The following is a 144,179-nucleotide window of genomic DNA, read 5'->3' as shown; positions in this document are numbered from 1 at the left end:
TGGAATCTTTGATTGCCCACCTGTAGTCCATAGAGAATTGCCTGCCTAAATGATCTGCTAGGATATTTTGCAGCCCTGAGAGGTATAGTACTATGGGGGAGACTCACTGGCTGATGCACCAATTCCAGAATTGAACTGCCTCCTTGCATTGGAAGTGGGAGAAGGAGGAGACTGGACTCCTCCTTGTCTGTTTATATAAAACATGGTCATTATGTTGTCAGTCATGATTTATCTGGTCAGTGCTTGAATCATTGGTAGAAATGCAATGTAGTCTCAGTGTATTGCCCTGGGATTTATTACATGTATGTGCTGTCAATTCTCGATGCAGGTTCATAGACCTTGTGCCTGGGGGCATCATAAACATGTGACCCCCATCATAGGAAGGGTGCATCTGTCACAATGTCTTGCTTGGAAGAGGTTAGGTGAATGATACACCCCTGCACTCTTGATTGGGATCCTTCTACCATTTCAATGACAAGAGAACCTCAGAAGGAACTTGCACTGATATGCCTATATGGTGTTTGTTTGGCAGGTACACAGACTTCAACTAGCTCTGCATGTAGTGAAGGTGACATCTGGCACGCTGTGTGACACACATGCTGCAGCAGACTCTGGCACATTCTTACCATGGTGCATGGTTGTTTCTGTAAGGGTCTGTCCTGGGGCAGGTAGGTCTTGGCTGTGGTGGAGTCCAAAATGGCTCCTATGAATTCTATTCTCTGTGTAAGTGTTAAGGAGGATTTCGTTTTGAGTTTTAGCCTGAACTCAGAGTTGGAGAAATCAATGGATGGTATCCTGAACCTGATCTGATGACTTCCATCAAACCAACCACTCGTCAAGGTCTGGATACATTATTCTTAGTTTTCAAGGGTAAGCTGCTACTATGCCACAATTAATAGAAGGTAAAAAATAAATACTACAACCAAGGAGATGGGAATGAATCTAAGAGTGGTTTTGGTAAATGCCTAGTGCAACAGTTTTTATAAAGCATATTAGGTACCTTTTATTCTGTAACAATAATTAAACACTTTTTCCAATGCGGTTCATAAAATCAGGCTTATCAAGATAGACAGAAAGTCCAGAATTAAGATATCTGATGTATAGAATCCACAGTACAAACAAATCTCATTGACTTCAATAAGAACTTATAGTTATTTCTGCCTAGAAGATTCTAGAGAAGTCACAAATACACAGGAATGAACTTTTCCTCAAGCCCCATTTCTTTCCTGTGAATTTCTGCAGAATATAAGCAGATTTCCTGCAAAGCTCCCATCAACTTCAGTGGGAATAAAAAAACAGTCCTTAATTACAGAGAAAAATGTTAAAAAACAATAATAGTACTTTACAGCTCCCTTAAGGAGTGGCCTATTTTCCCTGGCTCTTGCACCAGAGCTACCACACTGTGTAGTGTTTTCCTGAAGCAGTGTCCTTGTCTACCTAGAGACCAGACTAGATAGATTCCATTTGATCAAAAAAGGCACAATTTCTAAGCACATATTAGTATTTGATTTATCTTTTTTAAAAATACCCTTTTTGTCTGAAGTTTGGAAACTAACAGTAATATACATTTTCCTGTTTCCTGGTATAGAAACTTTTACTCTTAATTCATTTACTTTCATTAGCACCTTAATTCATGGTATAGAAACTTTTACTCTTAATTCATTTACTTTCATTAGTACCTTAATTCATTTACTTTCACTCTTAATTCATTCCTCAAGTCATGCCATTATTTCCAGGGCCTGCTCTAGGTTTTTTGCCGCCCCAAGCAAAAAAAATTTTGGCTGCCCCCCATCCCAGCCCTGGGTTCCCCCCCGCACCTCCCTGCTGCCCCAGCCTTGGGCTCTCCCCCCCCACACTAACACCTCCTGCCACTTCCCCCTTCCCCCCCTCTGCCCCCCACCAGTGCTCCCCCACACCTCCTGCTGCCCCAGCCCTGGGCTCCCCCACCCCACCTGCACCCTCGTTCCACCACAGCTCTGGGTCACTGGTAACTCACTCCCAGGGTGGGTCATTCAGCAGGAATTTTCGATGTACACAAAACACGGACAGGATTGGTTCCCATATGGTCACAGAGCTGCAGTAAAGTGGAACAATTTTCAGCTTGTGTAATTGGAGGATATCTGGATGCATATTATAAGACTGTCCTCCATAAATGAGGAAAAGTTGAGGTGCTTTTATTATTCTTTTGTTCCACTCTTTCTTTCTATGGGGAATTTGCCAATGCAATATGACTGGCTTCCTTTTAAACAATCAAAAAGGCAATGGCTGTTGAAAATAGCAGTTCCAGTCCTAATAAGCATTTCTTGCTCAATTTTATCCTACTTTTTCTACAGCAAGTTACAGTGGATCAGTATATTTGATTTGGGAGAAATGAAGTAACAGCTGCCCAAACTGAGCTTGAGCACTCCTGAATTTTGAGGTGTTCAAATCTGGAGGGCAGGTGCTGGGTGTGTGGGGGGGGGGCAGGGGCTGTGGGCTCTGTGGGGGAGCATGGCAGCATGTATGCAGCAGCGTGTCTGGAACTGCGCGGCGCCAGACACGCTGGTCTGAGTGGCACGGTAAGGGGGCAGGGGGGTTGGAGATGGGGTAGAGGGTTCTGGGGGGGACAGTCAAGGGACAGAGAGCAGGGGGGTTGAAAGGGGCAGAGGTTCAGGGGGGGCAGTCAGGGGACAGGCAGTGGTTGGATAGGCATGGGAGTCCCAGGGGTTTGTCAGGGGACAGATAGGGGGTGGGGTCCTGCAGGGAAGTTGAGAGGGCTCAAGAGGGGGCAGTTGGGGACCAGGAGAAGGGAGGCTTAGATAGGGGGTAGGGTCCTGGGGGGCAGTTAGGGGCAGGGGTCCCAGGAGGGGGCAATCAGAGGACAAGGACCAGTGGTGCTTAGATAGGGGGTGGGGTCCTGGGGGCAGTTAGGGGCAGTGGTCCCGGGAGGGGGTGATCAGAGGACAGAGAGCAGGGGGGGTTGGATGGGTTGGGATTTCTGTGGGGGGCAGTCGGAGGGAGTGGATGGTGGCAGGGTGGGGCTTCCCTCCCCCTGGAGTGTCCTGTTTTTTGAATGTTAAAATATGGTCTGCCTACCACTCTCCACTCACAGCACACTGTCGCATGAAGTCCCACTCCTTCCTTTCCAGTTGGTAGTGGCCAAGGGAATGCTGGGAAATGTAGTTCTTTCCCTGCTCCAGGGCTGGTTCTATAGGCAGGGGGCTAACTAAGGAACTACAGCTCCCAGAGCGCCCTGTTGGTTCTCAGCTCCCATGTGCCCCTGCAATGGGCTTCACCAAACAGGTGCTTGCTTTGCTGGTCCCTAGAGACTCCCCTGATTATTTTTGTCTGTTTCAGAAAGGTCTTTGATGTACAATAGAATAATAGCTTCATTTGTAGAGATAGTTACTTTCACAACAGCTGGATTTCCTACAGTTAATACATGTATTTGATCTTCAAGGACCAGATCATCAAACCTGCTACAATTACTTTGAGATACGTTAGTGGCACAAAATCATAAAGCCAGTGGCTACAGTACCATGAGGATTTCCCCTATTTAGGGAGATCCTTGAGGGGCATAGAGTTACCATAGCACCAAATCCTCTCCCAGCACATAGGGCATTTCCAGGATAAAGTGGACATGGCTATCCGTATATCCTGGCTGCCAGAATGGCCCCTCTGCATCATTGGCATCTAGTTAGTCAGAAAGCTGTGCTATTTTTATGCTAGGATCCAGCCTTGCCTCAGACTCATGGGAGAGTATAGATGGCTTAATGTGATTCTCCCCTTCTTCTCGCCCCTGCCATCTCAGTAATTGCACTGCACACAGCTCAGCCAAATCACAGGAGCTGAGGCCAAACAAACTCCGTCATAACAGTTATGTTTCTCCTTATTCTAATCATATTCCAAACCATGTGCATTTTCTATTTAACTGTCTATATTGCTCAACACATCCATGTAACACCTTCCTGGTGATATAAATGAAAAGTTCATATTGGCAACTAGCTCATTTGTGTAGTGATAAATATAATCATTCACAGATTAGTAGACAATTTTAAAAGTACAGATCTCAGGCCTGGTCTTCACTACAGGGTTAGGTTGAATTTAGCCGCGTTAGGTCGATTTAAAAATTAATGCGTCCACACAATCAACCCCGTTCCATCGACTTAAAGGGCTCTTAAAATTGACTTCTGTACTCCTCCCCGGTGAGGGGAGTAGTGCTAAAATCGACTTTGCTGGGTCGAATTTGGGGTAGTGCGGATGCAAATCAATGGTATTGGCCTCTGGGAGCTATCCCGGAGTGCTCCATTGTGATCGCTCTGGACAGCACTTTGAACGTTGATGCACTAGCCAGGCACACAGGAAAAGCCCTGGGAACTTTTGAGTTTCATTTCCTGTTTGGTCAGCGTGGTGAACTCAGGTGACTATGCAGTCTCCCCAGAATCATAGAGCATAGAATCTTTCTACGCTCCCCTTATCTCTGTCCCTGAGGTTATTGCAGATTAGAAGGTGAAACATGACATAACACTCGCAATGTCCTGTTTTCTGAGCTCATGCAGTCCTGCCGCACTGATAGGGCACAGCTTAATGCATGGAGGCATTCTGTGGCAGAGGCTAGGAAAGAATTACGCGAGCACAAAGAGTGGATGCAGGATGCAATGCTGAGGCTAATGGGGGAGCAAATGGACATGATGAAGCATCTGTTGGAGCAGCAGGAAAGCCAACAAGAGCACAGGCCCTCGCTGCATCCACTGTATAACTGCCTACCCTCCTCCCCATGTTCTAGGGTGACCAGATGTCCCGATTTTATAGGAACAGTCCCAATTTTGGGGTCTTTTTCTTATATAGGCTCCTATTACTCCTCACCCCCATCCCGATATTTCACATTTGCTGTCTGGTCACTCTACCATGTTCCATAGCCTCCTCACACAGATGCCCAAGAATGCGGGGGGGGGGAGGCTCTGGACACCCAGCCACTCCACTCCAGAGAATGGCCCAACCAACAGAAGGCTGTCATTCAAACAGTTTGATTTTTAGTCTGGCTACAATAAGCAGTATGGCCTTGTCCTTCCCTCCTCCCCCACCCCACCCCACCCGGGCTACCTTGTCGGTTATCTCATTTATTTTTTTAATTAATAAAGAAAGAATGCTTGGTTGCAAAGTAATGGTTACCTTATTTCAAAGGGGGGAGGATGGTTGGCTTACAGAGAATTAAAATCAACATAGGGGATGGATTTGCATCAAGGAGAAACACACACAACTGTCACACCAAAGTATGGCCAGTCATGAAACCGGTTTTCAAAGACTCTCTGATGCGCAGCGCACCTTGCTGTGCTCTTCTAATCGCCCTGGTGTCTGGTGCGAAACAATTGTCTGCCTTTGCTTTCACGGAGGGACGGGCGACTGACGACATGTACTCAAAAGCACCCAGGACAATGTTTTTGCCCCATCAGCCGTTGAGAGCTTAACCCAGAATTCCAATGGGCGGCAGAGACTGCAGGAACTATGGGATAGCTACCCGCAGGACACTGCTCCATAAGTCAATGCTAGCCACGGTAGTGAGGACGCACTCTGCCGACTTACTGTGCTTAGTGTGGACATACGCAATTGACTGTATAAAATCAATTTCTAAAAATCAGCTTGTATAAAATTGACCTAATTTCGTAGTATATACATACCCTCAGAACTGAAGAGGTTGGTTATAACTATCACAGAAAAAAAGTAAATCAAAGATGAAATGTAAGAACCATGACACCCTATCATTCAGGGCATAAATAAAGTACTAGACGGTGCCATGATTGCTTCTTGCATTGAATAATCTGCCATTGCAAGACTGCTGTAGCAAATCATGGGTATTTTTCAAAGTTATACGTATAGCATCTTTTTAAGTAGGTTTCAAGCCCACTTTACTAAAAGGTAGGCACAGACCGAAGGCAATATAATAGCGAGCTACAGACACACTACAGCTCCAGACTGCTCTCCACCCCTGCTGGTTCTCTCCCCAACACAAAAGCCTCCTGCTCAGGCGTTCTGTGGGGGACCAAGATTTGGGCTTAAGGCCCATGATATGCTTCCAGCAGTACCGTATACTGTATTCTAATTGGGGTCCAAACAAATCTTAATGCAAACTAATAATTCATATGGAAAATAATCCCACATGTATGGCAATACAAGCTATTCATTTAAGGGCCATCTCAAATAATTTATAGCCACCTTAGCGGGTAATTTCCTATACTTAGGCATTGGCAGGATGACCTGTATGTACAGCAAACATTTCAAGAAGATTATACACCAGCTGTGGCCAGTTAATTTTTGTCTGTCAAAATACAGATGTAAGCAGTCAGGATGAGCTCTACCCTGACATCTGGTGATGAATTATGAGGAGTGTGGAAAGGAATTTTAGATATTTGCATTGGCACATCCGCCCCACCTAGCATAGCCCACAGCAGCCTGGGATTTTTATTTTGACAGCTCTGGGATCCCCAATTTCTTTGTTATTGGGGCAGGAGGAATAAAGTGTTGTCACCCTGATTATGTGAATGAGGAACTATGAAACTGCTTTATGACAGAGATGTCTCAATATCAATTAAGTAGCACTTGCTAGACAAGGGACATAGGTGCCAAAACCCATTGAAAGAAGAGAGGTTGGGGCTGGTGTATGTATCTGATGGTATGAGCCCCTTTTGAGGGCCTGGAACACCAACTGCACATCCTCTTCTCTCCACTGTTGAAGAGTAGAGCTAATTTTGATTCCATTAGGAGTCCATCTAGAGGCTGCTGAGCTGAATTCATGTTGGGCTAATAGTGCACCAGCACTGGGGCTCCCCTGCTACAAGCTGAAATCACTAAAAGAGCTAAGCTTACTGAGCTGAGATCACTGAGTGCTGTGTTAACTAGTGGGGGAGCCTGAAGATCTATCGCTAAGCGGCTGGCAGAGCGGAGCAGTTTGCAGCATGTTGGAGCAGCCCATGGAACAGTGAGCGGAGTGGAGCGGTTTGCGGGGACGGCTGGAGTGGCTCATGGATCGGCTGGAGGAGTGGCACAGCTGGTGTAGTGGAGCTGGTCGTGGTGAAGGCTGCAGCAGAATTCCACGGAGAGGCGAAGCAGTTGGCCCTGGCCCACGTAAGGTGCCCCTTAACACCCTGTGTGTGCCCTCCCATTTCCACCCAGGCTGGGGGCGGGTAAAACTCTGCAGATAAACTTTTGAACTCTGGGGTGGCACTGACCAGAGACTTTCAGGTTGTTGGACTTTAGGGTGATTGGACTTAAGACCCTAAGGGGGAAGGACGTTGCCAAGCGTATTTGGAGGTGGGTTTTTTGCTTATGGTTTGTGTTATAATCCTGTTTGTGGTGTTTCTCCAATGTGATGCCGCATTGTTTCCCTCCTTTATTAAAAGGATTTTGCTACACTCAGACTCCGTGCTTCCGAGTGGGGAAGTATTGCCTCCTAGAGGTCCCCGGGGGGGGGTGGTATGTAATTGTCTCAGGTCACTGGGTGGAGGCTCGAGCCAGTTGTGCATTGTGTTATTGAAACGGAATCCCTGGATACTGAACCCGGCCCTTGTTGCTGCCAACTCAAAGGGGCAAAAGGGTTACACAAATATTGTCTGCTAGATTTAGAAACTGTTAAGACTTTTCCCCTTTTAAATCTTTTAATGAGGTTTGTGGTTTTCTTCATGGTGGATAACACTGCATTCATTGCTGAAATAGCTTTTCCTTAGCAGACCACCAACTCAGAACCAATAGTAGTAGCCAGAGTAACATACTGACATGGAAGATTACATGAGCTTTAAGCTCTCATGGGATAAGAGGGAAGGTCCTCCCATGAACTGGTAACTGGTTAAAAAATAGGAAACAAAGGGAAGGAATAAATGGCCATTTTTCATAATGGAGAGAGGTAAATAGTGGTGTCCCTCATGGGTATGTATTGGTACCAGTCCTATTCAACATATTCATAAATGATCTGGGAGAAAAAGGTAAACAGTGAGGTACCAAAATTTGCAGATGATACAAAACTACACCTCTATCCCGATATAACGCTGTCTTCGGGAGCCAAAAAAATCTTACCCTGTTATAGGTGAAACTGCATTATATCGAACTTGCTTTGATCCGCCGGAGTGCGCAGCCCCGCCCCCCTGAAGTGCTGCTTTACCATGTTATATCCGACTTTGTGTTATATTGGGTCGCGTTATATCAGGATAGAGGTGTACTCAAGATAGTTAAGTCCCAGGCAGACTGTGAAGAGCTACAAAAGAATCTCTCAAAACTAGGTGACTGGGCAACAAAATGACAGATGAAATTTAATGTTGATAAATGCAAAGTAATGCACATTGGAAAACATAATCTCAAATATACACATAAAATGATGGGGTCTAAATTAGCTGTTACCAGTCAAGAAAGATCTTGGGAGTCATTGTGGATATTCTCTGAAAACATCCACTGAATGTGCAGCAGCAGTCAAAAAAGTGAACAGAAAGTTGGGAATCATTAAGAAAGGGATAGATAATAAGACAGAAAATATCACATTGCCTCTATATAAATCCATGGTATGCCCAAATCTTGAATACTGCATGCAGATATGGTTGCCCCATCTCAAAAAAGATACATTGGAATTGGTAAAGGTTCAGAAAAAGGCAACAAAAATTATTAGGGGTATGGAACGGCTTCCATATGAGCAATAATTAATAAGATTGGGACTTTTCAGCTCGGAAAAGAAACGACTAAGGGGGGATATGATAGAGGTCTATAAAATCATGACTGGTTTGGAGAAAGTATATAAGGAAGTGTTATTTACTCCTTCTCATAACACAAGAACTAGGGGTCACCAATTGAAATTAATAGGCAGCAGGTTTAAAACAAACAAAAGGAAGTATTTCTTCACACAACGCACAGTCAACCTGTGGAACTCCTTGCCAGGGGATGTTGTGAAGGCCAAAACTATAACAGGGTTAAAAAAAGAACTAGCTAAATTCATGGAGGATATGTCCATCAATGGCTATTAGCCAAGATAGGCAGAGATGGTGTCCCTTGCCTGTTTGCCAGAAGCTAGGAATGGATCACTTGATGATTACCTGTTCTGTTCATTAACTGTGGGGCACCTGACGTTGGCCATTGTCAGAAGACAGGATACTGGGCTAGTTGGACCTTTGGTCTGACCCAGTATGGCCATTTGTATGTTCTTATGGTTATCTAAGTATCAAAAGGCACTATTTGACCCATTCTGTTTACCAATTACAAATATTTAAAAGGGAAGAAAAAATTAATCAGTTGTAGGCTGAAAGCTGATGTTTCATCAAATATAGTTATATAGCTCAGTGGTTTGAGCATTGGCCTGCTAAACCCATGGTTGTAAGTTTTCTCCTTGAGGGGGTCACTTAGGGATCTAGGGCAAAATCAGTACTTGATCTTGCTAGTGAAGGCAGGGGGCTAGACTCAATGACCTTTTTGGGGTCCCTTCCAGTTCTATGAGATAGGTATATCTCCATTTATCATATTATATATTTAAACTCTGAAAAAATACAGTACTGTATGCTGGAGCTGACAACCATAAGCAGAATCTTACTGTATTAATCAAAATGCATTAATTATGTAATAATGATCAACAGGAAAAGCATTTCCTGGAACTTAGTGATCAGCTGAAGGCCCAAGGTGATGCCAAGAGCTCTTAACCCCACAGATCTTAAATTACTTTTGAAGAGGAGCAGCATACACCATCAGCTAGCATGTGCTACAGTTAGTAACAAGCATGTTAACTAGATGTCCACATACGCTGTCTTTTTCAAATGCAGCCACAGTGGCTGCATGAAGCCACCAGAGGCTTTTTGTGCTGCCACAGCCTCCTTGGCAGTGATTGATGGGGGCAAAGCTGTGTCCCCTCCTTTGGAGCCACAAATGCTGGAGGAGCAGACAGCTGATATAAATTCTCCACCTTTCTGGAGGCAGTGGTGCTCAGGCTTCCAGCTTCAGCCCTGAGGTTGTGGGCAGTAGGCTCTGTCCCTTGGCTGTGGAGCTTTGGGCTCCAGCCTTGGGCTTGCCGCCCCTACCTCATCACCCCTGGGCTCCTCTGGCCCCAGGCTCTGGCCGCGCAGCAGCAGGCTCCACCCTCTGGCTGGAGGGCTTCAGGCTCTGGCCATGGGATCCAGCCCGAGCCCCCAGCTGTGTGTCGGCAACCAGTGGAGGTTCCAGGCTCATCCCACACCCCCATCAGCATTGGCCCCTGCTGCATCCTCCAGGCCTGGGTTTCGGCCAAGTGCTGTATCTCCCAGCCTCACCACCTCACCTCCACTGCCCCAGCCCTCGCTGCCTCCCCTTCCCTTCACCTTCTCATTGCACCTGGGCCCCGCTGCCTCCCCCATGCACCCCCCCCAGGCACCCGCTGCCTCCCTCAGCCCCCCATTGCCCCTGACCCCCACTGCCTCCCAGTCCCTACCCACTTTCCCATCCAGGGCTTAACCTGTCCCCCAGCTTGCCAGGGCTGAGTAAGGGCTGGTCTACACTACTGAGAGGGGGAGGGATCGATCTAAGTTATGCAACTTCAGCTACTTAAATAACATTTCTGAAGTCGATGTACTTAGATCTACTTACTGTGGTGTTTTCACCGAGATGTGTTGATGGGAGATGCTCTCCCGTTGATTCCCCTTGCGCTTCTCGTTAAAGGGGAGTACCGGAGTCGACGCTAGAGCGATCAGCAGTCGATTTATCGTGTCTATACTAGACACGATAAATCGACCTGTGCTAGATCGACCACTGTGCATCATTCCGGCCAGTAGACAAGCCATAAGTCTGTTGTGAAAAGTGATATTTGTATGATTGTAAATATAACTTTTCGCTGCCTCCCAGCTAGCTGACAAGTCTGCTGCTGTGTAAAGTGAAGCAGACTTACTAGCTAGCAAATCTAAAAAAAAAAAAAAAGCAACCAAAAAAACAAAAGAAACAACAACAAAAGCCAAGAACATGCAAAGCACCTTATTTGTTCTATTCTATTTAGGTCCAGTAAAGAATAGAGACAACCATACATTATTTTTATTATCGAGTCTACAAAAAACCACTACATAAAAAATTACATTGATCTGGACATGTGTATATATATGCATATTTATTTGGTTTTCTGTAGTTAATTATGTATTTTAGGAAAAATTGTCAGAGCGACCACCAGCAAGAGTTGGTGGCCATACTCCGAGGCCACCAAAAAATTTCTTATGAGACCCCCAGCAAGCAGATCCCCTTCTGCATACTAAGGTGGTAATAGATCTCCTTCCCTGCCTAGTACTTTCTAAAATATTTAGGCCCAGGTTTTCAAAAGTAAGAACCTAAAATTAGGCACTGAATCTATATATTGTCTCCTAAGTGGCAAGATTTTTAGAAGGGCTGAACACCCAGAAATTTCCATTTACCTTATAGACTCATAGACTCTAGGACTGGAAGGGACCTCGAGAGGTCATCGAGTCCAGTCCCCTGCCCTCCTGGCAGGACCAAATACTGTCTAGACCATCCCTGATAGACATTTATCTAACCTACTCTTAAATATCTCCAGCGATGGAGATTCCACAACTTCCCTAGGCAATCTATTCCAGTGTTTAACTACCCTGACAGTTAGGAACTTTTTCCTAATGTCCAACCTAAATCTCCCTTGCTGCAGTTTAAGCCCACAGGGCAGTTATCACAGAGCAGGGCTTCTCCCAGGCTTTCAAGCACACTGTCACACCCACTCTATGTTTACTGTGCAAACATAAGTGAATAAAAACAAACAGAAACAGTCCTTCAGCTCGCCTTTTGTCCTTGGGTTTCATGACCTCCCCACCCTTGGGTTGCTAGTTATCCTGCTTCTTGCAGCTTCTCAGTCCCATCCAGCTCAACTCCCTTCTGGAACAACAGCCCCAGGGCTATCTTTCTGGACACCTGGCCCCTTGCTCCAGGGACTCACTCATACACAGAGTGTCGCTGTAACTCCTGCCCTCTGACAGGTATTCACAGCCTCAGGTATAGCCCTGTCCCCTTTAATTAGCTCAGTTGGGCCCACCTGCTCTGACCCAGGGGAGCTGGGTCTGGCCTACTCACAGAGACTAGCTACACTGTGGTACACCTCATTGAGAGTGAGGTGTTCAACAGTTACGACAATCAAATAGGTCCCTAAATATGGATTTAGGAGCCTACTGTTTGGCTCCTCTTTTTCAAAAACATGGCCTAAACTTAAAATCCTATCTTGTTGCTCTACAGAGATGAGGGAGAAAAGACCCTCCCAGCTGTCTCCCACCTCCCCCACTGCACCTTCTGTAGTTTTTCATACCTCTCCCACTTGCCCAGGAGAGAGATGGAGCTGGTCCCCAGCATTTACTTCTGAAAAGTTATTATTTGATTGGCACATTGCTATAGATATGCTGTTCCATTTACAGTACTGATTTTTTTTAACGTGCAGACTGTGATGCCCTTACTCACCTTAAGTGGTACCTTCAAGTAGTCCATTGACTTAAATGTGACTAGTAGAGCTGTCAAGCAATTAAAAAGATTAATCGCAATTAATCATGTGATTAAAAAATTTAATCACGATTAATTGCACAATTAATCACACTGTTAATAACAGAATACCATTTATTTAAATATTTTTTGATGTTTTCTACATTTTCAAATATATTGGTTTCAATTACAACACAGAATACAAAGTGTACAGTGCTCACTTTATATTTATTTTTGAATGCAAATATTTGCACTGTAAAAAGAAAAGAAATAGTATATTTCAATTCACCTAATACAAGTACTGTAATGCAATCTCTTTATTATGAAAGTTGAACTTACAAATGTCAAATTATGTACAAAAAATAAATGCATTCAGAAATAAAACAATGTAAAACTTTAGAGCCTTTAAGTCCACTCAGTCCTACTTCAGCCAATCACTCAGACAAACAAGTTTGGATACATTTGCAGGAGATATTGGTGCCTGCTTCTTGTTTACAATGTCACCTGAACGTGAGAACAGTGGTTTGCATGGCACTGTTGTAACCGGCATTGCAAGACATTTACATGTCAGATGCACTAAAGATTTATATGTCCCTTTATGCGTCAACCACCATTCCAGAGGATAAGCGTCCATGCTGATGATGGGTTCTGTTCAATAATGGTACAAATCACAGCGGACTGATGCATGTTCATTTTCCTCATCTGCCACCAGCAGAAGGCTGATTTTTTTTTTTTTGGCAGTTCAGGTTCTGTAATTTCCGCATCGGAGTGTTGCTCTTTTAAGACTTCTGAAAACGTGCTTCCACATGCTTCCCTCTCAGATTTTGAACGGCACTTCAGATTCTTAAATTTTTGGTTGAGTGCTGTAGCTATCTTTAGAAATCTCACATTGGTACCTTCTTAGTGTTTTGTGAAATCTGCAGTGAAAGTGTTCTTAAAATGAACAACATGTACTGGATCATCATCCGAGACTGCTAATACATGAAATATATGGCAGAACGTGAGTAAAACAGAGCAGGGGACATACAATTCTCCCCCAAGAAGTTCAGTCACAAATTTAATTAATGCATTTTTTTTAACGAACATCATCAGCATGGAAGCATGTCCTCTGGAATGGTGGCTGAAGCATGAAGGGGCATATGAATGTTTAGCATATCTGACATGTAAATACTTTGCAACGCTGGCTACAAAAGTGCCATGTGAATGCCTGTTCTCACTTTCAGGTGAAATTGTAAATAAGAAGCAGACAGCAGTATCTCCTGTAAATGTAAACAAACTTGTTTGTCTTAGCAATTGGCTGAATAAGAAGTAAGACTGACTGGACTTGTAGGCTCTAAAGTTTTACATTGTTTTGTTTTTGAGTGCAGTTATGTAACAAAAAAAATCCACATTTGTAAGTTACACTTTCACAATAGAGATTGCAACACAGTACTTGTATCAGGAGAATTGAAAAATACTATTTATTTTGTTTATTATTTTTTCAGTGCAAATATTTGTAATAAAAATAATATAAAGTGAGCAGTGTACATGTTGTATTCTGTGTTGTAATAGACATCAATATATTTAAAGATGTAGAAAAACATAAAAAAATATTTAATAAATTTCAATTGATATTCTGTTGTTTAACAGTGCAATTAATAACAATTAATATTTTAATCATGATTAATATTTTTGATCACAGTTAATTGTTTTAAGTTAATCATGTGAGTTAACCGTGATTAATCGATACCTTAATGACTACTCATGATGGAAGGTAGTAGTACTTGATCTTTTCCATACAGTGACCCTATGTTTCAAGATAAATAATTTTGAGACTGCCCCTCTTCTCTCCCCATCTAGCTGTAATGAAAGAATGAGTGACCACAATCTGAGAACAAACTGTGTAAGGTGTTATTCAGTGTGAGTAGGGTATCACCATCTGGCCCAAAGTAGTTAAACAGCAATGCAACTAATATGGATGTTTGACTATAGTCTCAATGTTCCATAGTGTGTGTGCGTGTGTGTGTATATACACACACACACAGAGTGCATTATGAGAAAAATTCAACCCTGGTGTGAAAAGATGGAATTCTTTAATTTCAATGGCCTGCTTATGCCAGAGATGAATTTGGTCCTGTGACTTTTTTAATGCTTTGTATTTGCATTGAAAGAATGCAAGAAAGCAAGAGTTGTGCTTTTAAACTCACGTTGCTTTTCTGTGTTTTTTCACGCATGTATGCCAGCCCAGTTACAGGTATGCCACAACATTTTATACCAGCAGGAAGGCAGAGTCTTACAGAAACATTTTATGATGAGGGACTCTGTTTCTAATTCACTTAGTTTTTTGTTTGTTTGTCCATCAGGTGAACATTTGAAGCTTTTCATCGCATGTGACAACCTAATAAATCCATAAAAAGAGAAAAAAATATAACAGAAGATTGGCTAGTAAATTGAAAAATAAAGACATTTATGGTAAGATGAGAAGAAGCTCTCAAAAAGGAAAAATATCAATTAAGTATTGACATCTTGCTCGTGAACATTCAGGTATCTGACCAAGAAAAAAGTTTGTGAGTGTGTGCAAGTGTGTGTTTTGGAGGACAGAATTTGCTGTAGCTCTTCAAAAATAAACACTGTGAGTTACTTTAATTCACATAAGATCTGATTTATCAGTAACACCTCAAATTGCTCAAGGCAAGAGAAAATATGCTTGAGAATTTAAAAATTCCTATCTTTATTATATTTATTTTATTTATGTTTTAATTTTCCTTAAAGATTCCAGTTACATAAATGGCCACTGAATAACAAGGAGAAAGTGGTGTGATATGGTCTCCTTTAAAAACGATGACACTTATTATTAATGTTTCTAGTTCAGATTTGGATTGTTTGACCATTCTATGGTGAAAAATCTTTCATTAGATTATAGAAAGAAAGAAGGCAGGGAAGCCTGGTATAGCACTGTTAGCTTTGATGTCATTTAAGGGCAGAAGGTCCATTTAAATGAGCACTCCCAGCAGTAACACCTGGATTATATGAACGGGCAACTCAGTAAACTGAATGCTCCAAATTTTAGTACGATACTTTAAATAACAATGGACAGCTGGCTAGGAGTCTGATTACTTATTCAAATGTGTCTTTTAAAGATATGTAGTCTGCTTTTAAAATAATAAGAAAAACAAATTCATTCAGATTTCAAATTAGATTGTATCTGTAAGTAGGAGTAATATTAAGACCATCTGAAAAGAGAACAGTAATTTATCTGTGTCTGAGTCTGAAGTTGTATGGTCCTCTGAAAGATGCTGCAGAAAATCAGGACAAATATAATTCTTTTAAACCTGAAGATTTACACCTAAATTATTCTAAACCTGAACCATTTAATAAAAAATAAGTTTCTGAACTGTCTGTTGGGATGCAGGCCAATAAGATTTATAAAAGGAGACCCAATTCCTTCTGACTCTCAGCAATGAGTATATTTTTCAATTTAACTTCTTCCTACGATGATATTGCTTAGAGGCTGGGACTATCCAGATAAGATCTTGAACACTGAATATCTAGGCCAGTGGTCCCCAACCTTTTTGTGTCCAGTAGCACATTCATGTTGTCAGAAGAGTGTGGCAGGCGCCAACAATTTTTCAAGGCTTATTTTGTATTTGTACGTTAAATAATATGAAAAACATCATATTTAATATAACATAATATATGAATCCAGAGAGAAGAGAGAAGCTGGAGAGAGTCCGTGAGGACAGAGAACATCAGCGCCTGCAGCCCTTGAGTTCTCTGTCCTGGGAAGGCATGGGGCCGTTGCTTCTCTCTGGCTTAAGCCGCGGCCCCACACCTGCCAGGGACCGAGAACACTGGCGCCCACAGCCCTGGAGTTCTCTGTCCCCGGCTGGCGCGGGGCCATGGATTCTCTCTGGCTTAAGCCGCAGCCCTGTGCTTGCCTGGGATCGAGAACACCATCACCCGCAGCCTGCAGCCCCGGAGTTCTCTGTCCCCGTCAGGCGCTGTGCTGCGGCTTGTCTCCCCTTCTGGGAACAGAGAACACTGTGCTCACAGCCTGAGTTCTCTGTCCCCGTCAGATGCAGGGCCGCGGCTTCTCTCCGCTGCTGGGCACTAGGTGGGCGCACATAAATGTCCCAGCAAGTGCCATGGCACCCGCGGGCACCACGTTGCGGACCACTGATCTAGGCTTTATAAGATTCAGAAAAAGGGAGCACCTAAATGGGAAACAATATCTAAGGCTTATGCACCAATTTCCTCCGTAAGTGAGAAGACATATTTCCCTGTTGAGAGCATAGCACGACTCAGGAATCCTGCTGACAAAAAAATCGACACAGTTTTAATGAGAAGCTTTCAAGCACCTGGCACAACTATTAGAGTTGTTACCTGTAGTGCTTACATCTCACTAGCCCTAATTGCTTGACTGCATCAACTGTGAAAAATGGCTTAAATAAGAAGTCAGGAAACATTTTATGTATTTTTCATTCTCCCCTTTGCAGTAGTTAATCTAATGCCTGACATGACACATAGGGCTAAATTCCTCCCATGTATTACTTTGTCAAAATAAATAAGAGTTGTACCAGAAATTAAATTTGCCCACGTTATCATAATGTTTATGTTGAGGTAGTGCCCAGAGGCCCTATGCAAGTCAATGAGACTGCTTACATGAGTAAGGAGTTCTCATGAGAGTTAGAACTGGTGAAAACTGACTCCTATTTGCATGTCCCCAAAAAGCACAGAAGGTTTCACTAGATGTAAAACATTGAACACATTAATTGTGAAATCCCATTTCAAATAAGAGTGTCTGAAACCAATAAAAATAATAATACAATCAACAACATTTGGTTCAAGTGAGAACCATCACAAATAGATCCACAGAATTCTCACTTACATGTATCCATTTATTCTTTTTATAAGAAATATCCGAGCTTGTAATCTCCAGAATGCCTTTTTAATACCAGCTTTTACCATTTGGGTGAGCCGTAACTGCAAGTATATCCATAAAAGCAATGATATAATTTAGAGAACAGAAAAGCCACAGAATTCCATATTTAGAGATAATGGGCCAAATTTAATCCCTGGCGTAACTCCAATGACTTCCATTCCAGCACTGTGTAGCCTGATTTGGGATGTGTTAGTAATGTTGATTCAATGTATCCACTTAATTTAATTTTATTTAATTAACAATATTATTAATATTAATAATTATTATTATTGATATTAATTAGTGTGGGTTTTGACTTGCCAATTTATTTGATTAGAAGATAAAAGTTCGTCCTCAATCAGGCTTCACAGAGTTTATAAAAGGACCTTCAGGGGTATGACAGGAAGCTTACACTGAAACAGATATACTTATAAAGGTCTTTTATTAAAATCAATGAAACAATAAGCAAATGGTAAAACAGTTAGAATTACTGAGTTACAATTGTATTACTGTTATTCAAGAGATACATATAATAATACAATATTATGTGCTACAAACATTGGTTAATACTCACACTCTGTTTTAATAACCTGGTGTTGGAAGATACAGGACCATGTCTGTGGCAGTTCTGTTTTCACACCTCTGGCAGAGGAAGCTAATGCAGAGCTGTTAAAGCTGTTTACACTCTAATTTAACTTAATAAGCCTTAAACTAAAATAAAACATAGGGAAACCAAGCTTAGCCTAGTCCCTTAAACTTACAGTTTGAAAATAAATAAAGTACGGCCTATTAATAGTTAATAGCCATCGTATATGAGTAGCATCGATATGTTGTTGAAGGTGGAGGCAATGAAGAGTAGACAGGAGTAGATAGGTGGATAGATTTGCCTCCCTAATGGCGAGATGAATTGCCTTTTTATAGGGCATTGGTTGGAAATCCTTCCTCTTATGCCCAAATTTCATCCTTCCCCCACAGAAATGTTAGGGTATGTACATAAGGATGACAGGTATGTACGCTCTTGTGGTGTACTTGTTAGGTCTGTGGAAAAATCTCCATTTGCCACCCTTCATTCTTTACTGGTTTAGGCAAAAGCTCTCTAGATAGCTGTGTGGGTGTTTTATCTATTTTTACTTTTCTGCGTAAGGGTCCCAAAATGTGCTAACTTTGCCTTAGCTTAACATACAAGGTTTTGGCCTGCAGGTCTCTTCCATTACAGCCAAACTTATTTTTAATATAAATCTGTAAGCCTATTACACCAAATACTAAAATTTGTAAGAAAAGATATATTTATACAAATAAGCAGATTAATCCTTAGGGCTACAACTGTCTTGGCAAATTGATCTCTGTGGTTTTGCGATATGGTGACAATTTTTTTTATCATGCATGATAACAATCACAATTGACGTGGGGTACGCATTACTTAAAACTGGTCAAATAATTCATCATGGTGAAAAATATGTGTTATAAATTTTGACAAATTTTCTATTGAATATTTATTTTGAATAAGTTCTTCAATTATTTAATAGCTCTAATGGCAAGAACTACTTCAATGGTGACGTTTGTTCAATCCTACATCTATAATAATAATGCAAGCCTCAAAGGATGGGAGCACAGGGGATATTAAGAACCATTCAAAGTCATTGATCACTGACAGTCAGCACTACAGACTAATATTCTAGACATTAGAACAGTGCACCTAACATTACTGCACTTTTGCTGACTGAGTAATAAAACTCTTACAAAGAAAATATGTGGTAGCTAAGTGACTGTCTCCTATAGCAAGCAAGCAGGCAGATATTTAAAGCATGTCAGTGCAGAATGAGTACTTGTCTGAACAGAAGTAATTACATAAAATCCTAGAGACGTAGAAAGTATAAGAGAAAATGTTATCAGATTATAAAACAGTAAAATTCGCAGAAAACTTTGAATAGCATTTGCTTTGTTAAGCAGGTAAACTGAGTCATACAATATATTTTTGGCATATGATAAAGCCTGCGGACTGATAACAGTTGTTGCGGGGGGCAGGGGAATTACTTGTGGAAAAAGGGCTCGTGTTCTTTCTAGAAGTTACTCAACAAGGCCCCAATCCTGAAAAGACTTACACACTTTTAACTTTACACACTGTGAGTAATCCTATTGGCATCAGTGAGGATACTCATAGTGAGTAAAATTAAGCACATCTAAAAGTTTTGCAAGATCAGGGCCCAAAAATGGGGAAGAGACAATTTTTTGAAGAAGGATTTTTCTTATAGTGAAGAAAAGAACAGATTCTTCAGATGAAGATCTGGACAAATATTCTTCTCCAATCAATCTTTTAAGATTAACTTTCTGATATTTGCTTATTTTTTTTTAACCTTTTATTTCTTGGCACGTTCTTTCTGCTCCCTCCCTCTCCCATTTATTCAAATAGGAATGAGCCCAAACCAAAAAACCCAGATTCAAACACTTCCTAACTTTGGAAACATACATCTCTAGATCCAAATAACAATCCTGATTCTTTAAGATGCTGAGCACCTTCAGAAAAGTCCTGAGTGCTCTCAAATCCCATTGACTTCAATGGGACTACTTATGTAAGTATATATATAACTTTAAGCACATACCTTGCTAAATCAGGGGCTTACTTAATGGCACTACTTACATATTTAAAATTAAACATATAAGTTCTTAGTGCCTCACTATATGCAAACATATGTTATTTTAGTGGATCATAAGTTGTTCTTCTGGTTTTGTCATTTATGAGGTGACTTTCATATGACAGACTAGCAAACCTGATTCATAACCCTGACCAGATTGTAAACTAGAGTTGTCAAGCACAGTCTAGTACAGACTTCATCTATTAATATGTAATGAGTCTATTGTGTACAATAAACATGGAAACAGTTTGTAGATATCTTTGAACTAGATGCAGAAAATAAATGGCAATTGGTCCTTGTTTCAGTGCTCAGAAATCTTAACTTTGCACCCTGTAGTGAATTAGAAATTCAAACAAACTTCAAAAGAATATATACATTCCCGGAGCTAAGGCATATATCTGCCTGGGGGCAATAATGTTTGAAGACAGAATAGACCATGGAGTAGCAGAAATTGTGTCAGAAACACCTACACCTTTGAAGACAATATCAGATTTCTGCATTTAGTTGTTAATACAAACAATAATGTTGTTGCTTGGAATATAAAAGAGAAGGGTAATAATATTTAAAATAACTCAGAGAGACAGACAAGGAGCAACATAAGATAAGGTGACTGCAATTCCATAGAATGGAGGGGTGTATAAATACATGAATAACGAATGTATACTCAGTCATAAATTACAAAATACTAATAAGGAACTGAGGTACTTGTGGATATAATTAAAGTTTTCTTCATAGTGCATTCATTTATCCTCCTAGAAAAAGAGATGCAAAACCTCGCCTAGATTATAAACTAGACTTTTCCACGCACAATCTAAAATTATATTTCTACCATTTTATTAGGAACATAAATAAACAATCTTGAAGGTTTTTCTACAGATATAAGTAGAAGTAGATGTTGATGATATAGGTATACGAGAGATAAGGTGCGTAAGGTCTAACCTGAAGAAGAGCTCTGTGTAAGCTCGAAAGCACGTCTTTTGGACCAACAGAAGTTGATCCAATAAAAGATACTATCTCAACTGCCTTGTCTCTCTAATATTCTGAGACCAACATGGCTAAAACAACAACACCGCATACATAGAACATCAAACAGTTATTGTTACATGAAAGGTATAAAAAACATCATTACTATTTCAATGGAAATAACAAATATAGCCTCATAAATATTTATAAAGTATACAAAGAGAAAATTCTAATAATTTAAAACTCAAACCCACTCATTTTCTTGGGCTACCAATGGAAAGTGACCTAACAGGAATACCTACATTGAGTTTTTTAGTTTTGCTGGTACTCAGGCAAAGCAGTAACAGGCATATAAGTATACCATTGAAAGATACAGAATTACATGCAGATATTATTTAAGGAGAATTGTAAAGTGTCTTTGAAGGAGGAAAGTTACATCCATGAAATTCTGATGTTAGGTCAAAAGCATAGACCCCTTGACAGTGCTGGGTTTTAATTTCTATATAAAAAGAGTGGGACTATTGTAATGAGTCTTCTGGCAGTGGCAATGTGCTTCTGCCTATCAGAGAACATACATAAGAATGGCCACACTGGGTCAGACCAAAGGTCCATCTAGCCCAGTATCCTGTCTACCGATAGTGGCCAATGCTGGGTGCTCCAGAGGGAGTGAACCTAACACATAATGATCAAGTGATCTCTCTCCTGCCATCTGGGAAGCTTTTGGTGTCACAGCTAGCAGTGGCAAAAGTGGAGTCCATTTTTATCTATTTTTTTATGCTGATCTTAACACAGTATTTGAATTCTATCCAGCACTGGATTGGGGATCCAATAATGTATAAACTATTTCCTAGATAACATCAGTTATTTTAATTAAGAATCCATTCAAATATGTCATCACTTGGACATTAATATAGGTCACCATTTGTTTGTACAGCATACTTTTTACAATAATATTTCTTCAAAGTAAATCACATTAGAACAAGCTTTTACATGCTTGACAGAACAGCTATGATTACTCAAAATAGGCAAGACTTGATGTTTAGCCAATAGTATAAGAAAAATCGGATCATATGTACTGCAGTGAATTGTAGGATAGGTGCTACATTTGTAGGGTCTGATTTGCACAAATGAGTTCTCACTGGCATCAATTGGAGTGGTGGAAGCTCAGCACTTCTGAAAATCAGGTTTTGAGTGTCCATCCACACTAAGAAAATGATCCTTTGCTAACAACGGTTATCTGCAATAGGTCCTTCCTGACCTATCTCCCCAAACCATTGTTGAAAACCAACTGCTGCAAAACTATGTTCAGCATTATTATGGAAAGCATGAATGAGACTTAGACCTCGTCTATCTAAAAAGTTAGATTGACCCACACTCTGGAGCAACACAGTTAAGCCGATCTAACCTCTGGTGTAGACAGTGCTAGATGAAGAGAAGAATTCTTCTATCAACCTAGCTCCACCTCCCGGGGAGATGGATTACCTACAGTGACAAGAGAACCCCTCCTGCAGTATAGGTAGTGTTTACATTGTAGCATTTCAAGTGTAGACAAGCCCTTAGGGGTACATTCTCTCAAACACATTTTCTCTAATTGTGTTGAAAATTGGTCCATTTACACTAACAGTTGAACAGCTTTCAAGGCCGCTTGAGAAGTAGAAATGGATCCTTTCCCTAGTGTACATGGGGGCCTACTAGTACAGTCCTTTAGCTGAGGGATGTCACTGAAGTTCCTTCTACTTGAGCTGGTGAAAATTAAAGATCCTACGGGACTTTTCAAAGAGTATGGGAAAAACCCCAGTGCTTTGGCCAATGTTCCCTCTTTCAGTTAAAAGAGGGAACATGTAAGGCTCCAATTCACCAAGCATTTCTTTTCAGGACTGCACTTAAGCATGTTCTTTTGTGCTTACCTGAATATGGGCCTAAGGCCATGTCTACATTTACAGTTTTGCAGCGCTGGTAGTTACAGCTGTGTTCATACAGCTGTGTAGGGCCAGCACTGCAGTGTGGCCACACTGACAGCTACCAGCGCTGCAGTGTGGCCACATTTGCAGCACTTGCAGCGCTGTTGGGAGTGGTGCATTGTGGGCAGCTATCCCAGCATTCAAGTGGCTGCAACGGGCTTTTCAAAAGAAGGGGGTGGGGTGGAATGTGACAGGGAGCGTGGAGGAGACAGACAGAATGGATTTTTGGAGTTGACACTGTTCTCAGCTCCCTGCCTTGCAAGTTCTAAGGACTGGAAGACACACAGTGCCTACCTTCAATCATTCTAAAAGTTCTAACTCCCTTCCCCCACTGCTCTCTCATTCACTAAATGCAAATTATGTACTTTTAAATACCCGTCAGACCAGATAAGCAACTGCTCAACACGGACTTCCCCCTCCCCCTCTGCCGTGTTAGAGTGCTGTTTCTCTCTTCAAGCAAACAGCTGTGAACATTCCAAAGTAATTCCCCTGCCTGCCTCCGCTCGCTCAGCAAACAGGAGCTGTGTTTGTTTTTTAAATAAGCAGTTTGGCTCAACTCCGAGCTCTCCCTTTCTTCCGGTTTGTTGTGGACAGGAATTCTGGGATACCTCCTTATACCCTGGAGGTCAATAAAAGCGCTGGTGGGCATCCACACTTGCTGACCAGCGCTGGATTACCAGCGCTGGAATCCCTACACCCGAGGCTTGACCGGGTGTACAGCCAGCGCTGCGACCAGGGAGTTGCAGCGCTGGCCGTGCTTTGCAAGTGTGGCCACATCCTAAGTTGCAGCGCTGTAACCCCCTCACCAGCGCTGCAACTCTCTAGTGTAGCCATGGCCTAAGTATGTGTTGAATGTATGGGCACTCCATTTGCTCACAGTTACTGCACTGACAGCATATAATTCATTCAGCACCTTGGGATATTTAGATTCTAGAATATGAGACAATATGTAAAAGTATTGTACAAATATCTCGTTAAGATTATATTACTCGTTTTTTTTAAATGTTTTCCTTTTCCACTCATGTTTCAGAGGTATTTAGAGTACACTTCCACTGTCTCGCATGTGTATACAGGCTGTTTACCTGCATGACAGTTCTGCATTGGCTAAGCACCCATCTGCAAGACTTGCCTTTATTTTAAATCATATTTTTCCAACCCACTTCTCAATGTATCACTTTACCTAGGGTGCCTGGAGATGCTTTCTCAAAAGGATTACATCAGTAATATTGCTACAGGCTGTTGACTGGGCAGCAGGTAGAGCATATGCAAAATTCAATTTTTTTAAATAATTTTGATGTGTAATATCAGTGCTAATTTTTAAGCAGTTTTATTTTTATACATGAACATTTTCAAAGTTGTGCAAAATTATGGGTTTTAAGCATTTTAGATTTTTATCTGTTTGAATGTTCACAATTATGGGAATTATAGGGAGGGTCGGACAATTATTTAATGACAAATGTTGAGATTCAAAAAATTAAAGCTTTATAAACCATCAAAACACAAATTGTCAGCATCAAGTCAAAATACACAAAGTAAATATCTTTAAATCAACATCACAAATGTTTTTAATATTCATTCACTAGTTCATATGTAACAAGCCTAATTCAAAGTTGACTTTAACTCTAAGTTCTCAAGCAGTACTTTTCTTTCTATGCCTACCTTTAAATTTTGATTATCAATGAAAATATTGTTTTGTTGATTTGTGTGTGCCTGGTGAAATTGATATTTACCGATTAAAAATGGAATCCTTCCAAGCCTATATATACTGTACACAGAGGAAGTCAGCCTTTCATAGGAATTAATTGCATTACCTCTTTGTTTAACTTAGACTTTGCTGGAAAAATCCTAGTATTCTGAATGTGTTCTAATAATGTGAGGGCTTACATCTATTTTAAACTAGTATAGAACTGCCAGTTAAGTAATTTACTGATCATTTGCATCCTACAAACACACAAGTAAAGCTAGGTACATGTTGGATTTTGGCTTCAGTGGGACTACTTATGAGGGTTATGTTAAGCATGTGCAGAAGTGTTTGCAGAAAAGGGGCCTTATTTTACATAGAATGCAGATGACTAATGGGGTTGCAATTGTGAGAATGCTCAAAAATGTATCTAGCAACCAAATTTCTTATAAGCTATTTTTACTGAATCTGTTACTCTTGCATAATCAAAGTTTATATTTTTTAATCACTGGATTTTTCATGTTAATTCAAACAATTGAAGACAACTACCCAAAAGAAGGAAATTCACAAAAAAGATGTAATGAGACTACTTGTAAATAGTTGAAATTTCTTATCAATTAGTAAATAAAAAGAAGTGTAACTATGTGGTCTTAACTGCTGGAGAATTATTTGTTCTGTGAATCTGTGACTTTCAGAGATCTCTGTGACATTCTCTGCTTCAGCCCCTGGGGCTGTGGTACTCTGGAGCTGGCAGCCAGCAGGGCCTTGGCAGGGTTCCAATGACAGGTGACAGACTTCAGTTCCAGCAACGGGTTATAGCCACATGGGAACAGAGGGGGCGGGGAAGGGAAGTGGGGACACACACCTCAGGCAAGTGGCTGAGGGTGTCCTGTTTTCTCTTTGGGAAATATGGCCATCCTGCAGCTCCCAGCTGCTGTGGGCAGAGGGGGAACCCCACAGCTTCCAGCCACTATGGAGGCAGGGGAAAGCATGGAGTCGCAGCAGCAAAAGTCACAGACAGGTCACGGCTTCCGTGAATTTTTGTTTATTGCCTGTGAGCTGTCTGTGACTTTTACTAAAAATAACTAACTATGACAGAATCTTAGTCTTATTTATGATATCCACAAACATTTACAAAATATTAGGTTTAAATTTTAGCAAACACAGTTAGTCTATTTTAAAATCTTATAGCTTATAAACCATTACCAATTTATCTTAGTTTTAATTTCCACATTGTAACATTAGAACACAAAACAACCCCCCATAGGATAGGAGATATTTACTCTCATGCCAGTCAGACTGATAACAACATGTCAGCATGTGTTCTCATACCTGAGGTTTTAGTTCATTATAATAGGATGAAATACAAGTCAGCTATTTACCACTCAGAGAGACTGATTAAACAGACTTAATCAAGAACAAAACTACTAAAGTCTACAGCTGATTTGCATTTAACTGAGATTCCATCATACATTCTTAAACTAAGACCAAACTGCACAGTAATGCTGCCGTTTATCTTTCAAAGCACAGCTGTGAACTCTTCCATTACCAGACTATCCCATATCCATTTCATCCATTTGGATTCATTTGGCAAGCTGCTTTACTTTCAGGATTGCATAATGACGTTTTCAGCCTTCTCCTGGATCAAATGACAACAAAAATCTTTGTAAAATTTCAGAGGAATATAAAGAAACAGACCAAACAGAAATAGTAGCCTAAATTCTCTGTATTGCCCTGTTTCCTCTGTGTCCAGAGAGGGTGTGTGTGTGTAGGAGGAAAGTGGTATCTCATGGATTCCCTGATTTCCTGGTCGATTCTGTGCTGACCATTGCTATGGCAGAGTTTAGAGCTATTTGAGGCTGCACTCAGCTGTCAGCTGTAAAGAGGTTGAGATCAAAACTAGAGTTCACAGAGCACTTTGTCCTTTCTCCCTACAATAAGACTGTAGAGGGGGTGGCCCAGGAGCCAGGCTATAGGGCAGAGTTCCCTATATATGTTTATTCATGCTTACTTATGCTTGTTTCACTTTTCACATTTGAATGTATTGTATTTGTATTAAAATAATTACTTAAAAGGCACTTTGGACAATGGAATCCATGTTTTAAAAGGGAGTCCAGTTTCGGCTGTTTACAACTCACCTTTGCATCTTTTTGTTTTGCAGGAAACAGGGTTTGCCACAGAAACTGCCTCTGAGGAGACTGGATGAAACCGGTCTGGACTCAAATTTTCATGACACAGAAAGCATAAAATAACTGCACATCCCGTCAGCAGGGCTGTCTGTCTGAGAGGCAGGCAGTGACTGTCATGTCTGCGCAGGCATCGAAGACTTCCTTTACCATCTTACCTGATCTATCCCACCGATCCGGGTATCTTCTACCTGAATCCACTTACCTTGTTCCTGGTTCCAGTGATTGCCAACACTAGCGGTCTCCTGGTTCCTGAGCTCCTCCTGTCCCTGGTAACCACTGGGTGCACAGTTGCAGTTGCAGGTCCAGGTCCCTATGAACCCAAGCAACAGAGAGATTATCACTTAACACCCACAGCTGATCCCACTCGAGATCCATCCTTCGAGATACAGTACAGTTCTAGGGTACTTTGGTTTAGTTTGTTCTGTTAGAAGTGTAAATTGCCAAGGGTTGTATTGGGGACCAGGCTTCAGGCCCATCTTTGAGCAACCACATTGCTATTAACCTGTTTTATTCTCCCCCTCACCTTTCTTCCTGACATCGTTATTAACCCTTTTAATAAATTTCCTGTTTGTTTTCAAAGAATTTCCCTCTCTAGTCTTCTGTTACCTACCTATGGTCGATGGGAAGATTTTAGTTAACTTACTTGCAAAGTGATTAGATATTGGTATTGCCAGTCAATGAATCTGGCCCTGTTACCTGAGACCATGTAACAAGGCATGCCAGCTTTCCACCCATTGAAGATATTTCTACACCAAGGGAATGCCCAGTTGGGAATATGTAACTAATTTCCACTGCCCGAGTGCTGGGCAGAGAATCTGGCCCAGTATTCAAACCATGTAAGGAAAGGAGGATGGTTTTGTGGGTAGAACACTAGGCTGGGATTCAGGATATTTCAGTTGAATAGCCACCTCTGTCACAGACTTCCTGTGTGAATTGGAACATATTATTTAATCTCTCCATTTCTATTAATCTATGATTAAAATGGGTTTAATAGTACTCCTTTGCTTAGATTGTGAGTTCTTCAGGGTCAGGATTGTTTCTTACTCTGTGTTTGTGCAGTGATGAGGACAATGGGGCCTTGGTCACTGTTGGGGTCTCTAGCACTAACGGAATAGAAACAATTTTTAAAAAGAATGTTGTTAATGTATAGCCAGGTCCAGCAACAACATTTATCTAACAGAACATTAGATGAAAATATTACTAGTGACAAAGAAGTCTGAATAGCTCAATATTACCACATTGAAAGATTTGAACTCTTTTCTGGCCATATTTTCTCAAACAAGGGAGTGACAGAGAACTGAATATTTGTAAAGCAGGCATCAGCTACAATTGCATTATCAGTTTTATGTATGTTTCCATTACAAATGCTGCTGCCTATAATTTTGGAACTGCCTCCCATTTGCTACACACGCAATGATCTCCCTCTCTCCACTGAAATCGCATCTTAAAATACATCTCTTCTCTTAAACCTTTCAGGGATGACCTCTTTAACACCTCATGCGCATACCATCACTGTGAGTATCAGCTGTGTCTAAACAGTCTGGTCTGTGCTTAAACTAAACTGTACATTCTTTGGGAAAGGGCCACATTTCCTTACATCTGTATAGACCAAGCACAGACTTAGGGCTCAATAAATAATAAAAGTGTGAGCACTGCTTGCAAGCAACACCAAATTCACAATGACAAAGGCCTGGTATTGAGGATAATTTAGAGAACAGATTTGTTTGGCTTAGTGATTTTTTACTGTTCTGCTATTGCTTATTCCTTTTATTTCTTTTTCCAGCTCACTGACTTTTGGTGAAGTATCTCTCTCAAAATAATCTGACATGATTAGGCCACATCTTTTAGAACAACTGCAGAAGATGCTTGTACATTTGTCTAATGGATGCTGTTTCTTTTATGATATTTCTCAAAGTGGTGGATTTGGAAAAAGAAATAGACACAGTATAATGTTGGTTTATCATACTTTAGTTAGCTGTAACTCTTGATAAAGTCAAGTTAGATTATGTCTCCCAAGGTTGTACTGTGCTCTTAGAGGATAATGCCAGCTGGCTTTGAATACTGACTGGCTTTAATGGGTCACACTTTAACGGTTATAGCCCATTTAGAGCTGGCCAGCCTTCAAAGCCAGCTGGTGTTCTCACTGCACTCCAAAGTTGAGAACCCTGAGTGCAATCACTTTAGGCCTTCCCACGGGTTCCCTCATAATTTGAAACTCCATTTATCCAAAGGTTTTGGGCATCTACTAAAACTTTTGGATAAATAAAGGCTGTACAGTAGTTCAGATCCATTATAGCAGTTGTGGTAGGAGTCAAATTTTGGTGCTTAAACAGTTGACTGTTCCTTTATAAATTTTTTTGCTCACCTAAACAAAAAGGTGTCTGATAAAATGACCCCTCTTGTACATTGGGTGCTTCTTAAACAAGTCCCAAGATATTCTCTCTGCATCTGCTTCTTTGTAATGTGTGCTTATAAATTATAGATAAATAATTCATTGGCAATATGTTTAAAACTTCTGACATATTCATTTTTCACATGTTAACTTTCCAGATTGTTCAGGTTCAGAAAAAGCTTGTTTTCCACATTTTTGATTGTTTCACACCTAGCTACTGTACCTACACCAAATCCTTTCTGTTTACCTTCTCGCCGCCAATATATTTTTTTACAGTCATGAAGAGAGCTGGACAAATATAACAAAAAAGGATATATGACCATTCTCTCCATTTAAAGCTCTTTATCCTAATAACGATAGAAGAAAATGAAGAAAGAAGAAGTGGGACCGCTAAACATTGAGGATGGAAAGGAGGTTAAGGATAACCTAGGCATGGCCCAATATCTAAATAAGTACTTTGCCTCAGTCTTTAATGAGGAGCTTAGGGATAATGGAAGGATGACAAACAGGAATGAGGATATGGAGGTGGATATTACCACATCTGAGGTAGAAGCCAAACTTGAACAGCTTAATGGGACAAAATCAGACAATCTTCATCCAAGAATATTAAAGGAACTGGCGCATGAAATTGCAAGCCCATTAGAGAGAATTTTTAATGAATCAGTAAACTCAGGGGTTGTACCATACGACTGGAGAATTGCTAACATAGTTCCTATCTTTAAGAAAGGGAAAAAAAGTGATTCGAGTAACTATAGGCCTGTTAGTTTGACATCTGTAGTATGTAAGGTCTTGGAAAAAATTTTGAAGTAGTTAAGGACATTGAGGTCAATGGTAATTGGGACAAATTACAACATGGTTTTACTAAAGGTAGATCATGCCAAACCAACCTGATCTCCTTCTTTGAGAAGTTGACAGATTATTTAGATGAAGGAAATGCGGTAGACCTAATTTACCTCGATTTCAGTAAGGCATTTGACACGGTTCCACATGGGGAATTATTAGTCAAATTGGAAAAGATGGGGATCAATATGAAAATTGAAAGGTGGATAAGGAACTGGTTAAAGGGGAGACTACAACAGGTCGCACTGAAGGGTGAACTGTCAGGCTGGAAGGAGGTTACTAGTGGAGTTCCTCAAGGATCGGTTTTGGGACCAATCTTATTTAACCTTTTAATTACTGACCTCGGCACCAAAAGTGGGAATGTGCTAATAAAGTTTGCGGATGACACAAAGCTGGGGGTATTGCTAATACGGAGAAGGACCGGGATATCATACAGGAAGATCTGGATGACCTTGTAAACTGAAGTAATAGTAATAGGATGAAATTTAATAGTGAAAACTGCAAGGTCATGCACTTAGGGATTAATAATAAGAATATTAGATATATATTGGGGACACATCATTTAGAAGCAACAGAGGAGGAGAAGGACCTTGGAGTATTGGTGGCTCATAGTCATCCTGTGATCAATCAATGTGATATGGCCGTTAAAAAAGCTAATACGGTTTTAGGATGCATCAGGCGAGGTATTTCCAGGAAAGATAAGGAGGTGTTAGTACCGTTATATAAGGCACTGGTGAGACCTCACCTGGAATACTGTGTGCAGTTCTGGTCTCCCATGTTTAAGAAGGATGAATTCAAACTGGAACAGGTTCAGAGACAGGCTACTAGGATGATCCAAGGAATGGAAAACTTGTTATATGAAAGGAGACTCAAAGAGCTGGGCTTGTTTAGTCTAGCCAAAAGAAGGCTGAGAGGGGATATGCTTGTTCTTTATAAATATAACAGAGGGATTAATATTAGGGAGGGAGAGGAATTATTTAAGCTTAGTACCAATGCAGACACAAGAATGCATGGGTATAAACTGGACACTAGGAAGTTTAGACTTGAAATTAGATGAAGGTTTCTAACCATTAGAGGAGTGAAGTTCTGGAACAGCCTTCCAAGGGGAGTAGTGGGGGCAAAAGACATATCTGGCTTTATGACTAAGCTTGATAAGTTTATGGAAGGGATGGTATGATGGGAGAGCTTGATTACCAACAGATAAGTATGCCCAGTGGTCGGTGATGGGATGTTGGATGGGATGGGATCTGAGTTACTGCAGAGAATTCTTTCCTGAGTGCTGGCTGGTGAGTCTTGCCCACATGCTCAGGGTTTAGCTAATCGCCATATTTGGGGTGGGGAAGGAATTTTCCTCTGAGGCAGATTGGCAGAGGCCCTGGAGGTTTTTCGCCTTTCTCTGCAGCGTGGGGAATGGGTCACTTGCTGGTGGATCCTCTGCAGCTTTAGGCCTTCAAACCACAATTTGAAGACTTCAATAACTCGGATATAGGTTAGGGGTTTGTTATAGAAGTGGATAGGTAGGGTTAGGCGGCCTGCTTTGTGCAGGAGGTCAGACTAGATGATCACATTGGTTCCTTCTGACCCTAAAGTCTATGAATCTATATTTTTGTATGCAGTGTCATGAGTACTACTGCAAATATTCATGAGAATGTGTATTGGCAGGGATATTCACACTGAAAATGTTTGCTTGGCCTTCTTGAAATGTCTTTGTTGGTTTTGGGGTTGGAAGGTCATGCAGTTAGGGAACAGACAATACAAAGTAATTTAAATGACCAAGTAAGTGACTGGCAAATATTGAATTCTCATGGCGCCTAGCCCATGAGCAACCAACAGGCTGAAGTTTCTTTGCACAGAATATTTTCCAAAATGTTGCAAATAGAAAACACATTTATAAAACTCATTTTCTGATAGCAGAAACATGAAAAGGGCAAATAATATTAATTGTAAATTGTTCACACAACTCCTAACTACAGCTATTATAGCCTGCATCGTCAAAAGTGACTAATGATTTTGAGTGCTGCAGGTTTTGGGTGCCCAACTTGAGATGCCTTAAAGAGGCCTGATTTCCAGAAAATGTTGCAATCAGAAATTACTGCACATCCATCTCTGAAAAATCAGCCCTCTTTCAAGTGTCTCTAGATGGGCAACCAACAACTGAAAAACCCAATATAACTAGTCTCTTTTTGAAAATGTAAGGCACTATTGGTGAAATCCTGAGCTGTTAAAGTCAACTGCCATTGACTTCAATGGGGCCAGGATTTCACCAACTCTTTAATGAATACATTTTACATAACTGTTATAGGACCCTTATAAAATATCTCTCTTTCTCAAATGTAATATTTTAACTGGCACATTAGCTTTCTTGTGACATTTCAACATGCTCCATTGCCTCACATTCAGAGCTCCGTTCTTTGGACTGTATATTTTCTTCACAAGATTACACTAAGCCACATGTATCTTAGTATATTAATAGGAAATATCTTCCCCTCACGGGACCCCTTCACTGAGGTAGGTAATTTATATTTTTAGTTGAACTATCTACTGACCTCTAGTACAGGTGTTTAGTTTCAGATTTGTAACATAGACTTTAAACAACCATCAACTTTCTGAGTATGTCACTGAGTGACAACAACATAGCATTTAGTTCAACATATATTAATTAGTTTCAATTTTAGGTTTCTAAAATGCTGTCAATTTCATGTGTGTGAATACTTTTTTGTTTTATACTAAACAAACACAACAAAAGAAGAATCCACATTCTTCAGAAAGAAGGTAATATCAGTCTAATGATCCCAACCTTCATGCCTCACGCAAAAGCCTGGGAAAAGAGATTCTGTTCATTCTTTTCAGGTTCTTTTACTATTCCCATCACCCTGGTACTGGAGTGCCATTCAGAAGTGCATTAACTGATGTGACTAGGATCTGTCACCTGTTCTTCTTTCTTTTCCCTTTGTCTCCCTAGGAGGAAAATTACAAGAATTTTAAAGTTATTTTTTATTTTATGTCTAATGTGTTACATGTTTTATTGTTGAAGACCAAGTCATAGAAATGCACCTTACAGTATAAACAGAATGCAACAAGATATTTGGTGGTTCTTAGTTCCTGTAGGAGCTTCTGTGGGAGTTTACTCTTGGACCAGCACTGACTAAACTCAGTCTCTGGCATACATGATCTTTTCCCTAGAGTAAGTTCCACAATGCTTGAGAAGCGGAGTTGTTGATCATGGTCATTGTCCTTGATCTTTAGGCAATCTTTTAGAGAACCTGGGTTTGGGCCATTAACAGCCTTGAAGATAAAGGCTGGGGCCTTAAATTTGACTTGATATTATCTGGGAAGTGAATGCAGTGAATGGAGGACAGGTTTGATGTGCTCATGGTAACCAGGCTGCAAAATTATATACTAGTAGGTATTTTCTAAGGGATGATGGCTTCACTATCAGGTGGCTAGTATTCCTGCTGTCCAGCTGGAAGCTGATGAAAACATGTATAATTTAGACCAGATAGAATAGTTACTTTGTGAGAGCTCAGCATCAACAGAGCATCCAATAGTACTTCTAGACTACTCACTCAACTGCCCAGTTGTGGATATGTATTCTCAACCAAAAGAGACTACACTGTAGCTGCAGACTCCTCCACTAACACAACCTCAATCATGCTTGGGTTCAGATCTGACTAGTTGTGCTCCATCTACGCATTGGTCTTAGCCAAGCACTGGGTGAGCTTGAAAACAGGGAATCTAATCATGACATTAACACTTGATAAGCAAGTACTATGTCCCCCCTTTATGGTGGTTTTTTTTTTTCATGGATGGGGAGTGAGACAGGGCCAAGTTCATTCCTGGTGTAATTTAATTGCAGTAGAACTACAGCAGAGATGAACAGAGTCAAGAACAAATTCATCTTTGATGTAACCCCACTGGCTTTAGTGGAATTGCGCTAGGGATGAATTTGGCCAGTGAATTTAACGAAGGTGAGGAAACAGTTTGTGAACATGTCTATTCTGCAATCTCATAGGAATGACTGTCAACACATAGTTCATTAAATACCATACACAAAATACAGTACAAAGAACAAGTCCTCGAGGAACATCCTTTCTAATAGTCCAGTGATGTCAACCAAAAGTCCTCTTTCAAATTGTTATTATTTATAGAGAGTACCTAGGTCATTGCCTTGAGGAGCTTACACACTAGACAAAACAAAAATGAAAACAAACAAAAATCCACATGATATTAACTTCAAAGTACAATAAGGAGTATGGAGACATCACTGATTAGATCACCTACAGAAAATATTGCAAAAGAATTTGACTACTAAAGTGCATCTGAGGGAGTAAGCCCAGCAGTCTTCAACATGTAGAGGTTGACATGAAAAAAGGCACAAAGCCAAAAGTGAGGGGAGAGGATTTCACTCTTCGTCATTTCGCCAATGAAGTCAATGGCAAAACTTCCATTGACTTTAATGGGCCAGGATTTCATCCATAGGGATCAGAAAGGAGCAAGAATATGGAGAAGTTTAAGGAGAAAGAGAAGTAGTTAATTCTGATCATCCTAGGACAATACAATGACCATAATACCAAACGTAACTTTCAAATATCCAATTTTGGAAAGAGTAGTCCATGGATGATTTTGGGTTCCATTCCTGCAACCCTCATTCAGATGTTTAAGGGCTGCAGGAGCAGGGCTTTATGTTGCTGTCACTGTGCCTCAGAGCTGAGGATGCCAAATTCAGGACAAACTGCTGAGAAATAAGGCAGACACATTCCAAACTGGTGGATATTCTTCCATAAAATATTCCAAGCCAGTAACACTGGTAACATACTGGTTACCAAGAAATCCAAACTGCAATCTCTTTAGGCATCCCAGCCCTTGTTTCACCACCCAGACACTAGCCTTTTGATGAGTGTTTATTTAAAACCAATTTTAATCAAATTAAGGTCCTTCTAATCCCAAGAGATCAGCCACCACCCGGACAATATATAACTCAGATATTACCCAATAATTATACTATTGCTAATCCTTTAGTCTCTACTATCTAAAGGTTTATTTATAAAAGAAAAGAATAAGGAGAGAATTAAAATGGTTAAGTATCAGAGGAGTAGCCATGTTAGTCTGGATCTGAAAAAGCAGCAGTCTCCCACAAAAGCTCATGCTCCAATAACATCTGTTAGTCTATAAGGTGCCACAGGACTCTTTGCTGCTTTTACAAAATGGTTACGGAAATCATATACAGCGATCCAAACAGGAAAGAGGCAAAATGGGGATACTTCCAGGGCCCTTTATATCTTTTCCCATGTGGAGGGGACTCTCTCAGTCTTAGTTTGTGGAAAATTATATGCAGAAGATAGAGTCTAAGGTCACATGAGCTAGTCACATGCCTTTGTATGTTTTGATAACTCATAGAAGCATCAATTTCTCATATTCTGGCTAAAAAGTCCATAGGAAGGCTAACAGGGAGCAGACAAGTTTCATCTATGGTCCATTGTGTTCTTCAATAGGCCATCAGCTTGAATGGTCCATTCACAGTGTGCTAGCTAGACTGGATGTAAACGACTTTGTGGATGTTACTCCACGAGCAAACACATTTGAAATAGTGGTATATAGTCAATATTCATAACTTTAGAAGATACATGCATATGAACAGGATAATCATATTTGATAGATTTCAACATTTCCATTGTTACCTTACATGCCATACTTTGTACAAGCTTTGTTGCAATTGTCTAGCAGTGGCAATATTAATGATATAAACAGGGCCGGCTCCAGGCACCAGCCGACCAAACATGTGCTTGGGGCGGCACCTTGGGGCGGGGTGATGAGACGCTTGGGGTTTTTTTTTTTTTGGTTCAGCCAGGCGGCGCTAGGAGTGGGGATGGGCTTTGGCGGCATGGCACTTGGGGAGGGGCAAGGGGCTTTGGCAGTGCGGCACTCGGGGGGGGGAGTGGGGATTTGGGCGGTGCGGCGCTCACGGGGGGCGAGGCCTTGGGCAGCATAACGTGGGGCTCGGGGGGGTGGGGCCTCGGGGGGGCAGCTCTCGGGGGGAGGGGCCTTGGGCAGCAGTGAGGCACTCAGAGGGGGCGGGGGGTGTTACGGCGGGGCGGCGCTCTTTTTTTTTTTTTCTTGAGGCAGCAAAAAGTTAGAGTTGGCCCTGGGGATAAATGGTCATATTTCAATCATATAGCATCACAGTTGCTGTTTATTGTTCTATTCTTTTTCTGTATAATGCACAGAACTGAACCACTGTATAATTCTGTAGCTTAGGAGTTGATTCTGTCATTTTATTTACATAAAATAGTTCTTTACTCCATCAGTAATTTCATTAAATTTGATGGGGATATTCACAGAATAAAATATTATTCAGTTAGTATAAGGTAGGTAGAATATGGCCTTTAGTGAGCAAATTGTCTGCTACATAGAATGCACAGAATGGATTACACTTCAGAAATGCAACAGCTGATGTGATGGTTTGAAAGCTCTGTATGATAAATCTTGTAAAAGAAAAAAGAGGCTTGCCATAGTCAAAGACACACAGTGAATCTTTTTTCAACAGTGCAAAGGAGTCACATAGGTTATGTTTTTAATTTTGTTTAGGGAAGTCTTTATAAAGAAGTTTCATCGTTGTTAATGTTTATAACCTGTTATATGAAAATAATTGATTGGCAAAGAGTAGAGAAGATTACTGGCTCCACATGGAGTGTAGATAAGGATATATGAACATTGTTGTAACTCTGATTTCAGGCCCCTAATTTCTGTCCTGGATTCAATGGGCTTAGGAGAGATGGCCAGTCACAGGATTTTAATTGCTCACAAATCCACAGTAGATGACTTTTTGTAGAAGCATACCTCTGGTAGTATAAGAAGTTACAAAAAATAATCATTCAACAGTTGGAGGATTTGATATATTTTCCTTTATGTATTTAAAACAAAACAAAAATCACAATGGTTGTCAATATGTATGTCTTGGAAAATCAGAACTATACTGAGTTAATTAAAAATCTGTAGTTTAAATTCAAAGTACAATAGCCCAGAATTGAAAGGGTTAATAACACATAGTAAAAGGCACCTTATTGTAATAGTTTAACGTCAATAATACTGCTCTACAAGTGTGTATTCTCTAGTCCTTACAGTATAGCCTCCTTATAACAAAACTACAAACATTTGAAAATAAAACTATCATATGATAAAAGTGAGAATTTTCTATTTCTACTGTCATCATGCAAGCCGTTCATTAAAAACACCATCCCATTTTAAACTTTATGAGGATACTTCCAGTTCTGCAATATTGTCTCCTCCAACCACCAGTTTTGACTAAAATATACTTTGTTATAATACGATGGAGGATGACTTCCAGATTTTTTTAAAATACCTCACTGCTACCTTGTCTTTGAAAAACACGTAAATAAACCCAGCAAGCATTATTACATCACCAACAATGAACAATGTTTGATCTCCCTCTGCTGGCTCTGGAGCAGCAGCTCACTAAGCAAACACTTTCCAGAGCTGTACTGGTATCACGAATGGGGCCTGTGCATAAATCAGAAAATACACATAAAAGGCCATGTTCATTTCAACTCTATTATAAATAAAGGGAAAAAAATAAAAGCCAAATCAAATAAAAAGTGATAAAATGGCTTAAAAAATTACAAGCTTTGTTGAAGGTATTTCAAACACCTGAAAGTAAAAGAATATAACAAAGTGGATCATAAATTAAATTTTAAATATTTTTGTATCATATCCAATGTAATGATTCTTAACAATTTTGAATGAACGTAACACAAGAACTAGAAGTTACCCAATGTAATTAACAGGCAGCAGGTTTAAAACAAACAAAAGGAAATACTTCTTCATGCAATGCACAGTTAACCTGTGGAATTTTTTGCCAGCGGATGTTATGAAGGCTAAAACTACAGAGTTTGAAAAAGAACTAGATACATTCATGGAGGATAGGTCCATCAATGCCTATTAGCTAAGATGGAAAGCGATACATCACCATGATCTGAATGTCCCTAGTCTCTGTTCGGCAGAAGCTGGGAGTGGATAATATGGGATGGAACACTCGATAATTACCCCATTCTGTTCATTCCCTCTGAAGCATCTTGTATTATCCACTGTTGGAAGACAGGATACTGGGCTAGATGGATCATTGGTCTGACCCAGTATGGCCCGTTCTTATGTAAAAATTAATTGCAATAATAAAAATGTTTAGTACAGAAATTCCTCAAGATGACCACTCAAGAAAGCAACAAAGAGAGCACGACCTTTGAAAATAATGTATTTTAAAAATCTTGGCCTCCTAGGAAGTGTATATTTATATCAGTTTCCCAGTCACAAATCTAACATTCTAGAGCAAAGTCACTAAACATAGTCTAAGAAACAAATGTTCCTTTAACATGCTCCCTCACTTCTCCCTCCACCACATCCCACTCCTAGTAGTTGTCCTTGAGACCCAGAGTTCAGAGATGCTTTCATGTGAGTTCACCTCCCACCCTGGAGGCTGAAGGGGAAAAGGCATCTTGCTTGTTCCTCCAGCCACTCACCACTCACTCCGGCTGCTGTTGTTTGACATGCCACCATTCATTCCACTGTTCTGTTGTTGATGGCCCTGCGCCATCATCATCTTCTGCAGCCACCTACCACTGTGACCTCTGAGAATCAGTCTCTTGACGTTCCACCCAGCTCTCAGTGATTTCAGATCTCAGGAGGAAAACCTCACTGCTAGTGCATGCTGAGCTGTCTCTTCCACAGAAACACTATCCGACATATGACACTGCACCCCATATTATTCAGTGATATTATTATATGATTATGATGTTGTCCTAACTTAGTCCCAGATTTGGACCTTAGCGTCCAAAATATGGGGGTTAGCATGAAAACCTCCAAGCTTAGTTACCAGCTTGGACCTGGTACTTGCTGCCACCACCCAAAAAATTAGAGTGTTTTGGGGCACTCTGGTCCCCACAAAAACCTTCCCTGGGGACCCCAAGACCCAAATCCCTTGAGTCTCACAACAAAGGGAAATAATCCTTTTTCCCTTCCCCCCTCCAGGTGCTCCTGGAGAGATACACAGAAGCAACCTCTGTGAATCCAAGCAGAGGGAGTCCACCCTCTGTAATTCCAGTCCTGGAAACAAAAGCACTTTCCTCTTCACCCAGAGGGAATGCAAAATCAGGCTAGCAAATCCAACACACACAGATCTCCCCCTGATTTCTTCCTCCCACCAATTCCCTGGTGAGTACAGACTCAATTTCCCTGAAGTTCCCCACTAAAGAAAAACTCCACCAGGTCTTAAAAGAAAGTTTTATATAAAAAAGAAAGAAAAATACATAAAAATGGTCTCTCTGTATTAAGGTGACAAATACAGGGTCAATTGCTTAAAAGAATATTGAATAAACAGCCTTATTCAAAAAGAATACAAATCAAAGCACTCCAGCCACTATAGACATGTAAATACAAAAACAACAAAACCATGTTTGGTACTCACACTTGGAAACAGAAGATTAGAAAACAGAAATCACTTCTCAAAAGCTGAGAGAAAAGCAGGCAGACAGACAAAGACTCAGACACAATCTTCCCTCCACCCAGAGTTGAAAAAAAATCCGGTTTCCTGATTGGTCCTCTGGTCAGGTGCTGCAGGTGAAAGAGACATTAACCCTTAGCTATCTGTTTATGACAGATGTAAAGTGTAAAGCAAAATGAGAGGGAAACTCCTCATAAGCAGCAGAATTCTCACTACTCCTGGATGTCTGAAAGCTTGAGGAGGCATTCTGACTCCTAGGACCTGAATGCCTCCCAGTGATACCCTAATGCAGTGCAGCTACACGTTACCCCTTACTTGACTGCCTCAAAGTCAAATCTAGCTGTGTATGTATGTGCATTCCCATGCTTCTCTTTCTCTGGCTGTACATCTTGGCACCTATGTGTAAGTCACTTGGCCAGAACCACCTAGCTCAAGTTGTTGGCCTAGATGCAGTTATCATTCACTGGGTGAAATCTGTGGTCTCTATTATGCAGAAGGTCAGACCAGGTGATCCCTTCTGGCCTTAAAAATCGATTAATCTATGAATCCTCAATTGTGGTGCAGTTAAGGGATGTTAACTGCAGCAAGGGTGATTCGATTCCCAAGTAGTGTTGGACACAGAGGATTCTGTGCTATTCACGCTCTCTACTGCTGGAGTAAAAGAAGAAAGGTGCATGGCTGGAGAAATAGGGGTGTGGTCAGAATGCCTCTATGCCAGGCTGATATCAGGCTGCAATTCAGCTCCTGTGAGGCATACTTAAAGGGGCCTTTCTCTTCCTACCCCTGTATGGAACCCAAGCACATATGTGTTCCCTGAGATAGCCCCAGCAAATGGGGGAGAGTGAGGTAGAAAGGAGGTGAACCACGACCCTGCCCCTATCCCACAGGTAAGGGGCTGGCTTTCAGCACCCCCACTATTAAAAATGTTCCAGCACTACTGCCCATACTCCCCTGTGCAGTCTGTCTTTGACACAAGTGACAGCAATTGAGGGAGAGCACTCTCTACAAGGCTGTTATACCCCAAACCAGCCAGATAAAAGTGCCAGGCTGGGGAGTGGGCAAGGCCTGGATTCTGCTTCCCTCTCTCCTGTCCAAAATGCCATCATACCAGCTGAGCTGGTGCAGAGGGAGAAATCTTTACAAGGTGGGGTGGTGCAGATTATGTCCCCCTAGAAACAAGAGGGATACTCTGAGTTACAGTATGGTCCCTGGTCTGCTTCTGGGACATCGCAACTATGTAAAGCCATAATCTAGCCGCATTAAAACAAACAAACAAAAATCCAGGAGCTATCACAAACTGTACTTTGTTAATTTATTTCAAAATTATTATGTTACTTTTAAATATTGATTTTGTAAGTAATTGTTTAGTTGAAATGCAATACAGAGACATCAGCAATCTTAAGTGATCACTCAGAAGAACAATATAAATCACTTACTAGTGGATGCAACCAAGATATCCTACTATAGATGGAGGAGAACTATACCCAATACATTTAGGGATACATTGGAATGTATGGGGGGGAGGGATAGCTCAGGGGTTTGAGCATTGGCCTACTAAACCCAGGGTTGTGAGTTCAATCCCTGAGGGGGCCATTAAGGGAAGTGGGGTAAAAATCTGGGGATGGTCCTGCTTGGAGCAGGGGGTTGGACTAGATGACCTCCTGAGGTCCCTTCTAAGCCTAATAGTCTATGATTCTATGATACCAGTTAAGATTTTATAGACCTCAGTCATATTACCTCTAATTTTCTCTTTTCCAAGCTGAAAAGTCCCAGTCCTTTTAATACCTTCTTATCTGTTCCATACCCCTAATCATTTTAGATATCCTTCTCTGTACCTTTCCCATTTCCAATATATCTGATTTCAGTTGGGGTGACCAGAACTGCATGGAGTATTCAAGATGTGGGCATACTATGGATTTATATAGTAAAACTGGAGGAAACTGGTTTGCCAGACCAATCAGCAAAGCCAATGATGACAACCTATGTGAAAAGGCTGCAGAACACCAAGCCTCTGAACTGCACTGACATGCAGAAAGCCTTATAAGACAGTCACTGTCAAAGCCAATTTTAGAAGTACTTAATGAGACTATTAAGAATGCTGAAAACACAACAGACATGGCTGTGGCATCATACTGTCTATTTAAGCAAGAGATATCATACACTACAAGCTGGAGGCCAATGTTAAGTCCATTGTCACTTGTTAATCCTGAAGTTCAACACTGGTTCTCAACAAGACCAACAAATGCTCGCTATCTTTCTGCAAGAAACTTAGCTAACTGATTAGAAGCATGCAGTGCAACAGTAAAGGACTCAGCAGTTGAATAAGTGAAGAACTCTCTCATCACATTAAAAAAAATGTGCCTACCTGGACTGATGAATGCACCGATGCAAATGGGCATCCAGTATTAAGTCATCGTGTACATTATCTTAATGTTAGTGGCAGGCCAGAAGATGCATTTCTAGATGTTCAGGTATTAGAAAACATATCAGAAGCATCTGTAACAACTCACATCATAGAAGAGATAAATGCTTGTAAACTTGACCCCAAACAGAGGGCTGCCTGTGTATTTGATGGAGCTGCAAATTTCTCTAGAAGACCTAGTAGAGTACAAGCTTTGCTCAGAGAAAAGTGTAACCGTAATCTCTCCTATACACACCACAGAAGCCATCTACTCCAACTAGCACTAGTATGAGCTGCAGAATCTTCAAAAGACATTAAAAAAGCCATAGATTTATCATCTTTGTTACACTTTTTTTTCCAGCAAGAGTCCTAAGGAACTAAAAGTCTTGGAAAAAAAGAGACGATACACTGGCAAGTTCAAATTAGTCCAGCTTGGCAAAACGTGCTGGCTTTTTCATGAGTGATCCTTGATTGTTGTCTTAAAATTACTGCAACCATTATTACTGGCTTTGCAAAGTATCTATCAAGATGGGATGGATCTAAGTAGTGAGGCTGGTGGACTACTTTTGCTACTAAGTTCAGAGAAGACTGTCGCCATTCTGCCTCTTGTAACTCTACTGTTGAAACCACTTGCGTCATTAAACAATGCATTCTGCTACAACAGTAGTAGATCTTTGTCCAGCAATAGAAACCAACACTTGGATCAATCAGAGAGATGTCCATTGAAAATATACTGAAAGATGCAAAGACTTGGTTCAGAAGTTGATTAAGTAAGGCACTTATATTGACTCCTTAAGTGAAGAGAAAAAGAAGTGTTTGTTAAGCCATCGGAAAAGGCAAACATACTTGATTCTTCCAAATCTACAACAGCAACTTCTGGATTCTATTAGACCTCTACATAGCTTTTACAGATGACGGTCATAAAACACGGCTACCCCTCTTAAACTTACAAAATATTGACAGTTGAGCAGAGTGAGGGCTGCTATGTGATCAGGGTAGAATAGAGAATTTGAACACAGAATGGAATATCATATGAGGAACAAATGAAGATTTGACTTCACCAACTTCATCGTCACTAGTGGTTGGACCCAATCTTTGTGCTATGTTTCCTGGGATGAAAGATGTAGGGATTAATCTCTTGCTACTTCCCACCACAACAGCTACAGAAGAGCGCTCTTTGTTCTCACTGAATATTATTTCATATTCTGAATAAAGTCACCTTCTGCCTGATCATGAGCATGTCATGAAGGACTTGAAACATCAGAGACCCGAGAAGCCACCAAAGATGAAGGCACTGCACCTGTGAAGCTCGTTAACAAAGTTGTGCAAAATTACAAGAAGAAACCAAGAAGGATGTAGCTGTAGTGCTTCACAACAGTCCACTCGAGTAGCCAATTTTAATTTGCGCGATGGTTTTAAAACATGAACTAAAACTAATAAAACGGCCGCAAAACATACCAGGGAGCTACACGACTCCCCTTCACCCTGACGAGCTCACCCCTCCTTGGCCCTCACCCCTCTGTATATTCACCCCCGCCCCCATTTCAATCGCGGGACGGTACCAACAAGACCCAGTCCCCCTCAGCGCCTAAGAACAACGCTCCGCCAGCAGCAGCATCTGGGGCTGGGCAGCGAGACCCCAGCGGCAGCGCGTGACACCAATGAAATTCAGTCTCCCTCCGCAGCCGCTCTCGCTCCCCCTTGTCTCCCTCACTCTCACCCCGCCCCTCTGCAATCCCAGCCCCCTCTCCTTCCTCGCGAGGTTTTTATATTCTCGCGACATTTCAGGGCCGCCATCTTACCTGTTCGTGTTGCGGCTACGGGGGAGGGGCGGGGGCCGCGCGTTTGGGATTCACGATCTGCGCTCGGGTCCTTCGTTTGTCCGGGATTTTCCCCGTGTGGTCGGGATCTTCGGGGCTGTTGTGCCGGGCTCCCCGGGGAGGCTGCGGCGAGAGCGGGGGTCGGCGGAGCGCGGCCCGTCGGGTTCCGAGCCCTCCGCGGCGTCTGGCCCCTGTCCCGTCTCCGGGGATCTAGACAGAGCCGGGCAGGCAGCTCGGGCGACGGGCGCGGAGGAGCCGGGAGCCGGGACCCGGCCTGCGGGCGGGGCGGAACCGCCGCTGCTGCTGCCAGGGAGGCGGGGGGCCCGGGCCGCTCTGGATGGTGGCGAAAATGATCATAGAAAACTTCGAGGCGCTGAAATCCTGGCTCAGCAAAACCTTGGAGCCCATGTGAGTAACCGGGGTGACACCGCTCCCCCCAGTAGAGTCCGTGTGGGTAACTGAGGTAACCCTCTTCTCTCCCCTCTCCCCACCCGGGACCCCGCTCCCTGTCTAGAGCCTGTATGAGTAACCGGGGTACCCCCCTGGGGTAATACTCTGCCTTTCTCCTCAGAGCCTATGTGAGTAACTAGGCTGGCGTCTCCTCTGTTACAGCCTGTGGGAGTAACTGGGTAAACCCCGCATCCCTCGCCTGTGGGAATTACTGGGATAAACCTCCCAAAACACTCTCATCACCTTCTCTGTGCTTTTACAAGTGGGCAGTTGGTTTTACGAATTCTATGTATAAGAGATGTGGGCTGAAAGCTTTTAGATGGAGGATAGTTCTTTAGTAGGACATGTAGTTGTGTAACACAGGCAGCAATTTAAGCATAGAAAAAAATTAGAAACATATCACTGTGGTTAAGATTTGTTATTTTTATTTCTGAGTTATGTTTTTCAAGAAGCTTAATTTTTAATTTAGGATTGGTTAAAAGCTAGCTTTGAGTTATTTTATGAGTGAACATTTCTAAAAAGGGGGCAAAAGGCTTTGCTGGAGGAATGGTGCATAATTATATTATAAGGCGCTGTATTATATTTCCTATATGCACATAGAGAGAATTGCTGGAAGTCCTCTGAGGACTAGTGGCACTCAAGTGGGGCTACTCTATGTCCACAACACAAATGTAGTCATGGGAGCAGCTGCTGAATTGTGCTACCTCAAGCTTTAGCTTGTACTCACTTACAAACTGTCCAACTGGAACTGAAATCACCATCACCTGGTAATTAAGAGGTTGTGTATGGAAAGGACTCAAGTTAAAGGCAATCAAGTTAATTTTGCGATGAAGACACTCTTAGTCCTACAGGACTATCTAGTTATGCCAAAACTGTGGAGCTGCCTGGAATTCAGATGGTGCAAATAAGTTTTTAGAGTCATACTAGCCCAAAAAAACCAAACTCATCCCTCATAGCCCTGGGCTGTGTTGTAGGCAATATGAAGGTGGAACTCTTAGGACATGTCTACACTACAGACTTATGTTGGTATAACTATGCTGCTCAGGTGTGTGAAAAATCCACACTCACTTCTTCCGTCAACATAGCTACCACTTCTCATGGTGGTGGATCAACTACGTTTACAGGAGAAGCTGTCCTTCAGGATAGCACATCTTCTTCATTTAAACACTGCCCATATGAGTGAAAGTGACCCAATAAAATAAATATTAAAGCTAATTTTAAAATCATATAATGCACAGGTTGAGAAAAGAGTGTCTGTGCATCTGGATATAGTGCTTGGTTTATCCACAAATACAAAGGACTTCCAGCAATTCCCTCTGTGTGCCCAGAAAGGACAGAAGTTCTCCCACAAGTCACTGGGAAAGAATTCATAGAGCATCTCGGCTTATTACAGTGCAAAGAATGTACCATGGAATATCCTCCTGGAAGTCTTAGTGCCACACATGAATGAGTGTTGTGCTAATGTGGACACAGCAGCTCCAGTGTTGTTTCCTGGTGTGGCTGCTCTCACTCAAACTGGACTAATGAAGGGATTAACTTGGACATAGATAAATGGAACTAACTGTAGTGCAGACATACCCTGTGGTTAATGTAACCTGTCTCCACCTGCTTATGAACTACAGCACCTCTTGTTCTCTGTAATGGAAATACTGTGTCCTGGTCCCTGGCATATCTCCTACACAGGGCTTGCAAAGCTGCCTTCAGAAGATAACCTTAGGTCAGACATTTGCAGTTCCTGTGGTTAGAGAGTCTCTTCCCTGACCATATCTCTGGCTTTTAGAGCCCCTTTTTGCCACTCCAAACTATTCATTTTTTGTAAAGGGACTGAAGTGCGGGTGAGGATCTCATCATTAGTGTTTAACATCCACTAGAACCAAGTTCTGGTTTAGCAAAGGTCTAAGCAATTTTTATAGCATAAATATGTCATGTTTTAATTACCTTCTTGTAAATCAAAATTAATTAATATCTTCTGTTGGCACATTGACTTTCCTCCATACATGGTTTAAGACTCCCAGGTATTTAGTTTTTTTTTTCTTTTGGTTTTGGATCTTTTTGCAGGCTTATTTGGTTTGCTAATTCAGATTTATAGAAAAAGTTTACGGTTCAAAATGTGAATTAAAGTAGAGTTTATATGCCATAAGGGCATAGCCTCATAAAAATGGAAAGTGTTCCTTTCACTGTGCTATGGGATTTTGGTATTGTAAGTACTTTCTACAGAGAGAATAAAAAACAAATTGTTTAAACACCATTTCTGACTAATATATATAATATTTTTATTTACATTTCATGGCAAAGAATCTGTCAAAGCACTCTGAACATTATTAGTCTCTACACAGTCTTTCCTTCTTTCCATCATTTTATTCTCGTCCAATTCTATATTGTTAGCTTTTCTCAATTAACTGGACTCAAATTCTTTTTCAATCCTAACTCTTTTCTAAATTTATAAATTAGGTGAGTGCTGTGGTCTGCCCTACTCTGTTCCTTAATAGAATTAGCAAGCCAACTGTTTAGTAACCGTTAAGGTTGTGGCAGGATACCACCCAAAACATTAAACGATTGGACAATCTTAAAATGAAAGACTTGTGCATCCTTTCTACCTTTGTATTACTTACTATGCTATTAATTAACACTATCAACTGACTCTAGAATGCCACAAAGCTTTCATTTCAATCTCTAATAGATACAGGAAAGCGATATGTACCCCATTTTCATCAAACTTACATTCTAACACGGGGTCAGCAACCTTTCAGCGATGGTGTGCCGAGTCTTCATTTGTTCACTCTAATTTAAAGTTTCACGTGCCAGTAACATTTTTAGAAGGTCTCTTTCGATAAACCTATAATATATAACTAAACTTTTGTTGTATGTACAGTAAATAAGGTTTTAAAAAATGTTTAAGAAGGTTCATTTAAAATTAAATTAAAATGCAGAGCCCCCGCACATCGGTGGCCAGGACCTGGGCGGGCAGTGTGAGTGCCACTGAAAATCAGCATGTGTGCCATAGGTTGCCTACCCTTGTTCTAATGTAAACAGTGAATTTATATCAATACTAGCAACAGATCAGCACATCTGACTGTCTCAGGGCTTGTCTATACTTGCTTCTGTAGTGCTTCAGTGTAGGTAATCCACCTGCCCAAGAGGCGGTCATCAGATAGGCAGAGAAATTTGTCTGTCGACCTAATGCTGGCACGGGGCCTTAGGTTGTCTTAACTACGTTGTTCAGGAGTGTGGATTTTTCATACTGCTGAGTGATGTAGCAGGGTTGAGCTAACTTTTTAGTGTAGACCAGGCCTCATACCCTGTAATGTTGGAAAATTACTGTACATGAACACTGTTGAGGTAACTAGACATTACTGGAGTATGTCAGGCTGCAATCTTAATATCCATTAAACATAGTTTTTGTTGGCTAAATTCCTGGTTTTATATCTCTCTTTTGTGCACCTCAATGGACAGCTCTCTAGAATCAGGAAAAAGGGAGCTGTACCTACTTGGGAATCAGGGAGAAACTGCTACTGCTAGTTTCCCCTCCTAAAGAGTGAGAGTGCCTGTGAAGTGATTTAGTAAATTCTTTGTTTATAACACTTTATCCCCATTTAAAAGTTTACTGAAAGTGAGTGCAACAAGAACAGCCCTGCACTTGAGCATTGACAACATATCTTGTCAGTTGGAGGGAACCTTTGTGAAGGAATCTATCATTGCTCTTATACCAAAACACACTCATGGATATCTTGAAATTGGATACAACTAAAAGTGGTTGCAGTAGCAGGTTGGGTGGTCCTGCATTACCTCAGCAGGTCTACCAATATGCTGCAGCCCCCACACTTTTCCAATATGATGCATACCTCTCTTACATTCCAAAGTACCAGTGTGGGTCATCTGCAAGGGTCATCTTGGCTGAAACTGAGGATTGAAACCATGATTGCCAAAAATAAAAGCATGCATTTTTACACCGTGTTAGAGCCAGACTCTTAAGCTGAAAGCCACCGCAGGAGTCTCATCTTCAGTGGACTGGGCACAGAGAGATATGCATAACGCATACTCTGACAAGTGAGCCACTTTGTAGACCAGCCACTGTGGGAAGATTGACACACTTTCCCAGTGTGTTGCACACATATTTAGCAGTTAGCAGTAGAATATTGCTGGTCAGGAACTCCAGATTCTATCATTGGCTCTGGGAAAGTGTAGGACTTACAGTGGTTATAGAGGTGGGTTTACTGAAACTGCTTCAGTGACTTTGAAAGAAAATCTAGTGCACTGGGATAAAATTGGCTTTTTCATGTTAGGGGCCTGGGTTCTTATGTAACCTCTTTGATGGGGTATGAATCAGCGTTCATGTCGCACTCCCCATCAGTTCCTGGCCTGGGCCGGGGAAACTAATGAGCCATCCAACAGACCAGTCCTGATCATGGACCATCTTGAGGCACGTTGCGCCTACACTGAGAAGACAATTTAAAACATAATGGGAACTGTTCAGTAGCTGTTCCTTTTGTTCCTGAGTTGAGGTTCTTGACCTTAGTCAATAATAAAGATAGCGAATTGCATTGGAATTTTTAAAAAGTTACCTCTAGAGTTCAGGGGTATTTGGTGAAGGAATCTGTCGGTCTCTTCCCCTACTTTTCTAAGTGAATGACTGTTCATGCTGTCTTGTCAAAAGAAAATTAGGTTCAATTTGCAGATGTTTTCCATAATGGCTAAAAAGTTATAAAATATTTTGTAAACAAACATTACTTATGTATAACTAATTCTAGGAGTCGGCACAAGGAGCAACAGTGTTGCCAGATGCGCAGGTCCCAGAATATTAGATTTCTTGCAGAAGAGTACAAGAAAAGTGAGATAATCCAGTGAAAAATTGCCCCAAGAGGTGGCTTTTAAAGTTCTATTATTCTTGCTGTATCAGTTTGTTTTTGATCAAAACATCATAAATTCAAACAGTGTCCCAAATTTATATTCTGGTGTTATTTTTTGCCATTTCCATGAGATCTTAACAAAATAAAGGTTGAGAGCGCCTGTTAAAAATGAACTTTGTACCAGCTACTGCTGCACCTTAATAACAGGTTTCCCGAAATGCTGCAAGAGCAAAATCAGGTAGATGAAGTTAAGGGGAAAATGAGGCTGTGAAAATTTTGACCAACAGATGAAAACTATTGATCTTCATATAGTCAAATGTTGGGCACATCTGAGATTATATTAGGTATGAATAATTTAATGAAGTGATGCTCTCTAGTGCACACAGGCTGTGGAATTCAGAGGTGTTGACAGTTCTGTGATGATAAAGGCTGATGGTGACCCATTCCCCCTCTCCTTTACAGGTAGCAGCTGCAGTCTGAGATGGAAACTGAGAAAACATTCTTTCCACCTAAATGTTTCAAGCTTTTCTTCATGTAATGACTTATAGTAGCTTAAATGTTTCAGCTTGATATGTACATTGTCAGTTTCTGCGTCCTTGCCTCCCTCCAGTCCTTACCAGGTTAGAAAAAATTTGCTTGAGAAATAAAATTACAAAGGAATTAGAACAGTGCATTGTTCATTCTGCGCAAGTATAGAATTAATCTCCCCTGCATAAAATAGATTCTGCTGTGGAGGTGCTGCAATTTACACCTTTCACCCACGAGGAGTTTCTGTGGCACCAGAAGAAAGGGGGTAGTAGGCTAAGAGTTGGAGCAGGCAGCTATGAAAAGGGAGGGAGCAGATGCTGCTTCCTCACAGCACCTTGTTTGCAGGACCAGGTGAGGATATGTGTGTGTGGAGGGGAATGGACAGAGTGGGACACATGGGGCTGCTGGAGTGTGTGTGTCACTTAGACTGGGGTTCAGAAGGGCTAGTGGGACGGGGCAGAGGAGCTAGTGGGGTGACAGCTTTGTGCCAGGGGCTGAATGGGAGTGCAAAGACACATAGGGAGGGGAGAAGGAGGGGTGTAGGGACACACAGGGACAGGAGCAGATGTGCCTGACTGAATGGGAGAGGCTAGGGGGTCTGCCAGGATCTGCATGAGGAGGGTCTCCAGCTCCCTAACAACCCCTGCTCAATCCTCCCCCCCCACCAAAAAAAAAAAAGAATCCTAAACAAACAAACCTGTTCTATACTTCCCACCCACACTCAACCACCTTCCAGGTTCACTCCCAGGCTCCTTCCAAACAATTACTTCCCTCCCCCTCAGCTCCTCTTTTACCCCTGACTCCCCCAAGCCTTTGCACTGCCGAGTGGTGCAGTAAATACTTTTTTGTATTGTAGTTTAAATGTATTATTACTCAGAGTTGTGTATTAATATGCTTGGTAAGGAATCTGTTTGTCAAAAATCATTTGTATGAATTCTTTTTGTAGTCTGTATTGTTACAGAGATACTTGTTGAAAGCTGTTTTGAAATAAATTATCAAAATAATTGAAACTAGTATGATTCTGTTGTATTAGTTTGACAAAATATGCAGAATTTTAAAATATTATGCACAATTTTAAAAATATTTTGGCAGTGAATTCCTCCAGGAATAGTTATTGTCTGTAACAACCTTAAACGTTCATCAACTGTATCCCCTTTTGTTGTAATAGTATAATCTAGACTTGGCACAACTGTTTTAATGGATGCATGTTTCACAGAATTATAGAAATGTGGGGCTGGAAGGGACCTCAAGAGGTCATTATTCCAGCCACCTTCATTGAGGCAGGACCAAGTATACCTAGAACATCCCTGGCAGGTATCCAACTTGTTCTTAAAAAACTCCAATGATGGAATTCTACAGCCTCCCTTATAAGCCTATTCCAGTGCTCTTTATGGTTAGAAAGTTTTTCCTAATATGTAACCTAAATCTCTCTTGCTGCAGATTAAAGTGATTACTTCTTGTCCTATCATCTGTGGACGTGGAGAACAGTTGATCGCCGTCTTCTTTATAACAGTCCTTAATATATTTGAAGACTCTTATTAGTCTCACCTCAGTTTTCTTTTTTCAAGACTAAACATGCCCATATTTATTAAATGAATCTCTATAAAAGAACCTTTTATTGCTCTTGACCCTTCCTGTGTCCTGGCCAGTCCTCTCTAATTCCCTGAATTGTTTCCCTCACACCTTGCTTTAAGAATGCATCAGAGGCGCTCAACAGTCTGATGGTCTTCCTATGGGGACTTGGTGTCTACATATTCATAGTTAGTTTGCTGTGGGGCTTAGATTCCTGAAAGTTAGCAGTTTGCTGTATCCAGTCCAACAGAGGTTGCCAGACATGCTGGTCCCTTTCTGAGGTAAATCAAGATTAGATATCTTTATAAAAGTTTTGTTTTAGTTCAGTGTTTCTCAACCTTTTTAGGGTTGATAGAGGGTTGTAAGAGTTTAACCGGTTAACCGATAAACTTGGTGCTTATTGGTTTCTGGTAACGGTTAAACTCCACCCAGGGTCTCCCACCTCCAGTTACCAGTTATGATTCGAGAAACGATGGTCTAGTTTAGGAGTCGGCAACCTCTGGCACGTGGCTCGCCAGGGCACCCTGGTGGGCCCGGCCAGTTTGTTTATATGCCGCGTCAGCAGGTTCGGTGTACCTGGGCTCCCACTGGCCGCGGTTTGCCGTCCCAGGCCGATGGGGGTGGCGAGAAGTGCTGGCTGCGGCTTCCTGCCACCCCCATTGGCCTGGGACAGCGAACTGCGGCCTGTGGGAGCTGCGATTGGCCGGACCTGCGGACGGGGCAGGTAAACAAACAGGCCCAGCCCGCCAGGGGCTTTACACAAGTGGTGTCCCAAGTTTGGGAAACACTGGACTAGATGATCATAATGCTCCCTTCTGGCCTTGAAATTTTTATATCTGAGAACCTGTATTTTTGTTCTGGTGAACTAAGGCAGGATCATTTGAATCCTGTGGCATGTTGAATCCAAATTTTGTGGTAAGAGTCTGGATTCCATAACAGTTTGTTAAAAATTGAGTATTAGTGAAAGTAATATGAAAATGAATAATGCAGTCCAGTGTCCTGTATTTTGGTAACTGAATGTATTTCACATTCCCCAAATTTTTAGTTTTTGGTATGCTGCAGCAAGTTCTGCACTAGTAGTGTTTAACTGCAATGTAGGAACTATCAGAGGAAACCTGGAGATTTTGGTAAATGAGTAAGAGACAGATGAGGCTTTTGTAACCTGGAAGGGCAGAGGAAGTATTTTGGTGTTGTGGTTAAACATGTTACTTGGATGCTTCTGAAATGATTAGCAGTGAATTAGTTAAGTGCTGACATGAAATAGTCTTTTTTTTTTAGGTTAACAGTCCAGTGAAATCAATGGAACAGTTATATCTTTTAGAGCTATTGCTCCATGCTGTCTGCAGACTTGGGGAGAGATTACTGCATGGTTTATGCTTGATTCAGATTTTCATAGTAACTTAGCTTTGTACCCATAAGGGCTAGAAATATAATCAAAAAAAAAATTAGGCCTGGGCGATTCCTAAAACTTTTGCCAGTATAGCAGTGTTGGTTAGGGGTGGTGGTGGTTTGGCGACATTTCTATACAGGTAAAAACCCTTAATGTAGATGCAATAATACTAACATAAAAGTGCTTTCACTGGTATAGTTTATTTCACTTGCTGAGCTGGTATATGTTCTGGCAAAAGAACTTTCTTGCTGGAATAAGCTTTCTCTCCGCTAGGAAGGTTGGCTGGTTGTCTGACAGGGTGGGCCCGCACCTGAAACAGGAAGGGAGGTCCAGGGCACCTGTAACGGATTACCTGCTGGCTATTTCATGTCTTGAACAGTACTGCCAAAACCAAGTATTCAAAAACAGTGCGTCACGTCCCCAAAAATCATGACTAAATTAAAATATTTTTAAACGTTTGGTTTGTTATTTACCTTTGGTTTCTGAGTCTTTAGGGTACACTTGAGACACATTTTTCAGCTTTTCACTGCCACTATGAGAGCTAGAAAGTTACTTAAAAAAAAAATTTGAAGCTGAGGTGCTCACATTATGTCTTTGCTCCAGAAGTTGGAGCTTTAAGAAAAAAAATCTCAAGACTTACAATAAAATTTGCAGGAAGTCAGAGACAGCAGAGCTTTTAAGCCTATTAGACTGAACATAAGAATGGCCATACTGGGCCAAGCCAAAGTTCCATCCAGCCCAGTATCCAGTCTACCGACAGTGACCAATACCAGGTGTCCCAAAGGAAGTTAACTTAACAGGTAATGGTCAAGTGATCTTTCTCCTGCCATCCATATTCACCCTCTGACAAACAGAGGAATGGAATTCCTAGGCCATCCTGGCTAACAGCCATTAATGGACTTAACCTCCATGAATCTATCTTGTTCTCTTTTAAATCCTGTTATGGTCCTAGCCTTCGCAACCTCTACAGGCAAGGAGTTCCAAAGGTTGTCTGTGCGCTGAACTTCCTTTTATTTGTTTTAAACCTGCTGCCCGTGGATTTCATTTCATGGCCCCTGGTTCTTATATTATGGGAACAAGTAAATAACTTTTCCTTATTCACTTTCTCCACACCACTTGTGATTTTATATACCTCTATCATATCCCCCCTTAGTCTCCTCTTTTCCAAGCAGAAAAATCCTAGCTTCTTCAATCGCTCCTCATATGGAACCCGTTTCAAACCCCTAATCATTTTAGTTGCCCTTTTCTGAACCTTTTCTAATGCCAGTATATCTTTTTTGAGATGAGACCACATCTGTACGCACTATTCAAGATATGAGCGTACCATGGATTTATATATGGGCAATAAAATATTCTCCGTCTTATTCTCTATCCCTTTTTAATAATTTCTAACCCCCTGTTTTGCCTTTTTTGACTGCCGCTGCACACTGCGTGGACATCTTCAGAGAACTATCCACGATGACTCCAAGATCTCTTTCCTTAGTAGTTGTAGCTAAATTAGCCCCCATCATATTATATTTAAACTTGGGGTTATTTTTCCACTGTGCATTTATCATAACCTAGTCCCAGATTTGGATCTTAGCATCCAAAATATGGGGGTTAGCATGAAAACCTCCAAGCTTAGTTACCAGCTTGGACCTGGTAAAGCTGCCATCACCCAAAAAATTAGAGTGTTTTGGGGCACTCTGGTCCCATCCAAAAACCTTCCCTGCAGACCCCAAGACCCAAATCCCTTGAGTCTCACAACAAAGGGAAATAAACCTTTTCCCTTCCCCCCTCCAGGTGTTCCTGGAGAGATACACAGAAGCAAACTCCGTGAATCTAAACAGAGGGAATCCACCATCTGAATTTCCAGTCCTGGAAACACAAGCACTTCCCTCTTCACCCATAGGGAATGCAAAGTCAGGCTAGTAAATCTAACACACACAGATTTCCCCCTGACTTCTTCCTCCCACCAGCTCCCTGGTGAGCTGCAGACCCAATTCCCTGGAGTTCCCCACTAAAGAAAAACTCCAACAGGTCTTAAAAGAAAGCTTTATATAAAAAGAAAGAAAAATACATAAAAATGGTCTATCTGTATTAAGGTGACAAATACAGGGTCATTTGCTTAAAAGAATATTGAATAAACAGCCTTATTCAAAAAGAATACAATTCAAAGCACTCCAGCCACTATAGACATGTAAATACAAAAAAAAAACATATAAATCACTATCTGATCTTTTGTACTTACAACTGGGAAACAGAAGATTAGAAAGCAGGAAACAGAAATCCTCTCATAGCCGAGAGAGAGTCAGACAGAAGACCAGAACAAAGGACTCAGACACAAACTTCCCTCCCCCCAGATTTGAAAAAGTCCTGTTTCCTGATTGGTCCTCTGGTCAGGTGTTTCAGATTACTTCTTTCCAGGTGAAAGAGACGTTAACCCTTAGCTATCTGTTTATGACAGCATTACTTTACATTTATCCACATTAAATTTCATTTGCCATTCTGTTGCCCAATCTCTTAGTTTTGTGCGATCTTTTTGAAGTTCTTCACATCTGCTTTGATCTTAACTATCTTGAACAGTTTAGTATCATCTGCAAACTTTGTCACCTTACTGTTTACCCCTTTTTTCCAGATCATCTATGAGTAAGTTGAATAGGTTTGGTCCTAGGACTGACCCTTGGGGAACACCACCTGTTGCCCCTCTCCACTCTGAAAATTTACCATTTATTCCTACCCTTTGTTCCCTGTCTTTTAACCAGTTCTCAATCCATGAAAGGATCTTCCCTCTTATCTCATGACAAGTTACATAAGAGCCTTTGGTGAGAGACCTTGTCAAAGGCTTTCTGGAAATCTAAGTACACTGTGTCCACTGGATACCCCTTGTCCACATGTTCATTGACCCTTTCAAAAAACTCTTAACAGATTAGTAAGACATGATTTCCCTTTGCAGAAATCATGTTGACTTTTGCCCAACAGGTTACGTTTTTCTGTGTGTCTGACAATTTTATTCTTTACTATTGTTTCAGCTGATTTGCTCGGTACTGACATTAGACTTACTGGTCTGTAATTGCTGGGATCACCTCTAGAGCCCTTTTTAAATATTGGCGTTACATTAGCTATCTTCCAGTCATTGGGTGCAGAATTTGATTTAAATGACAGGGTACAAACCATAGTTAATAGTTCCACAGTTTCACATTTGTGTTTTCTTTCAAAACTCTTAGATGAATGCCATCTGGTCCCGGTGACTGGTTACTGTTAAGTTTATCAATTAATTCTAAAACCTCCTCTAGTGACACTTCAAACTGTGACAATTCCTCAGGTTTGTCTCCTACAAAGGATGGCTCGGGTTTGGGAATCTCCTTAACATTCTCAGCCTTGAAGACTGAAGCAAAGAATTCATTTAGTTTCTCTGCAATGACTTTATCGTCTTTAAGTGCTCCTTTTGTATCTCGATTGTCCTGGGACCCCGCTGGTTGTTTAGCAGGCTTCCTGCTTCTGATGTACTTAAAAAACACTGAGTTTCTAGTTTTGCTGTATTCCCCTTTAAGCTTCTTCTTTTGGTGCATGTGTATTTTATTTATTTAAATAAAACCAAGAAAATTTAATAAACAAAACTAATAAAAAAGTTAGTTGCATAGTGAAACACTGAAGTCAGCAATATAACAGTTAATTGGGACTGTAGTCATAACGCTCCTCATGTATGTACAGTGCATTACATTCTGTACATTCTAATTATGTGATCATATACTATTTCTCATAGGTTGTTTTGCATCCTAAAACATGTTCTTGTATTTTTAAAAAAAGTATGTAAGAATTGCCATACTGGGTCAGACCGGTAGCCTAATATCCTATCTTCCAGCAGTGTCCGGTACCAGATGGTTCAGAGGGAATGAACAGAATGGCAATTATTGAGTGAGCCACCTCTTGCATCCAGTCCCATCTTCTGGCATTCAAGAAGGGACATCCAGACTATGGGGTTGCGTCCCTGACCATCTTGACTAATAGCCATTGATGGACCTATCTTCTATGAACTTATCTAACTCTTTTTCAAACCCAGTTATATTTTTGGCCTTCAGAGCATTCCCTGGCGATTAGTTCCATAGGCTGACTGTGTGTTGTGTGAAGAAGTACTTCCTTATGTTTGTTTTAAACCTGTTGCCTATTAATTTCATTGGAGACCCGTTTTTTGTGTGTTTTGTGAAGAGGTAAATAGCACGTTCCTAATCACTTTCTTCACACCATGATTGTCTAAGGTTTTCTGGAAGCCCAAGTACCCTATGTTGACTGGGTCACGCTTGTCCATATGCTTGTTGACACCTTCAGAGGATTATAATAGATTAGTGAGGCATGATTTCCTTTTACAAAAGCTGTGCTGATTCTTTCACAACCTACTTTGATAATCCTCCTCTTTACTATTGTTTCAACCTGTTGCCTGGTGCAGAAGTTAGGCATACCAGCCTGTACTTACCAGGATCGCCTCTGGAGCCTTTTTAAAAAAATCAATGTTACATTGAGTATCCACCAGTCATCTGGTACAGAGGCTGTTTTAAAGAACAGGTTACATACCACTGTCAGTAGTTTTGCAATTTCATATTTGAGTTCCTTCAGAACTTTTAGGTGAATAACATCTGGTCTGGATGACTTATTACTGATTAATTTATCAGTTTGTTCCAAAACCACCTCTATTGACACCTCAGTCTGGGACAGTTCCTCAGCTCTATCTCCTAAAAAGAATGGCTCGGGTCTGGGAATCTCCCTCACATCCTCTACAGTGGATGTGAGGATCCAAAGAATTAATTAACGTCTCCACAGTGTTCTTGTGTTCCTTGGGTGGTCCTGTCATATGCAGATTGTTAAGGGTTAATGTCTCTTATACCTGTAAAGGGTTACAAGCAGGGAACTGGTCACCTGACCAGAAGACCAATCAGAAGACAAGATACTTTTAAATTTGGGCAGAGGGAAACTTTTGTGTGTGTTCTTCGTGTGTTGTGTGTTCTTCTCTCAGAGGATCTGAGAGAAACCAGACATTACTACAGGCTCTCTAAGTTTCTTTTCATATAGTAAGTAAAAACAGGCAGTTTAGGCTTTTTGATTGTTTTTACTCTATTTGCAATTGTGGATCTGGCTGGTTAACTTTTATATGTGTAGTTGCTGGGAATATTCTGATTTGTATTGGTACTGGTGGGAAAGTCTCTTTCTGGTGTTTGTAAGCTATAGGACCCTGTAAGATTTACCTGATTGATTTTTTCTTCCTTGTTTCCCTTGTGTTATTCCAGGGGATTGGGATAACTCACTAGGACGGGTGCGGGGGAGACGGGAGGGGGAGAGAGAGAATCTCTCTTTGTTTTGCTTGAATCTGTTTGCCTCTTTGTGGAAGGGAAGGGAGATGCTTTTCTGTATGGTAATTTAGAGGTTAGATCAGTATCTCTCAGGATAGCCCAGGGAGGGAAATTCTGAGAGGGGGAAAGGTGGGGGGAATGGTTTATTTCTCCTTGTTTTAAGAACCCAAGGGATCTGGGTTCTTGGGGTCCCCAGGGAAGGTTGGGGAGGTCAGAGTGGCCCAAAACACTATATTTTTGGGTGGTGGCAGTGCTATCAGATCTAAGCTGGTAATTAAGCTTAGAGGATTCAGGTGCTAGTATCTCATTTTCTGAACTCTAAGGTTCGGATCTGAGAAGGAATGCTATGATAGGTCCTTTAGCAACTCTGTTGTTCAGTGGCCCCACTGATTGTTTGGCAGGCTTTCTGTGCTGTTGTTTTTTGTGTCTTTTGCTAGTTGCTCTTCAAATTTTAATTGCTAAGTCACTCACTTTATATGCCATTTTTGGAAAAATGTCTGTCTTGTAAAACTAAAAATATAAACATTAAAGCTATTTCGTCTTCTCTAATTCTATGTAAAAATTGTTGTAACTTTATTAAGACTAGTGAGGATAGGTACTGTTTTTAAAAAAATATATTGTGGTGTGTTCCATATAATTGCTAGACAGTTATTTCTCTTAGGAGTAACTGCTATACACCTTTTGAAGAGGGAAGGACAAGAATCTTGCTTATATGTGAAGTGACATTATAATTAAAATTGCATTAAGGAGCATTAAAATATTAATCTTGCAAAGTCAAGCACTCCAAAGGTAGGAAATACTAGAATTAAGATTGCTTAGGGAAACCACATCTCCACCACTAGACTACTCATTTGTGTAGGCCCACAAAGATCAGTTCTCCCTTTGGCACTGTTCAACATATGGATGCAGCCACTAGGTGAATTGGTCAGGTGATGTGGACTCAAGTATCAGCAATGTGCAAATGAGATACAGCTCTACTTATTTCTCACCGTTACTCCTGAGAGCTCTGCCTCTCCATGCCAGGTTTGCGCAAGCAGGCGCAGCAAAGCAGGATCCAAATGTGGGGAGAATCCAGATGTCGGTTGAGAGGGTTCTGTGTGGGGCAGTCTGGATATAGGCAGTTCAGTGGGAGATTTGGGCACGGGGGGATCTAGATGCACAGGGGCTTGTTGGGGAGGTTCTGGGTGCAACGGTAATGGAACTCTGGGGGGGGGTCCACGTGAAGGTTGTTAGAGCTCAGCGGGGGGGTCTGAGTGTGGGTGGGGATAGAGCTCAGCAGGGGGGTCTGGATGTGGGGAGTTTAGTGGGGGGTCCAGCTGGCGGGGGGGGGGCGGAGCTCACTAGGGTTGGGATCCAGGTGCAGCTGTTTGGGCCTCAGTAAGGTGGGGATCTGGGTGTGGGTTGCTAATCAGGGTGGTGCAGTGGGAGGGGGGCTTGTCAGGGGGTGCACCATGCCACTACAACCAAGCTGGCCCAATGCTTGGATCAGATCTGCTTATGAATGAAGAAGAGCTGGTTGAAGCTGAATTGAAGCAAGATAGAAGTGAGGCTGGTGCACAGGGTTGAAATTTGCAGCTACTATGCAGTTTCCTTTGGCTGAAGGTACATAGCCACAATTAGTCAATTCAGTTTGTAGTTTGGGAATGATCTGATTTCTCGCTGACACACATTCTTAAGTATTAATATCCTTCAGTAATACTTTCTGCCATCTTTGGCTGGCCAGGAGACTGTCCCGACCTGGGAGACCATGACCTGGTCTCAGTTTTTCATTCCTTTGTTGCCTGAGGGCTGGACTACAGCAATACAGTGTACCTAGGCATGAAGCCTTCAGCCCTCAGGAAGCTCCAACTAGCATAGAACACTGAAGCATGTCTTTTGAGCAACACAGGTTACTGTGAACACATCAGACCTGTCCTCCGCTCCCTACACTGTCTTTCTATATAATATTGAGTCAAGTTCAAGGACTTGGCCCTTATTTTGAAGGCACTCAGTGCCCCAGGCCCAGCATATCTAAAATTTGCCTGTTGCGTCAGGATGAAGACTGGAGTTGACATCTTCCTCTTCTGGCACAATGAGGGTAAGCTTATTCTGTGTGGGAGAAAGAATTTTCTTGTGGGCAAGCGTGAAACAGTGAAACAAACTCCCCCAGTAACTAAGGACCACTACAAATCTCTCCATTATCCACTGCAAGTGCAAGGCACATTTTTTTTGATCTTGCCTTCTAAAATATGAGTTAAGAGAAATGTTTTTTCTCATATGTAAACAAAAAAACAAACAAACCCAAAAATCCAACAGCAACAAAATAAAGTGCTCCACTGCAGTGGTTTTCAACCTGTGGTCTGCAGACCCCTGGGAGTCTGTAGATGATGACTAAGGAGTCTGTGAAAGTTGGTCATTACCATAGAAGAGTGGTTTTCAGTCTGTGGTCTGTGGACCCATCAGGGTTTGCAGACTGTGTCTGATTTCCAGAGGTGTTTGCACCGCTGTTAGAAACTTTTTAGGTGTCCGCAAATGAAAAGAGGTTAAAAACCACTGCTTTACTGTATACGTGTTTCCCCTTGGTGAAAGGATGAGAGAGCAAACAATAAATCACAGATGTTGGTCAACTCACTTAATATAATACTAGACAATGCTCATATCCTACAGTGATGTGTGGTGTAAGAATCTACATATCTTAGTCTTAATTCAGCCCCATTGTACATATGCATTATGATAGCCTTACCCAACATCATATAGAAAGTCTATGGACAGGCCTGGAAAACGATTAAACTCTCCCAAATGCCAAGCCAGATGTTTAACACAAGAGTATCTCTTCTTAATCACTGTCTATCCATTGAATGAAGACGAGTTCTGTAGGACAAATAGTATGTGATGTAAATAAAGACTGCATCGTTATGCATATGCATTGAGAGTACTGAATTAAATTTGCAGGAGCATCTTTAATTTTTGCATTTCCCAATTTTTGAGTGCTTGATCATGCAACTATAACATCATTTTAGCTTAAGCTTTATTTATTTCCTTGTTTTCTTTTTAAATTAAAAAACAGAACACAGATTTCATCATGTGGAACCATATTGACATCTCTTCTTCCACAGGTCATCCCTCTTGCCAAATTTCAAATCCTTGCTCTAAAACATGGGGGCGCTAGAGCATCTCAAAGAAACAGTTGAAATACATTTGTAATACAATTTATTTTTCTCTAACCTCTTTCTTGGAAACAGATTACCCCCCCCCCCAAGTCTTTAAAATATGTATATAAAATCCACCTGATGTAGAGACTTGTCTGGGCTGGACATTGTGATCAGATATCACAAGCTGGGAGGAGCAAGCCAGCAACCAACCACACTGGCACCACATCCTCCCATCAGGCAATGGCCCGCTTTGAGGAGAAGTGTCCTGCCCTCGAAGCTGAAAAGAGAGAAGGAAGAAAAAAGAAACAACTTTCTCCCAGCAGGCAGCTTGGCCAACCAGGAAATGTCTGTACCTATGGTGGGCGGATCTGTTTTTTCCAGGATTGGACTCCTGAGTCGTCTCAGGACCTATATGTAAATCTGTGGTAGAGATCATCCTCAAACTGAGGGATCGTTGCAACTGCTGATCTACACTGGAGTTTAGGTCGGCTTACCAACATTGCTCGGGGTGTGAATCTTTCAACGTAGCTGTGTCAATCTAACATATTTAGTATAGACCTGGCCTTTGAGTGCTTTGCTTGAAGGCCTGAGCTTTTATCCTTTGTAACCTTTGCATTAATGTTTTTGATTATTTTTGCTTCAGTGCTTCAATGCTTTTCCTTGAAATCTCCTCCCCTCCCCCCACCTCCCGGCATTTTGAGCTTTCATTGAAACTTGAACACACTTGAACAAACTTCAACACCTCATTTCTCCCGTGTGTTGGTGCACTTGCCTTTATGTAGTAATGGTGTATGAACGCTGTTTCCAGGGGTTTTGAAAACAGATTTTTAGCCAACTCAATCTGTTACCAAATACATGACAAAATAAGACTAGTTAAAGTGCTAGTAAATATAGGGTAGGGGTTCTCAAATTTATTTATAATGTAGATAATTTTAATACCATCTTGTGGTGCCCCATTCTACCCATTTGTGATTATGCAGATCATCTCTCTTCCCATTCACTATTTGATTTTCCGTGTGGCAACTCCAGGAATTCCTACATGAAAAAGTAGGGAAGTTTATTGTGTTTTTAGTTTCTTTTAAGGCCATTTAGCAGCTGGAAACAAAGATCTGATACAATGTTAACTGAGTAACTCTGCACATTACTACCAAAAGCTTTGTGGTCTACAGTTTGAGAATCTCTGCTCTAGGAAACAATCCTCCTTAGGCAATGTGATGGAACTCAAGGATGTTAGAATACAGAGAATCTCTCCTGCTTTACACGTGCTACTCAAGATAACATTTCTGTCTACCTTACATTTGAAGAGGAGTAAATAGAACTTTTTTCACAGTGCCACTACTTAACTGACGCAAGGTCTCAGTTGGGTAGGAGGTGTTCTCTCTGGTATAGGGATTAAGAAGAGGATACTAGATATCAAGAGTGAAATCCTGTCACTATTGACGTCAATGGCAAAATTTCCTATAACTTCAATAGCATCCATGTTTCACCCCCCAAAATTAACCTTTACTTGTCATTACAATTCATGTTGCCTTCCTAATTATGCATAAGTTTTTCACTTTAGTAACACTTCAACACTGATATCTAGATGGCAACAGGTCGAAAATAATGTTTGTGGTCAATGCTGAGGGGCAGTCTGTGTTTTGTAGAGCAGGTAGAAATAGCAGCTATTGTTCATATCAGCATACTTCAGAAAAGTTTACACTAACCAGGTGTAAATTATTATCCCCTGCTGTAATCTTATGTTTTGAGATGAACTACAACATGGTGGTTAATGTGTTATCTACTGTGCATCAGTACAAGCGTGGCAGAGATGTCATATACATTCACTTCATTTTTCTGTGAAGGAGGTTAAATGACATTATCTTCTTGTGTAACATAGGTAGATGAAGCTGAATTGCTAATATCCAAAAGGTTAGATATTTTAACATAACTTTGGGGTTTTTTTGTGGCCCAATCTTATCATTTCCTATTGAAATTGATTGGATGTTTAATTGACTTTAATAGCAGGAGAATTGAGCCCTAGACGTGTGTATTGTGCCAGATTCAGGCAGTCTTGAGTTTTTCATTACTGAATTTTGTATTTTTATCAATTATTTACAGATGTGATGCAGATCCATCAGCCCTAGCTAAATACGTTCTTGCCTTGGTAAAGAAGGATAAAAGTGAGAAAGAGCTGAAAGCATTATGTGTTGATCAGCTGGATGTATTTCTTCAAAAGGGTAAGAAGTCTTTGCTGTGACTATAAAACTTCAATGATTTGCTTTGCTTATTAATGTTTGTGTACTCAGCTTAATTTAGGATTAACTGCTATTTATCTTTTTTATGAGCCTTCGTTAAGTGCACTTAATTCAGTTGCGTGAAGAAAATAATTTATGAAATTTAACAAAAAACAGCGGTATTGTACGATATCAGGATAATATATATCCTGGGTACAGCTTAAATTTCCACCAACTATGTAAATAAGGACACTGAAGTTTTTTATTATAATAGATATACTGGAACTGAGTACATATTTGGGAGTGTGAAATATATGTCCCTTTACCTTCCCCCAAAAATTAAACTTGAGATAAGATTGAGAGCATACATCACTAATTATAGGGTACATTGAGGTAAGGTTGTACTAATTAAAACAGTTTGGAAATACAAGAAAGTCATTAAGTTTAAATTTAAAAGGAACACAAACTTTTTTTGATTATGGCAGGGCCGTTATAAGACACGCCAATAACCTTCATTCTGTTCTTTCTCAGGACATGACTACAGAGGGCAACTCTGAGACAGTCTTATCCACTCATTTCAGTTTTTTTAATTTGTCCAAGTTTTCATCCTTTGTACTGCTTATGTGCCAACCTTTTAGCCTCCGTTAAAGTCTCTCCTTAAACCAGACTTCTGTTTACTCATTCTTTTGTCAGTATGCTGTATAAGTTAGAAGGTAAAATCTTTGGGGCAGGGACTACGTCTTCCTCTTCAGTATACAATATGAGGGCATATTGTACTTACTGTACAATTAACAATAAGCCTTCTATTATTGCTTCCAAGTAGGCTGTTTGATCACTAAGATTACATCATTTTGGGGATCATATTTGCATTGTGTGTTTGGCAGCGTAAGCACACAGCTGACTCCCACTCTTATGAAAATACTTCTGATTTGGGAAAAAAATTAGCAGGAATACAAGGCTAGCTATGTTAGTTGACAAGTCATCTTTAAAACCCCATTCCAAAAGGTGTGTACCATGGGCCATCTTACATGGAGATGGACTTGGTAACTTTTGGTAATAATTTCACCATGTTGACTCATAAACTTCAATGTTATGATCACCTAGTCTGACGACCTGCACATTGCAGGCCACAGAACCTCACTCACTTCTGAAATGAACTCCTAACCTCAGGCTGAGTTACTGAAGTCCTCAAATCATGGTTTAAATACTCCAAGTTACAGAGAATTCACCATTTACACTAGTTTAAACCTGCAAGTTTGATCTATGCCCCATGCTGCAGAGAAAGGCAAAAAAACACCAGGGTCTCTTCCAATCTGACCTTGGGGAAAATTTCTTCCTGACCCCAAATATAGCTGTCAGTTAGAATCTGAGCATGTGAGCAAGACCTGCCAGACACATACCTGGGAAAGAATTCTCTGAAGTAACTCAGAGCCCTCCACATCTGGTGTTCCGTCTCCAGCAGTTTGGGATTTTTGCTACTGACAGTCAGCAGTGGACCACATGCCACTGTAGACAATCTCGTCATTCCCCTCCATAAACTTATCAAGCTGAGTCTTGAAGCCAGTTAAGTTTTTTGCCCCCACTGCTCCAGAACTTCATTCCTCTGATGGCTTGTCTAATTTCAAGCCTAAACTTGTTGAAGGCCAGTTTATAGAAGTTAGTTCTTGTGTCCACATTGGCATCTAACTTAAATAACTCCTCTCCCTCCCTGGTATTTATCCCTCTGATGTATTTATAGAGAGCAATCATATCTACCCATAGCCTTTTTTTGGTCGGGCTAAACAAACCAAGCTCTTTGAGTCTCCTTTTGTAAGGTAGGTTTTCCATTCCTTGGATCATCCTAGTAGTCCTTCTCTGTGCCTGTTTCAGTTTGAATTCATCTTTCTTAAACATGGGAGATCATAGCTGCACACAGTATTCCAGATGAGGTCTCACCAGTGCCTTGTGTAACGGTATTAACACTTCCCTGTCTCTACTGGAAATACCTCACCTGATGCATCCTCAGACCGGATAAGCCTTTTTCATAGCCTTGTCACTTTGACGGTTTATAGTCATCCTGTGATGAACCAATATACCTCCTCCTGTCTTACTTCCAACTGATAAGTCCCTAGCTTATAGCAAAAATTCCTGTTAGTCCATAAATGCACTTTGCATTATTAAACTTCATCCCATTTCTATTATGCCAGTTTACAAGATCATCTAGATCTCCTTGTAAGGTATTCCAGTCCTCCTCTTTATTGGCTATACCTCCCAGTTTTGTCTCATCCACAAATTTTATTAGCACACTCACTTTTTGTGCGAAGATCAGTAATAAAAATGTTAAATAAGATTGGTCCCAAGACTGATCTCTGAGGAACTCCACCAGTAACCTCCCTCCAGCCTGACAGTTCATTTTTCTGTATGACTCTTTGTAGTTGCCCCTTTAACCATTTCCTTACCCACTTTTCAGTTCTCATAGTTATGACCCTACCAAATTCATGGTCCATTTTGGTTAATTTCACAGTCATAGTATCAGAGGGGTAGCCGTGTTAGTCTGGATCTGTAAAAGCAGCAAAGAGTCCTGTGGCACCTTATAGACTAACAGACGTTTTGGAGCATGAGCTTTCGTGGGTGAATACCCACTTCGTCAGATGCATGTAATGGAAATTTCCTGGGGCAGGTGTGTATATATATATATGCAGGCAAGCTAGAGATAATGAGGTAGTTGAATCAGGGAGGATGAGGCCCTGTTCTAGCAGTTGAGGTGTGAAAACCAAGGGAGGAGAAACTGGTTCTGTAATTGGCAAGCCATTCACCGTCTTTGTTTAATCCTGAGCTGATGGTGTCAAATTTGCAGATGAACTGAAGCTCAGCAGTTTCTCTTTGAAGTCTGGTCCTGAAGTTTTTTTGCTGCAGGATGGCCACCTTAAGGTCTGCTATAGTGTGGCCAGGGAGGTTGAAGTGTTCTCCTACAGGTTTTTGTATATTGCCATTCCTAATATCTGATTTATGTCCCTTTATCCTTTTCCGTAGCGACTGTCCAGTTTGGCCGATGTACATAGCAGAGGGCCTTGCTGGCATATGATGACATATATTACATTGGTGGACGTGCAGGTGAATGAACCGGTGATGGTGTGGCTGATCTGGTTAGGTCCTGTGATGGTGTTGCTGGTGTAGATATGTGGGCAGAGTTGGCATCGAGGTTTGTTGCATGGATTGGTTCCTGAGCTACAGTTACTTTGGTGCGGTATGCAGTTACTGGTGAGAATATGTTTCAGGTTGGCAGGTTGCCTGTGGGCGAGGACTGGCCTGCCACCCAAGGCCTGTGAAAGTGTGGGATCATTGTCCAGGATGGGTTGTAGGTCCCTGATGATGCGTTGGAGAGGTTTTAGCTGGGGACTGTATGTGATGGCCAGTGGAGTCCTGTTGGTTTCTTTCTTGGGTTTGTCTTGCAATAGGAGGCTTCTGAGTTCACATCTGGCTCTGTTGATCTGTTTCCTTATTTCCTTGTGCGGGTATTGTAGTTTTGAGAATGCTTGGTGGAGATTTTGTAGGTGTTGGTCTCTGTCTGAGGAGTTAGAGCAGATGCGGTTGTACCTCAGTGCTTGGCTGTAGACAGTGGATCGTGTGATGTGCCCAGGATGGAAGCTGGAGGCATGAAGGTAGGCATGGCGGTCGGTAGGTTTTCGGTATAGGGTGGTGTTAATGTGACCATCACTTATTTGCACCGTCGTGTCTAGGAAGTGGACCTCCCATGTAGATTGGTCCAGGCTGAGGTTGATGGTGAGGTGGAAGCTGTTGAAATCGTGGTGGAATTTTTCCAGAGACTCCTTCCCTTGGGTCCAGATGATGAAGATGTCATCAATGTAGCGTAGGTAGAGAAGGGTTGTGAGTGGACGAGAGCTGAGGAAGCATTGTTCCAGGTCGGCCATAAAAATATTGGCATATTGTGGGGCCATGCGGGTGCCCATAGCGGTGCCACTGATCTGGAGATATATATTGTCATTAAATTTGAAATAGTTGTGTGTGAGGATAAAGGCACAGAGCTCAGCAGCCAGTTGTGCTGTGGCATCATCAGGAATACGGTTCCTGACAGCTTGTATTCCATCTGTGTGTGGGATGTTTGTGTAGAGAGCCTCTACATCCATAGTGGCTAGGATGGTGTTTTCTGGAAGGTCACCAATGCATTGTAGTTTCCTCAGGAAATCAGTGGTGTCACGGAGATAGCAGGGAGTGCTGGTGGCATAAGGTCTGAGTAGAGAGTCCACATATCCAGATAGTCCTTCAGTGAGAGTGCCAATGCCTGAGATGATGGGGCGTCCAGGATTTCCGGGTTTGTGTATCTTGGGTAGTAGATAGAATAACCCTGGTCGGGGCTCTAAGGGTATGTTGATTTGTTCCGGTGTTAGTGCAGGGAGTGTCCTGAGTAGATGTTGCAGTTTCTTAGGACAGTTGCTACGGAAAAGGATAAACGGACACAAATCAGATATTAGGAATGGCAATATACAAAAACCTGTAGGAGAGCACTTCAACCTCCCTGGCCACACTATAACAAACCTTAGGGTGGCCATCCTGCAGCAAAAAAACTTCAGGACCAGACTTCAAAGAGAAACTACTGAGCTTCAGTTCAGCTGCAAATTTGACACCATCAGCTCAGGATTAAACAAAGATGGTGAATGGCTTGCCAATTACAGAACCAGTTTCTCCTCCCTTGGTTTTCACACCTCAACTGCTAGAACAGGGCCTCATCCTCCCTGATTGAACTACCTCATTATCTCTAGCTTGCCTGCATATATATATACACCTGCCCCTGGAAATTTCCACTACATGCATCTGATGAAGTGGGTATTCACCCACGAAAGCTCATGCTCCAAAACGTCTGTTAGTCTATAAGGTGCCACAGGACTCTTTTCTGCTTTCATGGTCATAGGATTTTAAAAATTAAATTTTCATTATTTCAGCTATTTAAATCTGAAATTTCATAATGGTGTAATTGTGGTGGTCCTGACCTAAAAAGGATTGTGTGGGGGGGGGGGGGGGAAGAGGAGGAGAATTTGCAGTACAGCAGTACTTACTTCTGCGCAGCCGCTGCTGGTGGCAGCACTGCCTTCAGAGCAGGGCAGTTGGAGTGTGGCACCTGCTAGCTGGAAGCCCAGCTCTGAAGGCAGAGCTGCCACCAGCAGCAGCAGATATAAGGATGGCACTGCTGCCTGCAGAGCTGTGCCCTCAGTTAGCAGCTACCACTTTCTGGCCACCCAACTCTGAAGGCGCTAGTGCAGAAGTAAGTGTGGCATGATATGGTATTGTCACCCTTACTTCTGTGCTGCTGCTGGTGGGGCGGTGCCTTCAGAGCTGGGCGTCTGGCCAATAACTGCTGCTCTCCAGCCTCCCTGTCCCCTCAAGCTCTGATGGCAGTGCAGAAGTAAGAGTGGCAGTAGCGTGACTCTCTTAAAATAACCTTGTGACCACCTTCAACTCCCTATTGGGTCAGGACCCCCAATTTGAGAAACGCTGTCTCGCCTGTAAAATCTCTATAGTATAGGGTAAAAGCACACAAAAGACCAGATTTCATGGTCTATGATGTGTTTTTTCATGGCTGTGAATTTGATCAGACTCTCTACTCATAGAAATCCCCATATTCTCCAATTTTATAATTTCCCATGTGGAACTGTATCAGATGCCATACTGAAATCCAGGTAGATTAGCTCTACTGTATTTCTTTTGTCTAAAAAATAAGTTATCTTCTTAAAGAAGGAGATCAGGTTGGTCTGGCATGATCTACCTTTTGTAAAACCATGTTATATTTTATCCGAATTACCTTTCACCTCTATGTCCTTAAATACTTACTTTCTCTTAAAAAATGTGTTCCAAGACCTTGCATACAACTGAGGTCCAAGTAACAGGCCTGTAATTTTCTGTATAACTTTTTTTTTTCCTTTCTTAAAAATAGGAACTGTACTAGTAATTCTCCAGTCATAAGTTATGATCCCTGAGTTTACAGATTCTTTAAAATCTTCGCTATTATGTTTGCAATTTCATGTGCCAGTTCCTTTAATATTCTAGAACGGAGATTATCTGGGCCCCCTGATTTAGACCCATTAAACTGTGGTAATTTCTAACTCCATATCCTTGTTGCCATTAGCTGCAATGCCACTAATCCTAAACTCTTCATTAGCCTCATTAAAAACTAAGGCAAAGTATTGATTTAGATGTTGGGCCATCCTCAGTGGTTAGTGGTCTCACTTCTTCTTTCCTTGATTTCTTCGTAGTTATATGGTAATAGAACTTTTTGCAATTGGTTTTAATTCCCTTTGCCAGAACGCACTTTGCTTGGCTTTTGGCAATTCTCACTTTATCCCTACATTTTCAGACCTCCAAGAAATAGCTTTCTTTGCTGATCCCTCCCATCTTCCAGTCCTTGTAGGCTTTTTGCTTTCCCCTGTTTGAGATGCTTGCTCATCCAGCTTGGTCTGCAACCCTTCCCTGTTAATTTTTTCCTCTTGCTTGGCGTGAAGGCTTCACGTACCTTCTGCATCTTTGACTTACAGTAATGCTAAGCCTCCTTCACATTCAGATCCTTGAGTTCTTCAGTCTACTTTCCTAAACATTTCCTTAATTTTTTCAAGTTAGCTCTTTGGAAATCAAGGAGCCTTGCTGCAGATCTGTTTTTGTTTATCCTTGCATATTGTTTAAACTGAATTAACTCATGATCACTCAAACCAAGGTTGTCCTCTACTCACCAACACCACATCTAAAAAGGCATCACCTCTTGTTGCTTCAGCACTAGTTTGTGGAAGAAATCTGTTAGCTATCACATCCAGGAAAATCTGGGCCTTGCTATTATTAGTAGCACTTGTCCAGTCTATATCTAGGAGTTAAAGTGTCCCATAATCACATAATTCCCAGTAGTATTTATTTCATTCAGAATGTTAGAGGTGTCTCTGTCCTTATCCAAATCAGATCCTGCTGGTCTGTAACGCTCCTGTATCAGGGGAACATTTAGTAGCTTTCTTCCCCAAAGTGATTTTGGCCAAAACAGACTCCGTTATCCATTCCACCACTTCTGATTTCTTTATTGTCAACCTCATTGTTAATATACAATGCTGCTCCAGCACTTGTGCCTTTATTTCTGTCATTCCTGAATATCACATACCCTTCAATACCTGCACTCCAGTCATGACTACTATTCCACCATATTTTTGTTGTCTCTGTAATATATGGTTTCACTTCTTGCAGCAGTAGTTCTAGTTCCTCCATTTTATTAACCAGGCTCTTTTCATTGGTGTACAAACATCTTAACTGTTTCTACTTGGCTTCTCTCATGTTCCTCACCCAACTGGGTGCAGTCTTTCTACTGTTAGTATTGCCTATCTGACTGGTATCAGCACTATCCTTCCTCTTAATGTCCATTCTCATACCCACTGCTGTTCCTTTCTCCATTGCTGCATCCATTCTTACTTGATTTTCCTCCCGTTCAGTGTTAAAATCGGGTGTGGAGATTATATGAGCCTCTCCCAACAGTCTCCTCTGAGTTCCTAGTGTAAAGCTCTTTGCATGAATTGTGCCAACCTCCATCCCAGAAGTCCATTTCCCTCCCTACTTATATGGAGTCCATCCCACGAGAACTGTCCTCTATCCATGAATGCCTCCTGGTAGTCAAACATCCAAAAGCCCTCCTTAGAGCATAACTGCCTGAGCCATCTGTTGATCATCATAATCTTGTCTCACCTTCGTTTTCCTCCTCTAGAGACAGGCAGAATCCCACTGAAGATTATGTGAGCCTCCATTTCCTTAAGCGTCTTCCCCAGCCTGGCATAGTCTCACATGAAGGGTAATCAGTGGATTCTTTCCTATTCCTGTTAGGCTTCTCTTCGTCCTCAGGTCCACATCCGGAATCTAAGCTCCTGGTAGACAGCGTACCTTTTTGTTCTTTGGATCAGCTCTGGTGACAAGCCTGTCTGTTCTTAGTAGGGAATCCGCAATCACATACACCAGGGATTGGCAATCTTTGGCATGCGGCCCATCAGGAAAATCTGCTCGCAGGCCGGGACAGTTTGTTTACCTGCAGCGTCTGCTGGTTTGGCCAATCGCAGCTCCCATTGGCCATGGTTCTCCGTTTGGCGCGGGCTCAGGGATGTGCCGCTTCTTGCAGCCCCCATTGGCCTGGAATGGCGAACCGTGACCAGTGAGAGCTGCGATTGGCCGAACCTGTGGACGCTGCAGGTAAACAAAACGTCCTGGCCCGCCAGCACATTTCCCTGATAGGCCATGTGCCAGAGATTGCCAATCCCTGACATAGTGATGGTATGATTTGCTGGCCTTCCTCCTGTTCTTTGTGGCTGCAAGTCATCTTGTCTTTTATTCTCCCTTGTAATCTTCTGCAAGTCATCCTGTATCGTCCTGCGGCTCTGAACTCTGGGTATCTCCTCTCAATACATCCAGGCAATCAGAGCAAAGGATTCAAACATCAAGCAACATTTTTCCCTTTGTTACCTTGACCTATGGAATCGTAACATACAAAATGTAGTTGACAGCTCAAGCAAAGATTCGGAAAAGAGGCTCAACCATTGATGCCTTGTTGCTACAATTCCAAAAGCTGTTCAAAGACTTTTTCTGTAGTAGTTGGCCAAATATGCAAGAAATTCATAATTGTAGAAAGAGGTACATGAAAACTGAAAACATGTTCCCCTCCCTCTCCTCGATCATTACGTTTGGCTCTTCCCTTCTTCTTACAGGACTAGCTGTTCTACTCTTTTTCCTTGCCCTCCTTCCTTCAGTTGCAACCTGCTGCGCTGCTCCTTCATTATCCAACTCAGCAAATCTGTTCCTGAGCTCTGTTGCTCCTTCACTAACCTTTTCCTCTGCCTGGTTCTTGTAGCCACATGCTTCCACTGTCCAATTTCCACACCCAGTAGTCTCCCCTCTGAGTTCTTCAGTCCAGTTTGCATCTGCTAGTCTTTACTTTTCCTCTTGCCTTTGCTCCATCGTTACTCAAAACTCTTTCAAAACTCAGCCATGCTTTCCACCTGCATCTCCAAGCCTTGAGTCTTCTCTTCCATGAGCTCTATCAAGCAACGCTTCATACAAACGAAGCTTTTTTCAGGTACCTGCTCTAGGATCATGTACATCCTCCAGCTTCCGCATCCAGTCGTATTCATTGTCTCTTCCATGGCTTCAGTCACGACCACTGCTGCCACTGTACCTGTCATAGCCTTCCTTACTAAATTCCTGCAATGGGGGAAAAATAAAAACCACCAAAGACCAAAACAAAACCAGAACACCACATACACCTCATTCCCAAACTCCCACTCAGACTCCCCTGTTTACAGATCTGTTTGCTGCTCATGAGCCACTGGCTGGCTGACTGGTTGCCTTTGTAAGGCCCCTAACCATAGAAGCCTTGCCCCCTAATCAGGGCTCTGCTTCTCTCACAGCACACTGCCTCCTACCAGCTTCTATAAAATGAAGAGGAGGAGGAGAGGAAGCCACCCACACAAAGCAGAAAAAGACACACTACACCCAGAAAAAACTCACTCACTGCCCCTAAAGACCAGAAGCTTGTTTCCTCCCTTCTCCAACAGAACTACCATTCAGACTCCCCTGTTTATAGCTCTGTTTGCTATACCTGTGCCACTGCTCTTAAACCAGTTGTATTTAAGATCCACTTTTTAAAGTCTTTAATCGGAGTAAATGCCCTGATGCAAAAATCCATCTCTAAATGTTTTGCAGTGGCTTATTTAAAGTACAAAGTGTATCTATGGTCCTATTAAAACCATATTTATGATCTTGATTCTATTTTCTTTGCCCCTTAATTGTCCAGGAATGGAAGATATCCAAAACTGATCTTTAAATACATTTGCACTGCCTAAATTGTTCAGAATTTTAGAGTAATATGTTCTCTAGCAATTAAATACAGGGGAGAAAAGCAGTCTGCTACATAATTATCTTCATTTAAGTTAAATAACTTTCAACAATGCAGTTTATACTGTTATGAAAGAATTCCTGGTGAGCTATATATTTGGAAGATTATTCAATATCTATTATTTTCATTGCCAATAAAAGCATAATATTTCTAAGTAGTATTCAGTGGTTTGTAAATGTAAGCAAAGGGGAAAAGTTGCGTTATATTTAAACGGACTGCAGAGGGTTGAAATAGCCAGATATTAGAGGAATTCATTGATGAATTCTTGGTATCTTTGATTTCCCTTAATATTTAGAGACCCAGATATTTGTTGAAAAACTTTTTGATGCTGTGAATACAAAGAGCTATCTACCTCCGCCAGAGCAGCCATCATCAGGAAGCCTAAAAGTTGAATTTTTTCAACACCAAGAAAAAGACACAAAAAAGGAAGAGGTAAGAATTTAAATCATACTTTGCAGTGCCGTCTCTATCTCTGAACCTGTAGCAGTTTTACAGGATACGCCACTCTACGCTGCTTCTCCTCATCAGTTTCTTATCAACAACTTCCCCTTATCAGTGCTAATTGGTGCTGTAGGCAGAGGAGCCTGAGCAGTAGCATTGTGACATCAAAGTTAGGTCAGTCCTCACTATAGCTGTGTTAATTGGTTTTTTTGGTCTGCTGTTAATTCCGTAATGAAACCAAAATTCATTTTGGGTTGACCTGAAAATTAACTTTTACAAATTATAGCAAGTCAAAAGGGGACGGAGACACACGCGCGCGCGCGCACACACACGTGTTTTGACCTGGAACACAACCTTAAGCTCTAACACTCCTGCCTGCCTTGCTGTCTCTCCCTTAGACAGTACCCATTTTATAACAGTTTTGAGTAGGCAAAACTTTGCTACTCCTGAGTCAGACATAGTGTGGACACAGTCAAAGGGCAGATCTCCTAAACCTGTTCAATATAAGCATCTGATCTGAAGCAGTTCCTGCTATTCCAGTCCCAAACCCTGTGCCTCCCAGCTCTGTCCAACCACCTCAGTCCTGACCTGCAGTGTTATTTCCAGACTCATTTCAAGCAATGGGATTGAAATATGGAGATGAACTGGAGGGAGTGTCACAGTGTTCCGCTAAATGGCCATTGTGGGAGTCAGGCTTTTCTGTTGTTTTTCCAGTTTTCAGCTGTTATCAAAATAATAGAGTTCTCCTATTGATGCTCAGAACAGTCCCTGAAATTTTTGGAATTGGTCGGGCACAGTCTTGAAAAGTTACCATGTTTCAGAGATGCCATCAAGTTGAGTGTTAGGCCTTGCTTCACTTAGCCAAAACTGAATTTCAGATTCTTTTATTCTAGTTATGTCTGTTTAAAAAAGCCTTGTGTGTTGTGCTTGTCTTTGATTTCCTGTTTACACTTTAAAATCCAGATAATTAAAGAGGAAGAGCGAGAAAAAAAGTTTTCTAGAAGACTAAATCACAGTCCTCCTCAGTCAAGCTCTCGGTACCGAGAAACTAGGTAATTATAAACTTAGTTTGACTCTTGCATTATATCAAGAACCAATTATATTGACTTAAATTTTGAAAGGTTTTTTTCTTTTGCGGTGTGACATATCAAATGTTTCATTCTTCTGTAGTGATATGCTTCTAAATGTTAACAGAGTACTTGTGAAGCAAGCTCTTTTGTGGATTGCTTTTTTTATACGCAATCTTGAGATAAGTACAGTTTACAAGCAACAATGAAGACTGTTCAGATTTTTATTAACTAAAAATAATCCGAACTCAATTTAAGAAATGTTTACAAAGCAGATTGGAGTGTAAATGATTGGTTATATTACAACACAAAACCCATCTAATTTTGAAATTTAATCTGAATGCTTTGTTTAATACAGCACTATCATTCTCTTCAGTAACTCTCAGTTGTTGTGATGCTGTTACCTTGGGGAAAATGCCCTACTGGGAAAATAAGTCCTGGCACAAAAGCAATATTTTACCCACATTTTCTTGATATGGTGGTAGGCTTTTATACAACAAAAAATTACACAATCAGATGATTGAACAGGTTTTTTTGGAGGAAAGAAGGACAGATAGTTAAAGATTTCATACTCTGTTAGAGGCATGCATTCAGAATGAATCAGAACTGCACAAAAGTCAATAACAAATATAGCATCAGCTTCAGATGTCTATGTGCCAGTATTCTCTAGGAACAGGGCTTTTCAATACCTGCACTTATTACAGGTTCACGTTACAGTGCAGAAAATTTCAATGTTTCATTTTCCTGTTTTAAGCACTTACGAATACTGGAAAAATTCTGTTCTTCGAGTATGATTTTGATGAGATTTTAGTAGCCATTACAAGGTTTGAGTTTACATTTTAAGTTATCTTTTCAAATTGTTCTTATTTTTAAATAACGATTAACTTCCCAAACATTTAGAAGCCGCGAGGAAAGAAAAAAAGATGAACGTTCTCGCAAGAGGGATTATGACCGTAACCCCCCTAGACGGGATTCATATAGAGACAGGTACAACAGAAGAAGAGGACGGAGTCGGAGCTACAGCAGGAGTCGAAGCAGAAGTTGGAGTAAGGAACGATTGCGGGACCGGGATAGGGACAGGACCAGGAGCAGAAGTAGAAGCAGAACACGAAGCAGAGGTAGGTGTTTGTTAGTCTTTAAAAATATGGGTTGATGATCTATATGAAAAACAATATTTATCTTGAAGTACAGCAGCTTTTTACTGAAAAAACTTATCTACAAGACTGTAGGTCAAAATGTTAAAACTTGGGTGCCTAAAGATAGGTTTAATAATCCTTATTTTAGACACGAAATATCCTGATTTTTTTCAGAGCTCTGATGTACTTCAGCAAATACAGTATAAGTGAAGGAGAGCTAGAGGTGTTCAGCACCTTTGAAATTCAAGTTTCTTTTATTTATGTGCTTAAATGGATTTAGGAACCTAATTTTTATGCACTAGGTTTGGGAATTTTGGCCAGATCACAGGCATCCATTTTTCTGGGAGCCCCTAAATTGGCCAGGGCCTCTGTGTTTATCTATCAGGGGACTAGCGGCTAGGAGCCTCCAGCTGAGGTGCTTCCAGTATCTTGGACCCACCTCCATCTCTGGGAACCTCCTATAGCTTCAAGAAGCTTGGTGGCTGCTGCCTTCAGACCTGGGCTCTGAAGGCAGTACAGAATTGAAGGTGGCAATCCTTTGTCATTCCCTCACCCCCCCCCCCCCAACAACAACTTTCAACCCCCCTCACCCATTATTCCATTTTGGGTTGGGACCTCCACAGTTATAACACTCTGAAATTTCAGATGTAAACATCTGAAATTGTGAAACTGATGAATTTTAAAACCCTCTGGGCGTGAAATTGACCAAAATAATCCGTGAATTTGTTAGAGCCCTACGCTTTATAAAGCTCTACGTGAAGTTCTGCCTTACAGTATTTGTGCACAAAACTCCCACTCCAACTGACAATTAAATTCTCCATTTAATGGTGTGTATCCTCATCACGTTATATAATGATCTTAGATCTAAAGCACGCTAACAAGGTACTTTGATAACTTTAAACATTTTTCTGATTGATAATTCTTTGAAAGTACTATGTAGTTACCTTCCATATTTATTTTCTCTAGCATCGTATACAGGTTAGAGTTGCTCATGAGTGCTGGACTGTTGGTGGTGCATTTATTCCCTGACTACGAAAGTACATTGAAATTATTCCTTCCTCTTTCTTCCTCTTCTCCCCCTCACCTCAAGGGTAGGGAAGAAAAAAACAGTATATAAAGAATTGTATATATTTTAGGCTGGTCTGCACCGGGGGCGGGGGGGGAAGGGAGGGATCGATCTAAGATATGCAACTTTAGCTATGAGAATAGCATAGCTGAAGTCAACATCTGTTACATCAACTTACTTCACGTCCTCGCGGCGTGGGCTCGACGGCCGCCGCTCCCCCGTCAACTTCACTTCCGCCTCTCACCTAGGTGGAATTCCGGAGTTGACGGGGAGCGTGTTTGAGGATCAGTGTATCGTGTCTAGACGAGACATGATACATCGATCCCCAATGGATCGATCACTACCTGCCGATCCGCTGGGTTGTGTAGACATACCCTTACAAACACATACAAATCCAACAGTTGGTCTAATTTTGGAGCTTACAATCTTTGACACATTTTTACCTTTTAAACAAGTATATTATTTTCTTACAGAAAGAGATTTGGGAAAGCCGAAATATGATTTGGATAGAACAGATCCATTAGAAAACAATTATACTCCAGTTCCGTCTGTAACAAACATTTCATCTGGCCATTACCCTGTCCCCACACTGAGTAGCACTATTACAGTTATTGCTCCTACTCATCATGGTAATAACACTACTGAAAGTTGGTCAGAGTTCCATGAAGAACAGTTGGACCACAACTCATATGGAAGACCTCCACTGCCAAAGAAACGCTGCAGAGACTATGATGGTAAGTTCAGATACTTAAACATATATGCAACAATGGTGTCCAGTCACTGATGTAATTTTGCCCTTCCAAGCTACACTGTCCCCTTCTTTTAGCACTCCCACCCCAAAAGCAGTCTCCTTCTATATCTCATTTTCAATCTTTTTTCCTAGCAAAATTCTTAAAAGCTAAACTTGCCTTTATAATCACTTATCTTTAACCAACCTCATTGATTGTTTCTGTCCCTGTCATATTCCTGGCGTTGCTCTTTTACATGAACTTATTGGTGGTGATCTCTTGTTTTACCTTAGTTCTCTTACTCCGTATCACCCTCAAACCCAGTTGTATATTTAATAGTTTTGAGTATAATCACCACCTTATGGTATGATCCTGTTCAGGGAACTCTTGTACATTTTATTCTCTTGGTTTTACTCTTACCTATGTGCTTGATTTTTTCACTGGCAGTCACCTTGAACCTCACATTTTAGGCTCTTTTTCTCGGTGCACCACTTTACTGTCTTTTTTTTTTTTTCAAACTTACTAAGTGCTGTGTTTATACAGGGAATACTTGAAATCTTCTACACTATTGAATCATTTTACACACTTCCTGCCTGTATCAAACCATGTTTCTGCCACAGTTGGCATTTGTCTCAGTGAGTCAGATTGATCCAAAGCAGATACCCTCTTAACCAGTAAGAACTGCATTTTTAGCCAGAGTTCCACTAGTCCCAGCTATTTTCTCATGTCAGATCTCATACTGGCAGTAGCTGTTGAGGATGTAGGTCAGGTTTACACTTAAATCTTTTCCCAATATAGTAGTGTCTGTTATAGGTGTAAGTCTTTTTTGCAACTTTTTTATATTGGCAAAAGCCTTAGTGTAGATGCAGTTACGGCAAAGAATTGCTTTTGTAACTCTAAGCTGCTTCTAAACTAGGAGGGTTTGTCAGTGAAGCTGCTTTCTAGTGTGGACTATGCCCTAGAAGTTTGATTTGATCCCCTACTCAACATCCACATTTCTCAGGTGCATGAAATTTTGTACTTTTATTTCTGAAGTATTTTCATCAGTTGCGATTGCTGAAACCTGATTTTTTCTCTTTTCTTTTTCTATGGTCAGCTAGATAACACTTTACAAAGTTCAGTCTTCTGAAAATATAGTAGATAGTAGCCTAATCATTGTCTGAAAACTATTCTTAAAATCATCCTGTATTTTGTCCATTTCAAAACCTGATACTAAGATCTCTGTCTTCAGAATCTTCCTTAGAGTTGTGTCCCTCTCTGTTCTAATGCTTGTTACCTACATTTCTCTCTCCTCCTTCAGTTGTTAGATTGTTCTGCTGTACTGTCCTTACCACCTGGAGCAGCTTTTCTGCCTCTTTGAATCTAATTGACACCCTTATTAACTTTTCCAGACACATTTCTTCTCCCTAAACTACTTCATTAAAACAGTGAAATCCTACTAACTTAGTTTTCCAGTTTCTGTTCTATCATTCTCCCTAAAACTAGGCTTGGCCACTGTATCCTTTTCTACCCTTATCTGGTAATGGTAAAGAATGAGAAGAATTAAAGCTTGTATCTCTTATTTTACCTGTGGATATTAACTGTTTTAGCAGGTGTTCTTATAGTACTTATGGAGAATATTGCTAGACCCAGTAATATTGTACCTCCTAGTAAAAAGAGAAGAAAATTACTTTAACTGTACTATTTAAAACAAAAACAAACCAAACTATTTTATTACTCTCTAGCATGTACACTGGAAAGTGCAACAAAGAATGTTGATACTTTTGGATAAATATTGCAATACAGAAATATTTTTATACTTGGACTATTGACTAGTGCTGAGTAGTGAATGATTAGATACTAAATGTTTTCAAAAGGAGGTGTTTTGTCAGTACCAGTTGCTTCTGCACTTAGCTTAAAAAAAAACAACCCACTATGTTTGCATTGAACTTGCTGATCATGGAAAAATCCATGATTATACTTCAAAAATCTGGAACTTGCTCATTCCTGACACTATTTCATAACATTCAGGTTCCCCTCTTTTGCCTCTTTGTTAGAAATAGGCTGTGTTGGAGAAAGAGCCAATTTGTAAATAGAGTAGGTAGAAGTCGTGCTAAATGACCAGATGTTCACTTCCTAATTTTTAAATAATTTATATTGTTATGCAAAGATCTTACCTTTCTAACTGTTACGTTATGTGCAGGATATTTAGTATCTGCTTAAAGATCAAACATCAGCTGTTAAATGCTGGTAATATTTAATTATGCTTTTCATTTCTCAGAAAAGGGTTTCTGTATGAGAGGAGACATGTGTCCCTTTGATCATGGAAGTGACCCAGTTGTTGTAGAAGATGTGAATATTCCTGGCATCCTGCCTTTTCCAGCACAGCCCCCTGTTGTTGAAGGACCACCTCCGCCTGGACTTCCTCCCCCACCACCAATTTTAAGTCCTCCACCTGTTAATCTTAGACCGCCAGTGCCACCTCCAGGCCCTTTACCGCCTAGTCTTCCACCTGTTACAGGTAAAATAAATAAATAAATAAAATTTCTTAAGGATTTCAAATACCTTTATGGTGCTTGAATTGTATTCAGTATTGAATAGATTAAAATGGCCTTCAGTAGCTTTTTTTTTTTTCTTTTTTTTTTTTCCCCCTAAAATGAATTTAGGACTCTGGTTTGCACATCTTAACCTGTGAGTCCCGCAGTATATGTGTGTTAATATTGGTTAAATGGATTCTCTTCATGGCAAATTGTTTTAATCTCAAAATGTCTCTAATGATACTATCTCTGAAACATTTGATCTCCAAAGCTCAAGTGGCCAACTTCTGAGAAAACATTTAAATCCACAACACATGGAGCTAACTCCTTTGAACTATCAAAGTTAAAGGAACACAGGCAACTTCAAAAATTAAACTTCTGTCTGAAAAACTTTGAACCTGTATTTTGTAGGGATGCCCAACATTATAGAATGGGAAAGGGAGTGGGGAGGTGGTGTGCATTTGGAAGTGCTTTGGCTGAGATTTTCAAAGCTGCCTAAGATTTTGACGCTTGTTTGTCTTTAATTTTAGTGGGAATTGGATGTCCAAAGTATTTAGGCAGCTTTGAAATATTCAGCTTTGGCTTATTGTTGGTTTTGTGACTTGCCCTCTGTTGATGAATAAGAAAAAAACAGAACGAAGTACAAATCACAGTAATTTGGTAGAACTATTCAAGAACAATTAGTACCTGAAATTATTTTAAACTCTTAAAATGTCTCAATTTTAAATTGATGGTGTAATTTTTAATGATAAATAAGCTTACTATTCTACTTTTTTTCAGATAACTTTTTTGGTGAATGTCTCTTTGCCAGATCCAATTTTTAATACTAAAAGTGTATGGATGGGCCAACCTCATGTTACAACCGTCCTCACTGGCACCTTAAACTGTTAGAATCCACCTAGCAGAGAAAAGAATGTGAATAGTTTTAATAAACTTTCAAATTTTATTCCTCTGCATGTGTTCATAAGCCCAAACATTCATTGCCAACCCAGTATTGCTTCATGTACTGAATCTTCCTAACATTATGTTGTATAAAAGAGGGGAAAGACAAGTTAGATCTTACAAATTCAGTAAAATAAAGCTTCTGTAGTCTGTATGGAACATAACAATTTGACTAGTCAAAAATTATTTTGACAGATATGAGGTACTGATTGCAGTTTAGGTTACTACATGCAATTTAATAGAATGTTTGAACTTTTCTTAACCCCTTCTTCGAAACACATTTCGTTGCAGATGTAGTTGTGATCTTGGATAGCTAAGTCCATTGTCAAGCACATAAAAATATTAATGCAATATTTTTCTTTATTTCTGGTTTGACAGGACCACCTCCTCCACTTCCACCTTTACAACCTGCTGGCATGGATGCTCCTCCAAACTCAGCAACCAGTTCCGTTCCCACTGTTGTTACAACTGGTATTCATCACCAGCCACCTCCTGCTCCACCATCACTGTTTGCAGCAGGTGTAGTACTGATACTTCGCCCACAATCAGAAATAACTTTCTAAATTTACTGCATTCAATGTTTGCAAAATAGAATAACGTTCATTGTTAATATAATTGTATGGTGTTGCTAGATATTATACTTTTGTTTGGGAGGATAGGTTCTTACCTCTGAAGGTCATGTGACATCAATTTGAACCCCCTGCTTTTTATGTTAATTGTGTCCTGAAACTTTGCATTCAGGTTGTCAGGGTGGGAAGGATTTTTTTAAATCTATTTTACAAAATGTTGACTTTGGTATTTGCTGGAGTGCTATAATTATACAACTGATTGTTCCATTTCTCATATTAATCTTAGCAAGCCTTAAGCCATTGAGAACTTGGATTTTTATATCTGCAGGTAATTTTAACTAAACAATTTCTTTATTACCAGAAACATATGACACAGATGCCTATAATCCTGAAGCTCCAAGTATAACGAACACTTCAAGGCCCATGTACAGGCACAGAGTGCATGCCCAAAGGCCTAATTTGATAGGACTAACATCAGGTGATATGGATCTGCCCCCCAGAGGTATTGCAAAAGATTTTCTTACTAGTGTTCTTGGTATTCTTGTGTTACTACAAATAGTGATCACTAAATAAAGTTATAATGTTAGAAATCATAGCAATATTATAAAGCTCTTCCTGTTTTTCTACTAAAAACCAGTTTATAAATAGGTCAACAGTGGATATCTAGACTTCAGTATTACTAAGCCATTATTCTGAAGGTTCAAGAAAACTAGTACAGTGAAACCTATTAAGATAATGTAGAAGTTTAATGTTTTTTGGCAGTTTATAAGTATTCGCTTAATACATGGTGAGACACATTCAGATAATTTTCTGGCATTTTACAACAAAAATAAACAAGTAAACTATTACGTACCTGGCCACACATAGGAATGCACAGTTCTGGCCCTAAAGTTCTTACAGTTCAGTAACACAAGGGAATACAAAGAATGGGAGGTGATGGATACAATCCAAATTTAGAGCTGTACATTTGGGGTGGGGTTTAGGTTGGGGCTTCCCAGTCTGGCTCCTCTTCCATAGTCGCAAGTTCCACTCCCTTGGTAGTGCCTAGTTTTTTGGTGCTCAGTAGTGCCCCATTCATCATTAGCCCCTTCTCCAATCATCTGCTACCTCATGGTGTAATGTAGGCTTCTGCAGAAATAGTGGCAGGATCAGAGCAGTGCACAGAATGCTGTGAACAGGATGGGTCCAGTCTGTGCCAGATGCCTTCTGCGTCACTTAGCCTTCATACAAAAATGTCTCTAATAGTGGCAATATAGATGAGATTAGGTTCCTTATGATACAGTGATAAACTGAGATTAGGAGGAAACTTCCTGTATGGGCAGGATGAAATCTTTCTTTAATTGTCAGTATGGAAATTAAACAGAATGCTGGGTTAGTTGAGATCACTAGTTTGAACAAATACAGCATTTATGATGTTCTAAAAATCAAAAGGCATCTTGTAATATCAAGGTGAAGTCAGGTAATAGTTAGGAACAGAAAAAGTCTTACTATAACAAAATGCACAGAAAATATAAATGAAAAATTAATTCAGTCTCCCATTTGCATACAGAAAAACCTCCGAATAAAAATAGTATGAGGATAGTGGTGGATTCTGAGTCCAGGAAAAGATCAATTGGCGCAGGCGATGGAGGAATTCCTGCAAAGAAGGCTTGGTTTGAAAAGTGAGTGCTCGTCATTAATACTATGTTTAGTTTAATAATTCTGTTGGACTTTAGGGGAGTTCTTGTTTCCTGTTCTGAAATGAACTGCTTGGAATGTTCTTGGGCCTCTGAGGTAGCCATGTACTCGGTAGGCCCTCGAACTTGTACAGATGGCGTAGAGGGTCAAAAAATGAAGTGATTTAACGTGACTCATGTTAGGGCTGGTCTACACTACAGGGGAAAATCGATCTCAGATATGCAACTTCAGCTACATGAATAACGTAGCTGAAGTCGAAGTATCTAAGATCAAATTACTCACTGTCCTCACGGCGCGGAATCGATGTCAGCAGCTCCCCATGTCGATTTCGCAGCTCCGTTCGGGTTGCTGGAGTTCCGGAATCGATATAAGCGCGTTCGGGGATCGATATATTGCGTCTAGATGAGATGCGATATATCAATCCCCGAGCAATCGATTGCTGCCCACCGATACCGCGGGTAGTGAAGACGTAGCCTTAGAGGCATGAGACACTAAGTGTGATAACCCAGCATGAGTTTTCATTTTATTTCCTTTAAGAATAACTGGCCTTTTAAAGGTGAGATAAAGTTGAGAGGTCTGAAAAGTTACCTGCCAAGTGGGATGCTCTTATTTACATATGTGATTTACATATCTAATTGATTATTATTGTTTTGACTTCAATATTGACTTGGGATGACAGGAGTGTAATAGTGTGAGATTCTTCAGACATCAGTAAGGATTTTGATTTTACAAACTTGGGAGTTAAAGAATTAGACTAAAATATTTTGTATCTAGCCAATGATTCAAATTTTTTTAAACCATTTGTTGCTTAAAAGTCTATAAAATGTCTTGAATTCTGGCTGACTTGATTTTTAATTTTATTGCAGGCAAAACTTCAACAGAACAAACAATCCTGGTTTTCAGAAGAAGGTGCAGTTTGGAAATGAGAATACGAAGCTTGAATTGAGGAAAGTTCCACCAGAACTTAACAATATCAGCAAACTTAACGAGCACTTCAGCAAATTTGGAAACTTAGTCAATTTACAGGTAAAAACCACAAAATTCTGTGTTCTTTGATCACTTCTTGTATTAAAGAGACTCACAAATGGGAAAAAAGTAAGTGTGGGCTCTTTTTTGCTGCTTTATAATTAGTGAAGGCCTGAAAGCGTTTGCATTTTTTTCTGCCTATTTTTTTTTTTTTACTTTCAAATTATTATTAATATAAAGTCTTGTCTTTTGTTTTTGATGGAAATCTCCTTGAAAGTTCACAGATCTGAAATGAGAGCTTTCTTAGTCCTTAAATGAAGGTTTCAGGGATTAATGTTTTAACTAAGATCTTCCCCACAGCTATTTTGTCTGGCACTTACGATAAATAATTTAAAACTCTTTAAACCAATCTGACCAAACATTTCTTTCCCTCCTCAACTGTTCAAGTTTCATACATGTCGTAATCCAGCTATTTTTCCAACCTTCCACAGTTATTCAGGATAAACAGGGAGTATACAAGACCTGGATTTCTCAACTTCCATTATTAAGTTATGGTTTCTTCTTGACATTGGCATGTACAGAGGACTGGTAGACTTTTTAACAACCATATTTAAAAATTGAAAATATGAACAATGGAGTTTAGATATGTGATGAATATTCAAGTACTGTCACATCAATTGCTGCTTAGAAATATATATGTGAAGTTCAATCTTAACTTTGCTCTTGTACCCAATCTCAAAAACTAGATCAGAGGTGTTCTACTGTTGCCCTCCATCATGTTTGACTGCACATCCAATGCATGGTAAACAGACCATCCTCCAGTTAACCTGAGTTGCCAGATCTTTGTATGTACAGACACGTCCTTGCCCCAACTTCACATTGTGAAGAGACCACAGCATACTGTATCTTTTTAAATATTAGTAGCATTTAGAAAAAATAGTTTGCATCTACCTATCTGCTATGAGGACAGCCTAGTCTACCCTCTCTATCCTTCCAGTACGTACAGGAAACTCCACTATAACGTGTAGCTGCCTTTACCCTAACCCTCTCTTCCTTACATCTTATACATCAGAATACCATAGTTTAAGCAAGTAGTATGATTCAGCAAGATGAATAACCAAAGTCTTTCTGGCTGCCCATGTTACTCTTGAAGGCTTTGGCTTTTATTCTTCAAGGTGTGCAAAATGTATTTATTACTAAGAACTAAAATCAAACTGGTCTTACCTAGCCAGACATCAAAACCAGGTAAAGAGATTGAGTTTCCATAAAATTCTTGTAATGACTGTGTATAGAATCTTCCTTACTCTGACATAACCTCCCCTCAGCCTTTCCAGTGGCTATGCTTTGTTTTGTACATTTATTTCAAACTGTGTGAAATATTAGGATATTTGACTATTTAGCAACCTTCTCTGTTTTGTTCGGTTTTTTTTTTTAAACAATCTGTGATATGCATACATTTACTTCAGCTTTCAGGTAAAGTTGCTTCTTGACATTAAGGATGTTTATCTGTTGATTTCCTTTTGGCTTTCAAAACATTGCGCCGGAGTAGAGTTCTGAACTTCTGCAGTGTCCACATCTCTCCTTGGCCTGAAGTATGTAGGAGCTCTGAATAGTTCCTGGGTCCCCACACTTCTCCTTTCCATGAGACGCTTAGAAACTCTTATGTACATGCTTTGCTGGCTTTGTCTGGCCTTTGGAAGCTTATACAGTTCTTCAGGTTTTCTCAGGAGCCTGAATTCCACCATCATTACAAGGATTCCACTTCTCCTTGCCCTGTATAGTATTTATAAAATATAGCTAGGCCTAATGCATGTCATTATGCTGGACAAGGCAGACTTTTAAAACGTTTTTTTTGTTAAAATTGGCCTATGCATTACATTTTAATGGTTTAGTTGTATACATTTTTCCAAATAAGCTGTTTTTAGCTAGACAGCAAAAACTTCTAGCATTTCAAAATGTAACTTTAAACTAACTAATGTAAATTGTTTGAGCTGTTAATTGCTTTCTTATTTTAGTGACTTACTTATAAAATCTCCTGTGCCTAGTGCCACATAAGGCAACCCGGTATTGCCACTCCTGTCTGTCCTCACAAGATGTTTGATTCCATCGTAAGCTGTCTCCATGATGTCAGCATCATTTCTGATTTGTCCTTTATTAGTCATTCTTTGTCCTGCATGCTCTCTCTTCCATCCAGGTGGAATCCAATGTAAGACTTGCATTGTATTTCTACCACAAGGTAGCCTGATGACATAGCTGTCTAATTATTCAAAAGGCAACCTACTGACATATGCAGCACAGCACTTCCACTTTGGTTTCACAGTCTCTCCGATAAATTCCCAAGATTCTTCTTAAATAAAGCTGATGGAATATATTAAGCTTTCTGTTGTGTACTTTCACTATCTGCCATGTTTTTGAGGCATACTGTGGTGTCAAAAGGCCAGTAACTTTGTACAATATCATTTGAATGTGTACATGTGTCATCTTACTCTCCAGATCTTTGACAGATGAGAAGATGATCCAGTACTTTACCAGTTCTTGCCTTTGCTTCTTTACTGAGCTGGCCATTAGCAGATATTGTACTTCCAGGATAGACAAAAGTCATCAACTCTTTTGTAGTCTTCTCCATCAGTCACACATCCACCAGTGTTGACAGTATTCTCTCTTATCTTTGTGGTCTTGGTCTTCTGCATACTGAATGAAGTCCCACTTGAGCAGCTTCTGCTTTTATGCTAATTAACAATTCTTTTTATTCCATCCAAGTTTGTATCCAATTTGACTATATAATCTGTAAAACCTGAGTCTTGCAGTTTATCTCTCATCCAAACAATACCAGTGTCCTTGGTAGCAACTGTTGCTCTTTTCATCGCTAAGTCTATGACAGTGCACAGTAGAAACAGGGATAGTATGCAGCCTTGCTATCAGTAACAAATTTAAACTGTTCTGTCTCCATTTGTCACACATTTTACTGAATTAATGATCTTTACTGGAATTCCTCAATGTCTCAGTATCCTCTAGAGGGCTTTTCTGTGGACATTATCAAATATTTTTGTAAAATCAAAAGTTTAAAATCTTCTGGTATTCTAAATCTTTCTCAATAGCTCTTCTCAAGGTGAAAATCTGGTCTGAACTCAGCCTACCAGATTGAAATCTAGCCTATCCCTGAGTACTTTTCAACAGCAGTTTTCATCCTATTCAAAATGGTAGTGCAAAACAGTTCTTCAGATGCTGGTATGACTGTCATCTCGCCACAGTTATCACAAATAAGCTAGTCCCCCTTTTAAAGGATTTTATAGATGACATATCTTTTCCAGTCTTCAGGACAGATCTCCTTTTCCCAAACTATTCTATACAACCCTATACATGTAATTCACCATAATTTTCTCGCTTGCTTTTAACATTTAATCATCTATCTTATCTAAACCTGATGTTTTACCACTTTTCAGCTGGTTTATGACCTCAGTTACTTCCTCAAAGGCAATTCTAGTGATATAAGTAAGGCCTTGGCTACACTGGCGCTTCACAGCGCTGCAACTTTCTCGGGGTGTGAAAAAAACACCCCCCGAGCGCTGCAAGATACAGCGCTGTAAAGCGCCAGTGTAAACAGTGCCGCAGCGCTGGGAGCTGCAAGCTAATCCCCATGAGGAGGTGGAGTACGTGCAGCGCTGGGAGAACTCTCTCCCAGCACTGGCGCTGCGACCACACTCACGCTTTGGCAGCGCTTTGAAGTTTCAAGTGTAGCCAAGCCCTCAGTCTGCTATTTCTTCATGTCTCTGAGTGTGTTAATGGTTCTACCTGGGTGGGCACAACCTGGAAATATTCTATTCAATGGGTTCACAATCCTTCCGCTCCAGTTAAAATTGTACCATCTCGAGCTTTCATGGTGCCACAATAGTTTGAGAATTGTGATGTTGGTTGTTTATCTATTAGAAAAAGATTTTTAGAATACCCTAAAATATTCTATTTTTATACCACCTTGGCTTCTTTTGCTTCATTTTCCATCCATTTTCTTCTCTGTTCTGGCTGATCTTTTAACTTTCTTGTCTTCATCTGCATGCTCTTTCTTCAACATAGCACTTTTACAGCTGTCTCATTTGTGTTGAATTCTCTTCTTTAGTTCTTTCATCTCTTAAACTAGCCTCCATGTGTTATGTTGAAGCCATTCTGCTTTCTTCGATCTTCTCATCTCCACTGTAGTCGTGGCTGCATCCACACTTGATTTTTGAAAATTTGCCTGTATAGTTTTCCACACACAGTTTTCTGATTATAACCATAATTATGAAGCTGCTACTGAATAAACTTTCTTATGCCAGAAGAGGGAATAATTAATAATTTCTCTCAGCTGTTTGGAAGATACAGGATTTTTTCGAAGTGTCTGCTCACTGGTCTACATGTTTATGTAGTCTGTGACCAATATATTAGTTTACTTTTATATTGCGATGTTGTATATATATCTTGGGCATTACTAAGCTATATATACCATAGAAACTTGGAATATTTCAATTTTATGTGCTGGATATTTCAATTTAAAATACAGAAAATCAATCTTGGGAGGCGTGATGATGCTGAAATTTTAATGATACATTGGGAAGATACTAATAAAATTTCTCTTAGACTTGATTTGTTGCACATAGGTTTGTAATTGACTGAAATGAGAACAGGCTTGTTATCTCTGGGTGTCCACACATACAAATATGTGTACAGAAACCACATTAAATTAGAGTGCTGATGTATATGATGTATTGTGTCCCATAAGCTTAGTTGTACCTTTTTTGAAAAAAAAATATATTTCAATAGCAAGAAGCACTAATTTTCAGTAAGAACTATTTGTATATAAAGGTGTCTGCTTTAAAACTGGTGTTTTAATTTACAGGAATATAAGTGATCTCATCTTTTCTTTGTCTCCCTATTTTTAATAACAGCCAAACTGACATCTGAAAACTGTAATATTAAAAATAAATCTTTTACGTTTAAAGTCACGAATACCAAATACCTAACTGATAGTACATTTAAATTGGAAGCTTTTGAGTTCCTGAAAATAGTGGTTTAATGGTTATGTTGACTGACATGTCAGCTTGAGTATGTGTTGTAGGAGCTGCTGTGTAAGTTTGACTTTTCAATATGAAATCTTAGGTTGCATATCATGGTGATCCAGAAGGTGCCCTTATTCAGTTTGCCACCCACGAAGAAGCAAAGAAAGCTATATCAAGCACAGAAGCAGTATTAAATAATCGCTTTATTAAAGTCTATTGGCATCGAGAAGGCAGTGCTCCACTAATGTCAGCTCCCATGCAGAAGGTAAAGGACTTAAGTCTGTGTACTGGAATTTTATCTAAAAGTTGTTAAAATTGGTCATTGTAATTAAATTTACTGGAATATAGACAAGTCAGTTTAATAGTATAAATTTTAAAAGAACAATAACTAATACTAGTTGTAATTGATTTTATTCAGAAGTTTTATAATAGAGCCTTGCTTTCCTGTCTCAGGTATAAGGTTCAGGAGCTGATTAGCAAAATATGAATAAAGGCTCACATGATGGTTTTACCCAAGTGCTATTATGTGACTTGCTGGGGGGTAGGGATAGCTCAGTGGTTTGAGCATTGGCCTGCTAAACCTAGGGTTGTGAGTTCAATCCTTCAGGGGGCCATTTAGGGATCTGGGGCAAAAATCTGTCTGGGGATTGGTCCTGCTTTGAGCAGGAGGTTGGATTAGATGACTTCCTGAGGTCCCTTCCAACCCTGATAGTCTATCATTCTATGCTTCTTTAGGTAGCAAGGATAACATTTTATAATGGTAGAAAAGAAATAGAATAAATTTAAAAGGAGACAATAACAGTTTCATTGTACATTTATTGGTCTACATAGGCAGCAGTCCCCTATTGTTAGTATGTTAGTGTCTTTGATTTAAACATTTTTTTCTTCTTTTGAAGGTAATACAGCCTTTAGTTCAGCAACCCAGTTTACCAGTAGTGAAGCAGTCTGTCAAAGAGCGATTAGGTCCTGTACCGGCAAGTAATATTGAGCCTGCAGAGGCTCAGAGTGCCAGTACAGAAGTTGCTCAGGTATGTATAGCTTGACTAGAGAAATATCTGTAATAAGTAATTTAAAATAATAATATCTTTCCTCATGATATGTTTGTAATGTTTTCATAGCTCAAAAATGTATGCATAGAGATAATGTAGTTGTGGAGGATACCATATAAAAATGTGCATTTATCACATGAATGTATCTGTCATTTTGTACGAGTAACATTTCTGGAGAGTCTTTCTAAATCTAATGATATTTGGCTAGTTCTGTTTGGGTTTGCAGCACTGCAAAGGAATAGTTCCTAGCTTTTCAATTAAATTTTCAAAAAACTTGAAAATATTTCTATCCATGTTAAATCTTTAATAAAGAAACTAGTTTTTTCAGCATTTCGAAATTAGCTTTTATTTTTTTGATAAAAACCTAACTCTCTCTCTTGCATTACCCTGAGTTGCGATATAGTGGTTGGTATGGCGATGCCTCTGAACTCATTTTGAAGATCACTTTTTAGATGCTGAATGCCTAATTTTTGTTATATGGTGCTATGTTGGACAGAGTAAATCTTGTCACAGTTCTGGGGCATGGATTAAATTTATTGAGCTATTTCTACCTTCCCATTGCTAAAGCACTCAGGCACATCATGAAAAATAATCTTTCACAGAATAATAAAATAATAATATAAAGATTTCTCAACAGAATAGTTTGCATATTATCAGGAAACCCTCCCCCACCTCTATTAAAATAGGTTAACCAAAAGCTTGACCAAATAAAGCTGTCACTTTTAAATTTCTAATGTTTTGAAGCAAACATAGGTCATCCAATTGATATCCTTTTATTTTGTTGCATGTAATCCTGTTCTGATTGTACAAATATTTTCTTAATATTTGCATTAAATTGTGAAACAGTAAATACTTGCACAGTGTAGCATTTATTAAGAATTGTCACTTTAAACGCTTTTGCTTCAATAGTCACTAATTTATTTTAGATGTCAAAATATGTGTTAGAAATCAAGATAAATAGGAAACCAAATTTACTTGTCCAGTCCATCTCCTAAATGTCAGTCCACTGCAGTAAAAACTGTGGAAATTATTGAATCCCATTTCTTGGAATTCATTGTACCTTCATAGAGCCCCATTGACTTGCAGGGTTGGAGCCAAACTGTTTGCATGAGCAAAATTTTAAACATGTTAGTAAGGCTATGTCTACACTATACAAGTGCGGCTTAGGATGACCTTACTGTGTTGCACGGGACATGAAATTTTTCACAGCCCTGAGTGACATAGTTAGCCTGATCTAATTTTCAAGTGTTGAATGGGTCTAGGACAGCTACTTTCTCATTAAATAAGAGAATACAGTCTCTAGCGTGTATTCTCATTTTGAACCACATACATGGTACTCATACCTGTGCAGGTTGGAAAAGGATGGGGCATCTAAATGTAAGATCTTTGTTCCCTAATTTGAGTGATAATGCAGAATATTCTTAGCGGAGAAAGCTTTCCTAATGAAGATGGACTGTTAGTGTTGCCAACTTTCTTCAGTAACCATTATCTTTGATTTTTACTGTCTCCTCCTTCTGAAGTCACATACTTAGATTCTTGATGATGGTGGTTGTCAGTAATTGCTCCTGTTGAACCTGCATTCTAAGTGGTCTGAGGCGCTATCCTGCAATGTGTTCTGTCCTGTCTCCCTTCACAGTTACTGTTTGGAGCACTATTTCAGGGGACCAGTCATTAAGAGGTGGCAGAGATAGGTCAGATCCTAGTTCATATGGTGCTTAACTTGTCTGCAGAAGCAGTTAGAATCTTCACCTACCAAAAATCAACAGATCTTTAATATATGTTTCAGGCTTTTGACAGCTCTGCCAGCTCACCAGCAGCATTATGAACAGATGGTCAGCTTGTGGTTTGGAAAGGTTTCCAAAAATTTTACCTAACTCCTTAATACAAGGAGGCAAAGCACCATAGTACACACTATGATTCCTGAGAGATTTCAAGAGGAATTTCTACCTTTAAATACTCTTCAAGTATTGAATCATGTCTATAAGTAGACATTTTCAGATTCGGACAATTACTTTAACCCTCTGGGTACTCCAAAAGAGGAAGAAAACCTTAGTTTAGAATTCACAAAATGCGTAAGTCCTGAAAGTGCCTCTTTTGCAATTGATATTTGGAATCTGCAGCTTATAATGTTCTGTCTTCAGCAGGATTTCCTTTTAAATTGTGATTTATTTGTAAATAATACAGAGATACTCCTTGGTCTGCTAGTGTGAAACATACTTTTTCCACAAGAAGGCCCCTGATGCTACAGTTGGATGTGTTTGGGCAGATCCTCATGCCATGTCAATTCAATTTTGGAATCAGTGCCTATCTTACAAGACAGCTCTTATATTCAAGCATCTGATACAATTTTACCTAGATTGTCACACTTAAAATCTGGTAATTTTTAGATCTTAAAAGGAAAAAAAAAATCCTCCAGACTTTGCTGACCTCTTTTGTTATAGTCTGCATTCAGCATTTTACAGTTAAAACTTTAGTACTTAGTTTTAATCTTATACAATTACACAGGATTAGAAAAGAACTAATTTTTTCTTCTTGTTGTTAGAATGTGACTAAATTATCTGTGAAAGATAGGCTGGGTTTTGTGTCAAAACTGCCTGCTCCAGCAACAGAGAAGGTAAGAAAATGCATGTCGCATTATTCTTTCTGCTCACATTTGTGTATCAGCTGTATCCTTGATACAAAATTAATTTTGTTTCGACTTTTCCCTTATCATAAACATCTAATTGAAATCACAATTAGCTGCCAAAAATAGTCTCAGAGAAAGTATACAGCAAGTATACTTTGCTTAATGAATGGTTAAATTGCAATAGGAGTAAAATGCAATGGGGCATGTATTACTATTTCACATTTTGAACTTCAGATATTGGGTTGTATGCTTTCTACCACCAAAAATTTGTCTGAACTAAAATGCTTTTAGAAGATCTATTCTAGAGCCTAAATTGTTAGCACATTGCTAGGTTGAACTTTTATTGCAAATACATTTTAAGTAATATTTAAGTAGTTTAGCTGGTCTCTCCTTTATTGTTAAATGGCTGCTGATTTATCTTTGTTTCTGTGTATCATGGCAGTAGTAGCCAGAAACTTCAGGAGATAAGACTGTATTTAAGGCGAATATCAACATTTTCTTTTCTTTCATTGGTTTCCTGCCTGTTAATGAAGCACACTGTCCTGAAGGCATTTGTAGAAGGACAGTTTGGAGGAGTGTGGAATTTTTTGTAATTTGTTAAAGCAACATTTCAGCTCATCTCTAATTAGCCCACTAAGGCACTTCTTATGAGCTTTTACAATTTGACATTGATAATAACACTTGGATTTTTTTCTACTCTCAACTCATCCACTCTAGAAAATACTCTTCTAGAGGAAGGAGTAGAGGTAATAGTAGAATATAGTTGTAAAGCCCTTTTTGTGATACATTTCAGTTGTAAATCCCTCTTTGTAAGGGATTCATTCTAATTCATTTCTTTCTGCTGTTTCCTTCCTGTCACTTTTCTCTTGTTATCAATTTTTTATGGAGTACATGGCTGACCAGTGGATTCACCAGCAAGTTGCATGCAGCTTTTAATTTTAACTTTCTCCTAAGTTATATTGAAGCTATTTAAATGCCCTTTATAGAAAAGCAGTGGCCTAATGAGGCAAGTAAGGTCATACCTTGATTTTTGTGGTATTTATTTAAACATGAGTGTGACAATTCCAAAGTAGCCTAACTGGCTAAAGCAGATAGTTGATGTAATGCTGCATTTTTCTTTATCATTTACCTCCAAGCTACTCTGAACTTGTTTGTTACTTTAATTTTGATATGGTAATGAATTATACTCAAAGAAGGCAAAAGGTGTCTATATTGTTGTGACAGTGCTGCCCATGGGAGCCAGCTGAGGTCACTCAATCAGGGTGAACTGCAAACAAAACGGAGCAGACAAACCCCAAACGCTGGTGGTTATTTCAATACTTAGATTTACCAAGCCAGCACAAAACAGCTTCTGTAGTACCTCACTGGTTACTTAGAAGTCCAGACCATACAGTTCCCTTAAAGTGCCCAGCCTCAGGCCTCCGTCCAGACACACCTGTCCGATATGATGATGATTCCTGAAAATCTTACTTCATCATATAAAAGAAAAGGTTCTTCCAATCCCAAAGGATCAGCCCCATACCCAGGTTCAATTATAACTTAGATCTTACCCAAAATACATGCTATAGCCAATTCTTATTAACTAAGCTAAAATTTATTAGAAAAGAAAAGAGAGTGAGTGTTGGTTAAAAGATCAGTACACATACAGACTTGAATTCAATTCTTGAGGTTTAGATACATAATAAAGGTGAGCTTGTAGTAGCCAAAAGTCCTTTTAGAAATAGTCCATAGGTTATAGTTCAATGTTTATATTCAGGGTGGCTCCAGTCAATGACTGGGGATCTCAGTCCTTGTGGCTTAGGGTTTCCCCTCTTGAAACCCAAAGCAGATCTGAGATGAAGAAGGATCATGTCCTAGGCTTCTTATACATTTCCAGCAGCCTTTCGGCCTGAGAAAACAATAGGCTTAACTCCTTCTCCCAAACATCCTGGCAATTAGCACAGAGTAATTTATCCATTAAACAGTTCGGATACAGGTTACCACAACGTACAACGAGAGACATAGAGAGTAATAGTATTTTACTCAAGTGTCATCTTAAATGCTAATATTCCTTTTTTGATCTTTGAATTAAAACTATAGCAATAGACAAGACTTGTTTGCTTACATCACAAGACCTGAGCAAACACCTCCCCTTCTACCTCTAACAATGCAGACTTGCATTTCAAAGCTCTATTCATTTACATATCTTGCTAACCAGTTCTTAAGGTTCACCCATGGGTCAGGTCAGTCGATGAGGTGAGTTAATTAACTCTTTCTGGCCCTGTCACCTTTCAATGAGATATTATACTATACTCATAATGTCACAATTGTGGAAAAGCCAATGCATTTTGAAGCACTCTTGCTGAAAAAAATCTAAAAACTGACATAATAAAATGATTTCCTCTTATAGGTATTGTCCACGTCTACTGGCTTGACAAAAACTGTATACAATCCTGCTGCTTTGAAGGCAGCACAGAAATCTTTGCCTGTTGTTTCCACTTCCAGTCTAGATTCCAGTGAAGCACAGAAGAAAAAACAGGTAAAGTAAATATGCTTCTTTATGAAATGGGTATAGTACATTTAGGAGTTCTGTGTTTGGTAGAGACAGTGTCAACATATTTCCTCAGAACAGCATAGATGGAACAAGTTAATCAAATTATCCTCACTAATAACAGTGTAGTTGGTATTGAAAGGACAAAAAAAATGCTTTCAGAATTTGTTCCCACTGTTAACTTTTTTCAGTTTATTTTCTAGCAATATAAGTATATGGTGACTTAAGTTCCAATAGGAACTCAAAATCTGAAGCATCTTCATGGAAATAGAATCTCCAGTTTGAGACACAAATTGTCTCTTGGATAATTGTGAGAAGGGAGTACAGAACATCCCTAACTTTATTTTCCAAACCGTTTAGAACTGACTTGTGTTTTTGCTACATTCTGGATTCTTAGTGACTAAGTATATTCTTAACAGAAAACGGTCCTGCTGTTCGTTCTACAGTTTCCTGACTACACTTTTTTATTTTTTTATTTTTAAATCAAACTGAATTTTGTGGTTCTCATAATCTTACTTTGAGATTATGGAAAATAAAGCAAAAAAGCATGCTAATCTCTGAATGAGTCAGACCATCTCAGCTAAAGTTAGGCTTAAAAAACGCTTTTGGTTCCTGTAGTTAAGTGTTCTAATTTATGTCAACTAAATGTAGAATAAATGTTGTTCAAGTGGTTGCTCATGTCCATTTAACTTAGGTGTGTGTGGTCACCACATGCACTGGTGCCGAAAGTTTTTTCCCTCAGCAGTATGTGTAGGGGACTGGCTCCAGCACCCCCTGGAGTGGTGCGCGCATGCTGCGGTATAAAGTGCGCTGCCGGCTCCACCCCACCCTCACTTCCTTCTTGCCCTCACTGATAGTGCAGGAACTGTTGCTGCTTGAGCTAGCATTGTTGCTTTCTCGTTCGTATTATAGTGTATATAGTTTTCTGTTAGTGTTAGTAAATCCCTTAGCTATAGTTAGAGACTTCATAGGTCCTGAACGGGACTTAACCTTGGGATGGGATATGCCCCGGCCCCCCGGCTTTAAGCCCTGTGATGGCTGTAAGAGACCTAGGCCCATTATTGATCAACCTAGCAGCCATCTATGTTGCTTGGGCGAAGGGCACATTAATGAAAAGTGCAAGATTTGGAAGACACTCAAGCCAAGAACTAAGAAGGAGTGCAATATTCGTTTAATAATGCTTGTTATGGAGTTGGGCCTCACCCCAGCACCGGAGCAACACTCTGACTCGGCGCCTAGCGCCGAGACCTTGGTACATTGGCTGGCATCTGTGGCTCCGACCAGGAAGACAGTGCGAGGTTGGTCTCTAGCATCCCACAAGGGAAAGGATAAGACGGCATATGAGCACGGTCCTGTGCTGGGCAACCCTTCACCCCCGTCAGTATCTCAGGCCCACGCTCTGCTTGAGTGGTTTAGCTCAACCTGCTCCCCACCAGCCACCCCGGATAGTATTCTCACATCGCCATCTTCAAGGGACACAGATGCTTCCTCGGGTTTACTGTAGGCCCAAACCACTATCAGTTTGCGGTCCTCCCGTTTGACCTAGCAACAGCACTGTTGGTATTTACCAAGTGCATGTTGGTGGTGGCTGCTTACCTCAGACGTGGGGGTGTCCAGATCTACCTGTACCATTGGCTAGTCAAAGGCGGCTCCAGGTCCCAGGTCCAAAGAGATGTTGCGATGCTGTTAGCCACTTGCAGTCACCTCAGCCTGTTGGTAAACGACAAAAAACCCACGTTAGTTCTGGTACAGAAGATAGAGTTAATCAAAGTGGTGCTCGACTTTACCTGTGCCAGGGCGTTTCTGCCACTGGAGAGATTCAGGGTATTGACGGACCTCGTCACGGAAGTCTCAGTGTTTCCCCTGATCACAGCCAAGGTTTGCCTGAGCCTCCTAGGTCACGTGGCAGCGTTTACATATGCAGTGTGCCACACCAGGCTCCAGATGTGACCCCTGCAGCAGTCTATCTACTCCCAGTCCAGGGACCACCTGGAAATGTTACCGTCCCCACAACGGTGCTTACTTCGCTGGAATAGTGGACCAACTCCAGGAAAGTCCTGGAAGGAGTTCCCTTCGTCAGCACTCCTCACTCAGTCGAGTTGGTTTTGGACATCTTGTGGGGGAGGGGGCACCTCAGCACTCTCCAGACCCAGGATATATGATCCCCAGAGGAAATGATGCTACACATAAATGTCAAAGAGCTCAGGGCAGTGCGCAGTCTTCCTACCTCACCTGTCAGGCAGAGTGGTCAGAGTCTTGACAGACAACACAGCTTCAGTGTTCTACATCAACAGACAAGGGGGAGCACGATCCTCGACCCTCTGCCAAGAAGTACTCCATCTCTGGGACTTCTGCATCAACCATGGAATCCACCTAGAAGTGTTTCACCTTCCGGGTGCCAAGAACACTCTAGCAAATCCCCTAAGCAGGGACTTCTCCTCTTACCACAAGTGGGTGCTCCACCCAGAGGTGCGAAAGTCACCAAGTGAATTTGATTGCCCCTAGGCGGAACAGGAGTGCCACAGGTTTTGCTCCAGATGGGGTCTGGGCAAGGGCTCCCTCTCTGATGCCTTCCTCTCCAAGGTGGTGTCTACTTTCCATATGAGTCAGGACATCTTCCTTCTGATCTTCTGCCCCAAGCCCCATGAGACTAGTGAAGAGAGGCACCTTCACGCTTTGGACGTAAGCAAGGCCCTGGCTTTCTTACTAGTTTGGATAAAGCCTTTCCATAAGTCGACTCAGCTTTTCATTTCTACAGCTGATAGGATGAAGGGCCTCCCGGTGTCCACACAGAAGATTTCTAAGTGGATCACCTCTTGCATTCGGACTTGCTATGAGTTGGCTGGAGTCCCTCGACTGCCAGTCGTCAGAGCCCACTCGACAGAGTGCAGGCATCCTTGGTGACCTTCCTGGCACACTTCCAGATCCAGGACATCTGTCACACTGCAACCTGGTCTTCGGTGCACACGTTCACAGCCCGTTAAGCCATCACTCAGCAGGCCAGAGACAGCGCTGGGTTTGGCAGAGCTGTGTTGCAGTCTACATGTCCGTGAACTCCTACCCACCTCCACGGGGTACTGCTTGGGAATCACCTAAGTTGAATGGACATGAGCAAGCACTCAAGCCAGAGCTGGTTCCCTACGGATACTACTGAGGGAAAAAACTTCCAGTACCAGTGCATGTGGCGAGTGTACACACCTAAGCTAAATGGACATGAGCAGCACATCTTGAAGAACACCAGTTACGGAAAAAGGTAACTGTCTTTTTTCAGTTTATAACAAATTAGTTGACTCCATCCAATTTAGGTTCATAAAAAAACATTGAGGATGACATAACTTCTGTATATAGGGTTTAAGCTGTTAAATACTAGCTATAGAGATCTTCAAATTTAACACATACGCCTTTGTTAACTGCATGTCACCTGTAATATGGGGTCAGATTTTCAAGTAGCCTCCAACATTATACAGCTATAACCTGATTTTTCAGAAGGCTTGAGCATCTGTAGCTTCCAGTGACTTCAGACGTATTGAATAAGTCTTAAAGATAAAGAGAAACAAGAAGTTTTGCCCTGTCGCTGGTTCATTTTTTCTGCTGCTCTTTGCTGTCAGAAGAGATGTATACTTATTATAATACAATACCTGTGAGAAATTCATGGCTCGTTGGAACTGATGTCAAATGTAGCTCCCCTCTTCTCCTCCTGTTTTCCTTTTAGTTTTCCCCATCTCCCTTTCCTCTCCTCATTCCCCTGTGTTTATAATCCTCTGTGGACTGCAGCCACTGGAGAATAGGATCACACACTATAGCAAATCAGATATTCTGAGCAGGCAGAAGTCAGGTTGATGTTTAGGAGGAGAGAGAAACAACGTAGCTTAATTGTAACATTAGTGTTTTGTAGCTGTTGATATATTTGCATTCTGCATAAGGTAATTCGCCTTGCAGTCTGAGCCCAGCTGTTGGCTGACTTGGAAATAATGACTCAGAAATGCAGATAGATTTTTATGTTCCTTTTTCCCCCTCATCAACTATGTTTATATAAAATCCCTAAGCTCTTCTTGAAAAATATGCTGAATCATGAGCTTCTGCTCCCATTCTGTGCCTTAGAGCAGGAAGTGATTGTTTTCTTTCCAGCAGCCGAAGCTGAATAGAAGCTCTGGCATCTCTTCCGCTCCCTCCTCCAAGTATATTAGAAATACAGTAATACAATTTTGAAATGGACAAATTTACATTTCATACTTCTGTATTCACAAATATGTGGCAAGATTCCACTTTTAAAACGTTGAGTTATGTTTCTTATAAGTTATTCTAGCCAGTCATCATAAGGTTACTTTCCAGGTAGCAAGCTTTTGGTGATGTTATCAAAGTTTTTTAAAAACTTCTATCAACTTCTGATTTTTGTGGCCTGAGACTGTACTATGAAATATAGCTAATCAATTGTAGGACTCAACATGTGGTTGCTTCTAGGATACTTCCTTTACATGTCTGAACTTGTGCAATAAAATCATGATTGCATTATAAAGAATACCAAAATTCCTCTGGTAATGTGGTAATAAAATAGTCTGCTTTTCACACTGGAGTAGTGATCTGTAAAATGATTACCCTAGTCCTAGGGATAACAAAGTGTGAAGCTTTCCTGACATCTGTTTGAGTCTGGTATCAGATTTATCACTAACCCTGACGTTTGATGATACATCCCTAAGGATAGCTTTGATGACCCTCTTTTTGTACATCAGGTGAGCTTATTTCTATTACTAGAATTTATTTTTGTCAGAATTTAATTTTGTAATCACTACAGTAGGCAAACTGATTATTCTAGTTTATTCAGTGACAGAAAATTCTCTTGACGAATTCTTCATTCCAAAAATCTTAGGAACTTTCTGTAATTTAATTTTATGCCCGTAGGAAACACTAAGACTTCAACAAGATGTAAGAAAGAAAAAACAGGAGATCTTAGAAAAGCACATTGAAACACAAAAGGTAAAGTATTTAGATGCTCCCTGATTGGAGCTTTCTACAGCGATAATAAAAGTAACAGTTGACATTGTGAGTTGTAAAATCATTACTATAGTTTGTCATAATCATAAATTGCAGTTATTGGTATGTACATATATAATAATACTGTGCTTTTCATTCATAAATCTCAGTGCAAAAGAGGTCAGTATCACACAGTGTTCTGGCTGCTGGTTCTCATGCTTCCCTCATTAGACACTGTGGGATTCTTTTATCTCTAAGATTTTTTGTTAGTGGGGGCCAGTGTTTGAGCTTCGCATGTTTTCCCTATCGTGCGCTGCTGATCCCTCAGTCTCTAGAACCATCTAACCAGTTCCTTCTTGATTGTGTTCAGCAAAGGAGCCACATGTGGACTTCCAGCTGTTGCTGCTTCTCACCATCTTGCCAGCCTAGTTCTCTAGGTATCTTATTCCTGGTGTCCTTCCTTGCAGTCAGCTCTGTAAAGAGAGAGAGGAAGAAATGCTGTTGTGCTTTTATTGTTGCTCTGGTTTACTTGTTTTTGAAGTGCCAAGTCTACTCTTTTTTGGGGTGGGGGTGGGGTGGGGGAGGGGTCTCCAGAGTTGTTTTGTCATTTTGTTCCAGTTGCTCAGTATATTGGAGTTCTGTATTCTATATGCTAAGTTTTTCTTTTTGGCACTTCCATGTTTCCTACTGCCTTGGTGCATTTTTGTTGGTGCTGCTTTTTGTTGGTACTCAAGTGCCCTGGCACTGCTCCTCAGCATTTTGGCACATTTTTCTAATGGTGTATTTTTGTTCAAGAAGGATCATTTTTCTTTGCTTCCTTTCTTCAGCTTTGGAAATTTTAGGATAGTGATTCTGAGATACATACTTGGGGCAAAAAATTCTAATACGGTTTAACCTGATTGCTGCATCTTTTACCTCACAATTGATCATGGCATGCAAGGATGTCAAGTACGCCTGGAAACTTCACCCAGAGCAGTCTACTTTTGTACAGGCCCCATCAAATACCCCCTACAGGCACTCACGGGAAACATAAATTCGGCAAGCACCAGGCTTGGAATGCTTTAAAATGAAAGCCTGAGTATAGTCATTTTTCTGAGCCCTGGGACTTGGTGTTGACACCTCCTGCATCATCACACCATTTTCGATTGCTGCTGGAAAGGCTGAAAGGGAGTCTATTTGTAAACCAGGGGTACATTTTTGTTTGTTTGTTTTTTAGCTATATTTACTGCAGACTAGACACTAGTTATCAAAGTTAAACTTGTTTTTATCTAAAATAGTTGTTTTCAAACACACAGAATCAGTAGATACAAACATGAGCTCTTGAGGTTACAATTTAAGGTGGTAGAAACTGGCATGTTCATTATAGATAGACCCTTGATCTACAAGAATATTGAAGTAATAGGATATGTAATCTAAACCCTGGTATTCACTAGTGATGTGCATGGCACTACATAGAAACATATTTAACCCTTGTCTTCAGTATGAATAAAAGGTGTGTTCTTAACTTGAGTTAGCTAAGTCACGTCACAATCCTGGTAAAAATCTAATAGTTCATAGTTTTTACACGGGTTAGCTGGTTGAGTTAGATTAGTCTTCCCCATAGTCTTTAACTTGACCTACTATCTCATTTGCAAACTGTCTTGTCTTCACTAGGATTTTAACTTGAGTTAGATAACTCAAGTTAAGAAAACACCTATTTTTATGCTAATGGCATGGCCAAAGACAGTTCCTGCCCCTAAGAGCTGTTGATCTGAGCTGTCAAGGCAGAATCCCCACTCCAAGTGCAGAAGTGGGGGCCTACAAGGATTGTAAAAATTAATACTTGCACTCCAGGCTTGTATTACACTCACAAGGTAACAACTTTTCTCTGACCTTGGCTTGGTAAATGCTGCCACCACCCAAATGCAAAAAACCCCCTTTGAACTCAGGAAGTAGCACTTGGGAACTCCTCCCTGTGGGTACCCTCAAGCCATTTCACACACCCCTCCGGGAAGAGCTGAGAAAGCCACAGCTAATTTCCTTAGTTTTCTATCAGTTAATCAAACAACATGCACAAACCTCTTAGAACACCAAAAATCAATCCAATGGCTCTTTTGGTCAGGTGCCCACTTTTTTTTCTTTACCTGGGGGATTTTTTAACCCCTTACAGGTAAAGCAAGTAAAGAACAGCTACCAAGAGGGATTTTACAGCTAACTGTCTGGCTGGTGTCCATCAAAGGGAGCTATCCCCCCACTTTATTTATCACATGAGCACAAGAAAAGATACATAGAACAGTCGGGGTAGAAGGTGAAAGGCAAAATCATAATTTAGGTTGGGTAGAATGCCTGAAAAACTTTGTGCTCTGTTGAACTCTCTATTGCAGAATTTGAATGCTCTCTTAATAAGATTCTCTTTAATCAAAAGAGTAATAGTTAAATAGACCCATTTACCTGAATATAAACTATATAAGCAACCATGTTGATCTTGAAAGCAAAGTCCGTTCTCTCTGTTATAGCATTTTAATCAACATGTCTAGAAAAACCCACAATTACATCTAGAATATTAGATACATTAATCCTCCCAACTTTAATAAAACTTTTTTGATTTGGACAGATGCTGATTTCAAAGTTGGAGAGGAATAAACCCATGATGAAGTCAGAAGACAAAGCAGAAATAATGAAAACTCTGGAGACTTTGACTAATAGCATTACCAAGTTAAAGGATGAATTAAAAGGTGTCTCATCTGGAGGTGCTCCTCTGAAAAGCTTGAAAACTAAAGCTCAGGTACTCAATTTCTGTTTGTTTTTATTAATAAGTTATATAATTGCATCATATGCTGATGCCACTTAGCTAAGAAAAATCCCACCACTTTGAGTCTACCAGTAAGTAAGATTATTTTGTTTCCCTCACTTTAAAGGGATGCATTCAATTTAAAATCCAGGTAGCTGTCTGAAATTGCTTTTTACCTTGTATTGTTACTTGTATACCTAAATTTAGTACATCTGAAATATATCAGAAGAAAAATATTTTTCACTTTTTTTTCTTTTCTCTTACCTTTGACAGCACTTCGTTAGTTTCACTGCTTCTCTTGAATAATCCATCATGTTCTCCTTTTCACTGTGGGTCTTTCAAACAGCAGGAGGGGGGGCTGAATATATTTTTAAACAAAGGTTCCTCACACTGTGAGGGTTGGATTTAGAATAAGAAACAACTACTTAAACTCACTAGATTTAAGTTGGTCCCCCCTCATGTTTTGATTGTGTTATACAGTGCTATCAACTGAATTGTCATTTAGGTGGACCATTATAGTACTGCAGTGATCTCTCACTGTGAACTTGTCCCATATGCCATACTTTTTAGGTTGGAGACTATGTCAGTGTATTTATTGTCAGTCTTTTGAATTCACTAGTCGTAATGAGGTTTTCGCTGGGAGAGAAGTTTCTCTTCAGTGGTTTCTCTTTTTGCTGCTACAGAAGGCTAATTACTCCCTTTGGTTGTTTCCAGAGTTAGACTTGATCTGTAAACCTTTGCTTTCTGACCCAGTTACATGATCTTTTTATGACCCTGATATTTTGTTGTCTCTAGGACGATCTTCAGCCCCAGATTGGAGTGAATGAACAATTTTAAAAGCCCTGGAAAAGTAACAACATTAAGGAATTAAAATTATCTTCTAAACATGTCATTCTAAACAAATAAATCACACATTTTCTGTTCTACCCTACTAACAGACACAAAAACATAAAAGAAAAAAACCCAGGGAAGGGTTTTTTTTTTTTTTAAAATACCTTGGTGTAGTGCAGAGTGTTTTACCAGACACTTCTCTGGAAGATCACAGCTAGTCTTTATCTGTTCCAGTTTATGTTCAGAATGCCAGTCCCTTGTAATGTTTATTTCTCCCTTCTGAAGTTTTAGTTTTGGGATGTTACTTCAAAGACTTCATGACTTCACCTCAGACCGGATTTTAGGAAGGATCATCAGCTTTAAATTTGCAATCATATTTGAGAAAATATAAGGCAGCCTTACTTAATAGGCAGATTATAATGAAAAATAGTAACTATAAAATAATACACCGCTACCCCCAATATAACGCCACCTGATATAACACGAATTTGGATATAATGCAGTAAAGCAGTGCTTCGGGGGGAGGGGGGGGAGGTAGTCTGTGCACTCCGGTGGATCAAAGCAAGTTCAATATAACACTGTTTCACCTGTAACGCGGAAAGATTTTTTGGCTCCCAAGGACAGCCTTATATCAAGGTAGAGGTGTAATTGGGACTGGCAGTTGGACTTATGCTTCTGTGTGACTGCTTCTAAAACACATCTTAGTTCTCAGTCTGAGTTCTATTAAACTCCTGAGATTGCTATATTAAGAAAAGGATTAATTAGTGCCTCTAGTTCTTGGATAGAAATTGTAGAACAGGGTTTTCTTAATCTTTTTTGAGCTGATAACCCCTTTCAGATCAAGAAATGTTTTATGACCTCTCTCCCCCAAAACCTCCTACCCCAACCATAGGATGAACTTTTTCATACCAGAAATAACTAAGGTTTTGGACAGTGATCTCAGTTATGGAGATAAATTACAAGAATATTTGTCAGATTGAATTGTATTGCTGATGAAAAATGTTCAATGAAGTTGAATTGCAGAAATAGTCTTGAATATTTTTTGTTGTGGTTGATACAGGTAAGTATGCCCAGTGGTCTGTGATGGGATGTTAGATGGGATAGGATCTCAGTTACTACAGAGAATTCTTTCCTGGGTGCTGGCTGGTGAGTCTTGCCCCACATGCTCAGGGTTTTACTGATCACTGTATTTGGGGTCGGGAAGGATTTTCCTCCAGGGCAGATTGGCAGAGGCCCTGGAAGTTTTTTGCCTTCCTCTGCAGCATGGGGCACGGGTCACTTCCTGGAGGATTCTCTGCAGCTTGAGGTCTTCAAACCACAATTTGAGGACTTCAATAACTCAAACATAGATTAGGGATTTGTTATGGAAGTGGATGGGTGAGATTCTGTGGCCTGCATTGTGCAGGAGGTCAGACTAGATGATCATAATGGTCCCTTCTGACCTTAAAGTCTATGAGTCTATACCAGCACTGCTGGGGATTTTTTTTGTCACTGCAGCTGAAAAGTAATTTGACTAAAGCTTTAGAAAACAGCCAAAATCTGCTGAATTCCTGGCTATAAAATATCCTGTAAAATTATAAAAAACTATAGTGTAATAACTATATACTATCATATAACTTATTGTATTATCATAATATACTTTACTATATTACTATAATCTGACAGGAGAACTGTTAGTTTTTCTTGCATTGATTCAGTGAGTTCTGCAAGTAGTTAAGAAGCTAGTCCTGCAATAGCGGGGAGGGGTAGCTCAGTGGTTTGAGCATTGGCCTGCTAAACCTAGGGTTGTGAGTTTAATCCTTGAGGGGGCCATTTTGGGAACTGAGATGTAAAAAACAAATGAACAAAAAAACAACACTGTCTTGGGATTTGTCCTGCTTTGAGCAGGAGGTTGGACTAGATGATCTCCTGAGGTCCCTTCCAACCCTAATATTCTATGAAGTAGGTCTGAAATAAGATTGGATACTGAATTATCAGTTTCTGATAGTGCTTGACTGGCTCCTCATTTCCCTTGAAAACTAAAATAAGATGAAGCAGCTCAAGAAGACTTATTTCCAAGTTTTTTGCTGAATGTTTTTTACTCTGCTTTGCATGGAGAGAACATTCGTATTCCACACCTGAAGAGAGTAGTTCAGTTTGTTAGGTGCCCAAAGATGTCTGCAAGGTAGGTTAAGCTTTGTCACACAAGACAATTATTGAAGAAGTTAGCAAGGAGAGACTGCATCTTGAAGGAAAATGTGCACTTCCACTCTTCTGTCAGAGAGAAAAGTTAGCAGTCTGCCTTGTAAGAATGCTATAATGTGAACAAGGTGGTGAAAGAAACCTGTTATCTGAGTGATTGGAGATGGGGCGAAGGGAGAACCAGCATTCATTGTTTAGTCTTATGTGAAGCTAACTACTTTGACTGCTTCATGAGGTCCCTGCCACAGGTTTTTAGGCATTTTTTTAACAATTAAAGCTTGGTAATGTATGAAGTCCTGAAAGCATAATGCATCGCATATATGTGACCAGGCCATTAGTTTTACTTGTTCTTGCCTTGGTGCAATCCAAGCAGATTATAATACACTACTCCCATTGAAATCTTTGTCTCCTGATATGTCGAGTAATAATTTTCTTCTTGAGGAAGTTGCACAGCTTTACAAAAGAATCTTCAATAGAAGCATCAGCAATATACCTAAGAAACTCCAGAAGTTATGAAACACCAGAGTTTCTGACTAAGGACTTTGAATTGCTAAATGATCACTTTTCATGAGTTTTGAAAGCAGTTGTCTTCAGACATCCACAGCCATGTTGCTGATACACCTGCAAAACAATATTTATCAAAAGCACTGCTTTTCAATTTGGTAATCACTGCATGACATTTAACTTTGGAAACTATTTTCATTATTTGTGCATTTTATTTTTTCTTTGAGGCATGACTTGGAACATGTGGGTATGGTCCTCTTCACAAAACCAGTCCATGTTTCAAAATCACCCCTTAATCAGAACCAAACTCCAGTGAAGATTGACGTATGCAACGTGATCATATGAAGCTCAGTCGTGCTGTCAGACCTTAGAAATTGCAGCCAATATGTGCGGATTTCAGTTCAGTGACACATTTTGTCATGATTTGTGTGCATGGGTACTTGCAATTGGTGTTGTATATAACATTTTTTTAATAGTTCATATACTGTGTTCTGGAAGGAAAAGCTACGTATACAAAGAAGCTGACTTTTATTAGCAGAGGTGCTAGTAGTCTACTGCACATACCTGTGTCTTGCCTTAGTCTGCAGTGAACTACCATTTGACGTTCTCACATTACAAAAATATTTTGGTGTTAAACGAACTTGCCATTAGAGTGTGTATTGTGTATTCATTGTCATTTAAAGTTTACTGAATTGTGTTTTGCAGAACTTTTTAGATTTTTGGGGCTCTTCCCACCATCACACAAGTTGCAACCCATTACTGGGGTAACTCCTGCTTTAAAAGAAGAAACGCTAAATTTCATTATCATGGTTGGCTGTTAAATCAGTACTGGAGGCAATGACAACATAAAGTTTTTGGAGACTTCCCGTTATTAAACACTGAGTTTAACCTTCCAGTCTTAACCTCCTAACCTCATGCATAGTTCTTTGGAGGCTGCTCACAATACCCAACATAGTAGCAAGTACTCCTACTAAGTAACAACAATAATATAATTTAATAAGCCAAAAATGAAAAGCCCATCATCTCGATTCTCAACCCTTTTCTTCTGTGCTTGGTTGCTGCATTTCCATTTTCCAGGTACAGAGAGAAAGGGGAAACTTTCTATTGCCTTAAGAGTCATCTAACTCACTTGGAGGCCCTGCTTATTTTTAAAATAGCCAGTCACGACTTCCCACTATTAGCAGCATTGTTCTGGGCCATCAAAACCTTGGTCATTATCAGCGGAGTATTCTCCCCATTAGGGAGTAAGGAATGTATAAACTAGTAACTTCACCTTGACAATTTCTTAGATGCAGAAAGAATTACTGGATACCGAGCTTGATTTGTACAAGAAGATGCAGGCTGGTGAAGAAGTGGCTGAACTAAGAAGAAAGTACACAGAACTGCAGCTTGAAGTATGTTTGTTTTTTATTTCTTCAGTTAACCACATATTTCAAAAACTTTCATTTAGTATATTTTGCTTAACTTGCATGTTACTTTACAGTGTAATCTGTTGTGCAATTAAAATAGTTTTAAAAAAAATCATCTTTTGGTAAGTAGTACATAACCCTTTTCTCGTAGAGTCAAGGTGGATGAGGTAGTATTTTTCATTGGAATAGCTTCTGTTGTTGGATGAGACAAGCTTTTGAGCTACGCAGGGCTCCTCAAATCTGCAAAACGTAATCAGTGTTGCAGATAAATCCAAGATGGGACAGATTGTTTAGGAGGAGACCAGTTAAAGGACAGTGGGCAATTAACACCTCTGCAGTCATGGGGCAAAGGAAAATTAGTGGGTTGCGCACTGGTGTAATGAGTCCTAAAACCAGTGTCTCTAAGCCTCTGATTTTAGGTATCTAGCAAAGTTAAATTCATAACTTCCCAGGCTCATCTTTTGATGATGTTGTGCAGGTTTCGTTTGAGGATGAGAACTGAGAGTTCCAGTGTAGAGTGATCCTTTTGTGAAAAGTGTTTGCCCACAGATGACAGGGTGTTTTTGTCTTTTATCATTTTTCTCTGAAAGTTTAATTATAGACAACTATATCCAAGAAACTCAGGGATCACCATGCTTACTTCCCTGGATCCAGGAACCACTCTAGACACTAAAATAATCTGTTATCTACAGCCAGGCACTCAGTTACTGCAGCATATGCTCTGAGGAAAAAGCCCAGGATACACACCCTTAACACCTTCACCAGACAAGGACACTCCACCAGAGAAATAGATCATATCATGGAACTGGCCACCCAAGTACTTCAATGGAGCTGGCTTCAGTACGGAAAAAACGAACCCAACCACCACACAGTGAAACCCGTATGGGATATCATCAAACAATTGTTGATTGTCTGTTTCACTTTAACTGGTCTCCTGCAACATGTTGATGCTTATGTTTAACAATCTGTCCCACCTTGCATTTATCTGTGACACTCTGATTACTTTTTCCAGCCCTGAGGACAATCGCTTTGTCTCTTCAAAGCTTGTCTGTTCCACCAACAGAAGTTGGTCTAATAAAAGATATTACCCACCTTGTGTGTCTCATGTCCTGGGAGCAATGTGGCTACAACAACACTGCAGATGTTTCCTCTTAGGGCACTTAGCAGGGATGCTTCACCTCTTCAGTCTCTGGACAGTACTCAGAAATATGCCATTCTGGCTGGCTTCCATTTTGATCATTCAGCTGTTGATAACGCTGTAAAGATTTTTAAAGGGTATTGTCACCTGATATTTTATAGATTTGCAATAGGTAACTTTTGTTAGCAAGCATTTTTTAAATTTTGTCTGTAGATGGTGCTGTGGGTGTTTATAAAGAGAGGCTAAAGCTGTCCTTACTTATTCTTTTCTTTAAAGGAACATCAGCCTGTTAAAAATAGCCTAATATTAACAGAAGTGTTAAATGTATTAGAGATAAACAAAGTTCTTCTCTAATAGTTATTTTAAAAGGTTGTAGATTAACTCTTGTGCTGAGATTAAAATTCCGTTACAAAAACTATATGTAAACAGAATTTGTTCAAGTAATGTGCCATGTACAAAAATATATGCCTGAATTTTTTTAGAAAGTCTTGTTTGAAAAATAGTCATACCTGCTTTAAAAAAAGAGTCTCTGATTTTCATATCATTTACTTCTAAGCAATTTTATGTGCCATTCAGGATTACTAATTAATAATTATTAAAATGCTCTGAAATGTGTAACATATATTTATTGAATATATTTATAAGATACTGTAATATTTTCTTTACTATAAATTTATGGGGCCTAATTGTCTTCAATTAAAAATTAATGGAAAGTTTTGCTGATAGTGTGTGTATCGAGATGGAATATAGCTTGCTCTTTAACTACAGTTGCTGGGCAGTGCTGACAATCGATATCATGTCTTTCTGTAGTTACACTGAGCAGACCACATGGAAATGGTAATACATTTTCAACCAATACGTTTTTAAGTGTTAAGGAGAATAAATGTACTTTCATAAATGTACTAGAAGTGCACATAAAAGCTGTGAAAGAAATTTCACATAACTCAACTGCTTACCAATATTCAAAATACTCGATTTTCAGCAAACTGAAGGAGAAGTTTTTGTGCTTAACTTGCATCTTAATTATTACTTCCTTGCTGACTAACATATGCTTTCCTGTTGGTGCTTTCATTTGTACTGTGTAAATTATTTTGGTAATTCCCTTTTGTTAAAATAATTTCTGTAACCACAAAGAAAATTTGCAGTTGTAGGCCCCTTTTTAACTAGTGCTGAGACAATACTGTTAATTCCTTACAGCATTTTTCTTTTCCAAATGGCCTTGTAATGCCTTGATGATAAATTGTATAACTTATACTTCTGAAATACTTACTGCGGCAAAAATACCGTCACTTTTATTTACATTTCATATGAGAGATATGTGTTGATCTTATACTGCAAGATTTTGAGAGGCTTTTCATATGAATTTCAACAGGAAGGTAGTATTAGGGAACAAAAATTATTTGCAATCTATAAAAAGAAACTTTCCCAAATAAGTTAGCTTGAGGGCAGACGCCTGGCATGGGAAATATCATCTTGACCATTTAAAAATTGGCAAAGTTAAAAGCTACTGAAAACAGGTTCTTTATAATATAAAGTGTCAGACCACCTTCAGTGTTTGCAGTGCAACCAACTGCACGTATAATATGCTTCTAAGTTGCAGAGACCAATAAGATGCACATTATGTCAAATATGTGCCTGTATGCTTAATTACATGGCTATTTAACTGTTGATCTACTCCAAATATTTGGATTCACAAGCATGATTGGAATTTCTGGAAAAGAAAACCACCTTCTGGCATCTCAATCATTGAGTGGTTCTGAAGTCTTTCCTCCTTCAGGCAAAAGGAGGATATGTGATGCAGTTAACAATATTCCAGTATTATATGAGGAAACAAGGAATCACATTGTCTTCCTTGCTCAGCAGTGATATTTTAGACTGGTGTATTAAGTTCAGATTTATCAAATAGCCCTCAAGTTATCAGGGAAAGGCATTCTTATAGTCTGAGTCACAAGCAGCCTTGTGATCCCTAAAAGACTTGGTAGTGTAGTCTCTATTCAGAAAGTGGAGTGATTGGTAAAGAGACGTGTGTTTCAAGAAACACTCAGCGTATATCCTCTTCATGGCTTAAGTGAAGAGGAATCCAGATTTCCTGAAGGATATCTTCCTGTTTGATTTGGTTCAAGACTTTCTATAAAGTTTATCTTCCATTATCCCTATTTCCACAAAGTCTGCAAGATGCTTGAAGCAATGGCTGTGTCTACTTCTGCATTTGCATAGTGCCTAGTAAAGTGGGGCTCCAATGCTGATAAGGGTCCTCTGTGCTCTATTGAAATATAAATATTAACAATGAGAGATACTTTACTGGATTCTCTGGGCATATTAGTTCTGGTATTCAGATCTTCTGGGCCTGTCATCAGTCTCTGATTCTTCCTATACTTCTGAATCTTCTGTCTAAGAGTAAGGTCAAATTCTCTGTCATCATTGGGCTGCTTGGATCATTGTACCTTGTTAGAAATTAAGGTGTTCTCAGGAAGCGCACAACGTATTTTTACACTCTCAAAAGGCATTTACAAGAAAATGTAGTATTCTAAAATGAATGTGCTTTTCACTATGGATCTTGGCTGTCAAATTGTCACCTTTTGTCAACATCAATTCCTACATTCTTGGAATGCCAAAAAAAAAAGAAAAAGCGAAGACAGTCTTGCTGTTGTTAAGTGCTCTTGGCAGCCATTTCTGCTTACCATCCATTAGTACAAAGCTTTTCTTGCCTTCAGTCATTGTAGGATTACAAGATATTTGAAAGTGCTGATGTGTATACACCAGCTTCAGAATCGCCTCCATCTTGAGAGTTCCGTGTGGTGCTTATAAGATCTGTGTAAATTCTTATTCTGGCACCCATCACTGTGCTATGAGTACTTCACAAAATTATAAATTATACACAAATGTATTGTTAATTCTGTCAATCTCTCCCTTTATGTCTCCAGAAATTGGACTCTATTTTGCGGGTTCAAGAGAAGAGATTAGTGCTTAATACAGGAAGGCTAAAGTTGTCTGTTGCATCCTAATCTAAAGACAATGGTGTTCATATGGTCATGACTTCTGGCTCATAGAGTTGTACTTCCCATTTGTAAATTTCTACATACACGAGTTTCACCCTTGAATTTGATAATTCTGTTGTCTCAGTGAACACAGCTGTTTCAGGAGGTCATGGTCATAGAAGGCCAGACCATGGAGGGATTTGAAGAGGACCGGAACTTTGAATTTCACCCTGTTTTCAGTGGGGAAGCCACTAAGGAGGGTGGAGGACTTTTTCGAGTGTCCTAGGTTTATCTTGAGTTTTTTTAGAGTCAAGGTTTCATTCTTAGGTGCAAGGAGTTACAATAATCATGCCTAGAGGCCATGGGTGAATGAATCATTCTGGCTAAATTTAAAATTGACTGGCATGGGCATTTGTCTTGATATTCATGAATAGACTAGGGAATTTTGTATGACTGTGACAAGATGTATTGAAATGAGGAATTGAGGTAAACACCAAAGCAGAAAAGTAGGATGGAGGGTGATATTATAGTGGTGGCAAGTTTTTTTGGAGTGCTTCCTTCATCTCATCATCAGTACCTTAATTTAAGATCTTCTGGATTCAGTTCTAAGGCAGTTGTTAAGTCACTTGCTTTTGGGGCACTCTGGTCCCCCTGAAAAACCTTCCCTGGGGACCCCAAGACCCAAATCCCTTTAGTCTCACAACAAAGGGAAATAATCCTTTTTCCCTTCCCCCCTCCAGGTGCTCCTGGAGAGATACACAGACACAAGCTCTGTGAATCCAAACAGAGTGACTCCCCCTCTCCGTTCCCAGTCCTGGAAACGAAAAGGACTTTCCTATTCCCCCAGAGGGAATGCAAAATCAGGCTAGCAAATTCAACACACACACAGATCTCCCCCCTGATTTCTTCCTCCCACCAATTCCCTGGTGAGTACAGACTCAATTTTCCTGAAATTTCCCAGTAAAGAAAACTTCAACAGGTCTTAAAAGAAAACTTTATATAAAAAGAAAGAAAAATACATACAAATGGTCTCTCTGTATTAAGGTGATGAAATACAGGGTCAATTGCTTAAAAGAATATTGAATAAACAGCCTTATTCAAAAAGAATACAAATCAAAGCACTCCAGCACTTATATTCATGCAAATACCAAAGAAAAGAAACCATATAACTTACTATCTGATCTCTTTGTCCTTACACTTAGAAACAGAAGATTAGAAAACAGAACTACTTCTCCAAAGCTCAGAGAAAGCAGGCAGACAGCAAACAAAGACCTCAGACACAAAATTCCCTCCACCCAAAGTTGAAAAAATCCGGTTTCCTGATTGGTCCTCTGGTCAGGTGCTTCAGGTGAAAGAGACATTAACCCTTAGCTATCTGTTTATGACAGCTTCCTTCATCTCATCATCAGTACCTTAATTTAAGATCTTCTGGATTCAGTTCTAAGGCAGTTGTTAAGTCACTTGCTGATTGCAGACAGGCCCTTTCCCTGGAAAACTTGTGTGGAGAGGTGTTGTTTGCATCTTATGTGCACATGGAATAGAACTGGATATCTTCTGCATATTACTCACATTTTAGTCCCTGCTATTTCTTGATCTCCCTTAGTGACTTAGGGACCCACAGGTGAGGGTTCTGGGGCTGGGGAATAGAATCCCCCCTTATTCTCAGGGTGTGGCATAAAAGGAGCACATTTCATAGTCAGCTGTATCAAATACTGTAGATGTCCAGCAAAGAGTTGTCTGACCTATGTCTGTGACCAGGAGATCATTCTGTAGAGTCACCAGTATGCTCTGTTCCATGTCTTGGCCTGACTCCTGATTAACAGGGCTGTAGCATATTGACGGTATCTAAGACCATGTCTACACTACAAACTGTGGTTGACACAAGTTACATCAGCGTACAGCTACCAAAGTTAGTGTGTCACTTGTGTATGTGCATATTTGGCTGCTTGCATCAGCCCTGCATGTACAAATTAGGAGTGCTTGTGTTGATGCAAAGAATGGTGCACCATGGGTAGGTAACCCAGTATGCCACATGCTGTCATCTGGATTCAGAGTGTGTGGAATAGAAATGAGTCATGCAGGCATCTCTGGGAGCTAGTGGTCAAGTTCCCAGCATGCAACTTTTCCATCCCATAATGTCATCCATATACCATAATATTTGTGCTTTTTTTTTTTTTGTATTCCACAAACCTGCATGATTCTTCTCAGTGTCCAGTATCTTTGACAAGGAACATGGAGCCTGCAGAGTTATAAATTCTCATGAGCATTGCAAATACAGGACTCTTGCTTCTCCTGTACTTGCAGACCTGCAGGAAATTCTCCGACAATGGGGGGACATAACAATTAAAAACAATTCAAGTCTGTTGTGTTGATGGAGCAGTTGTAGGTGGAGTGTGCCACTTCTGTGCCCAAGAAATGATCATTAACTGGTGGGATCACATTGTAAGACAAGTTTGTGACAATAAGCACTGGCTGCAGAACTTCAAGATGCGAGAGAGATGCATTGACAGTGGAGAAGCGAGTGGCCAGGATACTCTGGAACCTTGCAATGTTGGGTTGCTACTAGTCAGTGGACAATCATTTTGGAGTTGGAAAATCCACAGCGGTGGTCATTGTCATGCAAGTGTGTAAGGCCATTAATCGTTTCCCTCAGCAATGTGTAGGACATAGTTGATGGATTTTCAGCAACAAGGTTCCCAAACTATGGTAGGGTGATACATGACATGCACCTCCCTACTTTGGCACCAGCCCACCTTGCCACAAACTACAACAGCAAACTCTCAAGTTTCCTCCTTTCTTGTGGTTATCAAAAAATTATGAGGATCTATATGATTAGTAAAGAAGCAGTAGATGTTTCAGGGCCAGAATCTCTATGGCTTTCCTTGAGTGGTCAGTGACTCACTAAATTAACTTGCCATGAGGAGGATTAACTTGTAAGTATTCACTGGCATTTACTGGGGACTGAAATGGATTACTGTGTTTGATGCTTCTTATCTGAAGTCAGAGTGGATTCTAATCTTAGTTTCGATATGATAGTAGAAAACCCAAGATGGGGGAATGTTTCATTTTTTCATTTCCAGTGTGTGATCAGCTGAGTGTGTTTAGTTCCTGAGATTGAGCAACCAAGAGTGCAAAGTGTGAAGCCATGGTTAAACGCCATTATACTAAAGATCTTGTCACAATAGTAGCTGAGGTGTCCTAAGGCAATAAGTCTTGGAAACTTTCTAGATAAGTTCATGGAGGATAGGACAATCAATGGCTATTAGCCAGGGTGGGCAGGGATGCAAAACCATGCTATGAAGTGTCCCTAGCCTCTGTTTGCCAGAAACTGGGAATGGGCAACATGGGATGGATCACCTGATGGTTACCTGTTCTGTTACTTCCCTCTGAAGAACCTGGTCTTGGCTGCTATCAGAAGACCCAGCTGACCCAGTATGGCCATTCTTATGTTCTTGTGTTTTTATGTTCAATGACATACTAAGAACATAAGAACGGCTATACCGAGTCAGACCTAAGGTCCATCTAGCCCAGTATCTGTCTGCCGACAGTGGCCAATGCCAGGTGCCCCAGAGAGAGTGAACCTAACAGGCAATGATCAAGTGATCTCTCTCCTGCCATCCATCTCCATCCTCTGACAAACAGAGGCTAGGGACACCATTCCTTACCCATCGTGGCTAATATCCATTTATGGACTTAACCACCATGAATTTAACCAGTTCTCTTTTAAACGTTGTTATAGTCCTAGCCTTCACAACCTCCTCAGCTAAGGAGTTCCACAAGTTGATTGTGTGCTGTGTGAAGAACTTCCTTTTATTTGTTTAAAATCTGCTGCCTATTAATTTCATTTGGTGACCCCTCGTTCTTGTATTATGGGAATAAGTAAATAACTTTTCCTTATCCGCTTTCTCCACATCACTCATGATTTTATATACCTCTATCATATCCCCCCTTAGTCTCCTCTTTTCCAAGCTGAAGAGTCCTAGCCTCTTTAATCTTTCCTCATATGGGACCCTCTCCAAACCCCTAATCATTTTAGTTGCCCTTTTCTGAACCTTTTCTAGTGCCAGTATATCTTTTTTGAGATGAGGAGACCACATCTGTACACAGTATTCGAGATGTGGGCGTACTATGGATTTATATAAGGGCAATAATATATTCTCAGTCTTATTCTCTATCCCCTTTTTAATGATTCCTAACATCCTGTTTGCTTTTTTGACCGCCTCTGCACACTACGTGGACATCTTCAGAGAACTGTCCACGATGACTCCAAGATCTTTTCCCTAACTCCTTGTAGCTAAATTAGCCCCCATCATATTATACTCTCTCAGCTTATCTAGGAAACTGGATTAAAAGGCTGCAAACTACTTGTCTCTGGGTTCATGGAATAATTAGAACATCTTGTATTTTGCCCTATTCATCAGTCTATACTCCACTGACATATTTAGAGACAGAAGGCCAGGAGTCAAAGTAATATTAAACACTCACTGGTAAGGGGGCCCGACTCTGGGCCTCTGAAGGGGCGGGGACTTGAGTGGAAGGAGTAGGGCTTGGGATCAGCCTCCTTCCGCCAGCCCATCCACGCTGCCTGGCATGTGCCATCTGGGGCCCTGGCTGCTGTGGTGGCCTGGAGCCCCAGGCCCTTTTAAAATGCTGGCCCTGGGGCAGCTGCTCCTCCCCACTCCCATCAGCAGCAGGGGCGGGGGAAAAAAAGGGCAAAGATGTTAAAGCGCTACCCCACTGTTCTGTTCCTAACACTGCTATTTGTTGTGTTTGTGTGAAGGTCACATTTGGAAAAGGTGTGACATCTGTTCCTTTAAAAAAAGGACTCAAAAATTGAAAGAGCTTTGCCTGAGGGAGTATATGATGGACCAGTGTCTGACTCTGAATATATCTGGGATGATCCCTCCCTTACCAAATCCAGAAAATCTTATTGGCCTACTTAATATTTGGCGAGATGGTCGAGATCATGTAGCAGGTGGGCTTCGTTGTGGCTTCAGAACTTGGGCATACGTGCAGAAGTGCAACAGATCATTGAGGACTTGCCCTTTGAGGGATCTCTGGTCTTTTTTGTCAGATGAAAGAGGAGATAAGGCCTGACATTGCCTCAGGGACTCACTTGCCACACTGTTCACTAGGGATCTACATGCCAGCTCCCTGAAAGAAGCAATCCAGACCACAGCAGCAACTATGACAACCTTTCTGCCAACCCAGATCTTCTTATTCTGTCAAATGGGGTCTCATGTCACAGAGGAGGCATCATTTGCCTCTTAGTCATTGACTAAACAGCAACTAGCAGGATTGGACCAGTCAATTTGACTGCCCACCAAACAGAAGAATACCAGTAATAAGTTCTTCCTTTTTCTTCCCCTCCCTTTGGGGACAGATTCTGCCATTTTGTGGTGCTTGGATATCCATCACCTCACACCACTGGGTCCTGAGTTCCATGACGTTGGGGGCTTATGTACACAAACACCTAGTTCACAGTAAACTTGGTTGTAAATCTACCCCTCACTAGCCTGCTGTGCACTGTGTGCATGTGGCCCCTGCTGCCATGCACTAAAATTTCATAGAACTTGTTAATCTACTCTTGTTTCAGAACAGAGTAGATTGACATCACTACAGAGCATTTAGTGTCAGCATCAAGGTCCACACAGGCCTGTAGTGCTTAAAAGGCTAGTTCAGGATAGATGTATACCCCAGGACTGACCCCTGGGGCACTCCGCTTGATACTGGCTGCCAACTAGACATCGAGCCGTTGATCACTACCTGTTGAGCACGGCAATCTAGCCAGCTTTCTATCCACCTTATAGTCCATTCATCCAATCCATACTTCTTTAACTAACTTGCTGGCAAGAATACAACGGGAAAGCTGTATTAAAAGCTTTCCTAAAGTGAAGATATATCATGTCCCCTACTTTCCCCATATCCACAGAGCGAGTTATCTCATCATATAAGGAAGTCAGGTTGGTCAGGCATGACTTGCCCTGGGTGAATCCACGTTGACTGTTCCTGATCACCTTCTTCTCCTCCAAATGCTTCAGAATGGATTCCTTGAGGACCCGCTCTGTGATTTTGCCGGGAACTGAAGTGAGGCTGAGCAGTCTGTAGTTCCCCGGGTTCTCTTTCTTCCCTTTTTAAAATATGAGCACTACATTTGCCTTTTTCCAATTGTCCGGGACCTTCCCGAATCGCCACGAATTTTCAAAGATAATGGCCAATGGCTCTACAATCACATCAGCCACCTCCCTCAGCACCCTCGATTGTATTAGATCTGGACCCATGGACTTGTGCATGTCCAGCTTTTCTAAATGGTCCTTAACCTGTTCTTTCACCACTGAGGGCTGCTCACCTCCTCCCCATACTGTGTTGCTCAGTGCAATAGTCTGGGAGCTGACCTTGTTTGTGAAGACTGAGGAAAAAAAAAGCATTGAGTACTTCAGCTTTTTCCACATCATCTGTCACTATGTTGCCTTCCCCATTCAGTAAGGGTCCCACACTTTTTCTGACCACCTCTTGTTGCTAACATACCTGGAGAAACCCTTCTTGTTACCCTTCACATCTCTTGCTAGCTGCAACTCCAATTATGCCTTGGCCTTCCTGATTACACCCCTGCATGCTCTAGCAATATTTTTATACTCCTGCCTAGTCATCTATCCAAATTTCCACTGCTTGTAAGCTTGCTTTTTGAGTTGAAGCTCACCGAAGATTTCACTGTTAAGCCAAGCTTGTCACCTGCCATATTCTTTACATCGGGATGGTTTGTTCTTGTACCCTCAATAAGCTTCTTCAAAATACAGCCAGTTCTCCTGGCTGTATTTTAATTTCATTTAATTATAATATAATTTAATTAAAACTGCCGGGGTGTTTGCATTATCCCACTAGTTTGAAGAATCCCACTAGTGATTTATAGACCAGTGCCACCCTACTCAACTTCTCTTCCATCCATGACTTTGACTACTGATGCTTCCTTTCTAGGGTAGGGAGCTCATTTAGAGAGGCCTCAAACACAAACTATATGTCGAAGGATGAATCATCACTCCACATCAGTATATCGGAGCTACGAGCCATACACAAAGCCTGTCAAGTCTTTCGACCCTGAATCAAATACCAAACTGTCCAAGTCCTCCAGGACAACATGATACCAGTGTTTTATGTCAACAGGCAGGGAAGTGCCATATCCATACTGTTATGTCACAAGGCCATCCACCTATATAACTCTTGCATCCAGAATGAAATCACTCTGTCAGCATTTCACCTGGGAACTCAGAATGTCATAGCAGACCACCTCAGCAGGACTTTTCAGGAGGATCATGACTTATATTGAAGTTCAGTATACTCAGATTTATTTTTTTGCAAGTGCGGGATTATCAGTATGAACCCGTTCGCAACAAGACAGAACAGAAAGTGCCATCAGTTCTGTTTCAGAGTAAGGCTGAGCCCAGGCTCTCTTTCAGATGCTTTCCTCCTTCCCAGGAGGTCAGCTCTGATGTATGAGTTTCCTTGAGTACCACTCATACACAAGGTCATACTCAAGCTCTAACAGGATTGGGAGAGATTATACTGATAGCCCATTCTTGTTTGAGGCAATGTTTTTTCTCAGACTTGCACAGACCATTCAATGAACATTAACATTTTGTCCAGACAGGGAAGGGGACATTCTCTATCCTCATTATGGTCAAGTACTTCACTCAAACCCCAACTGAGTACCTTCAGCTGCTTTCTTTGCTATCCACCCTCCTATACAAAAGTGTTTGGTATTCTCTAACTATGGTGGTTAGATTCTCTAAACGGATAAACAGAATTTACTCTCCCCTTACCTCTCAGTTAAGCAGATGTTTCCTCCTTGATACTTGAACCTTGTATTGTCAGCTTTTAATCAGACCTCTGTCTGAGCCTTTAACAACCTGCTCTTTAGCCTACCAGTCGGCCAGTTTCTTTCTCTTTGTCTATTACATCTGCATGAAGAGTAGGTGAGCTGCAGGCTTTAATGGTGGGACATCCCCATACACTGTTTTCTTTAAAGTCTCCATGAGAGCACATCCAAAATTTATTCTGAAAGTGGTGTCCAACTTCCACCTTAATTAGGCTGTCTATTTGCCCACCTTTTTTCCTAAGCCTCATATGCATACGGGCAAGGAGAGGCTCCATACATTAGACATCTGATGTGCCCCCTCCTTCTATATGGACAGGAGTAAATCGTTTAGCTTATCTCCATGTTTTTTTGTGCAGATGTAATGAAAGGGCAGATGATGTCAGCTCAGAGACTTTGTTACTGGATAACTGTGTATAACAAGAAGTTATGAGGTACAAACACTTTAGCTCCTTCAGAGCTGTGAGCTCATTCCACCACAGCTCAAGCAACTTTCTTTGCCTTCTTGATAGATCTGCTTATAGCAGACATCTGTAAAACGGCAACCTGGAATTAGTGCATGCTTTTGCCAAGTATTATACGATTATTGCTACCTGCAGAACTGACTCAAACTTTGGAAGAACAGTCCTGTAGTCTCTCTTCAAACAGATTCCTTGTTCCACCACCACGGTAGGAGTCACTTAAGAGGAATAGACATATGCAAGCACTCAAAGAAGAAAACATAGTTACTTATCTGTATTGTAAGTGTTGTTCGAGATGCATTGCACATGTCTATTTCACAACCTTCCCTCCTCCATCTCTGCTTCACAATGTATTCATCACGATGCCACTGTGAAGGAACTGAAGGAGTATCAGGGCAGCTCTACTCTTTATACCTTCGGCATGAAGCAGTGCAGGGAGCATGCTCTGCCCTGACAGGTACTGCTGCATAGAACTCTCTGGCTCAAATGCACCAAGTGCGTGCACACACTTAAGTGATTTGCAACACATCCCGTATAACAAAGGTAACATTTTTTTTCAGAATCATAAAGGCATTCACAATGGTTCCTGAGGACAAGTCTGAGAGTTAGTTTACTTGAATTTTGAAGGTAATCATCTTGAAATGCTTAATTTTATTTGAAACAAAACCCACATCCACTTCTCTTGCTAGGAATAGGTCTCAAAATTTGACATTAACAAAGATTGTGATTGGAACATGATTGTATTTTAATTCCGTGAAAATAATGTTTAGTCCATGTGTTGTGGACTGAAGTGATGTTTAAACTTTTTAGGCTGCCAAACGAGGGATTCTTTCTTCAGGTCGTGGTAGAGGAATTAATGCACGAGGTCGAGGTGCATCACGTAGCAGAGGCAGAGGAATACGAGGCCGAGGTCGCGGAAGAGGGGTTCCAGTTCATGCAGTAGTGGATCATCGACCGAGGGCACTGGAGATTTCTGCATTCACAGAAAGTGATAGAGAAGATCTTCTTCCTCATTTTGCGGTATGTAGTAACTTCAACATTTCTTCTCTTTGAATTTAGTAGTTTTGTGGTAGTGCAGGGAAAAACTTCCAAGGGGTGATTCTGATCAACTCGAATCCGCTATTTAATTAACCAAGGAGTTCTAAAGTAGGTTCTCTACCTTTGAAGAGAGCTTTCTGTTTCTAAACTGTGGAAGGACTTCAGACAAGGTCGGGAAAGGAAAAAGTGAACTTTTACTGAACTCAAGTGGCATTCTTTAGAAACAGCGGAATAAAGTATTAATATATGACAGGCAGAAACTAATACAGACCAAGGTGCACCAATGCCCGATGTCTCTTCAATGGCAGGGAACTGATTAAGTGAGATGTATCAAGATGATCTTGCAAAGTGACTAATACCCCATGCTAAAGAATAGAGGTGGGCAAACTACAGCCCGCAGGCCACATCTGGCCTGCCGGACCATCCTGCCTGGCCCTGAGATCCTGGCCTGGGAGGTTAGCCCCTACCCCCTCCCCTGCTGTCCTCCTTCCCTGCAGCCTCAGCTCGCTCACTCCACTGCCAGCGCAATGCTCTGGACGACAGGGCTGTGAGCTGGGGCAGCGCAGCTGCAGAGCCCAGCCTGAACAAGTGCTCTGTGCTGCGTGGTGGCAGCGGCGTGGCCTGGCTGCAGCCAGGTGGCACAACTAGTGCTGCCAGCCACTGGTGCTCCAGGCAGCGTGGTAAGGGGGCAAGGAGCAGCGGGGGTTGGATAGAGGGCAAGGGAGTTTGGGGGGAGTGGTCAGGAGGTGGGGGTGTAGATAGGGGTCGGGAGGGAGAACAGGAGGTTGAATGGAGGCAGGGGTTCCGGAGTGGAGCAGTCAGGAAGGGGGCGGGGGGGGGTGGATGCAGTGGCAGGGAGTAGTCAGGGGACAGGGAGGAGGGGTGGTTGAAAGGAGTCCCGGCGGGGCTGTCAGGAATGAGAGGAGGGGTTGGATGGGGTGGCGGGGGTGCAGGAGCGGGGGTGTGTGGATGGGGCAGGGTTCCCAGAGGGGCCGTCAGAGAACAGGGGGGTTGGATGGGGCAGGAGTCCGGGGGGGGGGAGGGAATGGGAGGTGAGGGCCTGGCCATGACACTCTCCCCTAACCGACCCTCCATACAATTTATGAAACCCGATGTGGCCCTTAGGCCAAAAAGTTTGCCCGCCCCTGCTGTAGAAGGAGAAAAATCATCCAAAGTCACTGCCAAAGAAAAGGAGCATAGGAAAAGGGTGAAAGAATCATAAGTGATGCTAAGTTGTTCCCTGTTTGTTTACGTGGGTTTTGTGTACACCAGGGAGAGAATCTGGAGGTAAAATTTTCTATTGTCAATTATTCAATATCCTAGCATTCTACTGTTAGAGTGGTGGTGGTAGTAAGTCCTGAGGTAAAAATCGTGCAGAACAACAACTGGTAATGGACTCTTGCCGGAACTGGAGGAGTATAAGAATGAAAAGAAATCTTGGACCACTCCTCTAAATGACAGAATACCATATTCAAAAGAGATTAACAGACATCTGTGTTGTAACAAAACAGGATAATATGTAAACAAACTGCCTTTTTGGAGATACACTTTCTTCAACTTTATTTATGCCTGACAGTCCTGTCTCAGTGAGTTATACTCACTTTTTTGAGTTTGAGAGTAGAGACCAGAACTGTACAACAACTGCAAGATCTTAGTACCACTCCCAGAAGTCTTTGTGTCCCCAAAATGGCACACAGACAAAGCCAGAATTCCCTTTTCTTAACTTCTTAATTTTAGAGCTGCAGTTCAAAATTTGATACTGGGTTTATATTTGTCAGCAGTCCATTATATTAGTGTATAGAAAATCAAACAAGAGGCAAAAATTGCCTGATCTATATCTCCTCTCTTCAAGCCTGCAATGAAAGAGAAGCCTATTCATTTTGCAGAGTGGATACTGGTGATGTTACAGAGCTCTCAAAAATAAGTTCAGGCTGTGTCGCAATCAATTCTCTTGAGATTTAGCTCTTGTGGTTCTTACTAGTGGCTGAGAGTCCTGCACTGAGATTGTGGAGCAGTCAGTCAGGTCTGCCTTCTGTTTGCCTTTGAACATTCGCCACAACAGGAGCAGCCTGTGTACCAGTAACAGGAATCAGTTGTAGCCCAACAGCTCTCAAGATGTAGTTGACTTAGAGGATAAGACATATAATCTTATGTCAATTTTTATTCTTCTGTAGCAGTCACATTTCCAGCAGCAGCGTATGGCTATACAAATAGATGTGTTGAAATGACTTTTTATTATTATTGGGAAACTTAACTAGTTATTATAAGGACATTAGTAAGACTCTTCAGCCAACATTACATTTAGATTTTCAGTTAAAACAATATTTTAAATCCTGTACTAGGCATTAAAATAAATGTAAATCAGAATTCATAATAATTATACCACTTTTAGTCTAAAAAGTTAATTTTCTGGAAAGTCAGAGCTCACATTTAACCTGTGCATGTATGTCAAGTCTGAATATTTGCTGATATTACTGAAGTTGTAATTAAAGTTGACCTCTGAAGCTTTTTTGAGTTTACTTTTTCAACTAATTTATGATCCATGAAGAGCTGCTTTTGCCTTTGCTTTTGACAATCTCTGTTTTCATCATAGTTTAAAAAAATAACTAAATAGTGGCTCTGTCCCCTTCCTCTGAAGAGACCAGAGTGGGAGGAACTCTTGCTCCAACCCTTCTTACATCAGTGCTATTTGCATAGCAAGCGGATTCAAATAATAATCTCTCTTAATTTGCACGTTGCTAGATTGTATTGTTAACATAGCTAAATTGCTGTCTCTTTGTACAGAGAGACTGAGAGGGGGCGAACTCAGACGGTAGTCAGTAATTAACATGTCTTTAAACATGGGTTTGGCATGTCACTTTCACAGAAAATAGATACACAAATTGCAGAAGCAAAGGTGTGTGTTCAAAAACACCAACTGCAAGGCAAAATAAGAGCTGGAAAAAAAGACTTTGGGGTTTTTTGTAAATATCTAGTAGGATTTTAAAACATGAGCTCACACTAGTGCCATTAAAAATTTTTTCCCAAAAACTTTGCAAGGTCACGTTTAAGATTTTGCGTTCTACTATTAGGGAGGTTAATGTACTCTTATTGTCTCCTTATCTGGAGACAGAAGGAAGCTCCTTGTGAAGGCAGAGTCTGCATCTGTCAGTGGAAACTTGCTGTGTGGGGATAGGTTTATGGTTATGATATCTCCCATAACTTGGCTTTTCCCTGTTTCAGAAGGTTTAATTGTGGATAATGTTGCATTTAACTAATTTTGTCGTCTTTATAAAAGTGTTTGGGAACTTTGCGGGGTTGAGGAGGAATTTTCTCCCACATCAGATTGTCAGTGACTTTGGATGTTTTTTTTCCTTCTGCAGCATGGGGTCTGAGTCACTTGCCAAGATCATCTTGATATATCTCACTTAATCAGTTCCCTGCCATTACAGAGGCCTCGGGTATTGGTGCACCTTGGGCCCTACTATTTTCTTCCTGTCTCACACAATAGTTTAGTCTCCTGTGGACTATAATACTTTGGTCTAATTTTGGTTGTTGAGTTTAATGCGCAGGTGGCGGTGCTAGGTTGGTGGCCCATGATGACATACGATTGGAAGGATTCGTTTTTTATCTGTAAATGTTGGTAAATGCCGATTTCACCATACATGCACAAACCAATGGAAAAAATCACCTTCCCTCGATAGTACTAAAAAGGTACTCATAGGCAAAGTAAGAAAAATGCTGCTTGAGAATTTTTGATTTAAGGATATTTACTTGGTATATTTTGACAAGCCATGTTGACAGTTTGTCTTTTAAGTTTTATAATGTCTTAATTTTTTTGACCCTCAAATCCACTGTCAATAAATAATTTTCTGACCACCACCCCACCTGTAGTTTCCTGCAACTGTGACAATTTAAATTGATAAAAATTGGGGGGGGGTCTTAAAATATATGCTTTTGTGCAACTAATTATTTACACGGATAAAAAAAATTTAAAAATCACACTTTAAACATAAACATCAATATTGTGACACTTATCAACAAATTGATGCAGAGACCTCTGGCACTTCATCATGTAGCCTACAGAGTTCTACATCAGTGTTTGTTTTTCGTAGCTTTGCTCTTACAGTGTTTGCAACTATATTTCAGACCAAAATACTTCCAGTGGAGAGAAAATATGGTGAGATCATATTTCTCTTGCACAGCAATTTGAAAAAAGTTTGTCTTGGTTTGTATTAATATGTATATTATCTGCTACAGTTGAAAATATTTTATGGTCCTCTTCTATAAAACCCTGAATGAGCTATAGCTCAGTTATGACCACATCTCTCTGCACTCTAACTACGCAGATGTGATTGTCAGGGATGCTTGAGGTGATGGAGCCCAAGTATGCTCGATAGGGACCGGAGCAGAGCTTTCTTGGTAGAGGACCTTCAGCTCTGGAACTTGCTGTTACTGGAAATAAGACTGAATTTGAGTCTTGTCACCTTTTGGGCACATTGCAAGATTAGTCTTTCTGCAGACATTTTCCTGACAATGATGGAGTCAGTGGCTCTGAAGGAGAAGAGGAGGAGAGCCATGATTCATCCGTATAGTATGCTCTAGTAAATTTTTGCAAATACTTCAGTGTTCAGTGTTTTAGAGTGCATATAAAAATTATATAGTATTTCTCACAAAGGCATGTTAACCATTAAGGTCTCTTCAGTGTGTGTCATTTCCAGTTCTATCTAATTTTCAAGTCCATGTGATTTTTTCTTTTAGGGCTTGTCTGCGCTGGCAATTTACAGCGCTGCAACTTTCTTGCTCAGAGGTGTGAAAAAGCACCCCCCAGAGCACAGCAAGTTTCAGCACTGTAAAGCATCAGTGTGGACCTGCACTGGGAGCCATGCCCCTCGTGGAGGTGTTTTTTTTAGAGTGCTGGGGGAGCTGCGCTGTGACCACACAAGCCATGTTAAAGCGCTGCCGCTGCAGTGCTTTAGCATTGCCAGTGTAGACTAGCCCTTAATACATAGAAGAGGAATCTTTCAATTAGTTTACATTTTTCTCTTATTGAAAGCAATATGGTGAAATTGAAGATTGCCAGATAGACGACTCTTCTCTCCATGCAGTGATTACTTTTAAGACTAGAGCAGAAGCTGAAGCTGTAAGTATATTCTTCATATTAAAAGTACTTTAAAATGATATCTCATATTAGCCATACTTAAACTGAACTAAATTTAAATGTAAGAATTAAGTGTAATTTCAGAACAGTTGAATCTTATGTTGACTGCTTTTGAGTTCATTATCAAAGAGGAATCCGATAAACACACAGGTTTGATTTTAGATGAAATTAGATTACTGAGTAACATATTTTTTTCAAAAAATCTTTCAGACCAGCATATTAACTGAATTCCTTAAGAGGGAGGAAATTCTGAGCTAGTTAAAAGTATAAAGTATAGCTTGCATGAGTCAAAGCAAGACATTTCCCCAGTGGTAATTCATGAATGGATGTCTTGCTTTGGCAGGAACCCACTACAAGTTTATTGTTCCTTATTTTTGCCCATGAAAGTTACCTTAGTTCCCCATGGCTTGATTGTTTTCCCTTTTGTTGTAGTTTACATCAGAAATGCAGAATCGTGTAACAAGTTGTTCAAAGGGTTTTCTTTATGTATTTTTTCATGTCCCTTATTTTTATAGAAGTTTGATTTCTTGGGAATTTGTAGGGTATATGAAGTCCGAGAAATTTGGTTTGACTATGTATCTTTAATTTCTCAATTCACCAACATTTCTAAGAGATGATACAGGTTGTGATTACTGAAATTTAATTTGGGAACTAATTCATTATTCTTTGGGTTTACTATGCAGTTACATTTAATTCATCCAAATGATCAAGTTCACTTTGAAATAAAATTAGTGTGTTTGCTTATGATATAATGTATCAGTATGAAACTTTCCCTAAATATTACTGCTTTCTAAATATTTAGTGAAACTATTAAATGTTAATTAGTTAATTAAATGGGAGGAAGCATGCCAGTGGAGTGCTTTAATAAGTGGAACTCGGGGAAACTTGGGTTCAATTCCCTTCTTTGTCACAAACTTCCTGTTTGACCTTGGACAAGTTGTCTGTGCCTCAGTTCCCCAGTGTAAAATGTGGATGGCACTTCCTTACCTAACAGGTATTGAAAATAAATACATTAACATTTTTGAGGCATTCAGAGGTTATAATGGATCCATATAAATACATAGGACAGGTAAGTATGTTAGAATGTAAAGGAAACTCACACTTAATCAGAATAATGATCCCTGTATGGTTCTATGTGATGGAATTTAACTTCATTTTCTCAGAAATTTAGGAAATTGCCTACAGACTAACTTTAAGCGAAGTCAAGCACTCAAAAATTAGGAATTGCCAGGTTTAAGGTTGTCCCTGGATTTGGCCCCTTTGCTATATGCAAGTTGTGATGTTTTGGGAATCATTCAGACCAGTCCAGGGGCTCTCTTACCATCTGCCGTATATGTGTGCCTTAATGTTATGCTCTCAAGGCTCAGAACGTTAACACCAGTAGCCAACTTACAAGCATAAAGGTCTCATCTTGGCTTCCGCCAGCCTAAATACTCATTGCAGGATGACTTCAACAGCCTTTCCAGTCTCAGGTCTCCTCAAATCTATCTACCCCGAGCTCTTAAGTACCAGACACTGACTTTTTCCATTTGGTTGGTCAATCCCAAAGGCGTGAAACCTGCACCTCAGTTATTACTTCATTTGGGAGACACACTACACACCATTTGCACAACAGAGCCCTTTTGGGGGTAAAAAATAAATAAAAGGTTTGTTTGAGGGAAAAATCACAGATTCAAAAATGAAGTAATAAGGAAAGCAAACACCATACAAATTATGGAGAAAATAAACAGAGACGCAACCTTATACTTGCACATTTGAATCCCTTTTAAGACAGGTTACCTATTGCTTTTGATCAGATTCCCAGTTTATACCATAGCCCTGAAGAGGCTCTGTAGGGTTTGCAGACAGCCCCCTACCTTTGAGACCATCACTTAATTCTGGATATATTTCACATCAAATTCCTTTTCTTTTCACAGTGTTTGCAGGGGTAGTTTTGTGTGTGTGTGTGTTTTTAAATTTCTCAAGCTATGGTGATTCATAGTGGGGGAAATTCCTTCCTTTCTTAGTTTTCAAGACTGGGGTTTTCTTTTCAGCTGCAAATTGTTTCAGTGTTTTCCCATTAATGTAATGACCCATTACTTGTTTTTTCCTTGCTTTAAAAGATATTAGGTTCTTGGAGCTAACCCCTCCCTATTGAGAGGTGGAGCTGAATGTTGCAGCACAGCTTTCTATATACATCATTAAGTAAATTCATACCACTGTCTGTGTATATGTATCTCATAATGACCACCAAAGTCAGAACATTACAAGCTTTCATAAAAGACCTTGGTGTATATTTGTACACAATAACAGTGTACAACCACTTGATTCAATTGCTTATTGTTTAGGATTCAGACTCCTTCTCACCTTGAGGGTAAAAGTAAATATTGAATAGTTATCTATATATTGAGTGCCATCCAAGCTGTCCACTGAACAAGGCAGGTGTTCTGTGGGGAAAAAAGCACTTCATTGGGTAATTAACGACTGTATCATAAAGCATACTCACAAGGGTGCCAAAATGTTTGCGACCTTAATTTTGGCATTTCGTAACTTTTGAGTGCTTGACTTTGTAATGTTAATATTCTTTTAACACAATTTTTATATGTAAGCAATACAAAGTGTGTATAATGTTAATTGAAGAGAAACTCCACCTATACAGTAAATGTCATGAAAGAGTCTTTTTCACTGCAAGCTCATATGACAGTATTTTTTCATAATGATGGAGAGAAGACGTTTGGACTTATTATGAAACAGGAATTTGGTATTACATAGTCTCCATCCCACATTCTGGTATGACTTGTAAAACTAAATCTAGAACTTTCAAAGAAATCAAATTCATTTTATAATTCAAAACATGTTGGATTATAAATTGTTTGGTGCCTGTTAGTAAATCAGATTTTAAGAGTAGTAATAGGTAATGAAGATTAGTTGCAGAACTAGTTGAATCATAAAAGCTTTCTTTGGGGCTTATTCAGAAGAAAATGTAATATTTTACCTTTGGCTGAAAAAAGCTGAAGTTTTATGGTGGTGGACATTTTAGTCTGGAAGGGAGAGGAGGATTCCCTAGCTATAAAATGTTGCATTTTTATGTAGCAGTAATTTCTTCAAAAGATTACAAGTTGTTTTTGAACCTAAATGTCATGTATAAGTACTTATAAAAATTCTAGTTGTGTGACATTGTGATGAGACCGTGAACAAAAAACTCCTGAGCTGCATTTTAATAGGCATGGAATCTTTTAAATTTATCATAAATTTATATGTACAGATTTAAAATTTATACCCCGGGACTTTAATATCACACAATTCATGTTCAGATGTCACTGAACATGTAATTGTTTCTACATTTCACATTATGCTGTACTTTCAGATTGTACTATAAATCTTTTGTGACCGTGACAGTTATTTCGAAATGTTGCTAACGCTGATTTATGCTAGTTCATGTTACTTTAATTTGAACATACTATTTCCAAAGCAGCCACTTAATGCATCTGGTACTTAGAAAGGCATGAATATCCCATAAGTTAAAATTTTTACATTTCAATTACAAAGGGTTTGCAGGAAGGGGAGCATTTTCCAATAGAATAAGTTATAATCACAGAGTTTAATTTTGGTTACATTGAATCATTTGTATTTGTGGGATGCTTGGGTTCTTGTAGCAAGTAAATGTATTAAGTGTTTTTTCAATTTGTGTCAATCTTTCAAGGGTGTGAAACACTGATCAAAATTCAGTAAGGTGTTCATGACAATGTTAGCCATGTCATGAATTGATCCATGACTTCCTAAGCTTATTTTCTTTACTTGCATTTTGATTAATACTGTATTTTTTACTTTTTGTAAACTCTTAGCTGAACAGCTGTGTAAATGCATTTGATTATCAAGTCCTGAACTATATACACTGTAATGGTATGTTTAGTAAATTTATTTAATTTTAAGCTGTCCATAATAGCTCATAAATCAGTTTTACAAATGTGTAAAAATCACCTCCTCCACACACACGCAACCAGTAAAAGCGTAGTGTCTGTTTACTTTTGGTATCTGATCAACTGTTGATTATTTTATTTCCCTTTCACAAAGAAATGTGAAACTAAGAACTTTCTAACTTGCTTCAGGCTGCTGTTCATGGATCTCGATTCAAAGGACAGGATTTGAAGTTGGCATGGAATAAGCCAGTTATTAATATGTCTGCTGTTGAAACAGAAGAAGTTGAACCAGATGAAGAGGAAGTAAGTTCCTTTTTCTTTTGATTTTCTGGCAAGATGAAAGAATATAGATTTTTTTCCCCCATAAACATAGGTAATATCTGTTGATTCCCAATCTGTTCCTGTACCATATAGGGATTTGTAGTTTGATTACATAATCTATACTTTCTTGTCTGTGCTACTACTAAGCTTGCCTTCTCCCTTCTGCCACTATGAACTTATTGTTGGTTCAAATCTTCCATCATATCGTATCAGGAGCATTGTATCTCTTTCACAGCAAAGAACAAAACTGTGATGGTCCATTTTAGTAATTTATCAAAATAGGAGTGTCTCATACAAAGGTTGGGGGGAGAGTGCGGAACCCAGGGGTCATGTCCAGGACAATCAACGGAGATAATTGTAAATCCACTGAATTATAAAATAAAGTAGTCTCTAGTAAATTTCTTTCCCTTGGTTTTCTAATGTTTTGATTTTTTTTTTAAACTGCAACCTTTTTTTTCCCTTCAAATTGAGTCAATCTCAACATTTCCACCAACTCAGGTATTTTTGTCTTGGATATTTCCCATTTCTGTTCTTTAGTATTCTGATATTTTATAATTCAGTGTATTTACAATCACAACTAAAAATGACTAATTGAGACTTGACTAATTTCTTTCCTACAGAACTCGTTTATTGTGCAGAACTAGATTTTTTTTTCCTATTATAAAGGTGTACCTTTTTTTTTTTTAACCTACAGAGGGGCAGTCCCTTATAAGACTTTTTCTTATATAAGCACCTATTACCCCCACCCTCTGTCCTGTTTTTTCACAGTTGCTATCTGGTCACTCTACCAATAGCTAGCTCATTCCTTAATATTAATGTGATCTTTCTCCAGCTCTCCATACTCTAAGCATAAAGCACTTGTAATTGTCAGTAAACTGTTTCCTAATTTCCTCTCTTCAGTCCACTTGACAGTCTATCACATATCCATACTTTGTGGCCCTTCTTCCTTCTGCATTATGTACTTCTAGGTCTTCACAATTGATGTGCAGCAGTTTTCACTGTAGTTGTAAAAGTTCTCTTTCCTTCTTAATTCCACTTAATTTCCAGGTTCAGTTTTAAATATAATCCAACTAATGTAAAGGATAAAAAGCACCTTCTTGACTCATGTATTCTGTTTCATGGACCATAGAACCATTGATAGCAATAAACTTTTTGAGCAGTAGGTGTGCCCAAATGCATGTTGCCTCTGGAACCTAGAGGGTAAAAGAGAGATCCTGCTCCTTAGATATCAGCTGATTCCTTTTTCCATCAACCAGTACAATCACAGAATCAGCTCATGGTCGTTTTTTACGTTTAGATTCTTTTTCCATAGGCCTAAAGAAATCTCTCTAAAAGATTCCCTAAGATCTGTTTTTTACAACTTTCTAAGTAAATTGAACTTAAGTTAGGACAGTCTGAGATGGAAGTTCTCATGGCGAGACTGTTTCACAGTTATAGCTGTACCCAACAGTTCTTCTATTTTCATTTGATACTAATTCATTTCTCTCTCCTTTTCCAGGAGAAGTCAGATTTACATATCAGATTGCTGTCTCTACATGTACTCCTTACTTAAACAGATGAAATCTTTTGAGGTTTAGAAAAAGGGATAGGCCAGGCCACTTCAGTTCAGACTGTGCCTTCTTGGAGCCTCCAAATTTGAAATTTGCAAATTGCCACTTAGATTTCAATTTATATTTTAATGAAGCATTGGTTTTTTTTAATTCTTAAAGCCAGATCAGATGCTTGAATATGGAAAGCAATGTTTCAGTCTTGGTTCTCTGTCTTCCTCCTGAAAGCAGTCACTGCTTGCCAGTTTCTTAGCGGGGATCTGCTGAGGAAACTTCTTGAAGGAGCAAAAGTGAATTCTGGAGTTGTCTGGCTATATTACCCTGTAGATCAAACAGTCATTTTATTCGCTTCTGAGAAAAAGAATAAAAGCAAGTAAAGTAATCTACAGTTTACATAGTGAGGGAGTATAATGTCCTTCAAAAACACTGGAACAGAGGCAGGAGATTGATTATCTCTTCTATAGATGGGCTGCAGTCAGTTTCATTCTACAACTCCTGCTGAAACATCAAGTCTGAAAATTGGAGCCTTCAGCTCTAGAGAGTGATGTGGGCTTGGGGGAAAACACAAGTTGGGAGCAAAGAAGCAGGTTTTTGGATGTGATGAATTTCTTGTTAGAGGGAAAACCTCTCAGTTCCGGAAAGAACTAGGTCCCAGAGACCAGAGAACCGCTGCCTGCCTGGAAAAGGGACCTCTGATGGGGCCTCCTTGAAGTGAAGAGAAACTCAGTGTACAGACTTTTATCCACATAATGAGTCAGGTTTTCTTAATGTAATGGGGGGAAAAGTTTAGGGACCAGCTAGCTACATGTTGGTGTTTTCTCTGTGAATGTAATTCACAAACTGTGTGAAACCCTGGTGAATGGGTGAGACTCCCCTGACTTTTCATAGTTAAAAATGCAGAGTGTGTGATGCAGGTTAGTTGTTTCTCTGGAACTGGAACTGAAGCTGTAGCTTAGGAGTTAACTTTTTGTTGATCCTTTGCATTATTGTTTTGATTAACTTTTTTTTTTTTTTCCTCCTACTAGCCATTTCGGGTCTGACTTCTGTTTTTGAGTCTTGTTGTGGCCATCAGTCCAATGTGGCTCTTGTGGGAGGGAGGGTAGTGGCAGATTTTGGATCAAATCTGTTCTTTCATAAGTTCTAGCGGATCATTGCTTTTGTATGCTTTCTAAAATCTTCATATTATTGCTGAAATATTCTCTGAAATTTTACATTCAGTGTCTTCGATTCATAATTATTTTTCCAACTGGGTGGATCTTTTAGAGATTTCCTAATTATCTCCTTACCAGGATGATTTTGGTATATGTATTTGGTAACTTAGAAATCTAAGTTCTTATGTCATTTTTTCCTATCATGTTCTTAATCATACAAGTTTATTTTTCTCTTTTATCTTGTTTACTTAACCAGGTTGCATTAATTTACATTCTCTTCAGTCATTACTGAACTAGTCCCTTCTTTCCTTCAGTAAATTCCCATACATAATGGATTTCCAATCAAAGTTCCTTAAGAGCGTTTTGCATTTCTTAAATATCAGCTTTTGCTTTAAGAGAACTTCTGTATTAGTTCTAGACCATGCACTCATGAGTATTTGAAATATATACACTGATCTTAGACAAATTCTAGAACGGGTCAGCAGTCTTTGGCACGCGGCCCAGCAAGGTAATCTGTTGGCAGGCCATGAGACGTTTTGTTTACTTTATCTGCAGGCATGGCCCTGCGCAGCTCCTAGTGGCCGCAGTTCGCTGTTCCTGGCCAGTGGAAGCGGTGGGCCACAGAGACGTGCTGGCCACCGTTTCCTGCAGCTCCTATTGGCCAGGAACGGTGAAACATGGCCATTTGGAGCTGCGTGGGGCTGTGCCTTCGCCAGCGGATTACCCTGATGGGCTGTGTGCCAAAGGTTGCCGACCCCCAGTCTAGAATAACATTTCAGAAAATGCAGCGGTCATCCAATTGCATGAAAGAGAAATTCCACACTGCTTCTTCCTTTCAGTTTTGGTTTTATCCCAGCTAGTATCATTTTTTTCATTGTTTCTATAATAAATGGTTCTGACTTTCATGCACGCTTCTCTTATAAGCTGAAAATACCTGACTGCCTTAGTAGTGTATGTGGACACTCAATTCACCAAAGTATTTGACTTTTTGTTTACAAGTTCCATTATTCATAACAGACAGGTTGTGTGTTTGTATGGGCACAAATAGTACCCTAAGAGACAAAGAAAGTGGGCAGATAATTCAGTAGATTGCACTCTTTCCTCTGAGGCAGTACTGAACCAACACCCCAGAATGGCAATAGGCAATAATTTCCAATAGTCCTAATCTGTTGGCTGAGATTTAAGTACAGCTGAAGCAGGTTGTGGTACTAATAAAGATCATTTCTTCCCCTGCCAAGTTCCTGTCATTCAAAGTTGAAGGACTCTGAGGCAGAGGAAAATGGACATCAGCCACTACTGTTATCCTCTTCTGATCTGATGGTGGCACTTGGAACTGGAGCAGAGGATTGGCTCAGTGCCACAAACTTGGAAACTGACTGATCGGAGAAAACACTCCATCGCTCAGCACTGGGCTTGAAAGAGTCTGGAACAGACTTCAGCTTATCATTGGAACTGTAGTAGCAACATCTGTTTTGGAGGGGTCTGACAAGTGGGATATGGTATTGCTAACAGTGGCTGCCTTCTCCCACAGCTTCTGCTTCTGTTCTCATGCAGCTGGAACCAACATAGCTTTAGGTTCCTTGACTTCCCTAACAGGCGCTCTCCTGTGCCTTTGAAGCATTGGTAGCTTTCTCCAAAGGAGCAGAATTCTGCACAGATAGCGAGTGATCTGAAAAACTTTGAGGTCTCCTTACTTAAGGAAGCTACTGAAGCCAAGTCAGTCCTCTTCATTTGCAGGACCTCTGGAACTGGACAGTTTAGTGGCCAGAACTTCTTTGAGCTACAGTACCTAAAGCCTGGTCTGCCTATCCTTACAAGTTCAGGAAGCTAGTCTGGCAAACGGAGCACCCAGAGGTGAATGTACCTCACTCATACATTTTAAAAGCCTCACATACTTGTCCGACATCCAGAAAACAGCAGGGCACCAAGCAAATCTCAAAGCTCAGGTTGTTTTTATTCTGAGCTTCTGCCATAACGCAAAGGAACCTTACCTTAATAAGTGTGTGCACTATATGTATTATAACACTATCTTATACTAACTGTACTAGGAGTAAACTACTATAAATCTAACAAGACACTTAGAGTGCCCTATATCTGAAGGACCGGGGAAGTAATTTCTGTTTTCCACGGTGGTTGGAGGGAACTGAGGTGCTTGAGGGCATGGTGCTGCTCATATAGCCTCCACCTCAGAACATTCCCAGACACTGAGGGAAGAGGTGGGTTGGAGTACATGTGCACTCCAGCAGGCACTGTTTGGAGAAGGTTCTACCGTGAGGTGCCACCAAGCAGCACAGTATCGATACATGGAAATGTGCAGAGCCACTTGAAGAACAAAAGCCCTTAAATATAATTTTTTTTTAAATGGGGGGGGGGGGAATGAAGCTGAACTTTCTTTATTGTAGAAAACATAAAAATGGGAGACTCTCTGAAGACCAGATAATGTACATCTCATGTTTTAATAGTTCTTATGATTCTTCAACATATTATACATGTCCAAGCTATTATGCTGCTATGAGCCTTAAAACAGTATACTGAAAATAGTCTAACTCATATGTTCATAGCCACTTTGCCTGTTTACAACCCAAGGTACTTAATCTATCCCATTTGATATTTTTCCTCTTGCAAATCATAGTGGATAAAATGAGAGGTTACACCTCAACAGTTTACAATAGAGTTCAAAATTGAACTAGATAGGCATCGTGAATATGCCTGTGCCTAAAAATAATTATTAGAGTGTCTAAAAAGCTTTTCCTTTAAGAATCATGCATTTTTGCAGTTGAGACAAATGAATTCAACACTAGAGAAAAATTATGAGGAAGGAATGAACATATGTCCCAAACCACCTATTGTCTTTGTTTACCATAAGCTTACTTTCTTTCATTGTCTCTTCATTCTTCAACCCATTCTCTCTGTTTAAGGTGTCTAATTTTCCCAAACTCATTTTTATTTTCTGTAGCACAAGTCTAACTTGACAAATATTTCAATTTCTGTACACTGTTCCAATCACCTTGCCAGAATGCATTTCACATGTTATGTTTTTTGATAAATTATCTATTAGAATCATAGATTATCTGAATTGGAAGGGACCTCAGAAGGTCATCTAGTCCAACCCCCTTCTTAAAGCAGGACCAATCCCCAGACAAGAGAATCTTCAGCTTTTTTTAAAAATCAGTTTGGTAACAGCAGGTAAGGCGAGCATTAAGCATAATACACTTAGATGAAGAGGAAAGGTAATTTAAATCTCCTAAAGTTTCTGTTCATGAACTGTGCAGATGATGTCACATTAATGTTGCAGAATGGAGCTGCTGTACAGAGGCAAGGGGCTGATTTTTATATATTTCACAATATTTTAAAAATAAAATCTTTAGAGTACAAAGTGAAGGATATTAAACAACTTTACACACTATTAAAAGTTTCTTTTATTTTCAGTGCTATAAACTAACTCTGCTCTGAGGCAGAGCTTGTGGTGGTGAGGTATCATCTTCATGGGATCTGAAGAAGAGCTTTGTGTAAGCTTGAAAGCCTCTCTCTCTCCAACAGAAGTTGTTCCAATAAAAGATATTACCTCATCCACCTTTTCTCTCTAAAGTTCTGAGACCAACATGGCAGCAACCACACTTGTGTATTTTCAGTACTTGAGACAGATGAGCTTTGGGAAAAATTGGAGGAGACTAGCTCTAGTGTTCGCTCTCTGGGTCTGGGTCTGACGACCAGGAAGAGACCACCTACTCCATCATTTAGACACCAGAGACAGTAATACTCACAGTCATCAGTCTTATTTTGCCAGAGGTGTCAGCAGCAGCAATCCCTGTCTTCATTTCAGACTGAGCATAAGAAGGTCTTTCAGATCTAAACCTAAGATGAGGCAACCAGCTCCCTTTTCTTCATCTTCAGCTAACACCATGCCTCAGATTTGATATCAAGATTTGAGGATCAAGAGTTGTTGACCAATCAATGAGGATCATTCTCCTCTGTTATTCAGAGACAGAGTAGCCCGATTTATCAACTGAAGGAGGCTGATTACATTAGATTTATGGGTACTAGACATTATAGAAAAAGCCTATGTCATTCAATTCATAAAACTGCCCCCTTTCAATTCCACCTACCTTTCCATTTTCAGGGACCCTTTTCGTGGGCTGATTTTGCTTACAGAAGTTCACAAGCTGCTCTAGGTAGGAGCTGTCAAAGAAGTATCCAAATATCTTTGGGGACAGATGTTTTATTGAAGTTATTTTCTGATAAAAAAAGATGGGCTTAAGTCCAGTTTTAGACTTAAGAAATGTGAATACGTACATTCGAAAAGTCTGCTTTAGGATGTTAACCATGACATCTACAATTTCCTTGCATACAGTTGTGGGTTGGTTCACCACTCTTGATTTAAAGGACACACATTTTCATGTTGCTATGTGGCACAGTCATCGAAAATATGTGTGGCTTTTGGTGGCAAGGTGCCATATCCAATATAAGGCGCTCGCATTCAGCCTGTCAGCAGCACCAAGAGTTGTTTTTTTTTCTCCCAAGCGCCTTTCTGTGATAGCAACACATCTGAGAAAACAGGGTATTTTTGTTTATCTGCATTTGAGCGATTGGCTACTGAAAGTGACTACATGCAAGATTCTCTTACTCGATATTGAGGTTAAAATCTTGCTCTTTTCAGATCTGGGTCTGCTTCTCAATGTCAAGGAGTCAAATTTGTGCCCAACTCAGAATTCCCTTTATAGGTTGCTTACTGGACTTGGAGCTTGTCTACACTTAAAATGCTGCAGTCGCGCAGCAGTGGCTTAGGTAATCCGCCTTCCCAGGAGGTGGTGGTGGCTGGATCAACGGGGGAGTTCTCCTGTTGGCCTAGAACTGTCTGTGCCGGAATTTTGGTTGGTTTAACTGTGTCATTCAGGGTTGTGGATTTTTCACACCTCGAGTGAAGTTATACTGACCTAATTTTCTAGTGTAGACAACACCTCAGTAGCAGGGAAAGATTTTCTTCCAGAAGACGGGTTTCTAAAAATAGAACAAGTGATTTTGTAAATTCAAGGCTATCAATACGAGAAGGTGATGGAGGAGCAAGTCTTTTCAGGGGTGCTCTGTTCAGTCCTCCTTCTCCTTCATTGACAAAAAAGTCAGATGTTTCCAACGCTGGATGGGGGAGCCCATCTATAGCTACCTTGGATTGTACACTGAGCTCTGTTTTTCAAGAGAAAAGTTTGTACATCAACATGTTGGAATTAAGGATCATTCATCTCTCAAGTCATTCCTTCATATACAGGGGAAGGTAGTCTAGGTAGCAATGGACAGTACAACCACTTTGTCTTACATGACCAAACGAGGGAACTCACTGCAGTTATGTGCTGAAGCAGTTAGGTTATAGGATTGATGCATTTGTCAAGAGCGCTATCCAGTAGTGCCGCATTTAGCAGGGGAAGGCTGTTTGTTAGCAGATCATCTCAGCAGGACAGCTCTCAGATTCACAATGGTCCCTGAAGGATCAGGTTGTCATGACATCTTTTCCCATTAGGATCAACCTGAAATGGACTTATTTGTGACAGAAATCAACAAAAAGCCTTCCTTCTACATTGGGGAAAGGCCCTTCTGTATCCTTTTCTCTTCTTTCCATTGATTCAGAAAGCAGTGACGATTAGACAGGACAGGGAAAAAATTACATTGATTGTTCCAGCTTGGCTGAGACAGTAGTGGTGTGTGGGCCTCCTTCAGCTGTCGAATGGTATGTAAATCTTCCTCTGTCTCCAGATATTTTGTCACAGCTGCAAGATGGGATTCTTCATCCAGATCCACAGCGTGGGACGTCATACTATGACTACTCATGAGCAACTATGTTCTTCTTTGGTACAAAATGTATGGCTTAACAGTAGAAAACTGACTACGAGAAAATGTTACTAGTTAAAATGAACTAGATTTGTCTGGATGAAGGGAAAATCTGAGTTGCCAGTGGTAGCTTCCATACCCTGTATTTTGGAATATTTAATGTATTTGAAGACTTAAGGATTGTCCTTTAAAAGTTCACTTGACTGCTATTTCAGCTTACCACATTTTGGTCAGTGTTAGATCCCTTTTTGTATGATTCTGTGAAAAGGTTTGTGAAGGAGTTTGAGAGGATAACTGATGTTTTAGACCAAGGAGATGCAGTAAATCTAATCTGCCTGGATTTCAGTAAGGCATTCGATACAATTCCATATAGGAAATTATTAGTTAAACTGGAGAAGATGGGGATTAATATGAGAATTGAAAGGTGGATAAAAAACTGGCTAAAGGGGTGACTACAACAGGTCATACTAAAAGGTGAACTGTCAGACTGTGGGGAGGTTACTAGTGAAGTTCGTCAGGGATCAGTCTTCAGGGACCAAACTTGTTTAACATTTTTATTACTGACCTTGGCACAAAAAGTGGGAATGTGCCAATAAAATTTGCGTATGACACTAAGTTGGGAAAACAACAAGGAGTCCTTGTGGCACTTTAGAGACCTAACCAATGAATTTGGGCATAAGCTTTTGTGGGCTAAAACCCACTTCCTCAGATGCACTTCATCAGTTCCACTCCATGCATCTGACGAAGTGGGTTTTAGCCTACGAAAGGTTATGCCCAAATAAATTGGTTAGTCTCTAAAGTGCCACAAGGACTCCTTGTTGTTTTTGCTGATACAGACTAACATGGCTACCACTCACAAACTTGTCACAAAGTTGAGAGGCATAGCCAATATGGAGGAGGACTGGACTATTATAGAAGAAGATCTGGACAACCTTGTAAACTGGAGTAATAGAAATGAAATGAAATTTAATAGTGCAAAGTCATGCATTTAGGGACAAACAACAAGAATTTTTTCTACAAGGTGGGGACTTATTAGTTGGAAGTGAGAGAGGAGGAGAAAGACCTGGTGTACTGGTTGATCACAGGATGACTGTGAGCCATCAGTGTGATGGCAGCCACGAAAATGCTAATGTGGTCAAAGGATGCATCAGGCGAGGTATTTCCAGTAGAGACCGGGACGTGTTGGTACCATTATACAAGGTATTGGTAGGACCTCTGGAATACTGTGTGCAATTCTGGTCTCCCATGTTTGAGAAACGAATTGAAACTGGAACAGGTACAGAGAAGCACTACTCGGATGATCCGAGGAATGGAAAATTTATCTTATGAAACAAGACTCAAGGAATTGGGTTTGTTTAGCCTAACCGAAAAAAAGGCTGAGGGGAAATATGGTTGCTTTCTATAAATATATCAGAGGAATAAATACCAAGGAGGGAGAGTTGTTGTTTAAGTTAAGTGCCAGTATGGACACAAGAACTAACTTCTATAAACTGGTCATACATAAATTTAGGCTAGAAATTAGATGAAGATTTCTCTACACCAGAGATGTGATTCTGAAACAGTTTTCCAAGGAGACCAGTGGGGGCAAAAACCTGACTGAACTTGATAAGTTTATGGAGGGGATGGTGTGGTAAGATAGCCTACTATGGCATGTGACTCATTGGCAACTGCTAGTAGCAAAAATACCCAGCTACTGGAAATAGGATACTAGATGGGGAGGGCTCTGAGTTACTACAGAGAATTCTTTCCCAGCTGTCTGCCTGGTGGTGTTTGCCCACATGTTCTGGTCTAACTGATCACCATATTTGGGGTCGGGGAGTAAATGGTGAATTCTCTGTAACTTGAAGTCTTTAAACCATGATTTAGGGACTTCAGTAACTTAGCCAGATGTTTGGGTTGTATTTGAGGAGTCGATATATGAGGTTATGTGGCCTGCAAATGTGCAGGTGGTCAGACTAGATGATCACGATGGTCCCTTCTGACATTAAAGTCTGAATTATATAATATGTATCTTCCTCTACGGGATCCTGTCTATCTTGGGATATTAATTTGGCCTCATCTATGCCTGTGAGGTCATTCTTCTAACCATGACGAAGTGTTCTTTATTTTACTTATCTATTAATGTGGTCTTCATCACTGATATCACAGCCAGAAGGTGAGTGAGTTGCATGCCCTGATAGCTGAGTTACCGTTTACAAATTTTCACAGATACAGCAGTTCTTAAACTTGCTCCAAGATTTTTATGAAAATGTCTGAGATCCATTTCAATGAGACAGTTCCTTTCTGAAACCTCATGCTAATACATGAGAGTCTGTTACATGCTTTATATCGGGGTTTCTCAAACAGGAGGTCGCTGCTTGTGTAGGGAAAGCCCCTGGCGGGTTGGGCCGGTGTGTTTACCTGCCCCATCCACAGGTCCAGCCGATTGCAGCTCCCACTGGCCGTGGATCGCTGCTCCGAGCCAATGGGAGCTGCTGGAAGGTTCTATCCACCAGGTGGTACAGTACCATAAGTGTGAATATGAAGTCATCTTGAAGAACTTGGATTAGAAGTAACCTTCATTTTTTCTGTTTCAAATTAAAAAGAGAATGTCCACATATAATCTTTGCCCTCATTCAAGTCTGTGTAGCAGAAGTTTACTTTTTATTTTTATCTTTTACATTCTCTGACCTTTTTTGAAATGGAGCCTAACACATTTTTCTTTTGAAGTTTCAGGAAGAATCCTTGGTGGATGACTCATTGCTCCAAGATGATGATGAAGAGGAAGAGGATAATGAATCTCGTTCATGGAGAAGATGATTCAACTGATTAGAGAAAGTGCTGGAACTGTACCTACATTGCATTAGTATTACCTAATGTACTTTTGCTTGTTTGTACTAAAAGGTTTTTTGGTAAATGTGATGAAGTTGGATTTCAGAAATAGACTAAAAAGCAGCTGATCAATCCTGTATTTTGCCAGATTCATGTTTGAGTTGTTTCAGTAAATGATTGCTAAAGACATCTTATTAGGAACATATGCAATGTTTTTATTACATACTTCTCCTGAAAGTTAGAGAATTCTTTGGATTCTTTGTAATTTAATGAATTGGTCGAAAAAAGACCAAGAGTTGTTATAACATAGATAATTTTTGTTCTATTCCAGATGTGGAATGAAAATTTGCATTTAAAATCTTTGTGAATGTTTTCAGAAATGAATAGATAACAGTACTAAACTGAAGTCTCTAAAGTTATGTATTCATAATATTGCATAGTAGTATGCTTAGGCTTTACTATGTACTAGCCTTTTGTTGGATTTGTGTACGTATTTTACGTATGGGTTTTAATGATACAGTGTATGACTGCTTTGCATATAAGTCCTTATGACTTTAAGATGTTTAAAAAAATAAATAAATGGAATGGTCTTTAAAAAAAAAAAAAAGAAAAGAAAAAAAAAGAAAAAAAGCAATAACCAAAAAAGCTAAGACAATGGTCCTTGAAAATGGAAAAAAATAAAAAAGGAAAGAAGAAAGACCATTCCAAATGGTGACCCCCACCCCCACCCCCATACTCACAAAAGGAGCTATAATCACTGTCTTTTTTTTTTTTTTTTTTTTACATCAACCTATTGAATATATAAAAAAACTAACAACTTGACATGTGAAGTCTCATTTTTAGGTGATATACAATTGTATTTTAGTATATGATTTTGCAGCATAAAAGCCTTGGAAACATATTTTAAATTTTAAAACTGATAACGTAATTTAAATCAAACTGCTTCAAATAGAATAACATTTAATGAATAAGAAGAGCATTTGTATGCATATACTGTGGACCCACAGAAGAGAACTTGATCCCGCAAAGATATATGCACTAAAGAAATGTAACAGAAGAATACATTAAGAAAAGTGAATGGTAGGTATTCTAGTCTTAAGAACTTTGAGCCTGTATATTAATATATCTCCTTTGTCCTCACAAAGATTTTTTTTTTTCCGTTTTAAAACTACATTTGGGAAAATGATCAGTCCGTACTATGGTCTGTTAATTTAGTTGCTTTTTAAAACTTATAAATGTGAGAAATGCTAATAGAACTGAGAGCTTGCAGAAATACTAAATACACACTTTTTCCACAGGGCACTATCTTCTGCATTGGTTTCATAGGTTTGCAGTTCTTCTCTTTTTAGAAAAGCCCTAAGATTTAGCCCTGTAGAAATAGAGAAACTCCTATACCCAGAAGAAAGTGTTTCACCTTCCTTAAAGTAGCATTCTGGCTCCTCCTCAGGTCTCTTGTAGGCATATCTGCTATTCGAGCCTTGTGTATCCATCAGCCCACAAATAAATGTAATATAAATCCAATACAGCTCTCATCAGACAGTGCAGAGGTGGTAGTTGGATCTTGTAATATTTTTCTCTTTGCAGTCTTTATTTAATTGGGAGCAAATTACTACCTCCCCTTAAGTCTTTTCTTGGAACATGATTACTCTGCAGGCAGCCCTTTTATTTGTAAAATAAGAGATGAAGGGAAATGGAAGTAGTATCATCCCTAAGATGAGAGGGTCCCTCAGAGTAGCTTTCTAAATCTGTGGTCTGAAGGGTTTTTTGGTGTGTGTTCTGTAGTGTTCTAAATGAGCTATTCTGGTTTATTGAGTAAACACATACTTTTCAACTTTTTATTTTTTAATTATTTAGTACTTCTGAAGGGTGGCAGACTGAAATGTTGGAGACTGGAGACTGAAGATTTGAGATTTT

At 40.3% G+C, this 144,179-nt stretch overlaps 1 protein-coding gene and 1 long non-coding RNA gene across 6 annotated transcripts; one reads left to right on the top strand and one right to left on the bottom strand.

Moving 5' to 3' along the window:
• Nucleotides 1-23,665: 23,665 nt before the first annotated feature.
• On the bottom strand, nt 23,666-43,773 carry LOC115653632. Of its 3 annotated transcripts, none has more exons than XR_004000974.1 (4): nt 43,706-43,773; nt 32,789-32,949; nt 26,962-27,069; nt 23,666-26,209 (listed from the first exon to the last, which is right to left on the bottom strand). It is a non-coding gene; the product is annotated as an uncharacterized LOC115653632 (long non-coding RNA). The 3 variants fall into 3 exon arrangements; XR_004000972.1 differs by lacking the exon at nt 43,706-43,773 and adding an exon at nt 41,868-43,432; XR_004000973.1 differs by lacking the exon at nt 43,706-43,773 and adding an exon at nt 39,467-39,508.
• A 198-nt stretch (nt 43,774-43,971) lies between these two features.
• RBM26 (RNA binding motif protein 26) lies at nt 43,972-142,995 on the top strand. 3 transcript variants are annotated; one of them, XM_030567091.1, is made up of 22 exons: nt 43,972-44,131; nt 63,066-63,184; nt 73,378-73,514; nt 74,487-74,575; nt 75,491-75,708; nt 77,266-77,526; nt 79,781-80,020; nt 81,357-81,497; nt 81,909-82,049; nt 83,097-83,208; nt 84,091-84,250; nt 89,321-89,485; nt 90,117-90,248; nt 92,812-92,883; nt 95,285-95,413; nt 100,325-100,399; nt 102,990-103,160; nt 107,972-108,076; nt 121,349-121,558; nt 126,612-126,698; nt 130,805-130,918; nt 142,164-142,995. In XM_030567091.1, exons 1-22 carry the CDS (start codon nt 44,061-44,063, stop codon nt 142,251-142,253), a joined length of 3,039 nt encoding a protein of 1,012 aa, XP_030422951.1. In that variant the 5' UTR covers nt 43,972-44,060; the 3' UTR covers nt 142,254-142,995. The 3 variants fall into 3 exon arrangements, with proteins under 3 accessions (XP_030422951.1, XP_030422960.1, XP_030422968.1); XM_030567100.1 differs by lacking the exons at nt 121,349-121,558; nt 126,612-126,698; nt 130,805-130,918; nt 142,164-142,995 and adding an exon at nt 110,040-110,066; XM_030567108.1 differs by lacking the exons at nt 107,972-108,076; nt 121,349-121,558; nt 126,612-126,698; nt 130,805-130,918; nt 142,164-142,995 and adding an exon at nt 103,962-104,150.
• The last annotated feature ends 1,184 nt before the right edge of the window (nt 142,996-144,179 follow it).

The sequence above is a fragment of the Gopherus evgoodei genome, chromosome 1, assembly GCF_007399415.2.
Source record: "Gopherus evgoodei ecotype Sinaloan lineage chromosome 1, rGopEvg1_v1.p, whole genome shotgun sequence".
NCBI classification, from domain to species: Eukaryota; Metazoa; Chordata; order Testudines; family Testudinidae; genus Gopherus; species Gopherus evgoodei.
The sequence above is the reverse complement of the archived record's forward strand: the minus strand, read 5'-3'. Positions and strand labels throughout refer to the sequence as shown.

Excerpts from the sequence above, each read along its gene's own strand:
- RBM26 (XM_030567091.1), top strand. The coding sequence starts at position 44,061 with ATGGTGGCGAAAATGATCATAGAAAACTTCGAGGCGCTGAAATCCTGG. Across the intron at positions 81,498-81,908 it reads ACCATCACTGTTTGCAGCAG|AAACATATGACACAGATGCC; the intron begins GTGTAGTACTGA and ends CTTTATTACCAG. Across the intron at positions 100,400-102,989 it reads AGCACATTGAAACACAAAAG|ATGCTGATTTCAAAGTTGGA; the intron begins GTAAAGTATTTA and ends TGATTTGGACAG.